Source organism: Lepidothrix coronata, unplaced genomic scaffold (assembly GCF_001604755.1).
Source record: "Lepidothrix coronata isolate B3197 unplaced genomic scaffold, Lepidothrix_coronata-1.0 Scaffold5, whole genome shotgun sequence".
Lineage (NCBI taxonomy): Eukaryota > Metazoa > Chordata > Aves > Passeriformes > Pipridae > Lepidothrix > Lepidothrix coronata.
The window spans coordinates 1-116,702 of NW_016690185.1; the positions used below are offsets into that span (position 1 = coordinate 1).

The 116,702-nt window shown below is 41.9% G+C and overlaps 1 protein-coding gene and 1 long non-coding RNA gene across 7 annotated transcripts; one reads left to right on the top strand and one right to left on the bottom strand.

The window, feature by feature from the left end:
* The first annotated feature begins 53,450 nt into the window (after window positions 1-53,450).
* Window positions 53,451-109,779, top strand: PRDM1 (PR/SET domain 1). Of its 6 annotated transcripts, none has more exons than XM_017830486.1 (7): window positions 53,451-53,877; window positions 86,711-86,959; window positions 93,463-93,582; window positions 96,720-96,972; window positions 104,699-105,807; window positions 106,112-106,240; window positions 106,656-107,231. In XM_017830486.1, exons 2-7 carry the CDS (start codon window positions 86,777-86,779, stop codon window positions 107,229-107,231), a joined length of 2,370 nt encoding a protein of 789 aa, XP_017685975.1. In that variant the 5' UTR covers window positions 53,451-53,877; window positions 86,711-86,776. The 6 variants fall into 6 exon arrangements, with proteins under 6 accessions (XP_017685975.1, XP_017685998.1, XP_017685969.1 ...); XM_017830509.1 differs by lacking the exon at window positions 53,451-53,877 and adding an exon at window positions 85,075-85,207; XM_017830480.1 differs by lacking the exon at window positions 53,451-53,877 and adding an exon at window positions 86,259-86,457.
* LOC108504962 lies at window positions 79,979-85,752 on the bottom strand. Its single transcript, XR_001877328.1, has 3 exons — window positions 85,648-85,752; window positions 81,057-81,332; window positions 79,979-80,500 (listed from the first exon to the last, which is right to left on the bottom strand). It is a non-coding gene; the product is annotated as an uncharacterized LOC108504962 (long non-coding RNA).
* Window positions 109,780-116,702: the final 6,923 nt, after the last annotated feature.

A 116,702-nucleotide genomic window follows, 5' to 3' on the forward strand; every position in this document is an offset into this window, starting at 1 on the left:
CCGAGGAGTTAACTCGCTCCTCGGCGTCGCGGTGCCGTAGACGGGAGGGGCGGGAGGTGACCGAGCCAAGCCGAGCCCTGCCGCTTCTCACCGGCTCCGTGGCGCTGGGAGCCACTCGCCGGGGCTGCTTCAAGTGTGTCCCTTCATACACGATTTGTAAAAACCAATTCCCATCAGCAAGCAGCTCCGAAGCTAAACGACTTTTTATGGGCTGAGTTTACCACCACTGGGGTAAAGCAAAGGTAACTTTCTAACAATAAACTTACCCCCGGGGGTGGAAATGAGCTTCCGAGAGGCTTCTGAAATCTTCCTTGGATTGTCCAAAATGTAACGTTTTGCATAGTCTCTAGTGGCTTCCTGGTCATTAAAACCCCACGTAATTATTTGTGGGGGTTCAAAGACAAGGGCTCCCATGCTTGCAGGAGGAGAGATATACATGCTGGATTTGGGGAGTGGGAAATGGAGACCTTCCTTCAAGCAAGTACTTATATTCCTCCTAAATGACTTTTCAAACCCAGTTCACCTAATCTAGGTACCTCTTCCTCACTAATACAAAAAAATTTTGTTGTTAGGGCTCTGGGAGGGTTGGCAAGCTATTGATTTCCTAGTTATTGGGAAGACAGACTGAATGTAATTCAGCAGATGCAGACAGATCCTGGCTGAGAGATTGTTTTCCTCCAGAAAGCAACCTTGCAAGATGCCGAGGTTTATTGACTTTGGAGTGGGGAAGGAGGTGTCTGATAATCAGCTCACTTTCTATCTCCCTTAGATTTATAGACCAGGGCCTCCCTGTCACTCCTGAAAATATAATCATGCTGGCAATAAACCCTGAGGGAAGAATGAAACAGCAAGTGTTTTTCTCAGAGGTAACGCAGTGACTTTTGAGTTACATATTTAAACGAGCCATAATCTTATAGCAAGCTCAGTGCTGGTCTGCTTGATTGCCCTGTCTTGGTTAAGGTGCCATAGCTGCAGCAGATGCAGGGCTGGCAGCGCATCCCACAGCCACAGTGCAGAGGGGCCCAGGGCACGTTGCCCTGCTCTGGCTCTGAAACTGCTGCCACAAGGCACAGGGTTCATTTTGAGATACTTGTTCACGAGGGGGGAGATATCTGTCTCCCTGTCTCACTTTGTTTCTCCAGATGGGAAAACTGCACCAGAGGGACTGCTTTTTTTTTTCTTTGCTTTTTTTTTACAGAAACATTTCCTGTCTTCTTTGCAAAAATGTATTTTATGACCACTTTGCTGTGCAGATTTCTCCCTCTCTGGACATTGCACAGAGTAATGCAACACCTTCAATCTGTGGAGCAGATATCTCTTGATTTCTTTATCTCAGAACATGCATTTGTCTCTCTTCAACCTGTTCTTGCTCTTCAGCAAAAACTCACCTTTTTATAAGCTGTCAAACGTAACACTAACAGCTGAGCATTCCTCTGGAAAAAAAAACCCACACATATTTACTTAAAAATCACTTAGTATTTATGGTTCCTTGATTTTTTTATTAGCCCTTTAACCATGTCTCTCACTTTAACACTAATCCAGAGGGAAGAGGCTCTCTCCTGTGCCTGTAGCAGATATATCCAAACAGAGAAGGGGAAAACAGTTGTTTAATCACCTCTAGTACTTCTGATATTTAAGGCCATCTTTGAACAGGTAAAAGACCCTGCTTCTGTGTGCCCTCTGCTAAAAAAGTATTGTTTCCAAATGCCATGGTCTATCTGGTGATAAGCAGGATTCAAACAAACAGCACAAAAGGCTACAGATGCAACTGCTTCTACAATCCCATTCTGCAGGCCAGGCACCGTTTCCCAAGGGACCTTGTTTAATGAGGAAGAACATAACCAGGAGATGAAAGTTTGGCCCTTTGACACAAAGATGGCTCAAGCATCGCAACACTCCTTCACTTTCTTTCCTAAACTCAGTTGAGTAACTCCAGCCTGCCCACAGTCTGGCAGGCGAAAGGAGGATAAGTGCAACTAAGTGGTATCCATCTTAAATGGCACAAGTGGTTACTTTGGCCAAAAGCTTGACAGACTGAGAGGAATTTCAAAGAGGCCCAAGGCAGCCACGAGAATGGGTAACAGCTTGGGAAATGTTAAACAACAGACACAAGATTTGAAAAACACATTCACTGATTTGCCTCTCAATTTGCTCTGGTGACTCAGGATGGAAATCTGGACATCACTGTGGATAACACAGTGAAAACCTCTGGTCAAAGGGCAGCAACAGTAAAGGAAGCTAATTAAATATTGGATAGCAAAGGAAAGGGGAGGCAAGCGTGGGAGAAAGATTTACATAAGCTTTGTCATCATGTAGATCAGCGGGAAGCCCCTGCCAGGAATAGGATCTTAAAAAGAAAAGAGTAGAAATAAAATGGCTCAAGGAAAAGCAACAGGAATTGTCAGTGATCTAGACAGTAATGATGTTTGAAAAGACCACGGTTGCTTTGGGGAGTATGGGATAATCAGGGGGTAAGATGAATAACACAGAGGTGCAATAGAAGATAGATTAGGAACTTCTTGGCCCTCGTGACTTGTATGAGTAATACATAAACAAGACAAGAGGAAATGGAAAAGAGATCTTAGGAATTTTCTGTACAAGGGAGTGTTAACTTGTGGAACACTGTCATCAGATGCCATTAAAAGCAAGGTCTGATTGGAATTAAAAGAAAAATATAGATGGATAGTGAGAGTAATATTCCAAATGAAAACAATAATATTTTTATATTATCACATTTGGAAGCAAAACAAATCTTCATCTCTAAGCCTAAGTAACCAAATGTTTAGGAAGAAACTGGATTAAGCTAGAAATGTTATTTTTGGGATTCTTTGTGTCTTCCCCAGAAGTAGCCACTAGTCGTCATAATTTGAGGTTGAATACTGAATATACCTTAGACTGAGCTAGTATGACCACTCCCATGTTTTTAAATCTCTCTGAAGCAGCTTTGTTTACTGGAGAGCTTTTAGTCCTGATTGCCAGTAGCAAGCCTTGAACAGAATTCAAAGAATAGAGGTACTGCATATGACACTGAAATATTAAGTAGAACAATCAAATAATGTTCTATCCTTTTCTCCATGTTATTATGGCATCTATGTAAATTAGGATATCTCATTTAGTGTCAGAAAAATATTAAGTCTCCAGATTTTTGAAGATGGGACTGGGAAACTTTTGAAAATATTACCCACTGCCTGAATAAATAATATGTAATGTCTAAGCTGATACCTCTTCGACCTATTCAAAATAAGAATCATGAACATTTATCTGGGTCTTCACATGTGGCAGAGTCAGTTTAACTTTGACTTCCAATTCAAGTAATCTCTATCTTCATATTTGTGTTCTAATTTTGGGACTTAGATTTGTTTTTAGTGGAAGTAGAAAAGAGTGCAAGCATGAAACAAAATTTTTTTAAAACTACAAAGAGAAAACTTCTACTCTTATTTTTGTTCTTTGACTTTTAGTAAGAATAATTTTAATTTACCACATCTGGGCAGCTTGCACACTATCAGATAGTACTTGCATATCCGGTGTTCTAAGTACTCTGGACAAATACAATGGCTTAACAAATAAAAAAAAAAAACAACAAAAACCACAACAACAACAACAAAACCAAACCAACAACACAAAAAAAACCAACAAAAGCTCAAATTAAATAAACACAAGAGTAACCACTGACACACTCAAGTGCCCTTACGGACCTGTAACACTATTTCTTTGCCCTTCCTAACAGCCACCTATTCTAGGCAACAGAGAGGAAGAGTAGGGGGTTTGTACCCTGAAAGAAAATATCATCAGTAAATTCCAGCTATTTGAAGCTTAGAAGAAAAATAAGCAGCAAATTTCCAGGACTCTAATCCAGTAATTTCTCCCTCAGTACAGACTGAGCTTCGATCTTTTCTGTGTTAACTGAAATTTCTTAACTAAACTCTATCACTTTGAAACAAATACTTTCAATGTGGGATTTCTGAAACAGGTTATAAACCTGAAAGAAATCATATTTGCAATCACTGGGACACAGAGAAATATTATTTACCTTGTGCAGAAAAAGCAAGGCACAATATCCTGCCTGAGCTTCTAGGAAGTCTGTCTGGTTCAGGAAGAGAAAGCTCTTTTCTAATTCCCATTGGGAAGACCACCTTTCCACACTGTATTTAATCCAGCCTGCCCACCTCACATAGCACCACACTTTTGTCACATTTTGTCCCTATCAGTTGTCATTACAGCCGAAGGTCAAAAAAGGGTGTAGACTGCGCCAAAGCACTTTTCCTTCAGCTCTTTTTTTTCAGAACAGGATGCCATTTAGACTCATGCATAACATTAACATAAATAACCTCAGAACTATTTAAATCCCAAAGAGAGTTTTCAAGCGTTTGGAAACAAAAATGTGTGCCAGGTATACATTTTAATTTATCCTTTCCTCCTGTTTTTAACTTAAAACGTTGGTAAATTAGATTATTGTGAAAATTACATAAAAGGGATAGCTTTGAGTTTGCTCATCCCTCCTTTCACTGCTCAGCACCCTGACAGTTCTCTTCCTACCTTGACATACAAACACAAGTTGGTTGCCTCAGATTATTCTACTAGTGATTATTAGAATAACTTTTGTGTTAGGCAGCATTCCTCCCTGTAATTTTGAAGATGGAAGGCCATTTAGCCAGTTGATTTTAAAACTGTGTTTCACTTGTTTGAGACCACTTCTTTGATGTTAGAAAAAGCCAACAAAGTCACCCAATTTATTTAAAACATCATGGACACTTGATGGACACTTAACCTGATATTCCTTTAATTCTAGCCTTTTGTCAGTACAACTGATGTTCATTTAAGTGCACATATGTAAATTAAAAAGTCCTGTGATGAAAATGTGCCAACAAATGAATAAATTCGTGCCTCTTTTTAAACTAAAAAAGAAAAAGTAAGGTTCTTTCCTCTCATTTTCTGTATTTTCTGCCCCTTTAATTTTGTTTTCCAAGCATCCAAAGGTAAAAGAGCTTGATAAAAACCTAGCGGTGGGGGCAGGGAGCAGGGGAAGAGAGGTAAGATAACATTATTCCAGGCCCTTGCTCTGTTTTGTTAGGACAGATTTAACCTTTGGGCTGCATCAAAAGATAGGCCCGAATGACTGCCTGATCATCTCTTCACTCTCTCTGCTTTCATCTGGATTACTCTTGACTGTTTTCAGGGATGATATCTCTCTGTTCTTATTTGGTAAATTAGGCTACTGTTTTCTTGTATTTCACTTATTGTAAAACGTTTTCTTTCTTAACTTCAGGCCATTGTTCCTGGGTAGTGAGCATGCTGTCACTGGAGAGGGGGTTCAAAGAGGGAACTATGTAACTGGGGACAGATTCTGCCATATTTTGCCTGTTAACACTAGCTTGTTGTTGAGTGCTCTTGATTTCATGGCGGTTTCTAGCAGAAAAAAACATTTAAAAAGGAGATCAAAATTGGCCTTGTAATTGAAGGGGAAAATGAGGAAAGATAATTAAAATTATGGAATATGAAATAGTCTCAAATGGCAATTTAATTTTCAAGTTAGCAAATACTCAGAATAACAGGCCACGAGCTGGGTGGTTTTTTGAGAGAGCATTTATTCATAGTCTGATTTATTAGTTCTTCTTGTTGCCTTATGATAAACACTAAAAAAAAAGAAGAAACACAAACAGAAATATCATTTTTGTTCCATTTAACAGTGAGTTTTAAAGTCAACAGTTGTAGTTCAGAAACAGAAACCTCAGAACAGAATACAAATATGTGTGGTGCTGGACTTCATTTGTTGTCACTGAAATGTATATTGTGTGGTAAATTTTTATCTAGTAGTGCTTTGAAAATAAAATACCAAAGCAAACCCCATTGTAATTATATTTTGTCTATTCACACTGAGTAAAACAGGCCAGACATTTGAGGAGAGCAGGCTGAGGTGCAGAGGAACCAAGCACAAGCATGTGCCAGTGCTTCGCAGTGTGTGCAGCCGGATTACTGTCACTGGCATCAGCAAAGCTTCAAGAAAACCCAAGGGATTGCTAGAGTGCTTGTGACAAGGGCTTGCATGAAGGTGGTTATGGGCCAGCTCATTAAACATGATGAACATGTCTTGTACCATGTTTGATGACTGTTGAGAGAAGGCCAGAATGAAAGAGCTTACTTAAAAGCAAGGACATAATGCCAGTTGACTCACTCAGCACAGGGTTGTCTCCACATGGAGCATGTGTAGCAATTATTAGTGAAATAAGTGCTGCTGTGTCTTTCAGGAACTGTTAGGACCTACAAGTTCCATTAGGTGGTTAATGACCACCTGCCCACAAGCATCACACAGGTGATGGGTATTTTACAGGATACACATGGAGAGCTTCTTTAGAGTAGGTTACTGCTCTTTTCTGGTTCTCTTCCCTCCAGATTGAATGGCATCAACATTTAGACCAGAAGTAGTAATGAAAAATCTCATACTTCATACGGGAGGGTCATGTCCATGAGGGTAGGGTGCCCACAACAGAATTTCCAAGTGCCGCAGCAAGACAAGAAACTCCCTTTTCCTTTTTAATTGCTCTTTCAAAATGAAGCAGGGAAGCAAGGGCATTTGAGATACTTGTATCAAGCATGCCTCCAGCCCTGAAGTGTTTATTCCGAGCTCAAAAATAATGCTGCTGGGTCAGATCCATTCCTGGTGTCTGCTGGGTCAGATCCATCCCTGGTGTCGTTGTGGGACACTAGATTTGCTGTTTGTCAGGTATTAAGCAGTCTCTTATGTGTGGTTGCAGTGTTTTGGTGGGAAGTGTAGAAAGGCCCCGCAGAGGCACCACCGTGTCCCCGCGCCAGACTCCGGCCACAGGAGACCTTCCCTGTGCAAGGCATGGTGCTGACTCTTCAGTGGGATTTTCACCAACGCCTTTAGATACACTGATAGAAGGGATCGAGTAGGTCGAGGGGGGACGGGACGCACACGGGGTCAATCCCGCAGGAAACCAGAGAAAGCATCCCTCTCTGCGGCTCTCAAAAGCCCTACTCCTACCAGTCCCCCCGACACACCCATCTGCTGTGGCGCTGCATGCCCTTCCCCAGACCGGAGCTCCCACGGAGCCGGCTATATTCATATTATTCTCCCTTTTTTCCTACTTAAAACACAAAGGAAGGCTGATGCGAGCGGAGCCGCTCGTAACGACCCTGCTCCGCAGGGAGGTCAGGGGCGGCCCTGCTCCCTGACAAGGGATGCGGAGGGGGCTGAGTTCTGCCCCTCAGCCCTCTCCGAAGCCGGGGCAGGCGCGGGGCAGCGAGTGAAGTACTCGCTGCGAGGCCTCCTGTCAGGCGCCGTCCCCCCCCCCCCGAGAGCCCCTTGGCGGGGCCAAAGTGAAAGTGAAGCGACTCCCGAAACCCTTTGGGGGTGGCGGCAGGAGCCATGTGACAGCCGGGAAGCAGCCCGGCCGCACGGAGGGCTAATAACGGGAGTCAGAGGTGTCCGTGTATAATTTCTAAGGGCTGCGGTGCCCCCTCCCCGCCCGCCACGGCAGGGGCGCCCAGGAGCCCCGCGCCGCCTCCCCACCCCGCTCCGCTCCGCTCCCTCCCCTCCCGCAGTCCCGCACCGCCGGCATCTCCCTCCGCGGCCGCACTCGCGCCCGTCCCTGGAGGCTGGGCCGGGCAGGACAGGGCGGGCAGCTTCCCCTCCCTTCCTCCCCTCCCCTCTGCCGCGTCCCCCTCAGGCAGGGCAGGAGCGCGCCCCGCAGCGCTGCGCCCGGGAGGAGGGACTCCCCTCCCGGGCATGGTCACGGTGGCTTATTAGGGTGGCCGTCTCTCCCCTTCTTTTTTTTCCTTTTAATTATTATTTTCAATTTTGCCCCTCCTCGCCGCTTCTGTGGCTGTCACTGCTCTCACCGTTACTTTTACCACCGCTCTTCCCGAGGCTCCCGGCGCGGCCCTGCCCCGCCGCCTCTTTGTGCCCGGCGCGATGCTGCGGGGGGCCGGCGGCCGGCGGGCGCGGCCGGCCCTTGGCGCCCGGGGGCAGCGGCAGGTAAGCGGGGAGGCGGCGAAGGCCGGGCGGGGGGCGAGCGAGGTGGCCGCTGCCCGAACCGGGGCCGAGCGGGCGGGAGAGCGAGCGAGGTGCCGGCGCGGAGCCGCCCGCCCCCACAGCAGCCCCGCTCCTCACCCACGCCGCCGCGGCCGGCCGGGTTTGTGCCTTCCTTTGTTTTATTTAGGCTTTCTGTAAAAACTTGTTGTCACCATCACCCGAAGGGAGACCCGCTTTCTTCCCCCTATCCCCAGGCGAGACCTCTGGGGTCTCAGACCCTTCCTGCATTGCCCCTTGCTTTGAGTCTTGCCGTTCCTGCCCGATATTAAACCTGTCTCCCGCTGCGTATCATCCCTCTCTCCAGCCTGCTTACCCCGCTGCCCTCCGGAGTCCCCCATTCCAGCCTTTCTGCCTATTTTGATTTTATTTTCTCCCCCCGCCTCTCCATGGTTTCTAAGGGACTCCCCTCCAACCTGTCTGTAGGTATGTTTGTGTAACCAGACACTGAGAGTAGCTGTCTGCCGAGGAATTAACTCGGCAACCCCCAAAGCTTAGTTTGCATTCAATAGAGGTGTTTGTTTTTCAGGTTTAAACCTCCAGACGGGTTGAAGAAATCGCCCGACAGGAACCACTCGGCAAATTTTGTTTCCTCCCTTGAAATCCCACTGGATGTGGAGCAGGTGGGGGATTGGGAGGGGAGAATTTTGGGGGGTGGGAGGGGGTGGTGGGATGGAGAGTGACCAGGGGCTGAGTGGCGTGGGAGGGAGGTGAAAAGGGCTTTAAAGTTGGGAGAGTGGAGCCGTGCTTTCACCCTTCCCCTCCTCTGAGGAGGATAGCTCAAGGCTCTCGCTCTCTTTCGTTAAAAATAAATACTACAGAAGTTGGCAAATTTTGTAGTTTTAGAGAAGTGAATTCTCTCCAGGATTAACGTAAAAAATGTTGATGTTTGAGGAACTGCTCTTGCTCAACCCGTAAATAAAGAGATGTTGACAGTTTGTCTAGCCTCTGGTAAACGAGAACAAAAAAAATATTTCATTTCTTGAAGGGCATCAATACTTGTGAGAGTGGGAGGGAGAGTAAGGAGTTTAACCATTAACCTTTATCTGGGATCGTAAATGAGTTGAAACTCATGTTTCTGAAGCTTCTTTTATGCATTTGCTTTTCTGTTTTCCCCCCTCTTCTTTCCTTTACTGGAGATGGTGAAAGGTAAATGAAAATGATGCTCTCATTAATTGGACAAGCAGGCGATTTTATGGCTCACCAGTAAAAAATAAATGCCACGGGAAAGTTGCTGTTTGTAGTGCAAGTGGTGGGAAAGTGGTCTGGAGGGTAGGGGGGACGGCAAAGCAGCGTGACTGGCTGCGGGTTGCGCTCTTAGTTTAGGGGCGTTTGAATTTGTGTTTCCAGATCATTCACTTGAAGACGCCGAAGGACAGTTTGTGGAAGGTAAGAGAGCCTCTTCCCCAACACTTATATCTTGCCACGTGTGCTGTGCGTACCTGTATATTTGCGTGTCCCTCAGGCCCTCAGTGCCAGCACATTCGTGCTGGGAAGTGATAAATAGGAAATCTCGAGCTATTGCTGGCCACGGTGTGGATATTGTAAAGCACAGCATTTTTTAGCAAATAGATAAGATGGTTATACACACTGAGATACTTGGTAAACTGATGAATTCCTCCCTTCCAAAAAAGGATGTCCTTTCTTTACTTAATCAGGACATAGCTTAGGAAAACGAGGCAAAGGGTATAATGAGCAAGTTTCTGTTCCGACTGTTTTCTACACGTGGAAGTAATATGCCTAATTTAACATGTAGGTTGTTTCCAACAAAGATGTTAGTATTAATTTTGATATAAATTGGGGAGAAAAATTATCCTTGCACCTTCTTAATTGCATCTTTCCCAAAAGTGGTGTTATGTTATTTTGTGACACAGTTCTTGCCAGAAGTGAAATAAAATTACTCTTTCTACTTTTGAAAATAAAGTGTCTCCAGCCACCAGAACTTTTATCCTTCCCACAGATTTAAAGAAGTGAAAGCAGGAGATCCTGGGGAGAAGGCAAGGGTGGAAGAGATATGGGATCATAAAATTTGGCAGAGCAAGTGATTGAGGAGGTTGTCTTTGTTAATTTGTCAGCATCACAGTTACAAGTAAAATATGCTTGTAAAATACAAATTCAAGTAATTTCAAATGAAAATTTAAAAATTGCTTTCCCATTTTTTTTTCCTTAGGAGTCTTTTACTTGTTTGTCATTATTTTGTCACTCTCTTGTCTAGGAATCAAAAATACAAAGACTGAGTAATACTGCTTATTCTCATAAATTACTATAAAAATCTGTACAGCACACTCAGTTTAGAGGGAGTTCCTCTTCTTCCCCTTTAAATGAGTCTCTGCCAGCAGCAAGTGTGTTGATATACTGATCTGAAGGACTCAGGCATGATGCCAACTAAAGCAATTTAAATGACATGGTTAATAGTGTCTCTACTGTCCTTATCACACAGTAGCTGTCTTTAATAAACTCAGTGACTTCCAAATGATAATCATGGATGACAAACTAACTGTAGTCCTAGCTCTCATGTTCAGATGAACTCCCTTTTGCTCTGATTGATAAATATGAAATGCAAATTACAGACGGACTGTAGAAATTTGCAAAATATACTTCCCTCCTCTTAAGTTTGTGATCTCTTTCAGACGAATAAGACCCTAATAGATTATCTGAAAAAAATTCTAAAGTTAGTGTTCCCATGGATTGCATTGCTATCAGTGTAATTTTAAAAAGTTTTTCTATGGTAATAATTGTATGCGGGACACTGCATCCTTCAAATGAATCCTTATCAAACACTTCAGAAGAGGAAATAATTTTACATAAATTAGGTAAGCCAGTATAATATGTCTAAGAAATCAAAACACTCTGTAACTCTTGTAAAGCGTTTTGGATGGAAGTGAAGATTGATCCATCAATTTCAATTTGACATAAGTAACTTTTAAAAAACAGCAAATACAATTTCAGAAGTATGCACACTGGTAAACAGCTGTTTCACAGTGGGAGTTTTAAATTTCTTTGAGTACCTCTGGTACTCATACTGACTTTTTCCTTTGTCAAATTTAAGGATTACAACATAATATATAACCACAGAAGAATAGAGTAGTACAATTGACAGGTTAACTGCAAACTGCATGTATGATTACTTAGTTGTTTTTCTTTTTTTTAAAGGTTTGATCCTAAAATATCATTGCTAGATCGTATCTTCCTGATTTTCAAACCTGCTAAATTTTGCCAAAAGCTGTAGAAATGCTCATGTTCTCAGCAGCTGTGAAGAGCTTACTAAAGCACCTAAGAATAATGTGTTTCATGTCTTGTGACTGTGATTGAAATACAGTGCTGTGTGCTTAACTGATAAGTTTGGAAATGCTCTTCTTAACGGTCAAGACTGTGTTTTCGAAAATGAATACATGAATGCAGATTGTCGTCACGGTTTTTATTTCTTGCGGCTTTGTTTGCAAAATTCATTCCTTTGAGACTAGTGAAAAATAACAAGATTCTACCTGTATCTTAAAAGTAACAGTAGATAAGTAATAGTACTTTCCTAAAAGCCTTGTACAAATGAAGAAGTCTAACAGATTTTTTTTTTTTACTTTGTGTCACCAATCATATTATAGTCATAATGAAAGTTAAACAATGTAAGTGTTAGATTTTGTCAAAGTGAAAGACCCAACCTGAGATAGTACCAAAACGCTCCCATGAAATGCCTATGGCCCAAAAAATGGGGCCAAGAAGGGAATGTGGCCTTTATGTATATATTCGCTATATAATAGATATGTTAACTTCAATCACTCCTTGGCACTATGGATCTGCCCTATTAATTAAAACTAAGTATTTGCTCATTCCAACTAACATTTGGAAAGCTATTTGATGATGTGAAGGCACGGTATTTCTAGAAATGCTTTTTAATAGGTAGTGGGTTACTCTTTTTTGGATGCTCTGACATAATGATAGTAGCTTTGCGATACTCAGAATGTGAATTTAAAAGTGATTTCATTGTTAAGCATTATAATTTATGACCTTTTTTTCTGCAGCCTTCCTCAAACCCAATAGCTTTTTCAGTTCCACAGTTGGCCTCATGTTGCACTTTTCTCTTTGCTTTGAAGGCTGGGCGGAAGTCTTGCCAGGGTTTGCAGTTGTACTACTCCGTATAGGGCTGGGTGCCTGTGCTTAAAACCATATGGGTGTTATTCTTCCAGAATTGTTGCCACCATGGTTCCACTTTCTTATTAAACCCAATGCTAAGAATCACTTCATTAACAATGTATCACATTAAAAACCACATGCTAAGTATCATATACTTGAAAAATTATATTGTGAAAGATAAGGCCTCAAAGACTTGGGGTTTTCTGGGTGGTTTTGTTTTTTTTTTTTTTTTGGGGGGGGGAGGGAGTTGGTTTTGTTTGTTTTGGGGTTTGGTTGGGATTTTTTGATTCTTCTATTTTGGTTGTTTTTTTGTTTGTTTGTTTGGGGTTTTTTGGTGAAAACTTGGCACATTAAATGCACAGAAAAAGTGTTCTGGTTCAGAAAGGTTTACAAATGTAGTATGTGGGAACCATTCCTCTCTAAAGTATCTTTCTCATTTATTCTCCTTTGTTTGCCACATTCATCACTTAAGACCTGAAGTTGCTAACATGCATAATAAGCACCATCTTATGACTGATGAATGCCACTGAAGTAATTGGAATAATTTTTAGTAAAGCAGTGCCCTGTGTTTGCAGAATGGACTAGCCCTTGTCTTTTAAACTCTGCAGGGCAGGGAATTGTCTTTGAAGTATTTTCTGTAAAATGCCTGGCATGTCTGTGTGTGCCAAAAAATGATAAGTAATAATAAACAGTAGTTGACAATTTATGCAGACTTCTCTTTTTGTTTTTTTAATTATTATTATAATTTCGGAATTTACCTATAGGGCGCTTTCTAGCAAAAAGAAAAATGCCAGAGTGTCTTCCAGCTGGGGCAGGAAGTGCTCTGATGGCAAGAGAAACTTTTAATCAGAATAGAATGCACATTTAATCGATAATATCTTCTGTAAAGCCATCGGGCTAAAACATCAACTGTCATAAATCAGTGTATCTCCACTGAAGTCTGTAGAGTGACTTATGCCAGATGATATGAGTGTCCTTTTTGGCTTAAACAGTTTTCCTTTAATCTTTTCGCCGCTTAAACTTTTACTATGATCTGCCTACATTCCAGAAGCATAGAAGGACAATGGGATAACGTTTCCTTACTTTCCTGCTTCTTTTAAGCCTTTGGAGGCTTTTCTTTTGTGTGATGGCGCATGCTTTATTAGTTATATATGCTCTAGTCTCCTCTTCAAGCCTGTGAAGGTAGCTGCCCTCCTCAAAATCACACCTGTCATTATGTTCAGAAAAACTCCAGTCTCATCCAGCTTGCCAGATGCAGGTGTATTGTAAATAGCTTCCTGATCATTCTGTATATGTAGTTAAAAGTTTCTAAACACCGGTATTAGTAACACTCTTATTAACAGTATCTGACATGAAGCAGTTTAGTAACACTGCTCCCCACATTTATTTCCCTGAATAATTTTATTGTGTCTGCCAAGGGTCCTAATATTTTAGTTACTAACAGCATAATTCATATGAAGTAATTGAAAATGCCGAGTGTGTACGTCTTGTGTGGTGGGACGACTCCAATGATATTCTGTCAGTAGAGAATGGAGAAATAGAAATTATTTTCTTTTTCTTCCAAGCCTCTGACAAACATTTTTGAAGGCAGTGTTAGTAAACTAATTCTTGTTAGATGTGGGAAAACTGTGTTTGAGTAGAGAGTCACTCCTTTTCAAATGTTCAAGCTAAATTTTGTTGTTTCCCACTGAACTATAATGCAATTTTTAGAATTTCAGCATAAATATTTTTTACAAAACTTGCTTTGTTAAGTAATGTAGAAAAGTAATCAAGTTTCTTAGATGACTGCCCAAAATTGATGGTTTTGAAGAAAGATGGGATACTTATGAGTGTGTGTGAGATTTGAAAGCAACAGAGAAATCATAAATCCTCAAACACATAAGCACACAGGCACACTCTGAGGAGAATGGTATTAACTGCCTAATCATACATTTTTGCTCAAACTTCTTCTCACTCTATGTCCAGTTTTTCCTGATCTTCCTAAACTAATAATATCTTCACTGAAAAAGAGAGTAATAAGATGAAAATGTTGTGCCCAGATGGTGTCCTGCAGAAGGTCACATTTGTAGCCTGTAGAGCCTGATAGAGTGGATTCTGCAAGTGGAAATGAATATACTCCATTTCCTTTGAATTGACTGGAAAGTTACTTTCCTCTTTCCAGCTTGCCAGTTCTTCCATAGCTAAAAAGGATTATAGTAACCAAACCTTTCACCAACATTTTATTAAAGCAGGAAATATATGTAATTGCAACATTTCAAGTAACTCAATAAAGACAGAAAACCAATAATGTATGCAATAATTTTAGTTTTTACAGGCGCTTGGATGTCTATTTCCTTTTCATTTGTAGTTAGGAAAAATTTTGGATGGAAAAGGGCAAGAGTAGATGCCAAAAAAGTAAAACACGTTTCAGAGCCTGGCTTGATTTTATTTTATATTGGTGATACTGTCTCTGCAGAAGGTGAAAATACTCTAACAAAACTCTAAACTGGACTGTAAGGCTGTAAGAGTGAGCCATTTTCAAAAATGTGTGTCTCTTCAGTATACTTCCATCCTGTACAAGAAGGCGTGTTTTCACTCTTGTTTTTGTACCTATTTTATTGTCAGAAACACTTTGCAGGTCTTAAATTAGTCCTAGTGGGACATCAGCTCCAGTTGAGCTTTGACAGTTAATAACAGCTGAGTATCTGATATAATACTGATTTGAGAGCCTGGTCCTGCTAATATAAGATTGTTAGATTTCATAGATAGCATGTTATCCTAAGGAGAATTGAACTTCTAGATATTCATCAAAGAATTTCTTAGAAGTATAAATTTATGAGATGCTTTCATATGAGGGGGAAGTCCTGTTATTTCACTGGTTTTAGTGGTTTTCTTAAACTTCTGTATGTATTTACAAACTGTAGCTAATGATGAAGAATTGAATGCCATAAACTTGCATCATAGATTGGTATGTCTAACGGTGGTTTTAGGGTTGTAAATACTTCATTGGAATTTAATTTATAGGTAAAATAAAATAATTTCCCTGTTCAGATTTCTGTTACGTATTTTCAAGTTGGGGTTTTTCCCTACCTTTTCAATCAAATTGCAGGAGTATACAAAAGACAAGAGGTGAATGCTGGGAAGTGATTTAGAGAAAGTAAAAAATCCTGAAAATTATTTTCTAAGTGAAGATCAATAATACTAGAAGTTATTGGTTTTGTGTAAGCTTTGTCTCTAAAGAGCAAAACACCCCCAAATGTGTTTTTTTTTTCTTTTAAAGTTTTACAAATATTGTAAAACGGTGGAAGACATTATATATTGTATATTGCTTTTATCTTGTAGTGAGGATTTTTTAAGGCTAGATATAAGAAAATTTTATATACCAACCTAAACGGTTCTATAATTCTCTATTAACTACAGATCCCTCCTGGCCAGTCACAAAAACTCTGCATGATGCCGAATCATGTAAGGTTTTTGTTTATAAGCAATTTGAGTAATATACTGGACACACTACACTGAATAGCAGAACACCGAAAAGTTTGGCGGATCGGGAGTTTTATCCTTCCACGCTTGTTCCGAAGTGGTTTTGGGCAAGTTAAGTGTCCAGTTATATGAATCTGCAGCGGGAGGGGAACACATGGGACGGTTCAGACAGAAAGTTGTTCGCGTGGGAGTGTTTGCAAGATCAGAGCCTTGTACTGCAAGTTGGCTCTCATGATTTCAAAATGAAAGCATATTAACCTATAAGCTTAAAAATAGTTACTCTTAATTTAAATGTGATTGACTGACTCCTAAAGTCTTCTAAGTGCTTTTCTGCTGTGACTTCCTATGCTGTTATCTGTTCGAGAATGAAATAAATCTACCCCAGCAAAATAAAAAAAAAAATCCGATCAAAGCAATTGTTAGAAATTACACTATTTGATAAGATCAGCTGCTGAAAATAAAGGGGGAAATGAGATCTGACAGAGGTAAAACCAGGTAAATAGCTTTCAGCTCTGCTTTTGTTATTCAAGAAGAAAGAGAAACAATAGGTGCTGTTTAGAGTCAGGAGCTGCCCTTATAACCTCTGCTGCTCTTAAAATGCCTGAAGGTTATTGCATGGTTCATGGTGGCTTTTATGCTTGCAGTTCAACTTTTAATTTTCTAACAAAAGGAGATGCAGTACCAGCCTGCTGATAAACACTTTGCAGAGCAATGAGAGAGAAAAATGGAAAAATTCCTCACACTTTTTTCCTCCTTTCCAGTTACTGAAGCATAAGGTCATATTTTTAACAGAAGAGCACTTCCTCCTATGTTAAGCTGCCAAAGCTGGAGACATTTTTAAAAAGTAGGAACATTATTTCTGTGTGGATGGGATGTGCTTTTGCATTCAATAGCCTCAGCCCAAACAGATGATTTGTTGCATGCTGCTATGGGGCGTGATCCAAACATCCACAGGGGCTGTATCTATTTCAACAAGATTTTTAATTCTTGCTGCACTGGCAAAACTGAGTTGACTTAGCCTTAAAACCAGCCTTCTCAGCATCAAAACTCCAGCTGCCTGGCCCAGAAGTGTTCCCACTGAGTGTGAGAAGCATCCTTTCTCTGCTAGCTGTAAAGCAATGTATAGTGTAAGTAATACAGGCGAACCTCATCCAACACTTTGGCTCTGTCCTTACACGTGCTGCTTGAATTTGTTGGAGTGATCATTGCCGGTGTTTGGAATACCGTGCTTGCTGTGATGCTTTGTACTTGGATACCAGTGCGATCAGAGAGAGAAGGGGTCAACTTCTGAAGGTATTGTTTTCAAGCACAGCTGAAAGTAATGGAATGTAACAGTTTTAGGAATGTACACCTGTGAGTATATAATACGAGGGTATCTGTTTGTGTATTTTCACTGCTGACATTCAGATCAAAGGTCCCCTAGGCGGTGGTGGTGTAAGAAAAAGGGAAAGGGGCCACATGTCTCACCAACTCTGACTTGTTGTGCTGCTTGTTGTTTGCAAGTTTTCACTAGAAAATCAGTCATGAACCCGTTTCAATGAGGTAACTTACTTCTGGGGTTTCACTTACTATATATGAATATGCAGTTCAAAAAGTGGCAGTGAATAAAAGAAAGAATACTGCCACTTAAATATCAAAACTGATGCCCGGTCTTGCATTGGATGGTGCTGGGATATTGTCACAAGCACTTTAAAAAAAACTTTGTGTTTTGAGCAGAGAGTGTCACCTCTGCATGACAGATGCCAAAAAAGCTGACAGGTAAACTGAGAAACACCTTCAAGCCTTTACAAACACATACCAGCTTAAGCATCTTCAACCCTTTACAACTTTACAGCTAAAACAAAAAGCCGAGAAGGCATCTGTCTCTTGCCCTCCAGCTTGCTTAAAGGTAAAGGAAATGTATTCCGAATGGAGGAGGACCCCCCAGGCCCTGGAAGTTGTTTTATTAATGATCAGTTTCAGCCTTCTCATGAAATGGCTTCTATTTTCTCACACGGGCAAATTAAAAAGATGATTTCACGTGGGCAGAACAATGACACCTGTTAAATCTTCCTCTGTTGTTAAGCGTGGTTAAAAAAAATATTTAGATTTAATTTTAGATATGCAGAATAAGTAGAGCTATACTTGCTTTCTTTTTATGCGGGTTATGTGGGATGTGTGCTGGCACATATTTTTGTCATAATAATGTATGCTATTGCTCCTGGCAGTAATTCTCATCTCCTTTAACCGAATTTGCTTAGATCAGAAATACTAGCTTTTTTTTTTTTTTAACTATTAAGGCAGAGAGACTTTTACCATCAATTTTTTGCTTGCTTCCATGACACATCTGACTTGATTTCTATATCAAAGGTGTTTTAGAGGAGAGTCACAACTACAGATGCTATTTATCATGCTGCTTTAACATTAGGGCTTTTGTCAGCAACAGAGTATTTCAGGAAGAATTTTCCATTGACTCAAGGAAGCCAGCAGCAGCACTGTGAGAATTTTACATGGAAATCTGAGTGTAGACATGGCCTAAGGGAAACTACTTATGATTCTGGGGGCATGTTTGGTAAGAAGTAGTAAGCCATGGGTGTTGGGTAACTGTGGTCATCAAGAGCTTAGCTGGCTGTCCATGCTCAGTGTGCATAGACTTCTCACAATCTTTTTTCAACATGTTGTGGAAAGTTACTAGCACTTGGATGATACACATTTTTCTCTTTCCCTGTGGGCTGTACAGCTCCAGTTTGCTCTGGATGAATTCGTGGGGCACATTGTTTGCTTTCTGTACTCAGTCCTGGGAAATCAGTACCTTACTAGGCAATAAAGGCTGTTGTTTGGATAGTTTGACTTAAGATATTATTTCTGAGATAGAGAGTCAGATGGAGTCCTTATTTTGCTTTATCCAGATTTATTCCAGAGAAAATCACAAGCTGGGTATAATTTGGAAATGTTTGCTTTAGTTGCACAGTTTTCACAGTGTGTTCTCCCAGTCAAAGGGCGGGGAAAATATGCAACAAGGCCTGTGGCAGCATGTCACACAACCCTTGGCCACATGGTTTTGTTTTATTTTTTTTCTGTTGGCAGGCACTAAAGGGGGTGTTAATTCATGGCCTGCTAATTTTGCTTAGGAGGTCTATTCAGCCATCAGCGCAAAATGGGTTACCAGCCTTGCTGTTGCCTATGGCAGCTGTGGTGCAACACCAGCACGTGCTGCTATGATCACGAGGCTGGGGTATTGTAATTCCCTCACAATAAATCCTTCAGCCTAACTTCTCCTTTGCTTGCCCATTGCATCTTCGGAAAGCAGCAGCATGGTTGCTTGTCAGCTGGTGGTACTGCATGTTCGCTGTGCCACTCCTCTGGCTTTTTTTGGGTTAGCAAGCTATGAAGTAGTGGCTTGACTTTATGGAGGCAGTGCTGCTATATGCATTTCAAAGCTACATGGTAGGACCTAGTTACCTTAAAGATCGCTTCCTGAAGCTTTGGCCTGAAGGATGTTTGCCTTCAGATGATAACCTGTCTAATTTTCCAATTGTTACATGAGCAGTGGTGGTGAAGTGTTTGCCTACTGGACCGTGCCCCAGGCCTTCAGCTTTACCTTCAGTCCATCTTTGGTCATTGTTCCAGAAGGTGCAAGTCCAGAAGAGCTTAAGCACTCTCTTTTCTTCCAATTCCTGCCTTCCCACTCGCTCTAGAGCTGGCTCATAGCTGATCCTGTATGACCCACAAAACAGCCCTCAACCTGCAGACTAAACCACAGAAAATCAAGAAGCTTTCTGCAGGGTTATCTCCCTAAACTGTCTTTTCACAGGAGAGGACAGGTTCCACCACTAGCAGCAAAGATGTAGTTTGAACTATGGGGAATAATAGCACAGCCCTACCAGCAACACAATTTAGTTACCTTTAAAGTGTTGTAAAAATGCAGCTCTTTCCTAGAGCTGCAGTTATCACACATATTTCTAAGCAGGAAAGCATTGTCATTGTTTTATCACGTCTGTACACATGAGAGAGCAAGACAAAAGCTAGAGACATTGTTAGGCATCACTGTTAAAGAGACTAGGGACTGGGGAAAGTGTTTTAAATGTTATCAAAATCCTTGCGGTTGCCAGTGCTGAGAGCTGGTCTGTATTGTCATATTATTTTTCTTTATATTTCAAGATAATTTATCAGCATAAGGATTTCCCAACTGAGAAACTATACCATTTTAACTTAAATCCAAGGAACAAGGGTGCAGTCTGTCCAGCAAAAAAACATGGCAATACCGTAGCAGGCATTTTTGACTGAGGCAAGGGATCTATTTACTGTATTTATGTAAATATTTTTTCTGGAGAAAATGCCAGTCACTGTACTTTATACTTTAGGTGATTAGCCAGTGGGAGAAAATTAGTTTGTTGGTGCTTATCTTGCTAAAGATGATAGAGCACCTTCTGCTTATGGTTTTGCCTTTCAAATATCAGAATTTTTTCTTCCCCCCTAAAACAAGGCTAAAGAACTAAAATAGGAGCTGTTGGAGTCTGAAACTGGGAACGATAAATCTTATTAAATTTATTTTCATGTTTTGGTAAAAAGCCGAAGTGTTGAAAAATCAAAACACCAAAACCTGAATGTGCAACATGTGTAACTTAAAAAAAGAACAAGAAAAGTTTGATTAAAATACCTTGCTCTGCCAGTCGCTGAAGTTTTTATCTCTTGATGTACGTGACGTTAAAAGCAAGCAAAAACACCTAGTGAGATGGAGAGTTCAAAGAGAGGTATAAAAGAAAAAAAAAACAACTAAGCGAGAGAAAGGTCGATTGTGATACAAAAACAAAGGCAGCAACAAGTGTAATGCCTTCTGTCTTCAGGATAATGTTAAAATGAGTGTACGTTTCATCCTCGGAGGGGCTTTGTGGTGTTATAATGATTCATAGGATAAAGTGATTTTTATGTCTTTTTCGCTCATATTTCAGTGGAATTTCTCTCAGCTAAACAAAGTAACACACACGCAAAGACTCTTTCTGCCTCATTTAAACACCCCACCTTATCAAAACTCCACTTCCCTGAGTGATGGATCTTGGATCTGGATGGGAGAATGAAGTATTCAATTACCTTATTTTCATGTGCTAATGAAGCAGAATGTGGCTTTAGGGGTTTTCTTTTCAGCAAGGTAGCCTGTTTGGTTATGCACATGCCGTCTTCTTATGTTTCCTTCCCCATCCCTGCCTACACTCAAGTGGTGGTCTTAATGGGCAACAGGGGCTAATCTGTCTGCCTGACAGCAAGCCTTGGCCTTCTACAGCCCAGCGGGAGCAACCCTGGCCTGTAATTAGCGGAGCCATCAAACCAAACTGTTAGGCTCGAAATTATTTCTTTTGGCACCTCTTGCAACAACTTTATATGCTGAATATCCGTGAAGGATTTTTTGTTGGACTTTTTTTCCCTCACATCGCTGAGTGTTGATGTGAGCTCAGAAATTCTCAACCTGCACGGCAGCAGGTTTGTACTCTGCAAACTCCGGATGTCCTTAAATGGGAAATGTACAGCTTTTAAGTGTTTGACATCGTTTGTTCAGCTCAGTTTAAAAATGCAGGTACATTTTTGATTGAGAGTCAGATGGTAAAGAGAAGTATTTTTTACAGCAAAGTCATGGTGCTGATGATGCAGGAAAAGCATGTATTCAGCTCACACACTTTTTGGTGCTGTCACACCCTCCTCAAACATCCTCAGCTTTACTTCCATAGAGGTGTACTGGTTTAATGGGTGGAATCATTCATACACTTGATGATAAGCTTTTACTTAGTGCTTGGCTGAAATAGGACCTGAGTGTTCAATGCTTTACATAATAGCTCTTTAGCTACAGTTACATGTCCTTTTAGTACCCTATAATGAAAATTAACACATTTTGGGGGTTTTCCTAGCAACTGTATGCTAGGAATTACTGGGTCAACTTCACCACAATGGATGATGGAGGGAAATAACCATCCAGGAGTTACTCACTGCCAGTTATGAAGCTGAGGAATTGGAAAAAGACAACAAATTTCCCTTTTTTTTCCTTCCTCTAAAGAATTAAATAAAGAAGCTTTACAAAGTACATTGAAACATACCCAAGTCTGGATAATTTGTTTGTTTGTTTATTTATTGTGGAGACTTCTGAAGAAAAGAAAGAATTACTTAAGTGGCTGTGATAGGTGTAAGAATAGTCACCTTAAATTTTCCTAATAAGTAAAAGGAGGAAGTGTAATAGACACTGAGCAGTAGCATGGATTTTGTCAAGTGCACCATGCTGCTGCGCATTCTGGTTTTTCTTGAAGGAAATGTGGGGGAAAATAAATGTGTGAAAACAAAAATTGGATATTTTTTTCTTACAATCTTTCACAAAGGTACTAAAGTTAATGTAGTGGTGAAGTCCTGTCATGAATTACAACGGGTGAAAAAATTAGGAGATGAGCGATAATAGTCTTCAGCTCTTGACTCCTATTTAAGGGAAGCTTTAAAAAGTGGTATTCTGAGCAGTGTGAGGCAGAGAGGCATCAAGAAGCAGCCCTGATCAGTGAGGCTAGTGGTTTGAAGTTATATATGTTAAGGCTGCTGTGGGAAGATGCCTCCGGAAGTATGCAAGGAAATTAGGTAACTTAATAACACACATTGTGTCTGAAGTACATCGCAAGGCAGATTGGATCAATGCACTGACATTATCAGTTACCTTTCATGGAAATAAGCACGATAACATTTTCTGCTGTAGCTGTTGAATACGGCTTTTGTGCAAATATCTTAGCCTGTGTTGCTCCCAGGAAATTCACCTCGTGTAAAGGAAATTCCCGGCATGCTTCCCCCCCTCCAGCCTTCCTCCACTTGGAGGGGAATTTCCATGCTTCTCCCTTATCTCTTGCCTATCCTATCTCCAAAGTGTGCTGAGGTAAAACAAGGTGTATCTGGGGCTCTGCAGAGCACTGGCTGCCTTTGGCAACCAGAGAAGCTTACTGTGATCTGAACAAAGTCACAGCAGCTCTTACATCCCTTAAATTTGGGGAAACAGCCCTGTGCTCTTAGAGTTGTGTAAAGGAAGATTTCATGACTAATAACTTCATCAATATGTGCTGTTGTGGAAAGCAAAGCAATTAACTTGATTGGTTATGAATCTAACTTGTTGTTCTGATTAAGAGTTGAAGAGTTTCCAGCTAAAACTTTTTTAAGATTTTAATCTCTTTAATCATTCTCAAAGCACAGCATCTCAGAGCATCTCTTTCAAAATAAATCAAGTATTTTTTTATATTACTCAGACTTTCCTTGGGAACCCCTGAGATGTTTTTGTTTCACACTGCTTAACATTATTATTCATCCCAAAAAAAAGCTTTTTCACTGTGCAGAAAAAAACATCTTCTGCCTTCTTAACTGGTTTTAACACAATTCTCCTCCTCCTCCCCTCCACTTCCTTTTCGATGTCCCTTTCTTGGATCTGAGTAAGTACAGTGTCTGGTACCTCAGCCTGGCTTGAATTTACTGAAGCAAACTAGTCTAGAGTTTTGAAAATAAAATAAAGGGAAACAGTGTAGCAGAATGTTACTGGAAAAAGTAAACTTTTTAATAGTACTGTACTTGGCAAGAGCAGATACTTAACATGCATTCAGACTCGGTAGTAAATTAAAATTAATAATAAACTGCGTATCTATTTTACAAAACTGTATTTCTTACAATCAAAAAAAGTTTCTTACTTCTTTAGTTATTTCGGATTTGAGCTTATTTCCCATGTGTTTCTCAGTCGAGAACATCTCGCTAAAACGACTTTTTTTTGGCTCCTGTCTCACTTTCTGGTTTTCACACACCAGCACCCTGCTGCACCATTAACGTTGTAAACATTGCAGAGGTCTTTGTTTCCATGAGCATGCTTACTGAAGTTTGTAAACTGGCATGTTTCGGAAAACTCCCCACAAAAAAACCTAAATTTTTCAGTGCTGTTCATTTTAGAATTATGATGATAGAAAACAGAAAAAACATTTTATGGTGGTAGAGGTAATATCTCTTACATTATTTTATATTGGGAAAAATGTTCAATTCACTGTAAAGTTTAATTGTACTGGGAGTGTCTTGTACTGCAGCTTTGTGTGTTTAAATACGCATAATTCCTAGGCATGAATTTTGTGTGAGAAGCAGTTATCTTGTTGAGTCTCATCTCACTCTAGAGGGAACTGTGAAAGTTTTACAATCATACAGTATAATTTTTGTATATAATAGGTGTGTACAGCATACAGAGTATTGAACTGCATTATTCAGTGCCTAACAGTTTATAAGACTATGTGTATTATTACTTCAGAGATGTACAGACTAACAGTCCTCCTCCTATCTGGTTATATTGAGTATAAAATTTATCTCTACTAAGAAATATAAAGCCAGCAGTGTCAATAGCCAGGCAAAACCAGGAAGAATTGAGAGAAGAGTAGAAAAAGAGCAAAAGTCATCTCAAGAAGAGAAGCCTCCTCAGTGAATTGATTACAAATCAAAGATTAGCATTTAGATAATGTTGCCTCTTGCATATCAATAAACTTATGCAGATCTATAGTGCTGTTGAGTTACATTGTGGCAGTGTAAGCAGACACAGGTCTTGGGGAAACTGAAGGCATTTACAGTTAAACCCATATCACTGCATTATGTCCAACATGCTGTCGTGCATAAGCAATCATAAAGCCACACTTCAGGCTGTAGTGTGTTGGATTTCACTTCAGCTTCTGTGTAATCTTAAGGACCTGAACAAGTAAAACCATGACAGTAGCCTGTTCTTGAGGTGACCAGAATATGGTAAATGTCATAAATCCACATCTGAAATAAGACCTCACACACTCTTTACCAAGCACAGACACAGAAAAAAGGCTCTTTGATGTGGCTCTAGTGTAGTATCAGCTTTGTCTGTAACAAGACCTTTGTGCTTCAAACTTGCTTTGTGTATAAAAGGCTGTACTGTTGGGTGGAACGGCTGATACAGGCTTATCCTTCCTGTCCTCTCCAGCCCCACCCACCTTCTGCACCTCTTGGTGATCTCTGTTTTGGCTGGCTGGAGTCTCAGCCTGCTAGTTCTCATCCCAGCCCAATCACCTAAAAACCCTGGATAATCCCATCCCAGTGCATAAACCAGAGCAGCCATAACAGCGATAAACAATTGCATAGCAGCTGCCTATTGCAGACATACCCCTCCTGGGTAGGTCAATGGACCTCAAATGCTGCTGCCAAGAGAGCAGCACCTCAGGTGGCAAAAGATGGCTTGGTGTCTGCCTCTGCTTCCCAGCACACCTAGCAGTTTCTACACACGTAGCAACTAATACTTTGCTGAATACCCCTTCTTAATATTGGCATCGCTTTTCACCCCACTACCGCTCATACCCATTTCTGTGCCCGGGACAAGACCCACATAATACATAAGGGTACCTCTTTCATACTTTCCTCTTATGTGGTCCTCCTTTGCCCTGGCATTTTGTCACCGTAAAGGAGCTTGTTTTGATATACCTGATCTGATAGCATCTGACAGTGACCCTCTTTGAAGCATATTTATATACAAATTAGACTACTATCCATGGATATGTGAAGATGGTAAACCTTCCATTATGGCATCACAGAAAATAGATGTGGTAGGAAAATGGTAAAGGATGAAATAACTAAGAGCCTCTAGTGGGGCATCTTACCTGCCCTTCTGCTATACTATTTTTACACTACGACTGCCTTTTAAGTAGCCTTATGTTTTGTAAAAAATAGATTAGGTATTCTGCTAGGTAAGAAATGTCCTTCCAGTCACATTGCTGTAATTAAGCTGTTACATGGATCATTGGTCCTCATACTTCAGCCGTGAAATGGTATTGGCTCGTTGGAGAAGAAATCCTCAGGTCCTATATAGGTACTGCACATGTTAGGGGAGTCAGTCAGGGATGCTTATGATGAGAGGGTTTTTACTTCCTTCGGAATTCAGGCTGTCCATGAAGATGGCAGAAGATGGGATTTAGCAGTTAGTTAAGGACATGTTCAACTCGATTATTGAAAGTTAACGGGGTCCCACACATTATCACAGCAGAATAGTCACTATTGTAGCACGTGCATTGGCATGCTTTCTCAGTGCAGTGACTTGGGGTGCTGCGGGACAGAAGGGTTGCCCTGTGAGCCCTGCCTTACCTGATCCCTGCTGCACCCAGAATCAGAATAGACCACAGTGGGGTATCAGGTTTCCACTGGAAAAGCACTTCCAAGTCTGTGCTTTCAGTTAGGTTGTAATGGTGTTTCAGCTGCCAGGTTACTAATGCGTGGCACAGGTGGTAATAGCTGTTTCTGCTGTCCTGCTTCTTACCACTCCGTCCCAGAAAGTACTGATATTTCCAGCTCTGCCAGTACAGTGCTGGCTGCACTGGTGTATAAAAATCGTTAATGGCTGGCTATACAGTGTAACTGCTAGCATGGCTGTGGTTTGGGAAAATGGATATATTTGGACAGAAAAGAGCTTCAGCACTGAGCAGCCTGTTATGCTTTTGCCATGGGGAGTATGAGAATGAGAAGTGATGGGTAAGGTGTGCCTTGAGTCCCCTCCACCCATCCCATGAACTCATGGGGCAGAGCTAGCATACCAGGTAGGGCACTCTGCTGGAATGTTGACACCTTTTATTAACCTTCTCTTATTTTTCAAAACATAAGCAGAGTATTTACCAGGTCATAAACAATACACTGTGAAGAGTTATCATATGTAATTGCAGCTGCCAGAATGAAAAAAGTTGTCTTTATGAGGCTGATGATAGTGTATTTAGAAGGGAGTGAGTTGGTTTGGGTTTTGACGTTGTGTTTACATGCTACCTTACAAAACTCAGTGCAGTGCTTGAACTCCCAGTGTAAGTGAATGAAAATTCAACTTTCCTAGGAATGTCATCATACAGGGGTGTGTAAGTCAGAACTGACAGCTTGAGATACCTGTGTTGCCCAGATTCCCATCACTCTGCATGGCTGTGAGCAGAGTAACACAGGCCTCCCCTGTGTCATTTGCTCAGCAAATGGAGAGAGAAGACACCAGAGGAAAAGGTGACCCCCATGGTTCCAGCGTTGGCATGGGGCAGCAGGTGCGCTCCTAGTGACTGCCTGCCCACAGCTGAGGCTGTGAGCTGTTACAGATATCAAAACAGGACAGGTGGGGGGATTTCAGAAAGCAGTCTCCTGATTTGTGTCCCCCAGACTTCTCCTACCCCTGATGAGGTCTGCATTAAGGAAAACAGGATTGTTTATCAGGTCTCAGGTTGTACTTGTCAACCAACCATTTGGTTTTTCACAAATATTCCTCAGAGAGCAATATGTAATATATGGTGAAGCAGTGTTTATTGCTAGTTTGTTTTTAAATAACCCCATTAAGGCCATTATTAATTGTAAAGAGGGTATTAATCAAAGCAGATTCATATCTCCTGGCAAATTAATCCACCCTGTAATCTATTACTTTTAGTTAGATGGTTTAATATCTTTTTGTGGCAGAACATTAGCTGCATCACATGTTCATGTCACAAATCGGTTTGTTCAGTTCTAGATTTGTTGTATAGGCACTTCAGATCACAGCTCACATGTAGGACTCATCCTTTAGATATTGTCCCGGGAATTGCTCCTTCATGCGTCAGAAATGCGGCTTTTCTCTTACCGAGGTAAGGAACAAAAGAGGAGCTGATAAAATTCGCTCATCACACAGCCGTGACCTTGTTTGTTTTGAGCTAATTTTTGGATGAAGAAAGCATTGACATTTCTTTCCCCTTCTTTTAGATTGATGGGTGGAAGCAGTCCTTGGGATTTGGCTATTTTCAAAACAAAATATTTGACCTGAAAGGTAATATTTATAGCAGGCAGCTAATAGAAAACATACTTGCCCTCTCTCTGTGTCTCTTATGTGTATGTGTGTATGTGCACTTCGGGTTCCCTTCTGGGCCTGACCTCTGCTGCACGCAGTGCAGCTTCATTGACTTCACCTTCCATTCCCTTCTCCTGATAAATGAATCACTGGAAACGGCAGGGCTCGGTATGCGGGGAAGCAGGGTGCAGGAAGTTCACGGCAGTCCCTTGCCATTCTGATCCTCTGCAAATGTCCTTCCTGCTGGAGTGATGGATGGTGTGGGGCTTCTGCGTCAGTCACTTGTGAACTCTGAAGGTCACCGGGGACAGTATATTCTCCCTTTGGAAAGAGACCTGCAGGGATGTTGATTTAGTGACATCTAGCAAGGACTGATCCTGTCAGTCAGTGCAGTAATGTTGGGAGTGGGGAATGGTGTTAGCATTGGGTCACTGGATCTAAAGCAGGAGGAAATGATAGCTGGACTCCATAAAAGCCCTCCTCTGGGCTGCTGATTGGACCTGGCAGGTGGGAAGGGGCTATTTTGGAAGAGGTATCTGGCTGAAGGAGCAACTGCACTCCCAGCTCTCTTGCTGCAGCAAGTGCTTTGCATTTAAGTGAGGACGGGGAGAGTCCTTCTTCTCTGCTTACAAACAGGCGCTCTTCGGTTTTTTTCCTCGAGGTAAAAATTTCAGCAGGACAGTAGGTCTCTAGGGAGCTTAAAAATGCCCATGTAATTAGAAATGGTGCCTGCAGTTTTTTGGGCTCCAGATTCCCATGAAATTTGGATTTGAACAAATCTGATTTTCTCATGTTTGGACCCCTGCGCATGTCAATAAATCTTGTATTGTTCAGTGAGGATTTGCTGTGGTGGGGGATGGCTCAGTGGGATTCAAGGTAGGCATAGAAAAGGCAGGTGCCTATGCCATTAAAATGAATACATATGGGCAGAAGCAAACCAGTTGCAAAAGCAGCATTTGGAGTGAGGTGGGAAGAATGGGGCTGAAACAAATACAGTTCTATTTCCCTTGTCAGCCTCTACCTGAGATGCAGTGCTGGTGGGCCTATGTACCATTGAGGCATTTGTAATACTGTAGTCGGGCCATAGCTGCAGATTTAACTGTGTATTTGAAAACACATTCTATTTTTTCCAGCCAAAATTTCTGATACATCAAACAGCAGTGACTTCACAACAGTCCTAAAGCTAGAGACTCAACATGAAAATCCTGCATTCCACTATCATCATGAAGTTCCAGATTTTGGTTCAGCCTTTATGTGTTCGGAAATAGAGACCATACTCTAAGCAAGTTGGAATTTGAGTGAATTTAAGCTGAGTATTTATTAAAGCTCTATTTAGACTGGACTGTGATGAGGCTGGATTGCAGAGCTACAGGCTGTAATCAACACTCAGCAGGAGGTTATTCAGATTAAATACCGACTGTCTTGGAATGGTGGGAAAAGTTTCAGACAAAAGTTTTATTTACTGGTTCTTGGACAAAGTTGTGGGCTTGCAGTAATATTTCAGGAATTCTGCTGGACAGATAGCTTTCCTCCTTGAAGAAATGTTCTTTTTGAATTGCGGTGTTCTTGAATTCAGCTACTGCCTTACATATCCTCTGATGAATACGGTTCATATCCAATTTGCTCCCCTCCTTTATCTCCTTACTGTGAGACTGTAATCATCCTTTTGCTTTCTTTTAGTCTGCATTTTTTTTCCAAGAGAAAAACAAGACAAGGAAGAATTTTTTGGGGGGGAAGAGGGGGGTGGGTAGCTTCACAGATTTCTCTTTTTTTCCTCCCTTTTCCCTCTTTACTTTTCCATTTTTCATGTTGGCTTTCCTTCTCACCTTTCCTTTTCCTGTGTCCTGTCTAAAGGCTGGGCTTGCTCCTCCCTTCTCATCTACTCTTTTATTTTTGAAAAGAAGAATCATGACTGGTTGTTTTTTCACCTCATCATTTATCTACTTGTCCACACCTGTTTCTTTCACTTTGATTTCCTTCAAGTTTCAGCATGCATTTTCTCTTGTTCTGCCTTTTGCTTTTCATTTCTCCTCTGTCATTATGCCAGATCCCCTGGTCCCCACTCTCCTCCTTTCCAAACTGCTGGCCCTGGGCTTGCTTTCTCCTGTCCAGCCCTGGCAGAGGACTTTGCAGCCTGGCTGAGTAGCTCCCGCTGCTGTTACAGTGCCATTGGTGGACTCGTACCTTTCCCTTTCTCCCAGCACAGTGGCATTCGGTTTCAGCGCTAATATGTTTTGCGTCGTTTTATTTTGGGGTCAGCCCTTTCAATAATTAATGCACATAGGAAGCATTGTAATGACTGTGTTGCAGTATTAAGCTTGAACTGCATAAAGCAGGGTCCACTGACTTACTTTCAGAATGAGTGCACAGTGTATAAAAATCACAGAGAGGAAAAATGATACTCATGTAGTTAATGTCCCTGTAAACAGAACGAGTGATTCTGTAAAAAATGCGGCAAGCACCTCCCTGAAATTAACAAAAGCGCATGTTTCCTGTAATACTGCTTCAGGTTTATATGGGGTCTCTTGTCTTTTTCTGGCTTCATCAAGTGAGCAATACAAAATACTGGAAATTATAGTTAGACTATTAAAGGTCTACAGCCTTTCTCACTTAGTCAAGTAAGTGAGATTTCCTGTTTCTCATTGTCACTTGACTGCCATGGTGAAGGTATTCAGTACAATTGCTAATTTTATCTAGAAGTTATTTCTTCTTTTTTTTTTCCCTGAGGCATTCTCAATTGCCACAAAACTTTCCTGAAATTAGTTTTATTAACTGTGTATTTCTTTTGCCTCATTTTTTTTTGTCTGTATTGAAGCTTGGAGGTTCCAGATGAGACTGTGCCTGCCAAAGGAGTCAGTGGAGCTACACACTCCTTGTCACACAGTAATGGGAAATACATCACTGCACAAAAGGTCTTGGCCATGATGGACTAGAAGCAGCTGCCCTCCAAAAACCCCAGTCACAGTTGTGCACTGTACATCAGAGGGGAACTGACTGGAAGGTGGAGGTCTTGGAAGCACTAGCTAATCAAAAAGAGTCAAATGCTAGAGCACAATAAACTGGCCTCATTGCCAGTGCTTAGCAGATTGATTGAAAGGAGATACAAAGACCAAAGTATTTTGTCTGTAGAGGTGCAGTCTGAAAGGCTGATGTGTGAAGCGTGGTCCTGCTCATCATTATCTGAGGAAGCCCAGGTGACCTCAGCTGCCAAGCAAACCAACCCTACATGGGAACCGTGCAGGACAGGCTTGGCAGGTGGCATCCACTCACTGAGTTAGGCAAAGAAAGTGACACAGACTTTGTACAATAGAGACACTTTACATTACTAATTTAAACAAAATTCAGCAATACAAAAATTATAAACCTTGTTAAAATAAAACTGAAAATACTGAGAGCCTTTGATCAGAATTTACTCAAGCTCAAACTGAAACTATCTTGATTTTCCAGTGTCGCAGTGAAACCAAATACTCATTAAATCACTGTAACAGTATTTAACATCCTCATGTCTTTTTAAGTAGTCTACAGAGGTTTTTGTTTTCAGCAAAATAATTTCACCAAAGTCACATTTGTCATCTGAACCTTGCTAAGTAGGTTAATCAAATTGTAATTTAGTATCTGAACCACAAACACTGTGTCAATTGTGCAAAGCTCTCTGGGTACGCTTTTGGGCCTTACATACTAGTTACTCCATTTCCATCCCACCCAGCACAGAAATGCTGTAATACTTCAAACATTAAAGCTCTTAACCAGAAACCATAGGTGAAAAATCTCAAGACACATAGAACAATTTTAATAGTGTCTCCTGCAGACCTTTGCAGTGCTTAAACTGGGACTATTTCTTCCTGCATCTTTCTCATGAAAGCTTTTGGGGAGGCTCCCATACGTATGCATTTTCATCTTCATATCCTGTCAACAAAGAAACTCGTATTTGCCATTTAGTTTAAAATATGTCAACGGACATTGGAAAATTAATATTATTAAAAGGGACAAAATATGAGTAAAAGAAAAGCTTCACAGGTCCTCATCTCACACAGCACTCCAGTATCACAAGTAATGAAAGTGCAAAATAGATGTCAGTGAGCTTCTCATGAGTTGTTTTCTGCAGGGTAGAAAGAGTCACTGATCCTTGGCTGGTGTTCATTGACTTACACAGCTTCCTCTTTCCAAGGTGCTTCTTGCAGAAGCTATGATCAAAATGGCAAACCATCTCAGACAGTGCTAGATTACAGTGATTTAGAAAGGATGCTTGGTGTTGACCAAGCAGTAGCCACCACAGGAATGTGTACCATGGCAGCTCTGGCTTCTAAGGAATTTGGTACACATTTTCAGGAGGTCCCTCCAGAAGTGCAGTTAGTGCACTTCTGTTTGAAAATGTTTAATAAAATTTTAAAGTAGTCTGGAATTTTGTGCTAGGGTCTGTGAGCATCCCTCCACACGCCCCATCAAAATTCCTGATGAGGAAGGTCACTTGAGGATGTATGCTCTTCTGCTGTTGTAAAATCTTGACTTTCCAGAGAGTTCAGCATAAAACTATAATTAGTATTGTTATTAAAGCAGACAAGCAGCATCTCAAAATTCAAGTACACAGCTCGGTTACTAAAATCATTGCACATCAGCAAAAAAAAAATTCTTATCAGTGCATGTATTTCTCTTTTGCTAACCTAAAGAGAAACATTCTTGTTCTTCATATAAACAAGGCAACTATAGTTACCTTCTTATTTTGGATTTCACCAGTACGTCACACAGTTTATTTTCCAAAATCTAATAAAATGGTTGGGAAAAATTCTTTGAAACTCATTAAATGAACCCTAATATATATAATTTAAAATGTGGTTTGTCTGATTCTACAAGCTGTTTGCATGCTATCCTATACTGATGGTCTAGATGAGGAAAGAGTGATGAATAACAAAACTGCAGCTTTCACCAGTGTAGGGGTGACTGCCTGAGCAGAGATTTCTGCAGCACAAAGAGAATTCCTGAAAAGGCATAAAGCATTATTGTGGTAGCCTGTAAGTTTAAATAATAACTCTGTAAGTTGAACATAGGGGTCCCAAATCACTGATTAATACCAATTCCCAGGAGGGTATTTTACATCTCAACTGAAAACAACACTCCAAAGTTTTCTGTGAGTTTCTGTAGATAACATATTGAGGTTGTGTCTGTTTCCTCTCTTACAAATTTGGTCCTAGGTTCTGACTCTGAAGAAATGGCAAAATTGGAATTAGGAAAAGTAGTTTTAACTTGGCCTTGTATAGAAACCAGGAATTTTATTTTCAATCCTGAAATTTCAAGTCAAGATCATGAATTAATGCAAATTTTTAAGCTGTCAACATGTCACAGCACGCACAAAACTCACGCAAATGTGATTTATGGCTTGTCACTTGCAGCATTGTCAGGAAAGTTTTATGTGGACCTGAATTTGTTTCATGCACTCACAGTAGCTCTGAACAACACAGTCTCCAGCTGTCATAAAATAAGAAAATACACATTTCTCTGTCACTGTTAATTTGATACTGAGCTGTGATAGATTTATGAAAGAAGCTATGTGTAAGAATCACTATTTCTATACAAGGTACTGCAGGAAATATCTGAGAAATGTTGTGGGGTTAACACACTTTGGATCAAAATATGGTTTCAATGTATTGCACATATAAAGCATTTTTTTTCTTTTCTTTTTTTTCCCCCCTTCTAGATTAGGGGGAATATAAGTAAGGCAAATATAACTACTGCAAACATGCAGTAGGATTGCCCATGGCAGCAAAGCAAAGTATGCTCATTTGTCAGACAGGCAATTTAGAGAGATAGCAGGATTCATAACTGTTTTGTTTGTTTGCTTGCTCATAAATGGTTTATTTTGGGCTGATTTTAGGTTGGCTGTGTAAAAAGGGCATCAAGCCATGTTCTGAGGCAATTCTGCTTTGTTACATTTGGAAAAAAATGGTTTGGATTATAGTTTTCCCACAAATTATTAGCAGGCACAAATGGTGTTTGATTTAACTTGCTTTTTATTTACATGATGATCAATGATAGGGCAATGCCTGAATTAGTTTGGAAATCATACAACTGTTTTTATTTGACCTGGTTTCTACATTTGGATGAAATTCCTTTTCCTGCATATAAATATCCATAAAAACATGTCGAAAATTTCAGGTCTCACCTAGTTATTCACTCTGTTGTGGCTACTGCTATCTTTATGAGTTTAATTCTCAAACACTTATGTACCAGTGTTCCACTTGATGGCTTGTTAACACACATTGTACAAATAAAACTCCCTTCATTTCACCTGATTTAATGTAATAGTCTTCTTGAAGAATCACAGAAATAAGAGATAGAAAGGTAAACTTGTGCAGATTTTTCACTTGTGTAAGATTGTTCTCTAGTTCCTGACTCTTGTCTAATGTTTATTACTTACCAGTTGTCTGTTAATAGATGGCCAGACATTACACATTATTTGGGTAGAAGGCTCTCTTTGCCCCTGAAGCTCAAGCAGTTAGTCATGTTATTATTATCCACAGAACACTATTTTTCCTATGGAAAGACTGGTAGCCACACTGTTTATAAGCTGGCTACTAAGAAGGCGTAAAACCCCATACAGTTCTGACTGTTCCTCTATACATGGAAAGTACAAAATAATTTAAGAACTGTGTTTCTCTTTTTTACTCAGGCAATGTTCCGAGTAAGATTTCAGCAGAATTTCTTTTGTGATGCAGCAAAAAAACCCAAACCTGTCCAAGGACTCCACTGTTTGTCCTCTTTCTCTTTCTCTTTTTCACATTTTGCAAACAGACATTACCTTTACCCAAATTAACCTCTTCCGAGTTTTGCTTTTTTCCCCTAGTATTTGGATCAAGCTTCTCTCTGGGTGGGGCAAAAAGTGAACTCTCCCAACATACAGTACAAATTAGATCTTTTTAAAAACAAAGACTTCTCTTAAGAATAGCTGTATTTTATTTCTGACAAAAGAAGGGAAAACACAAGTGTGCTCAGTAAATCAAGAAGTCAAATGTGTGTAATCTGATGCCAAGTGTAAACATGTATGGACTTTACAAGGCTTGCCGACACTAGATACTCTGATTTTCTTTCATTTGAAAAAGTGCTTTTGAGTATTCACAGTAGTGCTTGCAAGAGGCAGTCAAAATTGCAAAGTGAATAAGAGCAGGTCTATGCAACAGCTTGTGTTGAATCAAGACACTTTTAGGTTTTTTATGAACACAGTATTTTCTGCTTGGAGTAGCTAATATAAATGTGGTAGATGTAGCTAGCTCCATATGCACTGGGACTTTTTGGCCTGGCTTTTTGGCAGAAAGTTTGTTAAGTGAATACCATAAAAAGCTGCTAAAGAGTCAAAATACAGTCTCTCACATCTTAGCAAAACTGTTTGATTTCAATGGAGGTTAAACACATAACTCCCTCAGGATATTGGCCATAAAGACCACCTGAATACCCTTCCAGCACTGAAGAGTCTGAACATTTTTCTGTGTCCATTGAAGAAAAATGCAAATACAGAAATTAGTGATTTAATTAATAAAGATCTTGTCTTTTCTTCACTACTATTCTGTCAGGCTGCTGCTGTAACAAATCATGGTATTACTCCATATGTGCAGAAGTACTGCTGTAAAACTGTAAATTTTCAGGCTACTTAGCATTTGTACTGAATAGTTCAAGCTGTGTTAATTATATATCTGTAAGCACTCTAGTACTAGTGTCGGTTGGGTAGATCCCAGAGGTCTGTCAAGAATTTTTTCACATAATTTTAACGTTAACAGTATTTTTGTAGCTGGGTATTTATTTTAAACATATCACACGGGTTTATAAGCACTAAAAAAATCATGTTTGCAGTTAGTGAGTGGGACTTCTGTTCTTCCGCCTTATCTCTAATTACACCCTGTGACTGTGAGAACGGGTGTTTCATTTTTGCTTGTTCATGCTTTAGAACAGTTACCAGATTGCTTTATGGGGAGGCAAATGTAATGACTTTAGCCTTTTACATTTCTTCTGAAGATGGTGAGGCATCTTCACTTTATTTCTAGTAAAGAGAGAGAGATACTGATGAAAATGCAGTTATAGGAGGGTTTCGATGCTGAGAGACAGCATGCCACACAGTGGATGCTCTGAGCCTCTGATGTTCCAGCAGGAAGGGAACATGAAAGATCAGGGAGATGGTACATCACCGTTCTTCCTCCCTCCCTCACTTGGTGTTGTCTGAGAACTGGTTCAGCTACCACGCAAGCTACAGCAGCCACAGCACCAATCCAGCCTAAACACTTGACCCTTCTGAAAAATTGGGCACCAGAAACCAACTGGAAGAATGCATTACTTGCAGTTCTGGAGAAGTACAGTGCCCAGGGAACTGCTCACGATCACCATACTAAGCCAATGCCCCTAGTGCTGGACATTCTCTACATAGGCCTGTAGGCAGAAAGGACAGGAAGATGCTGAGTTCACACCACCCAGGAGACACCCCGTGGCAGGCAAATTCCCACCTGCCTCACTCCAGACACGTGAAGCAACTGCAGTACTAGACAAGTCTCCAGCTCTAAAAATCTCTTGGGACCGTAGTGGGACTAATTCCCTCTCCATAACCACCCCTGGGCACACCTGCTTCAGTAGGTTATTGTTGCTCTACAGGAAAGACTGACAGAAAGGGATGGGATAGTGTGCTGCTGCCTGCCCTGCTTCTGACATAAAATCTGAAGGACACCTTCTAAAGGGTCTAGAAAAGCCTAGATGGATTCATACAGTGCTTCTCTTCCCCTCCCATCTTCCCTCAAGCTGTTTCCATGTAAAATAACAGAGAACTGACTCCTCAAAGTCACTTGGATGAATATAAATGCTTGAAAGTGTCACGTAGCCCTTGGAATAATTCCAGATAAACTCCTGCTTATTTGGAAAAGTTGGTCCTTGAAAGAAATGCACAAATATTGGTCTGGATCCAAGGCTGTGAAATCAGCAGGGACACTCTCATTACAGAGGGCTTTGGAAACAGCCCATTGGTGGTTAGGACCAGAATGATGGTCTGTTATAATAAATAATTTTTAGATTCATGTATTATTGATGCCTGCAAAGTTTTGGTGAGAGGAGAAAGGAAAGAACAACCTTCCAGTGAAATCTCCTTTTCTTTTCCAAACTCTTTGAAACTATAATTTATGACTCTCATTATTCTACTTCGAATGCAGTACCTTTTCTCTGTTTTTACAAAGATTAGAGATATATGTAACCAGTTAGAGTGAAGAGTGAATTAGCTGTGCCAAGGACTTGCTTTTAATTTCCTTTTTTGTTTGTTTTCTTAACAGCTCAGGTTTTTTTATTATTCAAATCCATAGGTCATTCTAGGTGGTTTAAATACCCAGGACATAGAGAAAGAGTCAGAATGAACAGCAGAGACCGAAAGGAAAATTCAAAGTAGTCCTAATTATTGTGTTATATGTTGAGTTCTTCAATGTGCTTTTGCAGAACAGAAGCTTGAAACTGCGTGTTAGTATCATTTGCTTTGCATTCTTTTTTTTTATCATTTGGGTTAGGTGTTTTTTACTCAGAACAGCAGACACAGTGCTCTTGCTTTGTTAGAAAACCACAGGCTTCACTAGAAGTGAGTTGCTAAATGTAGTTAAGAGCAAAGTATTTGTCTAGTGGTGGGATAAAGGAGTTTATTATGACTTAGGCTATTAAGGCAAAATTTTTTATCTACAGAAAAACTGAAGAAAAAATTTAAACCAGTTAAAAGAATATGGGTTTTTAGATTATCACTTGTAATATTATCAAACCCTAGCTTTCAAGAACTGTAAGTCAGGTCATGAAGTTGGCTTAAAAATCACATGTTATGAAAATAGTATTTTGAGTTCTGGGTTTGGTGCTAATAGATTTCAGTTTCAAGCTTCTGTCACCAAGATTAGACACTTAATTTCTTTCTTTCCTGAAGGCTGAGATTCACACAAAATCCCATGGTTTTTTTTAATACAAGGCTTTAAGAAAAGCCTGTCTTGTAAGGTTCACGGTAGAATTCTTAAGAGCCCACAGCGCTGGTCTTGCATAAAATACAAACTGACAGTAGATAAGCAGGTTTTCCCAACTAACTTTAGGAAATATAATCTGTTCCTCACCTCATCTGATAGATGTCATCTTAACATCCTTAAATGTTTTGCTCATAAACACTTCAGGAGCACCTGCTATGCTTAACTGGAGAAAGCAGGGGGCAAGAGGATACAAAGTAGCCCTGTCTGTCTCTCAGCAACTTTAAATAGTTGCCTTTTCCCAGAAGCCATGGAGAGGGTGGAGGGGTGACAGTAGTAATAGGTTTTCCAAATGTCAAGTCCAGAAACTGAATAGATATCAAATTTTTCACAGGCAATAGTGCATCTGAGAAATTGATGCACTGGCAGAAGAGCAGCACAGGATGCTCTAGTGGATTTCGTTGACTGGCCTGCTGGGATTAAAAGCACGGCTGTATAGTGTTTAAGTATTTCAGGGTGATTAATCAAATTGCACTCTTCTGTTAGCTTACAGCAAAGACAGTAACGTTCTGGAAACAGGACCAGATTTGCAAATAAGCTCTATAGTCTTCTGTCTTAGTCCAAATTGTGGGACTGCAGGATCTCACACATGAGCTCTGGTTGCTCATTCTGGAGGAAGTAAAAAGGCAGAAGAGAAAACGTGATCCGTATTTCTGCCCTTAATTTTGAAAAGGGATAACTGTTTCAATTAGAAAATAGTTATAGCTGGGGTTGAAATACCTTGAATAAGATGAGGTTGTCTTGAGTCCCAAGTCAAGGAGGTTTGGCAGTCCTGAAGAAGACACACAGAAGTGATCTGAATGGCTGGGCTGTGCATTTCCTCGTCCATCAGTTTTTGTAGCTGATGCAGGAGAATAGCACAACACTGAGCAAAGAGGACATACTAATTCATGATGTATGGGAATTAAAAAGCCTCTTAGGTCCCCTTTTGACTGAGAAAATCCATACTTGGCCCCACTTGTGCAAGTTACTGCCTCTGGTTTGAAGAAAAAAGTTTGAAGCACTGTGCTTTGCTTTTGGGGGTTGGCTTTTTTTTTTTTTTTTTTTTGTGAGTGTGTGTTTACACTTTTGAGAAGGCCCTTTTAATGCTGAATGCCCAGCGTCTACATGCTGTCATATACAAAGGCTTATGTGGTTCCTTTAATACTCTCCATTTACTGAAACAGAATTACTTACTTTCCAACTTCATAATGCAACAGTAGTATGTGTATATATATATATGTGCGTAGATGTGTTCACTTACAGTAAATATTGAAATAGGGGAGACCTGGGAAGGATAAAGGAAGAGTCAAAATGAATCTCAGAGAAAGATAAGTGGTGAAAATGGGTAAACAGAAAATTCCACGTCTGTGGGAAAACATGGAAGAACTAAACCACAAATAGGAGAGAACAGAGCCAAATCTAAACAAGGAACTGCAGCAGCAAGCTGCACAAAATGTGATTTTAAAGAACAGTGTTCACAACAGATACATGTCACTGCTGAAGATGAAGTACGTGAGCCTCGCTTTCCTGCTTCCCCATCCCCAGTACCTCCATGGAAAACTCAGCCTCTCCTGTCCACCTTATTTGTTCAGTAGTGGACTTCATACGACTGATTCAGTTCTCATTAAACTGATTTACTGGGCTCACTGGCTCTGCTCAGCTTCAGTTTATTCCTACTTTGTTTAAAATTCGGGAAGTGTTGGGGGAGGGGACAGGACACTAATGGCTGTTCTCGTGTAAGTGGAGTGGTAGCTGATTTATTGCAAAGGTTATAAAGGAAAAGAATTAAGTGTGTTCCATTCTATTTGGCAAATCCATCCTGCACAATGTCCAACAAAACCCTGAGAGCACTGGTTTTTACTGAAAAAAAAAGAAAAAAAAAAGGAAAAAAGGGAGGAGGGCTCTGCATGTGTGTGGAGGGGGGATGCTCCAACAAGATGTGCTCTTCTTCTTTCGAGCATTAATTAAGACTGTAAATCACAAGCAACATGAAACAACTGTATTTGACGGAACGTGGACAGTTCTGGAGTTCTGCTGTGCTTGCGCCATCAGTTTGAATACCTACACTGAAACACTAATGGGAGAGCAAACTTCAAAGAGAAATTCTGGCATGAAGAAGCAGTCTGCAGGACCATTACATGGATAAAGTTGTAAAATAGACTCCTCCGTGCAAACTGGGAAGGAGGTGGAATGAAAGCTTGAAAGGTTTATAGGTACCCAGGCTTCTTTTCTTTTCATACACAAACTCAGTCCCACATTAATTTGGCCTCATCTTAAAATAGGCTTGTGTACTTGTGTTTTGAATAAAAGAGGGGATAGTAGGGTGAGGGCAAAAAAAATTGTACCTGAATAATAAAAAGCTCAGTTAATATTCTTTAAAATTAATTTTCCTTTTCTGATAAATAGTTGAGGGAGTTCTTTTGTTAACATCATAAGTAGTGATGGGTCACCCTCCCCATGTTTATAAAATTTAACGCCTAAGTCTGTTCCAATCACATAGTTTTATCTTCAGCAGTATATCAGTTATAGCAACTCACCTAGTAATTCCTGCACAGTTGTCACATCCTAAATGAATGTGCTAAGGAAGCCATCTAATCTTGTTTTAAAGCATTAAGTAATGTGGATAACCCCCATGTCAGGTTGCTCAGTTATTATTTATTTAAAATAAAACTTAATCTTTAAAATTCTGCTTTTCTTTCTCTTTGACTTCATCTAGTTACAGTTTCTTGATACTGTGTCTGTACTGGGCTGAAGTGGAGCTGCTCTAGTGTAGTTGAGAAGATGATTTTCACCTAGTGTGGAATACAGTGTATTTGTTTTTTGTTTTCCTTTGGTGTAAAATGACTGGATGCAAGGAACGTTTTGATGAAAAATGGTCTACTCTTAAGAGTTAATTCACAAGCAACTTATTTCCCAGCAAAACATTTTTACATAATTATAAGTAGACTGCTGTCCAACTACTTGTCCAGGATTCCTCAAAGTGTTTTTGGTTTGCCAAATGTGGGTTGAGATGTAATTAATAACATGGCGGATTCCAGAGTTGCTGAAGAGGTTAATTTTCCTTCTTGTAGAATATGATAGTGTAATAGACATGCGAGATGGAAAAAATAATCGTAAGGAATAACTTTGAAAAAAAATAGTCTGGAGTTATTTATATTTAGTATATAGGAGTTGGGAGCCCTGTTTGCAGCAATAGTTCACATCCTTATCATAAAGCTGCTTCTTCCACTGACCCTATTAATTTTATGCCATTGAAGGATAACCATCTGATGTCATGACACTGCTCTGAAGAATATTCATTAATATAAATACATTATTTCTATATTTAAATATAGTATGAATGTCCATGCAATAAGCAGGAAAAAGGAATTTGTTGTATTACAGGAATGTGCATGCTAGAGGGTTTATGGAATGAGAATTTGAGTGCCTTAAACCAAAGGTACGGTTCAGAGTAATTGGACTTGTCGTAACTTGCAGAAAGAGACAAATTATCTGTATGCTACTTATGCTGACAAGGAAAGTACTTGATGTAAAGCACAGTGTGTCCATGACTTTACCACTGTACTAGTACTTCAAAACAGTACCTCTCCTTTCCTTAATGACAGAAAAAAACCACATTAGTTGACCTTCTGTGACATTTAAGACAGCATCTTTTTTCTTAATTGGGAACCAGGATTGTGCTGCCTTAGCCTGCAGTGCCTTTTGGAGGTATTCAGATGATCTTGAACAAGAATAAATGCATGTTGTTAAAAAGGGTTGCACCATAGCATAGTCATGTGTGGCTTACACTTGCATGTAAGGCTTATGCTTGTATGTCCGGGTGTAAATAAAGGGTGCACAGTCTTGAACTATACCTGTGTTGGAAAAAAAGTCTCATCACAAAGTCTGAGATAACAGTGAACACCTCTGTTACTTCACCACTGTTCTGTCTCTACCCAAAAAAAAAAAAAAAAGACAGCATAAATGAGCACTGTGTTAATAATTCTTTTTTAAGAAAGATATTTCAATGTTATTACACAAGTTCATATAAAAGGCACATTCTCAACTTGCCACTGATTTCCATGGACCTAAACCAATGTTTCTTACACCCAACCAGAGTGGCTGCATTCTGCTGCTAAGGATATCATGTGCAGCCACCACGGAAAAGCATACTTTCCTTATTCAGTTGCCTTTCTGGCAGTGCTGTGGCTGGTTTAGATTGGCTATGACTAAATAGGTGATCCAAGGAAAACCATGCATAAAAACTTCTGACCCGAAATGACTGGCAGATGTGAAGGATCTATCCCAGGCTCTTTAAAACAAGCATACTATATCTTTGGTTCCCTACTTGCCCTGGTGTACGTATTCCTGTCAATTTTTGGATCATCTGGGAAGAATACCCTATCCATAGCAGAATACCCAGGGTTTCATTTTAATTCACAGCTAATTTCTATGTATGGAAAACAGTCAAACATTTCTAAATGAGAGGTGATAAAGGGAAACAAGAAACAAGGGAGCTTGTCCATTTCTTGTTGACTTCAGATCAAGATCCAGTGTGTTCCTGGGAAATACACTCCACGCAAATTAAGTCCAAGGAGGTACCAGCCAAGTGAAGCACATAGGTTAGTGTTACGTAAATGAACGGGCTTTCTGCCCATGTTGGCAGAATCTCTGATAGCAGAACAGCTGAGCAAATGCCCTTCAACACCATTTGTTATCAAAGTTGTTGCTGTTCCACAGTGATTGTCTGTACACCCAGGTGAATGTTCTTTGGGTCTCATCTTGTGGCAAGCACATCGACTTGGAAGAGACAACATCCAAATGGAATTTCCTGGCCTCCCGTTGGTTGTCTCCAGTATGATTCTGGGCAGAGAACTGGGGTGGCATATTTTTCATCCAGCTTCACATGCCTGCATTTGAGTCAGTTCTCTCAGAGCTTCCTTTACTGTACATAGAGAAAACCAGCCAACATTTACAACACATTTATCAATCTCTTTCAGACATCAGCAACAGGGAAGTTTACATTTAGTCAGATGAAACTGACACTTAGCACCAGACTTTAAAGTGTGTTAAGATGTCTGATGATGCAGACAGATACACACTGAATACGTGAAAACTAGGTGTAGATCAATCTAGGCTGTTCTCTTTTCCCTGAGGAGAAAAAATACCTTTAACAATTAGTCTCTGAGCCTCTGGGCTAGTGACGCTAGCCTACTGGGCATAGGAGCCTTAGGTGCTTGGTATCTACACTTCTAACTGGTGCGGATGGTTGCTAGCAGTTTTGGCCTGACTCAACCAGCATTCTTTTGACAATTCCTGGGCACAGTTGGTGTGTTAAAGATAGACCAGGGGTCGTTGCTGGTAGGTGACTTGGATGCAGCCCTGTGACAGAGGCTCAGAGATGCTGGTACGTGTGACACAGGCCCTTCTGTGTGAGAATTCTTCAGTGCTCTAGAATGGTTGCAGCCATGTCTGTAGCCTGTGTGTCCCTGCTCCTTGTTTATTAAATCACGGCCATAGTGTTCTCTGCCTCGAAATTGTTTGTAAGTGTAAGTTAAAGGTTGTGGAAGAGCTCCCAGCCAGGGTAGTTTACAGCCAGAGCAGTTCCTTGGTCTGTTTCGCACACAGCTATACAAATGCTTGTGTCTTTATCACTGGGGAAGACCGGGGTGGGGGAAGGTAAACGTGTCAGCCGGTAGAAAGAGGGGCGTGGCAGCAACTGCTTTAAACCAGCATTGCTGCCAGAAACTTGTTCTTCAAATGACCCCCTGTCGACTTCACCTGCCAATCCATGATCGTTTGCATAGTTCAGTATATTGGCTTCAGGGAGCCCCAGAACAAAGGCTTCCCTTAAAAAAACTCAGACCTTACTCAGATAAAACTCCCACTCATGCCCCAGGGAGTTTTGCATGACGAAGGATTACAGGATGGTGTCTCAGCTTTGCAGTGTATACTGCCTGTAGCTGCTTTTTAGTTTTGTGGATGAGTAAAGGCTGTGCCCATTTAGTAGGAAACTTGTTTTCCGTTTGCTCACACTCAGTTTGCTGAAAACTTTTTTTATCATCCTCTCTGTAGGTTAGAGGTGGGGCTTTTGAGGAACCTACAGGTGAGGAGAAAGGGCGCCCACCAGAAGTAGGTGCCTTGGGACAACGTGGGGAAGGAGACGGCTTTGAAGATCTCAGCAGGCAACTGGTGGCATTTGAGATTCATAAGTTGCCCACACTCCTCCCCACGTGGGCCCAAGGTTTCAGAAGTGAGGAGCTGCTCAGTCCTGCCAGGACTGCTGTTAAGCCCGAGCTCATCTTGTGAGTCTGTTCAGTGTTTGGGGATCCTGAGGTGCTTTTCCCCCCTCCTCCTGTGTGGCAGGTATGCTGCATCATGTCTTTAGTTTCTCTGATTCTGCGATTACTCATTGTTATTTTGTGTGAGCAAAGCCGGCAGATGTTACAATACCTTCCCCGTCAGCATGTTCTGCAGTTTCTGTTTCATTGGATGAAGCAGTAAAGCAGTCACTTCAGGGCCAGAGAACTGGGCCTCATTTCGTCAGCTGGAAGGTGACTAGTTAAAATCTAACCAGCAGTCTCACACCCAGTGCTTTACAGGAACAGTCTTTGAAGACTATTAATAAAAATTCCCTGCTCTGTCATATAATGGAAATGAGTATGCTTCAACAGCCATCCGCTCTAATCTGTTAGCCAGCCCTTAGCAGCTTACCAAGTCTGTATTTAACCTATTTCCCTAATGGCAATTAAGAAATGTTTTCATTTCCCAGGGAGAGGATTGCCAGTGAAATCCCCCTCTTCCCCCCCAATCCCCATCCTGTGGCTCCGTTCTCTCCCTCCTCTTCCCCACACCCCGGCTCCTTCTTCCTTAGCCCAAGGCATCCAAAGCATTCCCCGTGTGTTTGGGTAGCATGCAGTGAGGAAGAAATGATTAAGCAGCTGAATGTTTGAAATCCAGCTAAATGCACCGATTATTATCTGCTTAGGGCTTTCTTATCTTGAACTGTGTGGTGCTTAATGGTAGGCCCATTGTTTTCAGCTCAAAGGTATTAATGAAGGAATCAGGGCAGCAGGCTGATGTCATAGGTGGCTGAAAGGTGACTTGTGCACTGATTTCCCTTACTCCACCCCTTCACAAGTCCCTTCCAACTAGTTCAGAAGAAGGGTTAGTATTTTTAGAGTGGAGGGGAAAAAAAAAAAAGAAGGAAACAGCTAGGTTGCATTTATGTGTCTGGTAAAAGGATTGCAGAGGCTCCTAAATATCCTGCTTAAAAGATGTACTCTCTGAGCTTCTGCTCTACTTTCTCGCTTCATAAAGACTGTTGGCACGGGTCTCAACGTGAAAGCGGTCAGCCGGCCCTTGTTCACACCTGCCCTAGGCACTGGCCGGCAGACTACACTTGATATCCTGACCTATATCCAAGGTGAGGTTTCCACTTAGTGTTTTCGATTCGAAGAAAAGAAAGAGCTGTGTGTAAGACACTGCCACTAAGGGTGGCTTCATGAGGTGGGTGAGCCCCTAAGATACGATGCAAGATTGAAGGAAGTGCTTTTCTGGTCAAGTTATCAGCTGTACTTTTTGTCACTCTTCTTTTTTTTTTCTCAAAAAAAGTCATCTTTTTTTTTTCTCAAATGTACCTAATTATTAGATGCAAAGTGGTGTATGTTGTCTGAAGAGAGACTCCTGTCTCTGGGGTAGGATATCGGGAGTGTATTCAGTGTTCCATTACACAACACAAGCAGCGAAAAAGGTAGATTCAGAATAGATTAGATTTCATTGTCATTGCTTGTATTTTAATCATACGCTGTTATTTCTGCAATTCTTTTTGTGACAGATTTAATCTGATATGCCTTCCCTTTTTGTCACAGACATGAAAAACACACTTCTTTCTTTGACTTAAAGCATTACTCTACACAGTAGAACTTTGGCAATACACTGCCTGCAAAAATGGTAAACACAAATAACATTTTATCAAGGTGTTTTTTTTTTTATGGACCCAGCGAAGAATTTGAAGAAAGATGTGTTACCAGGAGCTGACTTGTGGAGCTTTTGTGATTTATGAAACAATAAAAGAATAACAGCTTTTAACCAGTGGTGTCATAAGGCAGTAGGTAAAGAGTTCCTGTGTGCATACATATCCAAGCAGGTCTCAGACAAGAGTGAAAAATAATGCCTTTTTTTATTATTTGAATGAGGCAATATTTTTGCATAATATGTAATTTAATCAGAGTCTTTGTGGCTACAGTTATAATGTCTTTGTTGATACGTGATTTGTAAGATAGGATTTCTGTCTTAACCTAAATAAATGAATGAAGAGTTTACTCCTCTTTCTTATTTTTAATTGTTTATTTTTCTCAATTTCAGTTTAGTTTTGGTCTGATGTACAGGTAGTAGCTTTCGCTGTTCAATGGAATATTTTGTGCCTGTTGAAGGAGCTGTCTAAATAGTCAATTAGCAAAGGCTAGACCTCAGAAGAGAAAGTAGAGGCAGAAGAAGAGTGGCACTGAATACCCATACATGAATCAAAGCCAGCTGCTGTCTTAAGATTTGCTTAACAGCAAATCATCAAACACAAAAATGCTCCCCTCAATTCTTTTTTTCCTGAGGGAAAAAGAACTGCATAGCAGTAGATTGATTTCTTATTTTGATTTTTTTTTCCTTTTTGATTTACTAGCTCATGGTTGGGTTTGGGTTTTTTTTGTTTTGGGTTTTCGTTAGTGGAAATTAAGTCAGCTACCGTTCTGAGTGGAAAAAAGGAAAACTTTTAAAAAATGTTAGCTGATGTGCACCAAAAGGGTTGAGCGAACTGACCAGCACTTCTAGTCCCGTCCTCTCCCATCCACCTTCCCGCTTCTGTAAGTTCAGCAGTAAAAACCTATTGAAATGTGAGATCACCAAACTGAAGCAATCAGTCTGAAATGATTAAAGAAGATGACTATTCTTTCCTTCAGATGACCAAAAGTCATCTTGTTCACAGTTCCTTATCTTCGAGATGTTATTTCACAACTGTTTCTTTCTAAGTGTGTATTTCCTGTTAAAATCCGAGGGCTTTACATTTTAGGTAAGCTTGTATGCAGAAACCATCACGAGTAGTTATAAGAATTGGGGTCTGTCTTCCTCTTAAAATTATGTTGAATGTTTTAAAGGAAAAAGTGTTTGTTTATTTCTTTAGAAATTTAGCAGATTATGTGTCAGGGTGAAATTTTGTTTGCTGAACTTATCTTAAACCTCAGGAGGGGAGGAAGGTTCCATTTAAAGGTCAAAGCATTTCAAGATTTCAGTTCAGTATATTTTTTACCTTTAAAGTTTTCCCTTACCCCACCCAGACTCAGACCTTAGAAACTTTCAGATGCCTTACGTGTTCATCTTGTATTGAAAGTTTTGAGACAGCTCTACATTAAATGCCAGAATAGTTAAATATTCACGTACATATTGTTATCATCCACTGTGCACAAACACTTCTCTGGCAAGAAATTCGATGTTTGAGGTTAGGGGAGAATGCTGGAGCTGACAAAATTCAGATGCTAATGATAATTAATTTATGTGGTGGCAAAGATAGGTGCACTGCCAGGTGCTTTACAGGCAGATAAGATCTGGTTTCTGCTTCAACGAGTTTACAATCGGAGGCCCCAGTTTTGCAAATAGTTATGCTCATGAGTTATGCCACCGAGTGCAGTGACACTACTCATGCATGTGAAGTTACTCACCTGTAGTGAGCATATCTGTGTACAGTTTCACCTGCATTAGCTTTTCAATTGATTGTGCGGTGAGTCAGTAATTGTTCAGAATAATAATTGAAGTTATTTAATAAGCTCTGCAAGTCAGAAGTTAAACAAAAAATACAGGAGTCACTTTTCCTTAAGGGAACGGAAAACCAAGATTTTTCTGTGAAGTTTTTCAAGATGCAAACAGTCCACGTTAGATCTGGCACTTTCGTGTCACACTGGCTTAAATTATGTTTATTTGATTACAAATCACAGAGGAGAAATCCTGCGATAATTGGAAGGGAAAAGTGTTATTCCCCTTCTTCATTTGTCGTGATGCTGATCTTGGGGCCACGTTAAGAGTGTTTCCAGTGAAATTACTTTCAAGTCTGGGAAAATGTAATCAGCAGAGGCCTTGGTAGCTGTAAATTTGTGGCAGCAGTCCCTAATTCATCTTGTAATTCTGTGACAGGCTCTGAATTGCCCGTATTTGGCCAGGGATCACCTCAGTGGACAGTTAATGAAAGAGCAGAGGGAACTTGAAGGTCAGTCACACTGAATTATTTTTTCTTCCTGGATGTGTCTTTTTTATTGCAACCTATGTTTCTTTGTATAATTTATTAAAGAAAACCCCTTTTTTGTTTCTGGCAGAGGCAAATCTGATGCTTCTTTCCTTGAAGAATTTATAAAACAGCCCAAAATGTCTCAAAATAGATGTTTCTGTTGAAACTGCTGCACACAATTACACTCTAGCCAATTTCTATTTCTTGTCTGAGTGTGGTTGTGAGAATAAAACAGCAACAGATGCTGCAACCAGGTATGTTTTTGAGAATGGAATTTGTAAATTGACATGTAAATCTAATCTCAGTACAATAAGAAGACTTTAGTTATTGGCTCAAGCTCACAATAAATGAATTTGAACTTCAGAAATAACACCAGCAAATGCATTTGGGTCTGCTGGATTCAGACTAACCAGCAGATAAGCTGCAATAGCATTTGTTTGTTGAAACACTGTAGTAAATGGGACTGACCTGGCAAAACACAAGACTTTCTTGTGACATGTATAGCATAAGAGACGTGTTGAAAGAAATAAAAAAAATAAAAACAAAGAGGGGTCATGGAATAAAAATTATACTTCTTTTTCTTCTTTCTTCATTAGTAAAGTTAGTGCCCATTAACACTATTTTCTCTTTTTCAGGATCTTTTCTTTCTTTGAAGAACATCAGCTTTACCTCTTGTTCTATCTCATTCAGCCTGTCTCTCAGAGTACCTTGTGTCTGAATCTTCTCTCTCTAGCTTATGCCTCCAAACTTTTTGCCTCCTTTTTCTGTCCTTTTCATATTGCCTTTTTTCCCCTCTCCTTTATTTTGACTTCCATTCCAAATACATTATCTTGCCATCTCAGAATTCCCTTTCCCTGTTCAGCCAGCGTCAGAAAACAAAATGTATAGGGCTCACCATCATTTGACATTTCAAAATCAAGTATTTTGAATGACCACTCTGTCTCCAGGCAAAAAGGAGGTGTTGGTGATGAAGTAGTGTTTCTTCAGCACCTGAGCTCCTTTCAGTCACAACAAGATCACTGCTAATTCCTCTCAGGTTGAATTCAAAATCCTTTGTGACTCTTAGGAAAATTCATTTGCTATTAAACTCAACCTACAAAGTAGGGAAACAGGAGATAGGAAAAGTGAGTAGAGAAGTTCACTTTCTGACTGGTATACAAGGGAAAATTAAAAAAATATTTAGAGGTGAGTTTATTTTTCAAAGTGCATTCAGTTTAAACTAGCTGTAAGAATTAACTCCACTTTAATGGTTACCATCTACTCAAGTAAGTCGTTACTATAAGTAGAGTACAATGAGCTTTTCTATTTGTGAACTTGGGATTCCATGTCACTTTTTAATAGGCTTCTAAAGCACATATCCTTTTGACTAGCTCTGATGCAGCAGTGGTCATCACTAGCTGCAGGACCTGCTGCTTCGCATGCACTATCTGTGCCTGTTTCGGTGCTGGGACATCTCTTGTGGACATTGTGACTGTGACCACTTGTCATTTACCAGCACCAAGGGATTTCCAGCTCCAGCTGGTGCTAGGGAAAGCAAGGTGATGCCTTCTAACTCCGTTGTGCTGTGTCTGTACAGATAAAAGGGGGGTTTGCCCATATAAAACCCTTTGAAAAGGATGCCAATACAGTCTTAGTCAAGTCTCATGGAACAGCAATGGTTATCGGTTCTTGCACAAACCAATGTGGGGAACAATGTGGCCTCTCTTACTGTGTGCTGAGTTTCCAATATTTGTAAAGAAGCCACTCTGAGAAGGTTGATTGGAAGTGATCAGGATTGTTTCGCATCTCAATTTCATGTATTTCTGTTGAAATCAGGATAAATGGTCATATATTTAGATGCTGAATTTGGCAGTAACAAAATTCCTTGAAGGAGGACATGAAAATCTTCTGTTTGTTTGTAGAAGAGTATTGTTAATTTAATGTAATTGGGTGTCAAAAGCCATCATACGCTATGTGTTTATGAAGTACTTTTATCAATGGTGTAAAAAATCCAATAACAACCCAAGAAACTTCTCATTATGAGAGGAGAAAAATATTAGTACTTTTCCTGACACTGTTTCTTTCCATGAGGGATTCCTCTGTGGAACACTAATCAAGACCATTCAGAAAGGTCTTAAGCAATTTAATTAAAATCTGTCAGATCAAACTTATTAGCCTGACATCCAGCCTGGCGGGAGGAAGGAGGCTGGTACATGCATTGTAACTGTGTTGAGGTGGCCTTGACTGCAATCAGAGATGTGTGTAGCTGCTGCGGTGATCAAAGCCATCTTTCTTTGTCCTCAGGATAAACGTTAGGGCTCCTCCAGACAAGTGAACTGGTTTCTTTTTGTTAAAAAAAATATTTTATACCTCCACAGCCCTGGCAGCTCAGGAGGGGACAGCAGGTACCTGGCTCTGCGTGTGATTGAAGGGGAGTGCCAGGTGATGTTTTCTACCCTTCTGACAATGGGCATACAGATTAAACATTTCTCATCCCTTCACCATCCTCTGTTTTAGCTGTTGGCCCTGACTACTGCTGCATGGGTAGGAGTGAGACAGAGGCCCTGTTGACAGGGTGACTGTGCATGTTGATGCTGTGGGTGTTGCTGCAGCAGAGCCTTCCACGGAGTGGTGTGTCCACATGGGGCGTCTTTCTTTTGAGGACTGAACTGAAGTGGGAGATGAAAAACTACACCCTCTGCTATCTGGCTGTGCTTATCCAAAACATGAGGAACTACCTCAACCATGTAGTCTTCTTAATCCTGCAGCTGTGAATAATGATGTGTGGTTTCTATGGCAATCATCAGGGCAGCCAATGCAATCTGTGTCTCTCACCCTTATCACTTCCCCAACCCCACACATGTACTTACAGAGTACCTCTCATCTTCAAAGATTTTAATAAACATTTTTATCCATCGTTATAGTGGGATGGATCCATCAAAAGGGTAATAGCTAGTAAATACTCAATTTTTTGGGCCCCAATCCTGCAGGCGCTTAGGCATATGTTTTAGCTTTATCTGCCATAATTCAGGCTTCAGTGGAACCATTCACAGTGCATGAAGCTAAGCATATGTGTAAGATAGAAATTACAAAGATTAAATAGTATTCCCGTTAGCTAGAAGTCAAAAGCTAGATGAAAACAGTGACTCCAACTACAGAGGAAATGCAGTTCCTGAAGGAAGAGCAGCAGCAGCAGCTGACATGAAAGACTTGCCAACAGAAACCTGTCAGTGACACGTGTTTGGTCTTTATTTGTGAGAAGGACTCTTCTCCTGGCAAAATGTCAACAGGCCAGTTTCTCTGAGGGTGGAATTCATACACGTGTTTGGTCTTTATTTGTGAGAAGGACTCTTCTCCTGGTAAAATGTCAACAGGCCAGTTTCTCTGAGGGTGGAATTCATCTGGGGCATCCAGTTCCACTTGTGTGGGCGCACACCTAGTGAAAGCATCTTTCTACATCATCTGGAGATGCTTTTCCTGACTCTTACCTTCCCAATACTTTCTGGCCATGTCAGTTGAATTGATACCAATACCCTTGAAATGGGCAAGATAGTTTTAGTTTGAACAGTGAGCCTGTAGTAAAAACATTATGTTTCATCAGTTTAGGATCTTAAAGTTGGAGAAAGATGCTTCAGGGAATGATTTAGGGTGATGAGGGTAGGGCAGACAAATAGATAAGAAAATAAGCCATTAGCCAATATATTTGTCTTTTTTTTTTCTGAAATAAAGTAATGTTTTTCCTTTTCTGCTATCTAAGCCCAAGCTTAGATGTGTAGACACATTTCCCCCTACTTGCCAAAGACTTCTTTGATCCTGATCTTGTATTATCTTCACACTGACCAAAGGAACCACCCATGATGAGACCTTTTGGCAAGAGAATGTATTACACAGCCTACGCGTGACCTCACGTGTTGATGATGACCAAACTCAAGCAGTTCTTCCTAGTGGAGTACCAGAGCCTATCTTGTTTTTCCTCCATACATTTATTACGGAGTGCCTCCCCTGACATCTTCCCAATTTCTCCATTAATTTTCTCTCAGGTAATGCAAAACTGAATTCTCTTCAACTGTGCTCATTCTGCTCTAATTTTTTTTTTTGTAATCATTAGGTACATAGCTTGAAGAACTTAAAGGTTCCAGTCATGGAACTGAGACCAAGCAGTAGGTTCAACTCATTGCTAAAATGCATGTTGTAGATATAAACAGGCAATAAGAATGAATTTTTGAAAATATATTTTTAGTAAGATACTGTAAAATTTGTCTCCTCCAACGAAACAGTACTAGGTGTACATATTACTTGAATCAAAGTGATCTTTATTTTTTACTTCACCTTTTGCATTCAGCTAACCTAATATTTTCAAGGACTGGACATTATTGATCTATTTTTTTTCTTTTCTTCCTGGCTCCTAGGTCACAGTTTAGGCCCTAGTTCAGCAAAGTACTTAAGAAGAGGCTTATCTTTAAGCACATGTTCAAGTCTCAGCAGAGTAAATGAGAATTAAGCAAATACTTAAGTACTTTACTGAATAGGGATAGAATTAAGCATGTAGTTGAATGTTTTGCTGAATCAGGGCCTTAAAATTAAAAATTAATCTTATTTGTGCTACGAAGATTGAAAAGCTACGCACTAGATTTGGATCCTGAATTAATATAACCCAGGAAAAGGATAGCACCAACTGTCACAAGAAGAGAGGTGTATAGGTGCAAAAATGGGGTAAAGCTGAGGTTGTTTAAATAGTGGGTAGGACTCGAGAGATTTGCACTCGGTTCCTATGTCTGTTTCAGGCTAAATTACTGGAGATCGACATTCCTTTGTGTTTTAGTGCTGACACTGGTGAGCCCTGGCATGCATAAAACGTTCTGTAACGTTAATAGCTGCCACACTAAGTCTGAAGTTGCAGGAGAAGAGTCTTAATCTTTCTAAGCCTCCACACATACACTATTTGTCCTGCAAAGTGAAGGTAATGCCAATTCCCATCTTTCACTTTGTGTCTTCCTTCTCTATCTGATCCCAAATTCTTTGAACTGGTGAGGTTTCTTTCTAGCATTTACATGATGTCTGGCACAGTGCTCTTACTTGTGGCTTCTAGATGGTTTTGTAATTAAAGTCCATAATAACAAAACTTGTGCTTTGGGTTTGACAAAATAATCTGTGTGATGTGACAAAGTATCATTGCAACTGCAGTTTTTTTCAAGATTTAGGTTAATAGAAAATAATGGCAGCACTAAGTAGTTTTCTGACCTGCATAAGTAACTCGTGAAACTCTCTAAAAAAAAGATTTGAAAAGTATGGTAACTTTCCACTATTTTTTAGGAAGACAGCTGCTGTTTTCAGCCTCCAGAGTTGAGCAGCTTATGGATGGATGTATGGGAATGTTTGCATGGACTGGGTTTAGGGATGTCTGTTAAATCTACGAACATCTAGTATGAATTTTTAGTGCCTGTGAATTCCTTCTGAGCAGTTTTTGGTATCAGTAATAAGCATCTGAGTTGTTTAAGTGAGGTATTTGACAACTATCATTTCTAGAGTGCGTCAGTGTGCATCGAGATGTTCTGTGTTGGGGCAGTTGGTGTTACCCTGTAGCAATGCTTAGAGGAGACTGACTGACCCAAGTGCTTCTCTTAAACTAAATTTCATACGAGGATACCTTAACAAGTGTGCATAGTGAGTGTAATACGATCTGTATGGGTGCTAGCTAATGGTTAACCGGCTCTGTTGAACCTGTGTTTCTTAAATGCTATCAGTGTGGGATGAGTTGTCTTATTTCTGCAGACAGGCTAGTTCAGGTTGGAGACTAAACCTTTCTTCTTAGAAGACAGCAGGAGGGCTTTCACTGCCTGCTCAAGCAGGGAAGGGAAGGAAGGCATCACATTACTAGAACTGCTGTTTTCAAATAAAGACAGGAGGGATGAGGGTAGTAGGGTCTCTGAGTATGTTCTGAAATTTGTAGAGTGGCTGACCTCAACTCAGCTGTTATTTTGATTTTTTAACTGACTGCGGTCTGAACCAGGTGCTTGACGCAGTGTAGAGCTTCTCAGGATAGTTGGCGTAGCTTTGTTTTAACGCTTTGAGAAAGGGGAGAGAAATAGGCAAGATCATGCTTTATGCAGGAGGTTACAGTGTGGAGATACTTTGTACGGAGTATGAAGGGGCAAGATAGTGCTGAAACTTTGAGCTTTCTGTACAAGGCAAAAACCTAATAGATCAGGTGAGTCAAAACTGTGGAACTTGCATGCATGCTGGGGGCTTTGAAAACTTTGTGGAAATTGCTTGTTATAAGGCATATGGGATAAGTCTTCTTTTCTGAACTTGTACGAAGGAAAAAATTTACATTTTCTTTATGTGAGAGACCTCTCACCCAAGCACAGTTCTTGCCATGATAGCATTGTATGGTCATCTTCATTAGTCATCTTGACTTATAAAATGGGTTGTGTTAGTATCTTAAATCTGAGCAGTTATTGAACTGTTTAAAAAACGCTGGTTCTGGATGAGTTGTAATTGGGGTATTTTTTGATTGGTTCGTTGGTTTGGGTTGGGTTTTTTTAATGCCAAACACAAATGCCCTCTATGTATTTAAAATAAGAAACATAAGCTTCAATTGAGCATAAGCAAATTATTTATTCCTACAGGTAGAAACCCAGAACTCAGCATTGATATCGTTAAAAGTGTTTCTAGAGCAAATCCAGTGTTTTGCTTTTTCACAGTTATGGGCGGAGTAAGTTGGTATTAAATTTTTTTGATCCTGACTAGTAGGAGATATATTCATTACATCAGAAATTGTCTCTTTGTGGTTATTTTTTCAGACTAACTTTTCCTCCCTTGATGAATGAAGTGATCCACCTCTACAAACAAATAAGATTGCTAGCTTTGAATAAAGTAATAGATTTTTAACTGTATAGCATCTCCTGCTCACAATAGAAGCCTCTGTTCAGAACAGAAGTTTAGAACTTGATGCATTTAAGGTATTTTTATTGACCAGATAAAAATTCTTAGTTAAAGTATTGTTGGGCATTCAGTTCCTTCTTCATTTAGGTTATCCTTGCACTGGTGTGCAAGTATTTTTAATTCAATTGAGTTCTCTGTGACTTAAACTATTAAACACACGACAAGAAACAAAATGATGAAAGAATTCAAAGATAACTCTTTCTCTTCTAGTACATGTTGTTAATAGTAAATGACACTTCCTAGTTAACATGACATGAAAGTCTCTGGAATACGTAATCATTATTTTAAGAACCTTTCATTCACAGAAAAAATACATACTTCTAATTTTTTTATTTAGTTTTTTACAATTACTATCAAAGAACAAAACCTTTATTTGTAGCTTAAGTTATTTTGTTTAAATAATTTTCTCTTGACAGAGTATGATTTCATATGATAACTGAGTTGATTTACAATAGAGAATGAAAGAAAGGTTAACATATTTTAAACAGATCAATGAAATAATGGCAGGCCTGGAACAGAGACGATATTGTTTTGTAAATTCTCCAGTCATTTTTTTCTTAGGCAGAAAAATCACACTTGTGCCATTTCTATGAATTATTCTATAAACTCAAAAAAGTTTAAGATTATAAATCAAAAGTTTTGAAGCAAATCAGAAATTAGGAATCTGGAATGAGAGGCTAGTTTTTGTTTGTTAAATGCTTTAGCAATTTTTCTGGAAAACACCTCTTTTAAGAACAGCAAAGTTATAAATTTTTATCTCCTTAATACCTTTCTGGATTAAAGTTATAAAGTCTGAAATTACGTTATGAATGCAAGTTTTGGGGGGAGGGGTGTTGTTTTTTTTGTTTTTTCGTTTTTTCACGAACATCCATTTCATGGAGACTTCATGAGTTCCAGTGCATCTTCTAAATATTGACAGTGTCGGGGCTGGATGGAAAGTTCAGGCCAAATCTTGAACCTCCTCTTGTTGGTTCTACAGACTGTCTGGAGTCCAAAGGTTACGAACTGCTTGTAAACTATCTCCAGAATAAAAGCCTGTGCCAGGACATCAGTGCTGGTATTGTGTCCTCTATTCTTTTCCTAATTTGCAGTTTCTCCCCACACTGCCCCCGTGGATTGTCAATGGCCTGAATTGCTTCAGTCTGTTTAATTCAGTGAGGCTGTGCTAATCGGTGTCGCCTGAAAGCCTATCCTGAGACCCCGAGACTTCAGAGATGTTAATTCGCTTAGTACTACAAAACTAAAAGAAAAAAAAAAAGAAAAAGAAAACAAAAAGAGAGTAGTTCGACATTGTCTGCTCCAGCGGATTCAGTAGCAGCCAACACAACAGCCAGTACACAGATTTTAATGGTACCGATTTAATAGCTCTGTTTTCTTTAACGTTGAGCACCACGCACAAACGCGAGGTAATTGATGTCATTTATTAGGCTAAAGGGTCTCTCTACAGTATTTTTTTCTATGTGGGATCTGGCAACATAAAGATTAAAATTTGCATTCGAATTTATTGTTTAAGATTGACCCAGTTATTAGAGTCAACAGAAATCTTCCCAGGAACCCGATTTTAAAGAGTTTGCTTTGCTTAGCTGTGCAAGACGTGCATGTTAAATCAAATAAGACTATTCATGTCCTTAAACCTGAAGCAGTTACACGACGCTGAACATACAGGTTTCCCATAGCGGATGTAGACCCGTCTGGTACGTACCTGGAGGAGAATCTTCAAGCTTGAGTTAGGTGTGAGGCACTTCAGGGAGCTCAGTGGGAGAACACAGTACTCGGGAGAGGAATCCCAGGAGCCAGCAAGCTCAGCCAGGGGCATCCTGAATTTAGTTCAGTGATTTGTGCATTTTTGCAAAGTGGAGGATAGGGCATAGTCCAACACAATCCTTCCCCGATAAATGGAATTGCCTGTCTGTTCTTTGGATATCCTTTGAGGATCCAGGCTTGACCTCTCAGGCAGAAGTACAGAATGGTAGATTTCTTCAACGTTATTTAAAAATTGGTTCTAAATGATCATTTCTGCCTAAAGCCCTTTTCCAAAGGAATACTTTTGCTAGAGAGACAGGGAGCGATCACTTACAGCTTTCCACAGGCAAATTGTATGTATTTTATTCCCAACTGTGATAAATTTAGCTTAGTTTTAGTTCACAAAGAAAACTTCAGCAGGGAAATGTAATTTCTCATTGTCTAAAGATAACAAATAGTACTTATCTCCTTTGTTTTTGCAGACATGAAATTCCTGGTAAATGGAATTTACCTAATGAATATAAACATTTTTAAAACTCACACATTTTTCCCCTGCATCATTGTGTGTTTTTTAGTTAGTATCAGAATATGTAGTATCAGTGGTTCATCAAAGGTCCAATGAAGGCAACTTATGTGAGTCTTAAACTGTTAATTGATCCTCACTGATCAAGTTAAACTTGCTGCTTTATTCAGGAGAAATAAGAGGTTGTGGGGTTTTGTTTGTTTGTTTTTTTGTAAAATAGCTTTTACCAAAACTTTTTTTGTATCAGAATTTTTTAATGCTTTAGTGGCATATACCTGATGAGTATACTCTAAATACCCTTTGTAGCCAGCAGTAATCTTAATGATGGGTAATTTTACAATGTTTCAAATGTTCTTAACTACTGGTGAGATAATTCCAAATTTTGTGTGTTAAATATTTTCAAGAAATAGGCTTGCTGACTTTTAATCTGCAGGTCTGTTTCGTACAGCATGCAGTTTCCAGGTACTCGGTATCTCTTGTGCTACGTAACCCGTCTCATGTGAACGGCTATCTAATCTTGTGGTAGGTGAGAAGCTGTAATTTGTGGGGCTTCTTATCGAAATACAGAAAACTGATGTGGAAAGAATGGCGATTAAGATGTATTTTGCCCGCACAATATTAATCCTGTTTTTAAAAATAGGTGGCACTGAACGAATAATCTCCAGAGCTGTTAAAACATTGCAGGATGCATGGTTCAAAGGCAAGCTCTGCAGAGGGGAGCTCCACGGGGCAGCAGCGCCCCTCACTCCCTGGAAGCCGAGTGTCCCTGCCGTGCTCACCAAGATCTGATCGTCCAATGATGCAAGAGTTTGCTAATTAAACAGTTCACAGAGGTGTTTGGGGCAGAACCTGTGGACATTTAACCAATTGAACAATTTATTGCTGTAATTGAAGGGGTTAGCTGGTGTTTATTAACTAGCCTTCCTGTCACGTTCCAATGGCTGGGCTAACCCTTGGTCCCTGACTTGTTTTCAAATGTCCCACCGTAGTGTTGGCTCTGCAGTGTTACTCTTCGGGCTGCTACTTCAAGGCCAGAGCTTCATTTATCTGTCTTTTGCAAATTCAGCAACATGAGTGGGCATTTTTTTTCCTTGCTGTAGCAAGTGTTTTATTACAAACAAAATACTGTCCCTTTAGAGCAAAAAGGAGATTTTTTCTTTGACAAAAAATAATTTTGGATTATTAGGAAATTTCAGCAAGCTGCTTCTGGTTTGAACAGAGTTTCTGGTTTTGTAATCTCAGCATAGGAATTGTTTTCCTTTTAGGATCATGGTCACCTCTGCTGTCTCTATCATCATTGGAGCGGGTTTGGGGCTGGGATAAAGGCATCATTGCAGTAGCGTGCAGCAGGTCTTCCAGTCAAACCGCTGAGGCACGCGCAGTTTGGGACACAAATCTATTCAAGGAAACAATGAGTCCTGATGGTGATAACAGGCTGCTTCTCCCCCTTACCCATGAAAGCTTCTATAACTAGAACTAATTGGCCGTTCTTAAAGTGCAATTAGCAGGGATATTAATCTAGGCCTGACAGGTGTGAAAATGTGTTTCTTTGAGTCTATTCAAAAGACACTCTCTCTGATCACCCGTAGGAGAAGCCTGAAGCAATTGTGCCTATAAACTTGCAAGGCTTTAGTTTGTTGGAACCGAACAGCCCACATTTAATAATCTCATTTGAGTCAGATGACATTAACTCCACAGAAATGGATGGAAGGAAGTTCACTTAATACTGACATAATAGTTGGTATCACTTCCATCATCGGGGAAGGGAAATGCCTGCTTCCGCCTTCATTTGGGTACACGAAGAAAAGGGAAGACTTTAAAAAAAAAAAGATGTTTTAATGAGAAAGCTAGGACTGAATTATTTTGCATTAAGGATCATTAGGTGTTCCCCCTCAGTTTACCTCCAGTGCAGTTTAATAATCTCCATTTGTAATCCTTGTTGCTTTTCTCATTTAGTTGTTTTTCATCCCATTAGGCACAGCATAGAGCAGAGACTTAAAAAGTGTTGCCAACAAGGGTGGCTCATCTCATCAGCTATGCAGGTTTTAAAGAGTAGTAATGTAACAAATTGGTGATGGAGTTTCAGGACTCAGGACGGATACATCACTACTAGTTCAGCTTTTTTACAGCTCATGTAAACAGGCACAGCTCAGCAGAGCTGCACTGGTTTATCCATGTCCGAAGAAACTTAATTTAACCAGTAGACTTATTGTGGGATGCTGAAAGGGTTCTAGCTGAACCTGCCGATGGCTGCTTGTGCTAGTGGGCTTCAGGCTTGGAACTAAATGAAGAAATTTGTATTTCCCATTTTAATTAAAAGGGGTATTCATAATCTTAAGACTGAAAGACAAACCCTAACCTGAGACATGCATCTGTTTTACATAAGATAAATGCATTATAAGAGTGAGAAATTGCTTGAAGATGGGTCTTGATACTGAAAATAGCATGATTTCATGGGCATGCACATACATGTATGCACACACATGCATGCTCAGTCAGCTAGAATTTTTTCCAAAGGTGGAAAATTTATGATATAGGTTCTGCTCTGAAAAAATGTCTGCATAATGTTTTACTAGCTCAGTGTTCTGGAAGTATCTGAATGCCTAGACCACAGTGATATTTCTTAGAAATGCCTTAGAAGACTTTGAAAAGATGAGTCTAGAAGAGGTCTCCTCAGTTGCTCAGCCCAGTCTTCTGACGGGAAAAGCAACTTTGTTAAAAAAAAAGTTGTTCTACTAATGAATGAGGCCCGTTTTACCAAGACTGGGATTTGTTTGCCTCACTGCTCTGAGGGAAAAGCCCCTCTCAGATTAAAGTAGTTTTGACCTGAACTTGCTTGGGGCAGTTCTGTTGTTCTAAGAAAATCTTTAGCTGAAAAAACTCAAGAAATAGCTCCTTGCTGTTTACCCCACAACACATTTATAGAGCATAACCATATCATTTCCCAACCTTGGCAAAGTAGGAAAGCAAGAAAGATCATGCTTGCATAATGGAACAAGGTTCAGCGGCCTTCAAGAGTAGGAGCAGTGGCTGAGGTAGCCTTAGAAACAGTGTATGTCCCTGGACTTCAATTTGTGTGCCTTTCTGAGCTGTACAGCTTATTACCTTAGCGGCTAATGTATCTGCATTGCTCTCTTGATACTGCGATGCCCCTCAGGACACTACGCTTTTCCATAGCCAGCAGGCTTGGAGCTGGCTCTGCAGGCTTTGAGCATGCTGCATGGTGTAGACATGCTCTTTTGCATCTTTTCTAAGAACAGCTCTGCATTTTCTAACCTGATGCCATCAAAATTGATCTTGATTAAACACAGATGATCAACATAGCAAAGTTTATAATTTCTTTGGAACCCATTGCCTTTCTATCAAGACATCTCAATTTTCCAGGTGATTTATAGGTTTAGTATTCAATTCCTGGTTTAGAAGGGCAAGGCAGTCTTTTTCTTGATTACCCTACATAATGCAAAACACCCAAGAGGAAGGAGGGTCTTGTGATTGAGACAAAACACTATGATTCAGGACTTGTGGGTTCAGCTTCTATCCCTGCTCTCTGCTTGCAGTTAAACCTTGGGGAAGTCATTAGATCTCTTCCTCTTACATGAAATCTCTGATTCTTTCTGTCTTTTCTATTGAGCTGAGAGGTTCTTGTCACCAGCTGCCACATTTGTTTGCCTTCCTCACCACTGTTATCCACTAATGCAAACTAGACAGCCAACCTTCTGACATTTGGGGAGGAAGGTTGAGGTATTAGAGTTTTGGGGTCTGTTCTTAGAATGGAGAACATGATCCCATGCCCAAATCTGCTACCAGGACTCCTGCTCACTTTTTCATCTCCCCCCCCTAATTCTCTCCCTGCAACAGCTTCATTTCTCCCCATCTCTCCTGTACCCTCAGAAGCAGAGATGAAGATAAAGGCTAGCTTTCCCCCTCCCTACTGTGAAAACAAAATATATCAGTCCTCTCTTAACCAGACGTGGGAACAAGATTACTCAAATTGATGTCAACTGAATATGAGTTACGCAGTTTTGCAAGTTGATGACTAAAACTGTTGGAATTACTCAGAGCTAAATGATTTGTTTTAGCTGGAAATTGGAGAACCTCTTGTTGTTTACACCACTGTTCATAGTGGAAGGGATAAGTCCTGCTGCTTCACATCTTCACTCTTTTTATAGACAAAAAGAGTACACAATGAGGAGGTTTGTTCATACTTGCTTAACCTCAAATGGTTTGGATAATTACATTCTTTATACCTCAGTTGTATTTTCATTCCTATTCAGAGTTTTCATTACCAAGTTATTTTGTGGCTACCCAGAGTGACATTTAGTAATTGCATTGAGATGTTTCTCTTTTAGATTTCTAAACTATAATGATGCAGTAAACCCTGCTTTTACTCAAGAGTTACCTGAGCAAAAAATGCAGCAATTAAAATAATGGCTAAATAAGCACTGATGTGGTATTTATTGATGGAAAATTGCAGCTCTTTGCTGCACAGCTGGTAAGAAACAAGAGAATGAATAATAGCTACCACTGTCCCAAGTCTGAAAAGTCAGAGGAAATGGCAGCAAGAAAAAGCAAATGAAGATGGATGAAATCCCAGGAAGGTGAAGGGAGACATCCTCCATGCTGGACAGGGCTGGGCGGCTGACTCCTGGGTCACCTCAGCTGTTGCTTTTCGAAGTGGTGTTTTGAAAGGGCGCTGTTTGGGAGAAGAGCTTCCTGGCCACCACTGCCACACACCACTTGCGGACGCTGCCTGTGGGTCAGTGGGAGGTCACCACCAGTTAACTCAACACCTCCAGCAAGGAGAAAGCTCTTGGGGACGAACTTTTTTACTATCAGTGTCTAACCTGCGCTGAGAGAACTTGCAGATGCTTAACTTGCCCCTTTGCTTTGTCCTGAAGTAGGTTTTCGTGGCATCACTGGCACTGCCAACTACCATCTCTAGCCTTGTCTAGTGCAGCATTGGTTTCTATAGCCTGGTGGTTGGGTTTTCTCCTGGCAAGTCCCTCTCTCTGTGCTGTGGCCAGGGCCGAGCTGCCCTTCATTACCTCACTAGCACCTTGGCAAAGCTGCCACAGACCAAGAGAGACCTCAAAGTCTGCGGAGGCAGCGGCATCACATGCAGGCTTGCGTCCCTCCAGAGTATGTGTGGGTGCCTCCTGGGTTTGCTACGTGCTCGGGGCACACCTCATGGGCCAGCAAAACCTAAACCAAAGTCAGGCCCATTGCCTGACATGGTTAAATGCCAAAGAGAGCCCAAAGGCAGCTCTTACACCTCTGCCTGTAGCCTGAATGTTGTCAGTGATGGCATCAAGGGTGAACATCAAAAGAGGATAAACTGAATGTGAAAGTGGATGGTATTTGCTTATGAAATGTAAAATCTGAATTTGTTCACCAAACTGCCTCAAGTCTGTAGCTCCAGAAGCAGAGCAGTTGCATTTAAATCACTCTGTTTTGAAAAAGATCAAACATGTAAATAAATGACACAAATAGTGCAGGAGCCCATTTTTTATTATATACATAGAGGTACATGAGAAATCAATGTATTTTACATTGCTCCCATGTTTTTACTTCTGGCAGCAGTTACAAAGCCCTGCTCACAGGTGCAGGCGTTCCCTGGCTGTTAGTTCCCTGGTGGGGCTTTCCCAAGTATCCATGCAGATTTCAGGCAAAAGTCTGGAAAAGGTAAAATGCTGAGAGAAGAGGATCGAACTCTGCAAACTCTCTGCAGGTTTCAGGCTGTTCTGTTCTTGTCCATAAAAGAATTTCTTAGGCGTATATTTTATGTGTGTAGGTACATCAGTAAATGCATAAAAATACATACATCTGTTTTCAATAAAAGTGTTTCATGTTCTAAACATCTTCCAGATCTTAAAAATCTTAGGCTTCACATTTTCTCGAACAGGCTTGTTCAGGGAAACGAAAGAGAGTGCTTGACAAGATTATGGTGTTGCTTCTATACGTTTCCTTTATTCTTGTGGCTAAAAGGAAATTACAATGTGTTGTTAAGTCAAAACGTGGTCTGTGGAGCTGAACCAAAAAACTTTTAAATGGAATAAAATTCCCTTTTTGATAAAAGGGAAAACTACACAGCAGAGAGACAGGATATCTTTAATTTAAATAGTGGGTTTAGTTATATTAATTTGAGTTCAAAGCATCTTTCAAAGGGTATGATGCCCACATTTTTAATTTTACCTAATACTGAGCATCTGGTGTGGACTGGTTTGTGGTACTGAGAGCAAAAGGAAATACATTACTCATAGATGAAAGGAGTGAGGGGGAATCACTGTCCTAACTAAAAATAGCCTTTTTTCCACCAGTTAATATCAGCTGGAGGTTTGATTAAATAGTAATTGTCTAGAAAAGGACAATAATTGAGTGTGACTGTTTCCTTTCAGGGGCCAGGCCCAGGTGGTGAAAGTTAAGTATTGTCCTTCAGATAAGGTCCTGAAAGCAGTTTTCCTGAATGTCCACCAAGCCCTTCTGCAAAATGTCCTTTCTGGGTGCTGAGCTGCAGACAGACAAAATCCAGGCCTTTTCTCAGGGCAGCAGCAGTTTTCAGGGATGTAGTACTGGAGGATTTTATGGCTGCACTGCAGATACAAGCTGGCTCACCTCTTTGGCTGGAACTCTAACCCAGAGGTGCAGAGATCACAAGAGACAAATGTCTTGAATTAAGAAATGGGGTTGACATCTATAAACGTCAGAGCACATCTAGTAGGCAACATGTGTAATAAGACTATAACATTATAACTAATAGGGAGATTGGAAAGCTGTCTGAAAAAAAATTTGGCTTCTGTTCATATCTGCACATTCAAAAACGAAATACACCAGGTTAATGGTTTTTTTGTTCCTCCCCTCCCCCTTTATTTATTGATCTGAATCCCAATGGTCTTTTCCTAAAAATCAGCCTGTTTTTTTCAGTAAGAGGTTAGTAACAACTTTGCCTAGCTTTATTCGAGTCCATAGTGAAGAAATTAGTGTTTCTGTGAGGTTAACCATATTTCCCCCTAGATTTCTAGGTTATTCTCTCTGAATTACCCTTTTATGCGTCATAATGTTAACACTTACCATTTGTCTAGGACTTTATGTATCGCAAATATCTAAGCATTATTTAATTAACCTTTGCAAGTGTCCAGTGAGACAGAGAGCCATGAGATACAGCCAGACAGGAAATACTTTTTCTGCCCTGCAGAAGTTTTCAAATTGCTACTTATTCCAAGCTGAATGGACTCAAAACTTTGGCGAGCTTTTCATGGAGGAAAAGTGGAGGAGGAGAGAGCGTGAGAGACACAGTGGCTTGCTGCAAAATAGCCAAAAGTTACAGAGTGCTCCCTGGGGAAGGGGAAAGCTATCATTTCAACCTTTTATCCTGCTTGGTGAAGTTTTGGGACTTCAGCCTTCTGCCTCCATATGCTGAATTCGGACTATAATGGCTGAGCCAGCCATGAGTCAGGCCAGCTCTGCTGGGTAGTCTGGGGACAAACACTTGGAGACAAGGCCACCATGGCCTTCTACTGATAGCAGCTCCAAAAGCTTTGCTGGCTGTAGCTCAGACTGTCTTTTCTTTTGCGCTTCGCGTAAGTGGTCTCACTGCAAGGTGAGGCTGAACTCTCATCCAGACAAAAAAAACACTTGAAAAATAGCACAGGTGTTCTACCAGGAAGCCTGGATTTTGGCCATGCATCATTTTCCAGGAGAAGCTGACCCCTTGGGTTGGTAAGGGTAGTTGCTTCCAAGACACAGCAGAAATTGATACTGTATTCAGTCTGAGAATTCTTTATTCTATGGTTTGAACCACTAGACCACGCTTTTTCTGAAATAGGTAAGGATATTCGCATTTTTATATAGGGAAACAGAGGCACAGAAAGGGTACAAGGTGTGCCAGAAGCCACATAAGAGGCCTGCAGAAGAGCTAAGAACAGAACCCAGGTTTCCTGATACCAGTACCTGTGATTCAGCCACAGCACACTGTGAGGGCAGGACAGGAAGGGGCAAAGAGATAAAAAATTAATTTCTTCTGAAAGTGAAAACTCTTCTTGCTTCAGTTCGTGTTTTCTATTATGTGCAGATCATTGCTACATCCCTATAATCTAATTTTTCTTTACCAGTTGGGTTTAACAATGAATGTTGCATTGGCACCTACCCCTGGAAACTCTTGGCCTTCTGCTAACCACAGATTGGTAGGCTAAAATGAGAGATTGCCCATTGAGAATATAATCCTGGTCTGCAGGGGGCACAGAGATTTCTTCCCCTCTGGGAAGCATCCAGTGGTTTACAGTAGCAGGAACCTGAAACTCCACATTTAGTACTGCACAGCATGCTGAAAGTTAAATGAAATTTGAAGAGGGGAAGAGTGGTCTTTAACTGATGAGAAGAGTGACAAGTTTGCTTGTGGAAACTTTAAACATGTAGAAAATACGTCTGAAATTTTAAAGGGTATGTTAACTATGAGTTCAGGAAAGCAAATATTTTCCTGTCTTCCTTCCTTGCAAATATAGTGGAAAACCAATATAATTCTGTTCACATTTATTAATGTGTTTTAATAGAAAAAAAAAGGGTCAATAAGTCCTCTGAAAACAGACTAAAATGAAGGAAGATGAGAGTTCATGGCTTCCATATTTTGAGCCTGTGACTTCCAAAATCAAAAGCCTAGTAATCCTAATGGATTGACTTCCAAATTTCCTTGGATTTGTATTGCTGGACTTGTCTCTCTCTAGGGCTTAGCTGGATCCCTGCAGATAGATTTTTAGGTTTATATGCTGTAATTCCACTTAGTCCAGCTGTAAACTTGTGGTGGCTGAATTAATATATTATAGGGGGAAAAAAAGAAAAAAAAAAAGAGTATACCTACAAACCCTCTAGTTTGTATATCAAATCCTGAGGGGGAAAAACTAGGCATTTCAATTAGTTGGTTGTGTGGCCTGATTGAAGAACAGCCCCGTGGCTAACAAAGCTTTGTCTGTAGTATCAGCTTGCTCCTCATCCACCAGGACAAATAGAGTGGTTGGTCATTAACGGGCTAGCCATCGGGTAGGGGTTTTGTTCTTAAATGGGGGCTTTGTCTTATCCCTGCTGTTTAAGCCCTCTCCAAGCACTCCTCACCTGTCATATCTGTCATACATTTAATTCATCACGCTCTCTGGTCAAAAGCTACACTGATAGTATCAAAAGAAGAGGAGGGGGCTTCTTATAACTTTAGCGATCAAAGGAGATTACCAAGCAAATAAGATTTTAATGAAGACGGCAGGTTGGGAAAGGAGAATTTACTGCATTGCAAATCACTAACACATAAACGTTCGTTTTATCTGTATAGTATTTGAAAGTGGAATCCCAAACTATTACAGAAGGAAGGATGGATACATGTGTTGGTGCCTGGTTTTAATTAAAAACACAGAGGGAGGAGATGTAGGGGGGGAAAAAGAGCTCTTTTATTTCACTTTAAAGGTCATATTTTTATTCTGTAAATATGATAAGCGGACTGTGTTTTAACACAAGTTTGTTTTAATGATGACAAATACATCAAGCAATTTGCCACTGAACTGATATTGTCAGGCCAATGCTCTCTGTTATTTGACCTAAGTTTCAAAAAACATCAATCACAATACTGAAATACACTTGGCCTCACTGTATCTATTCAAGAGGCAAAGTAGGCAGGCCATTCCAGTCAGATTCACTGAAATCCACATGTTCCTGAGATAGTACATGATAGAGGCCAGAGCTAACAGAAATGCATCTTCTGTGTCACTGAGTGTTTTATAGGAAGGCAGCCCTGTGCCAGGTTCGTGGAGAAAACTAAACACCTTCCCTTACACGTTCACATGGAGAAGAATGTGGTGCTTTGTCATGGAATGCAAGCCTGCAGCATCTGCATCTTAATTCACTGTTACCTTCTATTAAACCCACAGTCTTTTCACAGAGGAATTTTTCCTTTGGGACTCTCAGTCCAGAGCACTTACTCTGTTTTCTGATAATGTGGTAACAACTGATAGGGAATTATCTGTTGCAGTTCCTAATGCTACTCAAATGCTGTGTACTGCTGGCGTGCAGTACTCAAATGCTGCACAGCCAGTCATTTGGAAATGAATTTAGCAGCAAAAATGCTCTACTGGAAACATAAAGGTTATGGAGCAGATCATCTTGAGTACCATCAAGTGACATGTACAAGAGAACTAAGAGATCAGGCCCACCCAGCACAGATTTATTGCTTGACTAATCTAGTCTGCTTATGGCAAGGTGACCTGCTTGGTGGATGAAGGAAAGGCTCTGGATGTTGTCTACCTGGACTTCGGTAAAGCCTTTGATACTGTCTTCCACAGCAATCTTCTGGAGAAACTGGCTGCTTATGGCTTGGACAGGTGCACTTTTTTCTGGGTAAAAACCTGTCTGGATGGCCAGGCCCAGAGAGTGGTGGTGAAGGGAGTTACATGCATCTGGCAGCCAGTCAGTGGAGTTCCCCAGTTCAGTACTGGGGGCGGTTCTGTTTAAATTCTTTACTGACAGCCTGGACACGAGGTTCAAATTCACCCATTGTCAGTTCACAGACAACACTGAGTTGGGCAGGAGTTGATCTGCTGGAGAGTAGGAAGGCTCTGCAAAGGGATAGGGACAGGACAGGCTGGGTCAGTGCACCAGGGCCAATTGTATGAGGTTCAAGGTGAAGTGCTTGGTCCTGCACATGGGTTACAACAACACCCTGCAGCACTACAGGCTGGGGGAAGAATGACTGGAAAGATGCCTGGTAGAGAAGGACCTCAGAGTGCTGGTCAACGGTGGCTGAACGTGAGCCAGCAGTGTGTCCAGGTGGCCAAGAAGGCCAGTGGCATCCTGGCTTGTATCAGCAACAGTGTTGCCAGCAGTGATCATCCCCCTGTACTCGGTACCTGGGAGTCCACACCTCAAATTCTGTGTTCAGTTCTGGACACCTCACTGCAAGAAAGACATTGAGGTGTGGAGCAAGTCCAGAGAAGAGCATCAAGCTGGTGAAGGGTCTGGTGCACAAGTCTTATGAGGGAGATAAGGTGGTTTAGCCTGGAGAAAAGGAGGCTCAGGAAGGACTTTCGACTAGAGGAAAAAGCCTCAAGTTGCACGAAGGGAGGTTCTGACTGGATATATTAGGAAAAATTTCTTCTCTGAAAGGGTTGTCAAGCAGTGGAACAGGTGCCTATTTCTGGAGGAGGTATTTAAAAACCATGTAGATGGTGGCACTTAGGAACATGGTTTAGTGGTGGACTTGGCAGTGCTGGGCCTAATGATCTTTAAGGCCTATGATCTTAAAGGTCTTTTGCAACTGAAACAATTCTATGAACTTATAAATCAATGCTTCAGGCACTGGTGGGCATCTGCGCAGCGTCTAGAGCCAAATCTGCCCTGTTGGCAGCAGAACTAGGCAGCTTTATTTTTGCAGTTTTTCCTTGTGGTGGAAAGAAAGCCTTTGCAGTTGCTGAAGCCTTTGATAAAAGAAGGGGTAGTTTGCATTATTAGCACGGATGTTAACATCTTTACTTCAAAGACACGGGGGAAGTGGCTGCCTAGCTTTCTTTAAACTGAATTTAAAATGTGGAGTCCAGGAAGGAGCTCACAAAACCATGTCTGAACTTGTCAGCCTCTACGGGTTTGGGTGGAAAACTCCAGTTCTCACTTTCCGCTGAGTAATACTGAGAGCTCATTATTTGTGTGGTTTTCAACCTGGCTATGAATTATGAATGATTTATTTAAGAAGTGATAAACTATCAGTCTGCCCTTAAGCTAAGAGGAGGTCCCTGCAGCTTTGGTGTTTTACATTCAGCAAGGAGATGGTCTTCAGCACTCTTCTGACAGTAGAGTCAATATCTTGTATTTTCATTTGAGGGCAGGTATCCACCCCTTAAGTTGCTTTTCTGTAGCCTGCAGGATCTCCTGATAAGCAAGGCCCAATGAACTAGTTTTACTTTAAGAGAGATGGAAATGCCCATGGAGTCTGTCATCTGGTGGCATGAATTTAGCTGAACCACAGTCAGACCCAGATTTATTTGCAAGCAAAGATGGGATAAAGATACAGCCAGGACTACTTCAGAAACTCTGCTTGAATCTTGCTTTGAGTAAACATGTCAACAAGTAGCTTCTAAACTGATTTGCTTTAATCAATAGTGATAAAAACTGTGTGTGAATAGGGTCTGTATTTATTTGATACTGTGATGAGATGGTAGCAGCAGGGCTCTCCCAGTGCTCCCACCAGCTCAGTGGATGGGTGTTAGTGGTAGTGCGAGTTGTTCTGAAAAGCTCTGCCCTATAAATAGGGTTCGCATTTGTGCCAGACACAAACATTTGCTTTTACTGTTGGTTTAAGGACCTCCACGCTTTTATTCATCTGGAAACTGTGGGGGTTTTCTCTTTTTTTCCTCTCCTTAAGTTAAGGTGGCGGAGGCTAACTTAAAATATAGTCTTTCCTTTCACAAATTAGAAATTCTGAGAAGTTGCTTGAGTTACTTGAGGTATAGACCTACCACCTCTACTAACATGTTCTGGTCATAGATTTTAACAGGTATTTGCAAGACTAAAGTACTTAGGTAAAGAAGTGTTTTTTAAAATAAGTCCACATGACAGCATATAAAAGTCAAATGACAGAGAGAGAAATTCATGGGTTATTGTTACAAAACTAACCTTTCAAATGAGCTCCTAAAATACTCTGTGATTGAAGTTTCACTTAAGGAATTTACTTTTAAGCTGCTTACTCCAAGTTGTCTACAGAAAACTTCAAAAACTTTTTTTTGTTGTTGTCAGGAAAAGAAAGAAAAATAGCATGGGGATTTTTTTCTGTGTTAAAGCAAACGCTTTTAAAACATATCACCCTATACCTGACTGGAATTTAAAAAAAAATTACCTTCAGAAGCTGGGCATCAGTTTTCTTCGACAGCGCAGAAGCCACCATGCTAACACTTAGAACTGCAACACATCAACTGCTCTTATAGCTCATACTTATTCTCTGCATCAAAGCTCTGGTGAGGGGGAGTAAAAACAGAGAGTGAGAGAGCGAAGGAGTCAAGCTCTTCAGAGCCTCTAATGACGCGTGCCAAACACGTGGAAGGTAAATCCCCTAATTCAGTCTATTCTTTCAGCATTCCCTGGCGGGCAGCCAAGCTAAATATTTCTGCTGGATAAAAAATGCACCCTCCTATGCGGCACTTTCTTAACAGGATGGCTCTCCAGCTTTAGCGGAGGGGGCTTCTCTGGGGGAAAGCCAACATGTGTGTTCTCTTATCTATTTATTTATTTTATTAAAAAGGGGCTTTATGGGCTGTGATTGGATTAACTTAGTGAACCCTGGAGGAAGAGGAAAAACAAATTGGGAAGCTGGTTTAGCACCCCCACCTTTTTGTCATCTTCTTTTGGGATTTCCTGGCTGGCTGCCACCTTGAGCCTGTTGAATGTTCTTTAGATCAATCAATTAAAAAGGCTTTAATATTTGGGTGATTGGAACGCAACATATGGGCTGCTGGTGCGGATGTCATGTGGTGCGTGGAGTTAATTGAAATGATTAATAGAGGTGTTAGTTTCTTCAAGACTAATTGAAGAAAGAATATAATTGGAAGCATGGACTAACCATTATTGTTGACTTTTTTTAACATATTGCATCCCTTAAACATTTGTACATGTTTATAAGCATGCAGATGGACTTTGTTTAGATTTCTTCAATGTGGTGATTTGCAAGATCACATCAACTGTACAAAAGTCAAATCTATTTTTATGTAAATTGATCAGAAAAAATATTTCCCTGTGTCTTGCCTGTTTTCAGTAACCAGTACATACATTGAATTTCTGGCCCCTGTTTGTCTTTACATCCTTGCTAGATTTAAACCAATTGATCTGTTCTCACTGTTATCTGTGGGGTTACAGCACCCATGCACAGAAACTGATCATGAGCCTTTGAAGGTCTGTTAGTGCCCTCTTCTCTCTGTGCAGTGAGTTGTAATAGCACTGTGCATTTGTGCCAGGTATTTCAGAGAAATAGCATCTCGATCACACTGCCCCACACTTTGTCAGCTTGACCATATTTCAAAGGAATCCAGTTATCTATATAAAGGACTGGCAGAAGTTTCAATTTGAGAGTCAGAAAGAAATGTGAAATGAAAGAAATTCTTAGGATTTAATTCAGACCGGTTCTTTTGGCCTCTCCACCATCTTTAAGAATAATACATACTTCTTTCAGGACTAGTAGCCTGGGAGTTTTTATCAAAATTGTTAACCTATTGTGAAATACAAAAATGTAAGCCATGAATTAGCTGCAGAGGACATCTGGCAGCAAGGAGAGGGTATGAAGGATGTGTCCCTGAAAGTTATCCTGCTGCACAATGGGGCTCTCAGGTTAGAAATGGGGAAACAGAGAAAACACGACCATCTCTCATCTGCAGTCAGTCAGTATGGGCTGGCTGCCTGAGCGCTGCGCGAGGAGAAGCAGTGTTGCATCCTGCTTGCTGCTGGGCTGTGGTTATGAGTGCCGTAGCAAACTTTTAGCTGGGGATTTCTTAAAACTGAAGATCGTGGCTTAAATAACTTGTGAATCTGCTAGAGGGCAAGTGGTGAGCTGCAGAAGAAAATCAGGCAAGATGACAATGAAGTGTTGATCCAAAAGGTAAGTCAGTTTAGATAGATAAGCTACTTTTTGAAGTGCCTTTTTTTGACACCAGCCTGCTTTTTGCCTGCTTTTTGGTAATACGGGAAAACCTTATGCATAATTTTAACATTCTGGAAAAGAACTGTCTTCCTAGAAGGAACATACACATTGTCTCTATTTGTTTTCCTTCACACATGTGGTGTGCATATAGCTTATGCATTTGTGCATCCTTTTCAGTAGTCAGAAAGGTTATTCTGCAGCCCAGAATAAACTGAACAGAGAAGTGGTAGATAAGTTTAGAGATGGTTTGTTGTTGGCTTAGAAGAAAAGAGTATAGGATGGTTTTAATATTTTAGAGTCTTCCCACACAGATTTCCAGTGATGCTTTGAAGGCAACTGTGTGTCTGCAAAGACTTTGAGTCTCCCCGGAAGATGTGGCCTGACTTGTGTACAGATCTGAGCAAAGCGTTTGTAGAGAGGAAGTGGCTGTCCTGTACTGGGGGCAGAGAGGAAGGGAAGACATTAAGTCTGATTGCAAGCTTCCCTTGCTCCTTGTTGTCTGATTTGTGTGCACATAGTTCTAATAGTTTTAGATGAGAGGGGTATGCTGGGACAGACTGGTACAAATTAATCTTTCAAAAAAAATTCTTTTATTATAATTATTTGGTGATGAGATTAGTCATTTTATGATCTGGTTTTATTACAGTAAGCTACTGCAATTACACAGTCACTTGTTTATTTTTTTAATCTTAACAGTGATGAAAAATAGAAGTTTCAGCATTCCTCTGTCTCCATTACCCATTAGGATTTAATATATTAAAAGGAGCAAATTATGTAAACTTGTTGGAACAGGAGCATCCTCTCTGTCTTTATCAAACCTTGCCATGTTGTATAATGAATATGATTCTGGTGCATTGGTCTGGGTCACTGAAAGAGGAACAGCCGTCCAAGGAAAAAAGGTTTAAAGCCATGGACGTGCTTTGTATGGGACTTGTGCGTGATGGTAATATTCTCATTGTCATACAAAGGAGAATGTTCAGTAAAGGAGAACGTTCATCTGCCTAATATTAATCTCAGGAAACTGATATCTAGTATAAGCAATGCTGGTAGCATCACCTGTTGCTAAGACAGACAGACCATTTGCATTAGGAGATCCCACTTTTAGGTGCTCATAATTCTACCAAATTCTAAATGTGTGGCTCAAGTCTGTCTTGCATTTTCCTTTCTCCTGGCTAAATCTATTCTGTCATTTCGAAGAACTTGGCTATGACAAGAATTGTATTGCTAACATTAAGAATGTGACAACTTTTCTTTTGAAAAGTAATTTCAACCATGATAGCCCCCATTTTTTGGACCAGAAGTTAGAATGACAGGTTCAGTGGCTCAGTGAAGGACAGCATATGTGGTAGGGGAGGGTGGTGACTGTCATTGTCTGGGATGCTCAAATACCATCCCCTCTGCCAGGAGCACTTCCCAGTTCATGGATCTCCACATGCGCTTCATTTGTATTGGGTCTTTGATAGAGGCTCAACACACTCTCGTCCTGTCCCCACCTCCATCTCTGATTCTCACACCCAGGAGAATTACTTTTGAGCTAGAAGCCAGGATAGAGGATTGGCAGAGTAGCCTTCCTAGGAGCTGTAGGAGGGCATCAAGACTTGCTTCAAAGAGAGAACGATGTAGGGTTTGGAATGGAGCACCCGAACTGAGAGCAGAGGAGTGCATGTTTGGTGCATGCCTACTGCAAACCATCCTGAGGCCAGAGTGTTATCAAAAGGAACTGTCTTTAAAAGCCTATGGACCAGAGCTGAACCTGGAGGGGATTATGAAGGAGGAGAGACTATGCCCGGAGATCAGGGAAACTGAGAGTAAGGTTGGTACAGGACCGAGGGATTTATCCTTATGGGTTATTGTAGACAAAGACGAGCAAGCTCAGTGTTAAAAGCGGGTGGGATGTAAGCCAGCTCTGATCCAAAAGCTGCCTGACTGCATTAGCACGGTGCTAAGCCCAAGCTAATATATCCGGCTTCTCACCAGGGCTTATTAGCTCGGGCTCAGTGCCATACTAACATAGTCACAGGAGTTCCAGTAGGCTTGACACCATGTCTGCTCTACCTGTGAACTGGGCTCACTGCTACGCGCCTGCAGAGGAGCACCAGGAGATGCCTGGAGACTTGACTGCACCACACTGCTGTGCAGGCTGTGGAGGCCAGGCCTGCTGGTCAGCAGGAAAGGGCGCATGGGGATGGAGAGCATGCCATGTTTGCTTAGATGAGGACAGGAAAAAAGTGCAGTGCAGATGAGGAACCAGGAGGGACTGAAACTGGCTTGATGAGAAGACTTGGCACACAGGAGCCTGGGTGTGGGAGTGGAAGATGGGAGTGACTGGAAAGGGAAGTTACAAGAGGGGTCAGGAGTAAAAAGCTGAGGACTTGCTGGCCAAGGAAACCAATAAGAAGTCTGAGATGAGGTCTGGGAGAAGGAAGAACAAACTCCACATCAAACCTGGCATGAAATCAAGATGCCTGAAAGCAGTCATTCCTCTGCTTCCAGCAGGTCTCCTGGGGAAACTCACCAACAGAAGTGTCCTATCCCTTACAATGCTTGTGCTGACCTTGCCAAAAACAACCATATGGTTGCTCTGAGCCAGGTCTGCCAGCTTCTCTGCAGAAGTCTGCCTGTGGCAGATCATAATAGCCTAGCTCTGTTGCTGATCTGTTTGGGCACCGGTGTAGTGCCAGGTCATGCCGTGTCTACTTTTTCTATTTACAGTTTCAAAAATCAGCATAAAAACTGTAGAAAAACATTACTAAAATTGCAAACTCAAGTTCTCCAGACTTAAGGTTGTTTGCCTAACCCCAATTTGATCCTCTTATGCATTATGATACAGTCTTTAATTACTCCTTTAATTACTGTTAACTGGTTACTTGCCTCATTCAGGCATAAGACAAGCTTGCTAGGGGAGATGAATTGGGGTGGCGTAATGTTATCTTTAAGACACCTCTTCCCCCCATCTCATTTGCTGCAGCTTAAGGAAGTAAGATGACCATAGTAGAAAAAAATGCTGCTCTTCTCAGAGCAGGTGAGCTCTGCTCTGAAGCACTAGGTATTACTTCTTCCGTAATTCTGTATAATATTCACGCCAATTCACCTCAGCAAAGTCTTTCACAGGTGGGCAATAATTTTGACATCTTCCTGGGTGCCTGATGTGAAGTCCTGCAAAATACAGAGCCATCACAGATGCCAGGAAGAGAAATGCTTTGAACATAGAAAGTAATGTGCTGTGCTGAGTAAATTGGCTGTTCCACATCCCAAAATTAATGTATGCTTTTGATGTTAATGTCATTGTGTCTCCATACCCCTTCTGCAGAGAGAGAATAGCAATAATACCTTCATCAACATATGGGGGAGGTATTGTGAAAATCAGATTAGTCATTATTTGATGTTTGTGAGGCGTTCTAGTGCTGCTGTTCTGATGAGCAAAGCGGAAAAATACAAGACAAAATTGGTTGTCTTCATTTGAATGGTGGTTAAAGTAAGGCACTGGGCCTTTCAAGGAGAAAGGAGAGAAAAAAAATCTGGAAAAACTACTCTTTTAATCATCACTCTTCTTTCTGAACACCAAATGAAGTGGAAAAAAAGATAGTACATCATATGCCAGGAGTGCAGAAATGAGTTTCTTAATGCAATTCTAGATCTCCTGGCATCTCCTACCAATTGAAAGAGTGCCTGAGTTTGCACCATAATAGGTCTCCATTTACTGACATTTTGGAGGGTTTGTCTCACTGCAAAGCTTGGGGGTTTTTATGCGAGACTGTTGTCTTGCAAATCTGATGATTTGCTGTAGGTTTTTACAGAACTTTGACTCAGTTTCAGGGAAGGAGGAATGAAGAAGCAGAAGAGTGAACTTCTGGAAGCTGAAACCCTCCTTTCCCTGGGTTTGAGCAATCTGTGCTCTTATGAAACCTTTTGAAATCTCATTTGCTGATGTCTTTCTGACCCCCAAAATTATTCTTGTGCAAATGTTGACACCCAGCAGAGATGAAATCATTGACTTGGGAAAACATAGCAAGCTTATCAGAAACTGCAGGATTTCAACAATACACTAGCAACATCAGCCTTTCCTTTTTTTTTCCTTGTATTTTTTAAAAATTGTCTGTGGTTGGCAGATGGTACTGTGAATCAGGTTGTACATAACTGAGGGAGCAGAATATTTTTTTCAGTTCATACAAACCAAAATCCGTGTCACCTATCAAACTGGTTTTATTTTCTGGTCTTCTGCGTGCTTGATATGTTTACTAATTTTGACAGTTTTCATTACACACTCACAGAGCGTATAAGCAGAATAAGAACTAGGTATGTTTCTCAGTTGAATTCAGGCTGTCTGTAAATTTTCTCTGTGTATTTTACACATAGTTCACTGAAATCAAAGGACATCAAAGTTTTCTCCACTGACCACTTGAACTCGGTTAGTTTTCAATTGTTTTTCTGATGATTCTGACACTAAATTTCTGTGATTTGATTGCTGAAAGGAAAAGGATTTAAAAGTGGATGGACAAACTATCAGAAAAATGTTGAGGCTTTGGTCTCCTGTATCATGCCATTAGACACCAGGCAGAACAAAAGGAACAATTACAATCTGTTTATTTGGACATCTGTAGAGCCAAAAGATGCATTAAAACTTGCTTTCACATCTTGGATGTTTAGGGTCACAAAGTAATTCCACAAAGAAAACTGCTTCTAAGGAGTTTGCATAGGAGAAGGGAGCTGCCCTATAATAAACTTGCAAAAAAATCAAAATAGTCTTGTTGGTTCAAAAGTGTGAATTTTGAGCTCTGCTCCTCAAAAGTGAATTTTGGTTTTTTATGTTTTAAATTAAAGGCGTGTCTGAATGTTCATTAGCCCTATGATAAAAGGAGTAGAAATAGGTACAAAATGGCTCTTGTGCAATCTTGTAATTTACCTTTATTTTAAACTGGCTTACACATCTTAATATATTATGACAATCAGAATTATCAGGCCACCAGGAGGAGAGGAGTTTGTTTTGTTAATTGCTCTTGTTAAGCCTAATTACAGAACGGGGTGGAGTGGATGTGAGGGGAGGGAGGAATCTGCTAGCAAGAGGAAATTCTAAAATCCTCGGAGCAGTTCCAGACAGTGTGTGTTGAGGAGCGAGAGCGCGGGTGTGGTGTGGTGTGCATGAGCATGCATGTGTGCGTGTAAAGGTGTGAGAGTGAATGACAGACTTTCCATATGGACTAAAATCCTGAGATGCATAAGCTGGAGGTGGGGAACCTGTGCTGTGTGGACACATGAAGGTACAGCTGAACAAAGAACTGTGCTGTTATTTTCTTTATGAACTAACTCCTTTCTTTTTTTTTTTTTTTTGAAAGGGGGGGGGGCTGGGACATGATGCAAATTACTTACTTTGCTGTTAATTTTTGAGGTTTATATTAGATCGAGTGTTAAAATGGTTTGCTGATATGTTGCGCCATTCTTTGATATTACAGGTTGCCACACGGCTGTGGGTTGGTATCCTAAAGCCCTTTGAAACTTTTTCCTTCTTCCCGGTGATCTTAGCAGAGATGTACTGCTGACAGACTGTGTTATTCGTTTATACTTCCCAATGGAAAGCAAAGAGCCCTTCTGCCCTGCATTATTCCAGCTTGTTTATGTGCCCCACATTACGCTCGTGGCGACTTACTGTGCCTGACCTGCATTGTCAGCCCCCTCCGTTGCCTCGGGAGCCCCCGGCACAGAAGTTTCTGATAAGGCAGTTTCGAACAAGCCAGACGAAAAGTGAATGATTCTATAACAAATCTGTGCTCTTCTCCGGGGTATGTTACCTGACTTGTTTGCTGCCAAGGTGGTTTTATTGTTTTGGCTACTGGGTGGAGGGAGGAGACTAGAACAGCAGGCGACTCACGCTTTTGTTTTGCTTAATTATAACGTACACTTTAAATAAAACCTTTTAGTGCCATGAATTAAATGGCATTGCAATCCTGCACAAGAAGAAAAATGCTACTGCTGTTGTAGCTGACAGCTGAGTGGTTAGATGGCCAGCGTGGGTCTGAGGCTTAGAAGCCCTTTCTTTGCTGGCTGGAGATACTGCTGGGTAAATGTGTTTACTTTTTCCTTAGTATTTATACTAGTTAATGTGTCGCACTAGATAAATCTACTTCCTGAGTCCATCTTTCAGCTTGCTCTCTTCCCTTCCAATTGACAAATGGTTTGAGTTTGACACCGTTTTATCAGTTGAGCCCCTGCTGGGTGCTGCATGCCTGCTTGTTTCTGCTTTACCACGAAAAGTGAATTATCTGCAATATTTTGCTACCATCTAAATAGCAGTTGGCAGGCTTTTCTATGTGAACTGATTTAGCTTTCAGCAAGGGGAGGCTGTTGTCTTTCGCTGTAAAGCCCTGTTGTTGCTCTCCAGGAAAACAAAAGATCCCGGCGCTTTCTGCACCACAATCTGCTGCTGTCCCACTTTCAAGGAGGTGTTTTGTTTGTTGCGGCAGCTTCCTATCTTAAAATGATAAATTGAGCGGACATGTGTGCTGTTTTAAACCACTCTCTCCAGGGCTTTGTGTTCACTTAGGATAAAATGCATGATTTTGTGGTAGGCTCTGGTTTAAACTTGATTTAAATTTGGTTTAAAGATTACAGAGCAAAAGGGAAAGCATCAACATTTCAGCAGTGGTAGTCTGAAGAGGAATAGCTGTCAGAAGAAGAACTCTACTGACTTAACCTCAAGTGGGTTACAAATGCATTAGGGATTCATTAATATTAATAGTGGAATAGACATTTCCTGCTTTTGTTTGACATCTTCCACGCTCTTTTTTTTTTTTTTTACGAGCAACTTGAAATGCAGTTTTAACACTTATTCAAGTTACTACAAGGATGATAAGCTAAAGTTAAACAGAAGGAGACCTCTGGGTGTGTGGGGTTGGTCTCTAGGAGTCCTGGAATTTGGTGCTGTGCCTTAGAGAAAAATTGTGGTAAACTCTTGGGTTAGGCTTTCAGGGCAGTTTGCAAAATGGACCTGCTAGGTACTACTGTAACCAGAATAAACTGTTGTCAAAACAAATTGTTCTATGAGGGTGACAGGAAGGTCACTATCAAAATGGCATAGAAAGGTTATTAGCTGTGTAGATTTCTAAGGTGGAGACGGCAGTGGCTTGTTCACAAGTTCAGGGCTGAAAAAAGAAAATCCAAACCCTTCTTGAGTGTCCAAATATTTTTGATGTTGGCTGAACAGTTCAGTTTGAAAAATAAATAGATTCAAGGTAATTTTTACTTGTTTTCCATCTTCTAAATCCTGTGCTTCACATTTTCATGCTTCTGTTCTGTCATCAGCAGGCTTCCAACATTTCCAAGAAAATAAAAAGGAAATTTGAGAAAAACAGCAAATATCTTTGAGACATAAAGTAAAACCAAGAACGCTGTCAGCACCAAGAGGAAATATGTAATTGCAATGATCGTTTTTCAGCATCACAATTTCACCCGCTGAGCCCTTTAACTAAGAGAATTTGTGACAGTGAAATGAGGCAGGGGCTTGTTTTTTATAGAAAACACAGTTAGGAGTCTTAGTCCATAAAATGTCAAAAGAAAACAGGTAAGCCCCCCCAAAGACCTAGTCTGGCAGGTCTAGTGATGCAGCAGCTACAAATGCAGAAGTGCACGTGAGTTTGGCAGCTCTTACTGATAGGGCAATTTGAATTGTCAGTGTGCGTCTGCTCTACTTGTTGAGCCTAATGAAAAGTACTGTTTAATCACTGGTGTGCCAAATTGACCATGATTAGCTGTTATTGCAGATTAGCGCATTGTCTGGGGCTCCAGAATTATTGATCCGGGTGCTGTGCTCTGGTGTTTTCTGTGCCCTCTATTGTAACCTCTTCTTAATGCTTAGGGGAGAGAAGCAGGAAAGGAGAGTAGGAGGGAAGAAGTCCAGATGGGAAGAAAACAGGTCCTGAAAAGACCACATAGGAACTAGGTCAGGTACTCTGGAGATTAAAGAAGCATGCTTCATCCCTGGACGCAGGAGGCAGGGACAAGTAGCATACAATTACGAGGAATTAGAACGGCAACAAGTAGTGCAGATTTATCAGCTTTAATTGTCTATTGTCAGGACAGAGCCCTTCTTGTAGATCAGGCACTGCCAATGCTTTAATACCTCTAATGGACTCTCTATTGTGGGATTATCTCTCCTAAAGACAATGTACTTCTTAAAACTAGTTGTTTTGGGAGAGAGAGGAAAAAAAAAAAAGTAGCTGCAGCCCTCTTTTTTTTTTCTTTTTCTTCTCTGGTTTGTCACATTCTGCAGGAAGTACTTGAGAGCCCAGTGTTGCTCTTCTGTCAGCAGCGCTATTCCTTCAGGGGAACTGATAGATACCTATTGAACATTAACCCCCTTTGCTCCACCTTCCCCAACGGGCTCCTCCAGAAACAATAGCTGGTTGATAAAGAGCAGATAAGCAAGGACACCGGGCTTAAGAATCTCTCTGCTATCTTTATTTTAAAAGCTTTCCTGGGTTTTGCAAAGTAAACATTACAACATTTAAAGAAGGATAAGGTGTCAACTATTTAATGAGAAGTTGTGTTTAATAGCAGAGGAATTCTTCCCTCCCCCACCCAACACATAGGTATGAAAAGACTGTTATTTCACCACCCTGAGGTAGGAGAGGTGAAGAAATGACAACTGTACTCTTAGAAGATTAAAAAGTGGTCCTTCGGACCAACCCTACCAGATTCCCTAATTAGCTCTAAACATACAGTCACTATTTTGAATCCTTTGGTCCTAGATGCACGGTAGTCACATTGCTAGATCTGTGATAATCTGTGGGTAAATATTTTTATTTCCACCACATGCACTTTGTCATGGTGTGTAGCTGTTGTTTTTGTTAATCTGTTTTGAAACACACTCTGTGGCCAGCTCTTTGTCTGAGAAAAGTGGCGTGGTTCCACCCATGGATCTCACCCTCCTTCTGCTGTGTTCGTCAGCTCCAGGAGATCGGTAAACCCAGAGAGTATCTGAAATGAAAACGGAATTGTGTAGGGGCAGAATCTGAAGTTTCACTATTGTTCATATGACTGTGTCTTACCAGGCAGGTTTAACAGAGAATACCCCAAAAAGTGTCATGACTGCCAAGCAGGGAAGAGACATGAAAGTGTAAATTATGCAGTTAATTCTGAGGTGGCTTCATTATTTCAGTTTGTGAGCTTGTTGTGGGCCTGATACCTGAAATATTCACAGGAGTGAGCCTTCTAATGTATGTATACCACCCTATCCCTCTTCTGTGACAATTTAGAAATCAGCCTTTTTTAAATGAAAGTTTTCCAGAACACACCCTTTTTTTGTCCCCTTGTCACCAGTAAAGTTGGAAAGTGGTTGAAATGGTTTGGCCTGTTGTCATAAATTTTGCCTCAGACTCAGTTGCAATGGATAGAATATTCAAAAGTCCACGTTTGGGATTTGAAAGGTTGATTTTTGTGCTCAGGTTTTCTTGTCCAATACGAACTTAGGTTCATAGAAACATGCAAAGACAATAAAAGTGTTGTTCTATGGGCTTCTGGTTGTCATTCTTACCTTTCCCAAGACCACCATTGCTCAGAAGTGTGATGGGAAGGCTGATGGTAGACAAGAAGGGAACATCTGTGGTCCACCTTCTCACAGAGCCTTCTTGCCCTCCTGATAGCAGGCCCATACAGCCTTGTCTCCTTCTCAAAGTCAAGCCTCAATGAGAGGAAATGGCTGAAGCTTAGTTCTTGCTTCTGTGTGCTGGGAGAATGTTTTTATTCAATTGGAGGAGGATTGTTCTGGCTTATTCGTATGTCATCTGAGCAGTATTTTAATAAGGCCTAGCTGGAAACAAAAAGGGATATGGTATTTTAGTTTGACTCGTTTTTTCTCTTTTTAAGGAAAATTTCTTGAGAGGATAAAACAACAGAAACCAAAAGTGATGTTAAGGCTTGCACTAGACGGTAGCTGAGAGTGCAGCCAAAAGATCAGCTCTTGGTAGTGCTCAGCTGAGACAAAAATAAACATTTGGCGTTTGGAAGTGCTAGGAGGCAATGACCAGGGTGCTCTGTAATTAAAAGCAGTCCCTGAAAGCTGTATGTGTTAATTCAAAAGCCTCCTTGTTACACCACACACCACCCCAAATGCCCTTGCAAAAACCTTCTTGTAGATTCAAGAGCAATTTTAATTTCTCTCCTTATAGGCAATAGCATGCTAAAGTTGTCTAGGGCATACAAAGCCTCTGAGATCATATCTGAAACCTATAGGCTCTGTTTTGCAAAGGACAGGCCAGTCTGTGAGAAGACGCCTGTAACTTTTCCTGTTGCACAGTCACTAGAGTGTGCTGGTCTCTCTCTCTTTGCCTTGAATCTGACAGCAACCACGTTTTCAAAAATGTGGCCCCAAAACGTGAGTGTATATCAGAACTTGAAAGCAAGTTCTTCTTAGTTTGATTTCTCAGTTGGCTTTTAAAAGATGTGCAGTCGTGCAACTACATGGTGTACCTTCTCCAAGTAATGACCACAACTGGTCCCCAAATGTTTACCAGCACAAGGATGCCTACATGCAGGAAGTGGGAAATGGGGGTGGGTCTGGTAGTTACCCTTGATGTGGTCAATCTGCCACTGACCTTGTTTGGGGAAGGGGAAGGGGAGGATGTGAAAATGAGACTCTTCTTTAATCTCTTGTGTGCATTTTATCTCCCCTCCAACTTTCTAAAGAAATTTCATCTATTACAGCCAGCTCCCTTCCCTCCTTCTTCCCCTTACAGCAGGCAGGGAGAACAGCAGCAGTGGCAGCTGAGGCTGAGTTGCGCAGGCTTGTTGTTGAGCTGAAGTGGTGATAGCATCAAAGGAAATGGATGGGGATTTCTGAGATCAGAGCTGTTAGGGCCATTCATGATTTGTTGCCAGGCTGAAAGCTGCTGGAGAGAGAGCTGCCTGAGAAATGCTGATTAATACAGTAATTGAGGTTTTCTCTGAGCGAGAAGGAAAAAAATAAAATATGACTAAAAATGATCTTTTTGAAATGAACAACATTTTGAGATTGCACATTCCAGACAATAGCAGCTGCTGGTACAAACGATTTCTATAAAAGAGCAGCAAACTTCTGGTTGAACAGGGTGTCTTTTTATGTTTCTCTCTTAAGGAGGAAGGTCAGAAGGTCAGTCTATATATTTCTTTAATGGCAGAGTTTCCTTTGTGTTTCTTACTTTAGTATGCATTCTTAACAATTTGTTTCTGTCTCTTTTTCTTGATAAACTTAGTTTTATTCCAGATCAGGCACTATAGGCTAGACCTGCACAGCACTGAAACCCCTTCTCTTGCACTATGGTAGTTCTGGGCTCAGCTTCACTGAGGCACCTGGAGTTAATTTCAGGATAGCCTCGGAGTGTGCCTCAGTGTTATCTGAAGTCCATAGGCTTCACAGGCTGTGCTTGCCTCCTCAGGCTCCAGGGAAAGAGCCACACTGACCTGGGATAGTGGCATCCTCCTGTCCTGAGGAACATTTTACTTCATCTGATCTGATCTAATCTCTGTTTCCTCTTGTTTTCCAGCCCAAAAGCATTCTCAGTTCCTTGAAAAGCAGATTTGCTTTTTTCTCTGCTCTACTTCACATTAAGATCAGTCCCTGAAGGAAACACATCAACCCTTTCTTCTTGCCCCCCCTCCCCTTTTTTGTTTTTCTTTCAAGCTAACAGGGAAGTGAAAAGCTCTGAAACAGCTGCCTCTCGGAGCGAGACTTTTTTTTGGTAAAATAATCACCTTCAGTATGACTACATTGTTTTTCTGTTCTATGCAGTGTGACTCAGCATCAGTTAATTAACCCAATCAAGTAGGCCGGATTTCTCTCCTTTAATGAATGGTTCTTCCTACTTCAGAGCCTTCCTAGACCTCATTTTGGATGTGCCTTCGTTTTACTGGGTATATCCAATTACACTTATATCCCTCAGCCCAGTGCTCAGGCCACCTCTCTTGTGGAATTACGCTGTGGTGGCAGTTAAGCCAGGACACTGACTTGCCAGCAGTTGCCCTACTTATGTCTGCTGCCACGAGCCCTCCCGTGCTAGTGCATACGGAAGGTCTTTACACAGATATGCTATTCTCAGCATCACAGGCCGAAAACGGCAAGTAATCCTTTCCACACGTCTTTTTATCAGTGGGAGGAGGATCAGGTTAAGGGAAAGGGGTTTGTGTATGCCTGTCAGAGAGACAGACAGGCACCCGATTGCATAAAACCTGCTTCACCCCCCCCTCCGCCACTGCTTCTCCCTTTTTCCTGTGAAGAAATACATAACACCCAGATCACCCTACGATATAAGTGATGTATGTTTAAAAGAAGATGTGAAATTGGTTGACAAGTAAAGTGCCTGGAAAGTGATGAGAAATAAGCTTGCAGACATGTGAGAAGAAGGAAAAGTAGTAGAGTTGCCTCACAGTGCAACAGCTAGTGTTTCGCGCTGGGCTGTGGATGGCTATAAATGGAATTGTGCATCACTGTTCCTCTGAGCCTGAGGATGCCTCACTAAAGAGACAGGACCACTGAAGGAAGTAAGGCATCTGGTTGTTCTGTAATGAGAAGCAGGAATGCTCTTAATAATAAACAAACAGGACATTGTATGCCATCATCACAGGATGTCCTTCCTTCAGCCAGCATGCTGACTTGGATCGGAGGGAAAAAAATTGGGTGCAGGGATCTGCTGATTGCTCTGCCAATCCTCCTTCCATCACCAGCATGTTCCTGGATGGTCACTTAGACATTGCGCTGTGCAAGATCTGTGCTCATTTTCTTACCACACTGTGAAGGAGGCAACGGGTTTGGAAATGCTGCCTGCCGTGCCTTGCTGTTGTGAGCTTCCCTGCTGTTGTGAGCTTCCCTGCTGTTATCTAGGGAGACGGGAAGGTTTTCTTTAAGGGAAGAAACAGAAATGTTTTTCCCAGTTCCTTTTACAGGCATTGATTAGAAGGAGGCTCAGGAAAGGGATGAAATCAAAACTCTGAAACTCCCAAATGCGACATCTCAAGTGAAATACTATGATTGTTAGAGTTTGGGAGCAGGCACTTTGAATCGAGTTTTAAATCAATATTCCTTGGGAACTTGAGAGTAATTTTGTTATTTTTTATAATGTTCTATCAAGTCAAACTGCAGAAGAATGAAAGCGGGCATGTGTTGAACTCCGAAGCTTAAAAATAGCACGAGAAACAGTTTTCTAGTAAAAGCTGCCTCAGGTGCGCTCTCCGCGAAGCGCCCGCCCGGCAGACCGCGGCGGCGGGGCAGCGCCGCGGCTCTCCCTGCTGACGTCTGGGTCGAAAGGGAGGAAAAAAAAATAGTGATGTAAAAACCCAACGCGGGTGGGCTGGGCGGGGGCAGGGGCCGCAGGTAGGGTCCCACCTCCCGCTCTGTGGGGAGAGGGGCCGAGGGAAGGAGGGAGGGAGGGGCCGGTGCGAGAGCGCGGGCGGGCGAGCGGCGGGCGGGCCGGGGCGAGCGGAGTGCGCGGCTGTGGCAGGCGGCCCCCCAGCGTTCCCCAGCGGCAAGAGCAGCAGCACCTGTCTGACAGCGGGGGAGGGAGGAGCAGGAGAGGAGCGGCGGCTGGAGGTGTGAGTCAGTCTCCCGGGGACCCGGCCACTGGAAGGAAGGAGAAATGTTTACTCTGTAGAGATGAGCCAGGTTTGCCGCCGCCGGTGGGCTTCGGTGTGGAAACGCGCGCGGACTCTGCCCCGGTAAGGAGCGCGATGCCGTCCCCCCTTCGCACCCGTCTCCACCTCCCCGGCTCCTGCTTCTCGCCCGCCCCGGCGCCCGCGGGACGGAGCAGAAGTTTCCTCGTCGCCTCTCCCGGAGCGAGAGCGCTTCTCTGATCGGCATTAACCCTTTCGCTCCGCCGCGCAGCTGTCGCCACCCTCCCCCCCCCTTCCCCCGCGGCCTGAGTTTCGCTGTTAGTCCCCTCTCCCCATACCACGCCGAGGGTCCGTCGCTGTCGCACCGCTCGCCTCGACCGCACTCGGGACGGGGCGCGGGGCTGGTCCCGCGGCGGCCGCGGGGGGGGCCGCGTGCCGCGACCCCTGCCCCAGCCTCTTCGGGCGTTCCGGCCGTGCCTCCCGGCAGGGGCGGTCCCAGGGGAGCTCTGGGGGTCTCCCCCGAGCGCAAGTCAGTCAGACCTTACCCTCTTTCTGGGAAGATCGTGCAGTTTCAGTCTTCGCGTTTCGTTTTTCCCGGAGGAGGGGTGTGAATTTCGTAGTAGCTGCGTATTCGAAAAGGAAAAATGAAGAGATTTTACACTGGGTTGAACGTCATTCCCGGCTACAGGCGTAGGCACAGATTTTGGTGAGCCTTATGGAAAGAGCCTGACCCCAATACCTGTTCGAGGATAGCTTTGATAACAGTGCTTCTGTCCTGAACAGACTGAGGGGCTGAAGGACTTGCTGGAATTGTCCTGCTAGGCTCATATGTAGTGCTTTGAGGTAGTAATTCTAGTAGGTACCATCAAAATCAAAAGGCATAGAACAGCTTTTTAAAAAATATTTATTTTATTTGTTTCCCCTGCTCCTTTTCTGTTTTAACCCCCAAAAATGTGTTGTAGTGCTTTGTGCAGGGCTCTTGCTGCTACAGTGATGCTGGCAGGATGTCGGCTTTCTCAGCCTTCCATGCCAAAGGATAAGGGGACGTCAGGAGGAGGCGGGGGGGGGCCAGGTTGTTTTGAAAGTTGTTTGTGTGTTGAAAGCCGGTGGGAAAGTTCAGGCTTCCCCATTTGGAAGAGGCAAGGCTGGGTTCCGCTCTTCCAACATGCGCTTTCCATTTTTAGCTTCATTCAGACGCAGACAGCGGCTCCTTTCCTCTTCCTCTCCTTGTTTGTGACACTTTTCTGAGGCAGCTTTTCCACAGGCGACTAAGTGGTCTCACAGCCATGACCCCACGTTTTCTTCAGCACAGAATATTTTTTTCTCTGAAGCATTAAAGAAAGGGTCTGAAAGAGGTAAAGCGGTTGTCAGCCTAGGGATTTTTTCCTCTGTTTTTTTTCCCTCATTATTACCAAGGCTGGCATTTTAAGGCGCTGCTTCAGTCAGAGCAGCTTCGTTTACACTGCTTTTTGGCTATTACTCAACTGTACCAAGTATCCTGCATACGCTTTTAAAGTGTCACAGACAACTGTATTAGTCACGCTGTATCGACGGAAACCACAACACTGAAGGACAATGAGGATTAAAGGCTGTTTTCTTTTTTTCCAGGCTGCTACACAGTGTAGCTCGAACACTGTGAGTTTCAAGGATCTGGTGAAAGGGAGAGAGTGGACAATGAAAATGGACATGGAGGATGCTGACATGACTCTGTGGACAGAAGCTGATTTTGAAGAGAAGTGCACATACATTGTAAATGATCACCCGTTGGATCCCAGTGCTGATGGAGGCACCCTAACTCAGGCAGAGGCTTCCTTGCCAAGGAACTTGACTTTCAAATATGCATCTAACTGCAAAGAGGTAAGCGGCAATGCTCTGGGGAAGGTTGGAGTCAGACAAGGCAAATCACAGTGCTTTGGAAAGTGTGTGCCTGTCTTTGATTCTTTAACACAGACAAACACGCGCCACCCCCCAACAAAAACTGCCCACTAGCTTTTAATATGGGACCCTAATAACTCTTTTAAGAAACTGTGAGCTGGTCATCTGTTGTGTAATATTTTCACTGAAAATTGCAGCCAACCTCCCCCTGAAACTGGTTCTGTACCAATTCGCAAACAGTTAAATTTTCACACAATTTGAACAGCATCTGAATAAGCATATTTAAACTGTGGGGTAGTTCTCTGTGCCAGTTTCTAGACTGCTGTTTGCCAGGACCATTCATTGCCTCTGGCTCAGAGATTAAAGTGCCTCGGTTGTCCAATAAATAGCTTTAAAAAACATAGAGGGGGGAAAAAAAACTAAATTCCTGGAAATGTGTTTAATTATTTCTTTTTGTTTTCTCTTTGGTTATGAAATTGCTTTATTCTTTTCGTGAGCTTGTTGTATTCCTGACTTCCTAAATTCTTAAAAACTCCAGCGGTCTGGTTAAGGAAGTAATGGTAGGACTGTAGCAAGCTTGACAGAAGGGTGGCCATAGCTTAAATTAACTTTTGTTTATCTGGGACAGTATCTTCACTGGTAGCTAGCTGCGTAAGTCTGTCCTATCCTTGTCCCTGGAGTGGGTACATTCTTTGTTGTTGTTTCAGAAGGGCTGGAAAGAAATGAGCCCGGATGAGCAATTTGGTTTTGTGTTTACTCCTTCATATAGAGTAGCTATTATAGCTAGGTGTGATGTTCGGTAGGGTAATAACCCAAAGGACAACCCTTCATTTCTCCTTGTGCTGAGACTTGTGGTATAGCAACTATTACCTGTGCTTCTGCTTTGGCTAAACATACTGACCACAGAGCTGAAAAGAAGAGGTACACTCATCCGTGCCTATCAAATATTTCCTTCCAGAGCAGGTACTTGTTTAATCCTGCGTACAGAAATAGGGCCAGACTCCCAGCTGAAGGGTGTTGACACCGTGGAATTTAGCTTGGCAGTGCCTAATACAGTGCCTAGTAGGTTTGGTAAGAGGTAAAAGCTAAATTCTCTGTAAAATCACTCTTCTCTTCCCATCCGCCCTGCCCTGCAGAACTTTGGCAGAGAAAGGTCATGCTCCAGAAAAAAAGTGTGAAACCTTGCTTTGTGTTGTGGCATTGTTAGATACGTCTTACTTTGGCAAGAGGAGGGAAATAAAGCTGTGACTGTTGTATGATATGAGAGGATTTCTTGGTTGAAGGATGAGCTTGCAGCGCGACAGCTCAGGACGATCCTTGGCAGCCAACTGGTGACTGGTTGCTGAGGCTGCTTGCTCTCTCTGCCCCTGTTGAGTCGTCCTGTTGCAGCTGCAGACATCTGAAGAGCTTTCAAAATTCCCAGCACTGTGTTTGGAAACACCGAGGTGTAATTTCCTTACTCTCTAGCTTAGATCAGTGAATCAGGGTAGGAGGATTGCTGCCATCTCCGCATAAGAGATGGGGGGAGAGAGAAGTTGTTGAAAGATTGTTGGTTCTTCCTTGTAAAATGTGACCTGTGCAGCTCCCTGCTAGTGGGAGTCTGAATATAGGACATCCTCCTTTTGTTCTCCTAAGTTCCCCCCCGGTCTTTTATTTGTGCTGAATTGCACCTACCGTAAGGAGTAATAGGAACTTTCAAACCCTGACTACCTCTAAGGTAGCTCTGGAAGAAAAGGCTGATATGATGCTTTTTTTGCCCACCTTCCGTGAAAACTACTGTTCCCACTGAATGTACGGACAGGTCACTCATTTGCTATTCATCTGAAGGGTGAAGTAGTTGTAGTTGGCATAATCTGCTTGCATTCTAGCAACTTCTGACATGAAACATTGTTTTTCTTTCTGTCTGCCTTCCAAGTTTGATTTTGTTCAGGGGGGTCAGGACTGGATGTGTGTATTGCTCTTTCACATCAGTGTTTATGGGGTCAGTGAGGGAGCCTGATTCTGGTTTTGCCCTCATGGAAAACCACTGGAGTCCTGACAGCTCGGTAGGGTGGGTTTTTTCACTTGCGAAAGGATGAGGTAAGACTTTGGGGGATGCGTGCATGCGTGTTTGCCAGGGGGTTTCAAATGTGAGCTGTCTTCATTGTTAACTTGGGGGAGAGCTGTGGCTTCATCTGGCCTAGAGTTTTAAATGCTGAGTCAGTTTATTGTCAAAAAACATATATAATACATCGCTTGTGAAATGCTAATACTGTCATGATTAGATCATGAAAATCCTAGTGTTGTCATGATTAGTATTGTGTCTCCGGTTGGATCAGGAAAAGTACTGCGTGCCTTCTTAGGAGGGAGGAAGTACAACCGCTGTTATTTGGGGAGGGTTGCTTTTTCTGTTTCTTCTCTTTGCATGCTTTGTGGAGCGAATAGCTCTTCTTTAAAGGTTTATGCAACTTGCAAGGGAGCCCATGACACGTCATCATACTCTTGTTTATTCTTGGATCTTGATCAGGGACTTTTCTGAAGGACACATTTTTTGTTGTGAGTTCACAGAATGTGTCAGCATTTTAAAAAAATGAATTACTACTGCTCAAAACATTTTGGGCTGTTAGATTTGCATGAAGTCATTTATTTATTTCTGTGCATGAATTATTTATCCTTTCCTCTAGTTTTGGCAATTGTCAAAAAATGAAGAAATGCGGTGTTAGGCTCATGTTCTGGAAGGCCATATGTGAATGATCTTTTCATGGAGACATTTAAAAACATTGTTTTTCAATAATTTTTCCTTTGGTCTCAGTGCTTAAAGCCCCAACAGATTCTGATATAAAGCGCCAGTTACTCTGCTGTCTTGAGTATTACTAGTGCCTCATCCTGGTCTGTGAGCTTAGGCAGAGCAAAACATGTCTCAGCAAACCACCCATTGCAGTTGCATTTCTATAATAAGACCATTTCTTAGAGATAGACCCTGAATCAGTGATTTTGGTGAAAGCAGTGATTTTGAGCTGTTACGAAGTGTGACCTTAAACACTTGCTCCCCTCTATTGCTTTTATTCATTTTATGTGTTGTCACTGAGGAAGCCACCTGAAAGGATTTTATTTTGTGGCATCACTTTTAGAAAACTGGTCACTGAACAAAGGAGTAAAAATTATGTAACTGTAGGACTAGTAGTTAAAAAAAAAATAAAATCGGTGTTATTCCAGGACTCATGATGGCCTGTCCTGTTTGCATGTGGAGAATACTGCTGTTCTAATGAAGCCAGTAAGAGTTTGTTCGGTGTTTTGGATTTTTTTAAGCAGCTCAGTGGTCCCATTGCAAAATACCCTTGCAGAGTTAACAGGAGTCGTTGTTTACTTCAGTACCCTCTCCCCAGACAAGGATGTAGGAGCGTTGATCTTCCGAAGCGCCATCTCAGATCAGATTTGGAACCGGAGCCGGTCCAGCTCATGGCCGAGAGCCGCGGGCAGGCCAGGATGTGCTAACTGGGCCTGGCGGGCCCCGGGCGTGTCCGGCCCCCGGCGCCTCATTAGGACCCTGGTCAGTTCCAGGGCCGCCGGCCCGGGCTCCCGCCGGCCCCGGGCTCCCCGTGCCGGGCCGCCCCGCCGGCGGCCGCGCTGGCCCCGCCGGCCCCGCTCGCAGCTGGCCCCGCTCGCAGGCGGCTCCGCGGGCGCGCCCCGGCCCGCTCGGGCAGCGACGAGCGCAGCCTGGCCGCAGCAGAGCCGTGCGGGCTCGGGCTGCCGCCGGGCTGCGCCTTCCTGCTGGAAACGCTGCTGTACTGAGAGGAGGGATGCGGCGCAGTGCTGGAAGCTCTGAAGGGAGAGGAGCTGAACGACTCTGCAGAGGAACTTGTGGGCTAAGTCGCGCGTGTCTGCCGTGCGGCGCGGTCCGAGCCCCGCAAACAGCGCCGGGGCTCTGTTTTTTGGGAGCGCCCGCGGCTCCCGTCAAGGGCTCCCCGCCGAGGGGACACCTGGCGGACAGAGCTCCGAAGTGCCGCTCTGGCACAGCCCTCCGGCAGCCCGGGAACGGCTCACCCCGGGCTCCGGACCTGGAGTTCCGCCGCTGTCCTGCCTCCTGGCCCTGAGAAGCTCCCTGCTTCCTGACCTCTTATTAAGCCGTCCGGCTAAGCTGCGGAGAGGCAGGAGTCCCTTTTGGCTGCGGCAGGGGGGTTGCCGGCAGTCTGGAGCCAGCCTGCCTTGGCACTGCTGGCACCCTTCTCCTGGAGAGTGCCCCTCATCGGCCTCTGCAGCTGAGCTTGCGGGGGCACGGTGAAGGCCAAGAATTCCTGACCAGAAAGCCACCCTCAGCTAAAAGTCATCTGGGCAGCTTTAGTCTGGGTTAGCAAAATTTCAGTGTTGGCACACATGCCTGTGCAAGAACATCCTCTGCCAAAACAACTTTCTGATGGGTACAGGCTGAGAAATCATCTTTGTGTTCAGCTAAACCGGGGAAGAGGCAAACACTGTCTGTAAGGTGGATATCAAACAGTATCTGCTGTGTCAGAGACTGTTTCAAGTTGACTAGTTCAAGGAGTGATTTCTAGAAATTCTGAGAATTTCATTAAAGTCGTTTTAATTAAGGCCAAGATATTTTTAAAACCATGAAAAAACTCAACCTATCATGTAGTAAAACTGGTAGGGTGTGCTGTAGCTTGGTTGTGAACTTTTCTTGAGAGAGCAGATGGATGTAAATGAAGATATATAGGGAAAATGAGAAGAACATCTGCCTTTTTCAGCTCTTTATGAGACAAGTACAAGCAAGACAAAAATAAAACTGAGCCACTGAGCTTGTTTCAGCATATGGTAGGTGTAGGAAAATTTCTGGAAGTCCTTCTCTCCCTTCCGTCCAGATGCACAGGTCAATGGAGTATTTAACTACCTCTACTGTTGATGTTTAAATTTTTTTGGTAGTGTGCTGAAACACACGTTGAAATGCAAACGAGTACAAACAGCCACAGCATACACCCAGCAATCTGTTTCCAGGTGATTACTTGATTCCATGGTTGTCATTTGTCCCCTTTATTTTTGCTAGGTGTTAGTTGTTTATTGGAATTTTTAATCTTGACCAGTACACAGGCAAGGATTTCTCTGTCTGTCTCTTTCTTATACATTAAGAGTTATACAACAGAAGAAAATGTAGCATGAGAAAATCAGAAGGCTTTGCTAATTTATGAAGGGCTGTCTTCATACAGCCCGGGATTTCTACCACGCTTTGCTGAGAAGGACTGTTAAAAGAAAAATAAAAGCTCACTGAAGTGAGCTGTCTGTGGGGTCTGATGACTGCCGCTGATGTGTCTGATTTGGTAAGGACATCGATTCATTTTGGCGTACAGACAGCAGTAATCACAACTCTCAGTCTTCATCAACAACTTCTGGTGTTCTTGTCTTGTCCTGAAATCCTAGTGAGTAAAAAGACAAGTGGCAAGTTGTGTGAAAGGGATATGTGTAATTCATTTTACCATGAAAGTTTGTATATTGCAGAATTAATGAGCTTTTTACCTTCCTTTTTTTCCACTATCTGAGCAGCAGGATCAATCTGGCAAGGGCTTGGGGGTCTTGGTTTACAAAATTATTGGGTTTTTAACATCATTTGGATACATTAAATTTAAGAAGATTAGTGAGAAACAGAGAGACAAAACCAGTAACTCAGCAGTGTTTTGCAAAGGGTTACTCCAAGGCACGTTCTTCTGAATAATGATGAATTGCTTCCTGATTTGTGGTCAGTGACTTTTTTTGGTATAATTACTGTCAAGAAGGAAGCTGAACAACCAGAGTACATTTCCTAGACCTACCATAGTGGAGCATTTTCTTCAAAACCCTTATGGCTTTTTGACCAAACCCACTTAATATATGTTACTGGAACTGCTGATTCCTTTTTATAGAAGAAGGTGACCTGTGAGTACATGTCCCAAACCTATTTCATATTCTGTTTTGTATGCCACTGTATGCTGGTAAGAGAACTGTAGGTTGTCTTTTTTTTTGTTTTGTTCTCTATTTAGCTATCAGGGTGGGTGTAGAGTGAAGAATGGAGGAGGGTGGAGGGTGGTTTCGTTTTGATCTGGAGGAGCAGTCATTCCAGTTCCTAACTTATTAGAAAAGTGAGTTCTGTAGCAGTGAAGTGATTGCTAGATACTGAATATTTTTGTTTGCTGGAACTAGACTTTTGGGGGTTGCCTTTGATGGAAGAAATAACTTCTGAAGATATTTGGTAGTCTCTGCACGTTTCACTTACTGTTTCTTCTTGTGAATATATTTCCACAAAATCAATTTTTAAGGTGGTATTAATCATTGGTTTCCATATATCTTGGTAAAATGCTAGTATCTTACAAAGCTCTTTGTATTGTATCCAACATGACTGTTCATTTATTTCTGTTTTGCTGACCTGTCACTGAAAATTTCTTGTGTTGTCTGCTTTACTTTGTTAAGGGGGACAGGGCAAAAGAGGAAGACTTCTCAGTTTCTGCTGGCAATGAACTGATCCTCTGTTGCTCTTGTAGGTCACTGGAGTTATAAGCAAAGAGTACATCCCAAAAGGAACACGCTTTGGACCCCTGGTAGGAGAGATCTATACCAGCGATACGGTTCCCAAGAATGCGAACAGAAAATACTTTTGGCGGGTAAGCAGGAAAAAATAGCACCATGTTGTTGCAGTAAGCAGATCACTAAATGAGTAGGGCTGAGAAGCTGGGTCACTTCCTGCTGCAGACCCATCTGATGCAGAGGACAACCTCTGTACACTGCCAGGCATGAACAGAGCCAGTGGGTGAATTAAGCTGAGTAAAAGCCTGGCTGTCTTGGATGTAGGGACTGTGTGGGTGGAGAGAGCAGTGGAGATGCACAGCCCTTCTCTCTGTCACTTTGGCTCTCTCTTTCAATACGGGTCGGTGCTCGGTTCTGTAAAGAAATAGTTCTGCTGCTTGCTGTAATGGTAGGCTATTTTGCATTTCTTCACAGTGGAAGGTCAGTCTAGTTTATGCACGTATCAGTCCTTGATTTTTCCCACTGTGAAGAAGCTGTGAAAGTAGTGCATAAACTTTTACTCTGCAATTTTGATACATTTGGTGACATTTTTTCATGGGTTTTGAATAGAACTGCTATAACACAGTGGTGGTGGTGGTCTTCAGTGTATACCATTCAAGTCATAAATTTTTCTAGTCCACCTCAGGACTGTTAGAAGAGCAGCCCAAGGATCTTAGTGAGGGAAAAAGAGACAAACACTAGAGGTGGTGCCTAAGCTGTACTCCACAGCATAAGATGGAAGGGAGCACTAGCCAATTTGTTTTTGCTTGAGCAGTCTGTGCAAGGGAATGTGCTTCCAGTTTATCAATTGACATAATTCTCAGTTTCCTTACAGACCCACTATTACTTGTTAGAGAATATTCCTTAGCCCCATGTCCTTCCATAGATTTGTTTTGCTGCCTTCTAGTCACTTTGTTTGTGCCTAAATCCATGGATTTGGGACTGTGTCCAAGCCTCTGTGCTCAGGTGCCTGCCTGCCTTAGTAATATACCAACCTCATATCCAGGTGAAACCCAGGCCAAGCACCAGTGTTCCCCATACCCCTTTCTTCCTACCTAATTGAATCATTTTGGTTTTCTCAGATCGTCTTTGTGCAATGTAATAAAGGACTGCACAGGCAGTTATTTGCATGACCATTTTTACAAAGCAGGCAACTCTTTTCACATTCATAAGGCCACAGAAAGTTTCTTTTTGATGAATTTTTTGGGAGCTTTTGTGCAGTATAGGAAGAATCTGGTACGCTGGCCCTAGTCCTGCCAGTTGTTAATAAGATAAGCAGACACAGAGAAGAGGGACTGCTAAACATCTTGCAGGACTTCATTCGTATATTGCAGCAAGAAAGATGACATCATTCTCATGATGTGATTTTAAGCCTTCATGCGGAGGGATCCTCAGAAAAACTATCCTAGGAGCCATCTAAGCATCATTAAATTCCCTGTTATAATCTCTTGATTCGTTCAAGACAGACTGCTGCACTGAAAATTAATTCCTTCCTAGGGGTCTGACACAGGCTTGCATATGCAAAGGAAATTGTGGGAGATAACTTTCCACATGTTATTAAAGGCATCCTGGGCTTGCTGGCAGAAGCAGGAACATCTGCTCTGTGCACGGGGGATGCTTGCCTGTGCCTTGCCCGCGTGAGGGGAGCAGGGCCGCCCAGGGCCCACGTCATTTCTGGGAAGCGCGCCGTGACTCAGCACATCTGGTCTCGCCTTCCCCAGAATAAGTGGGAGCCTGGTGGGTGCCTTTGCCAGGGGAGCCAGATCTGTGGCCCTGACGTGGGAGTGGTGGAGGGCTGGTTTGGGAAGTGGCAGCAGGTATCAAGCACCGGAGCCCCGCGTTCCTGGAAGTTTGTGAGCTGGGGTGAGCAGAGAAACCCGAAGGCTCTTCTTGATGCAGCATAACTCACCCAACTCCCTTCCATTTTCTCATAACAAACACACCGCAAAATCTCTCGCAAGCTGCTTTGATGAGGCCACATGTATTTCCCCCTTCTCAGTTTACAGGAAGTTACTCTTAAAGAAAGTGATTCTGGTGTTTGCGGCCAGCGTTAAAGGGCCAGGCTGCCTTGCCCCTCTGTGACTGTGGCTCTTGGGGAGCAGAGGAGGGGTCCTGGCTGGCCGGTGGGCGCTCGAGGGGCGTGCTGCCTGGCCAGGTAGGTGCGAAAGACAGTAATGTGTACACAAAGGCAGAAACACCCTCTGGAGTGTTTTCCCCATAAGATAAGCTCTGTCTCCCCTTTGGAAAGGCATTTCCTGCTCAGTGAGGTGCATCTCTGGTGCAGGCTGCTCTCGCTTCAAGGTCTGGCTTTTGCCTGGTCATCTGTTTTGTGAAACCCAGGAACTCCATTTCATCCAGCACGGAGCTAGTTCCCTCCAAAAGTAAGCAATGTGTCTTTAACAAACATGTCTGCTGGATTTTCCTTGATTTTTTTTTTTAAAGTAGTTCTCTTATTCTTACAATTTCAAGAAACAGTAGCTTCTGTCAGTGATTGGGACTTCTTTCCCCTAAAGCCGCTAAGCAGTTTTTAGATTCATGTTTTCTTTCCCCTATGTGGACAAGTCAGAGCATGTCCCTTGATAAGAAAAGTGACTTCTCATGGGCTAGCCCCTCTCTAGATCTTCGCTAAGTTATGGCCTGTGAATTTCATCTTTGCCTCGCCCAGCCGTTCTACAAAAGGGTTACAGTTCAACTATGAGCAAGTGTTGCTTTAGGACTCTGGTGGGGGGTGGAGAATGTTTGCATAGTTTAAACCTTTGGGTGGAGGTGGTAGGAAACTGCAAGTACAGAGGCCATAGAAAAAGGCGAGAAAGACTGACGTAGCACAGCCAGTCAGTCTTATACACAGGTGACTCAAAGCATTAATGCAACATGTACTCAGACCCGCAGTCATCAGCATCACCCACTTGTTGATCATAGCACCAGGAAAAGGACTATAAGGTAGATTGTTCACACAGGGAGAGTACTCTGCATTTCAGATTTTGTGTCTTGTTTTCCCATACTACCAGAGACACAGGCTAAGCTGAAATGGAAAAGGTGACTGTGTACTTATATTTGAATACCTTTGTAACTCTCAGGATGTCATAGTTGGAAAGGCAGGAACTCAGCTTGGACTCATATTGCAGTGATATCTGCTCATTAAAAAAAAGCTTATTGTTTTCCCCCTGGACTCTGTACGTACATGTTGCGTATAGTGCAGATATATATATTCATAAACACTTCCTCTCTATTCCAGATCTATTCAAGTGGTGAGCTTCACCACTTCATTGATGGATTTAATGAGGACAAGAGCAACTGGATGCGTTATGTAAACCCTGGCTACTCTGTTCAGGAACAGAACTTGGCTGCTTGTCAGAATGGAATGAACATCTACTTCTATACCATCAAGCCCATCCCTGCCAACCAAGAGCTGCTTGTGTGGTATTGCCGAGACTTTGCAGAAAGGCTGCACTATCCCTCCTCCAGAGAGCTGACAATGATGAACCTCAGTAAGTGGATTACAGTATGAGCAAGGAATGCTAGTAATGTCTCTTCTGCCTATACGATCTAATAATAAGTTGTATAATTACACAGCTGCATCACCTGTTGTGTCACAGTAGGTAGCTTGGAGTAGGAAAGGGGAATTAAAAAACCCAACACAACAGAAGGAGTTCCCTGTGCCTGTTCAGATGTAAATAGATTATAAAAAATCTGAGTAGTTGCTGGTTTACAATCTGAGTCTGATCTGATGAAATTCTGGATGGACAACCTGAATATACCCTTTGCCTTCAGAATCACAGCTGTTGGTTCACTCTGACTTTTCAAGTCCAGATCTCACAGTAGGTTGAGCAAAAATCTGTTTTGATAGCATATACTAAAGGTTGTCCAGTCATACTCCCAAAGGGCTGCCCTCACTGTACCAGGAAGTGGCAATGTGCCATGACTGTCTAGGTGTCTGACAAAATACGTGTTTACTGCATAATGCACTTTGAGCCTTGCATCTACACTTATTTATCTTATGGGAGCAAACCTCCTGTGGTCTTCGCATCGGGTTACTTGTTTTTTAAGCTTAGTGCACTTTGTCCCCATTTCTTGGCTTTATATCGCAGCTTTCATTTTCTGTTCAAAAATAATAGCACTGCTAGCAGAGGGAAGAGGTGTTTCCAGGAGTTTATCTCTGTGTTTCTCTGTGGTTTCTGACCATTTCCAGTCTTGGTGCTTTACTCATAGCTTAATCACTGCCTAGCACCTCACCCAGAGCCCCTTGAAGAGAGGGAAAGATTCTTGCTGACTTCTCAGTGGACTCTTAGGCCACCTGCCCCACTGCCAGCTACTCTGAGATAGAGCATTCTTTTGTCCTTCTGCCAGTGCCTACACTGAAATTTGAAGGAAAAACCAAGCAGTTTTTTTTATAAAAAGAACTTTTTTGCGGTTATTTGGCAACAAGTAAGGGGTTATAAAATATCAGTGTTGCTTTGGAGATCATTAGAGCTAAAATGTCATCCTGTGTCATAAAAATGATGTCACACAGATTAATCAAAAGTACATTTTTCCTCTGTGGATGTCATCCTTTCATCAGTTTTTTGTCTTTCCTTACAAATTAATAGAAGAAAACTTATTGTCTTTTAATGGCAGGCGGAAGAGAGGGAGGGAATGTCCTATGCAGCTATATTCTCTATTCAAAAACTGACTCAGTGATTCTCTAATCTTTGCACATATGTCATTTCACCACTCTCTGGGCAGTTTTATTTCCTGATACGATGAACTGTTGGCTTTTCAGTGGGACCTGCAGGTGGGATGAGACAACAGCATTTAGAGTTCCTGTGAATGAGGAATTTGCAAAGATCTAGCTAGGAGGATGCACAAATGTGGGATCGGTTTCCTGCGTCTGCTGGCACCTTAGGTTTCATTGCAGAACTAGCAAGGAATATATTCATAAAGTGTTAAAGTGTTTCTTACTGTGTCCAGTTACTCTTACTCAAATGTGGTCAAAATGTGGTGTGTCTGGACACAGCAGAGTAACCCATTTTAGTAAAAGTAGGCTCAATATGTGGATTTAAAGAAATGGGATCATGAGCCACAATTGTGTAGTTCAGCCTTAACGTTTGCAGTATTTCCAGGTGCTGAAATTGAAATAACCATTCTTCTCTTTTAAGATAACTACATTTAAACCATTTCAAAATTTTATGTTAGCCTCCTTTGCCTAAAGAAAATAGCAGTTCAGCAAAATAAGAAAAAGCTTTCACTTTTTTTTATTTTCCCCCTCATTTTTATGATAGACATATTCAGGCCTAAAGCCTGCATTTGGGCCAAAACCCCTCCAGGTACCATAAAGATTGAGGTTTTCTAAAGTTTTGGTGCCCTTTTTTGAAAAGTACAGAAAAAGTCTAGAAGTTTCACAAAGATGCTTATTTGCAGAAGGCCCTGTAGCAACAGTGCAAGCAAGGGTGGTTTTTCCAGCATTAATATTGGAACTAGATGAGTTTAAAGTGAATGCCAGCACTTAGTTTTCTTCTGCCTCTTCCTTCCCAGGCCAGTTAAATTTAAATTAGTGAGCATTGTGCTGCCTCTACAGCCTCTCTCTCTATCACAAAGCGTGACCAAGGTACTATGAGTAAAGTGCAGAGGGCTTGTCCCCAGATCATTAGCACGTTGCACCTGCTGCAGATGTGGGGCTTTGGCCCACCAGAACAATCTTAACACAGTCTTGCTTGAGGAGACCCCCACACCAGCACCTGCTAGGAAGTCAAGAAAGTCCTCTCCAGATAAAAGGATTGCTAGTAATTTGGTGTTTAAAGTGGCATGGCTTCTCTCAAAGGAGCAGGCGAGCATCTCTGCCCCTCCCAGCTCCTGGCTGCTGGTTTTGGCACCCTCTGAGGAAGAGGGAGGGGAAGTTGGGATCCAGGTCCCACAGCAGGCTGAAGTCAGGGCCTCCTCCCACAGGACATGCACTGATGCAAACATGAGGCAGCCAGTGGCTGTGTTGTGTTGCACTCAGATCTATCCCTCTGCCCTGTCTAGGGTGTGCAGAGCACACTGGTGCCTGCAGGAGGCTTTGGAAGAGCCGTCCGTACCTTGGTTGGCTGCCCTGCCCAGGACAGGCGAGGCCACCTTGGACACACACCTACAGAGACCTTCCAGTCTTACCAACGTAAAATACAGGCAGCTGCTTTAAGTGCCTCAGGGGTTTGAGGATCATGATCTTGGAGTTCAGCATCTCAGTTCCTCTTTAAGCACCAGAGCAGGATGGGCCTCTGGGGAAAAATGTATCAGGGAATTTCTCTGGCTTTATTTCCTGTAATTAGTGGCCTCAAAAATGAGAGAACTACCACTTTAGAGCATAAATATATTTACACATCCACATATTACATCTACTTGCCTCTGTAACAGCAAACTTTCAAATTAAAGGTAACTTCCCCAGCGTTAGTTCATTTGTGCCCTGTAGAAGGAAAGCATCCAGATTCAAGACAGCAATTAGGCATGTACTTAGTTGTGGGTTTAACCCTGTCCTCTGTGTTTTCTTGAATTGGGGCCTTTGACCCAGTCCTTCAGACGCTGGAGCACACACCTACCTTCACAGCCATGATTAGCTCCAAGTGGAGCTACGTAACTTCGAGTGGATGTTGAAGTGCCTGCAAGCAGTTGCACAACAGTGGTAGAGGAAAGACTCCACATTATCCCAGCGGTAGAAATTCAGTCTCATTTTAATCAATCCCCTTCCCTTTCTTGCCTGTTTTGAGGCCCCCAATGTTTTCTGTCAGGATTTAAGATGTCACCTTCAGATGGTGCCGTTGTCCAGGAAATAGTTTTAAGTATGGGGGCACAAGATTTCCATATTCTGCTGGCAAAAAAAAAAATTTTTGGTAATTTGTTAAATGGGCCTAAACTTCATTCAACTGCTCCTTCAGATTGTCTTTTAGTCTGTGATATTTTATATTTGGACTATTTAGCAAACAGACTGAGGAAATTTACCTCCAGGTTCCCACATAGTTTAGCATTTCATTCTTACCTCATCATGGGAGGACTGTTTTGGGGTGGACGGTGGAGAGGGTAACAGTTAAAAAAAACACAACAAAAACCCCCCAACAAAAATGCAACAAAATCCAAACAATTGCACTGACTTGGGACGTGACTATTTGATAATAATGTTCATATATTGCAATCATATGATGCAACTTCCTGCTGCTCTGTCATGTTTGTCTCCTCAGTCAAGTGCAGGCAGGTGACATCTTTTGGTCAAGCTTCAGAAAAAAAAGTTCAAGTCAGGGAAAGAAAATTTGCATATTTACAAAATATTTGGCAATCTTTTTGTTTCATTAACAAGTTTAATGAGGCATTATTTTAAATGTTTCAGCTTCTATAAGGATTAATTTTTTAATACTTTTTTCTTAAATGCAATTTATTCTTTTCTTCTTCCTGCTGGCCCTGACATGCTGGCCGTTAGCTCAGCCCTGCCACTCGCTTTCCCTTTTGTTTATGGGCAGTTTCACTTTCTGGTTTTGAAGCTTTTCTGTTTGGGTTGAGAGGAAACATCTGCACTTGCTTAAAAAAATGCCTCCTGGAATGTTCAAAAGGACTCAGGAAAAATTATTTTTAAGTGATATGAAAGGTTTTCTTCACAAAGCCAGAATTTGGGGACTAAAGTTGGACTTAATATGGAGGATTATTTGAAGGCTCCCTTAAAGACCTTCTCTGAGCAAAAAGTTTTCAAAGGCATGCCACCCTGCCTTGGACACATTCAGAAAACAGATGATCAAATTATGTACTTCTGAATGTTGGTCTCCATTCTCATTTTGAGTGCAAACACTCTTTGTTTTGCCCGCTTCACAACTTCGAGGTTCTCTTACTACTAGCAAAAGAAGTGCTTAATTTAGATCGAAAATGTGAATCGGCATAATTAAGCTTCACCACTCGAAGTGTTCAGTACCATCTCACTCCTGAAATTACTATTGAAATTACTGTCTGCCTACAACCGTTTTTCAAGTTTTTAGAAAAAACCAGATCATTGTTTTTATGAAATCTTTCTCAGGCTACAGCTCAGAGCACAAGAACTGAGAGCAAAACCTACAGCTCTGCAGCAGTCTGTAGCTGGAACACCCACATTGGAGTGACTTCAGGCAGCCCCTCCACTCAAGTTTTGTTAATGCTTAAAAGTAACAGCAGTTTTGTCCTTTTTCTCCTTGCACGCACTCACTAATCTCAGATCTAACTAAATAATCTGTTGACCTCAGAAGTGGATCAGGCTCCTCAAGAGGCACGTCTGGAGGTTTTTTTCTTTCTTTTTTCCCCCTCTTCCCTCAGATCAGTAACTTAAAAATGCAGCTGCACTGTTCTTGTTTTGTCATGAATCTCTTTTCCGTGTCTCTCTGACCGCAGAAACTAGACAGATCTTGGAAGAGTATGTGCCTATATTTAGTGTGTAGTGTGTGTGTGTATATATGTATGTGTGTATATGGGGGCAGGGGGGAGAAATGCATTTCAAGAGCGAGAGGGAGACATTCTGATTGGTAAAAACTTAAATCTAAGATCACAAGTTTTAAAAAAAATCCATTTATAAAAAATATGTCTCTGAAGTGTGGCTCCTATAAGAGCAACAAGAAAGACTGTAAACCTCTCAATCAGTTTCAGCCCTGGTTTAAATCCACCTTCAGCATAAAACCTAGGAACCTCTCCTTGGCCCACAACATTACCTTCTCTTATTTTACACAGTGCTGACACACTTGTTTATGTGTGTTTTTATGTTTATGTGTTTATGTTGATCTCTCTGGTATTCCCAAGTGTCCCTTGTGCTCAGGTAGTAAGGGAAAAAGCCAAGAGGGGATTTATGGACCGAAAATAGCTTTCAAACTAAAGAGACTCGTCACAATTAGACTTAAAAAATAATCTTTAAATATCGCAACTTCTGTCTACACATGGAAATTAGTAGGAAGGAAGGCTTTATTGGGAAAATTCAGAAAGGAAGGAAAGAGCAATTATCTTTAGTGAGTCAAGTGGGAGCATGGGCTTGTTGCACAAAGAAAGTTTCACTCTCTGCTTGAGCTTCCTTTCTGTCACTCATGGGCTTGCTCCTGTGTGCAAGGCGCGTATGTCCCCACCCTTGTGTTTAACCTTGTGACAGTAGGAGCTGTTCCTCCAGCTGAAGTGGCCCCAGTTTCTCTATCGCTTTTCCAGCAGCACCAGCACTTCTCCTTCCTCTTCCCCTCCCCCTGGATTTTTTTCTTTAGAAGAAAAAAGTGTCAGTTTGAACTTCCTGCTTGACAGACCCCACTGAGAAACTGATATGGGCCTGATAAGGTGGTATTTATTTATTTTTCCTGCTGCGAGGCTTCACAAGTCCCACTTCCCACCCCCCCCATGCAGCTTTCAATACTGCTCGGTCTTGATACTTCCCAATGCTGATAGTGTCACTGGAAATGTTTGCTCTTGGACACTGGTGTGGTGAAAGGCAGCTGATAAGAAGACACAGATAATATTCCCAGTGCCATTGTGGAGCTTCTCGAACCTAGTAGACCTCAGTGTTATGCCCCAAAATCTGGTGGACTTTGAGAAAATCAGTTACCAGTCCACAAGTGCAGACAAAATGACCAAAGAAAGTAGATGATTTTTAAAGCTAGACAACATAAATAATATGCTATTATTTAATTTTTTATACAGCTCTGCATTAAACTTTCAACATTGAGAGAAGTAATCTGTGCATTTATGTGTGCATATGCTTGCTGTACAACACCTCTGAGTTTTATCTTAAATATTTTAATTGAATATTCGATTTGTGAAAATACACAAACTGCTCATATATCTCAAACTAAATTTGCTTGCAAATGCCATTTGAAAAAGGATGCTACTGTAAAGTGGATTGCTGTGAGTAGAAGCATGCTTTGAAAGCAGCTGTTCTGTTGGACACGTTTAATAAATGGCTGTTTCTTTGCCTTATAGGGTAATGTTGCCAAATGATAGATTCCTTCAGGGTAGTGAATAGTGAAGCAAAGAATCCATGTTGAAAGCAGTATGGTCATTGCCTGTTCACATGTTACTTGCTGGGTTCAGATGATCCTGCAGAAATAACTGTTTCTCACCTCAGATAGTGAAGTAAGAGCAGTCAGTCATGGAAGGAGAAAAGTGTCTAAAGGACTGTAATATTTTTGAGTCACATACATACCAATGTTGATTTGTAACTCCTGATGGAAAGCCGTGCACATAACTAAGCATGATTATGTAGTTTTGTAGTTTTTCCCCATAATAAAATACCTTACAAGTAATCAAGATTTTTTAATTACCAACTTAGATAAAAGCAGACTTCTTTTTCTACTGAAGACGCCTTTCAGTGTACTGTCTACATTGTAATATGTCCAGATAGCAAGGTCTTTGAATTCAAATAAATGGAGTATGTGCTGAACTGAGATGAATGGATGCTAGCTTCTATTTACTTCTAAATATATATTTCTTTTTCCTTTTTTTTTCTTATTTTTTTTGCTAAAGTACATTTCAACTTAAGCTGGAGCCAACCAGTCTTGCTTTCTTTTGCTTTGCTTCAGCATTTTTTTTATAAAGTACAGCTGTAAGCAGAGGAGCTTTGCATAGACTGAATGCCACAGAAATCTGCAGTAAATAGTCTGCTTTGTTGTAGATGTTCCTAAGCAGTATATTTAATGAGTAATGATCTGTTTACTGATGGAGAATACCTTCGCTTTGAAGAAGGCTTTCATCCTAGCCAACCATGGTTTTTTTGGTACTGTAAGTAATTGAACTGGCTGGTGAAGTGACTGCTGCGGTTTGGCAAAAGCTGATTTGTCATGCCTTGTTATTTTACTGAGGAACATTTCTGGGAGTGTTCTGCAAAGTCCTTCTGTTAAACCTGTATTATGAACAAATGCTCGTTACCACATTTATTAGAAATACTGCTTAAAGACACATTCAACAGCAAAGCTAGTCAAATTTAAGGGGAAAGAAAGGTGAAATCAGTTTGCAGAGTGGAGACTAACACTCTGCAAATGCATCGTCATCCAGATCTGTATGTACTGTCTGGTATCCCTTAAATTAACAATGCTTTTTATTAACACTTAATACCAGCAGGCATTTCTTCACACAAAAAATTAGTCTTTTGGCAAGTTAAATGATTGCTCATCTTTGAGAGTAGCCATTCCTTCCCACTAAACTTGTAGGAGTTAGATTGTGTTTTGAAAAGAGATAATACCAGTGACATATCTAAGTAATCATTACCTTGTCTTTGTATTTCAGCACAAACCCACATTAATCCAAAGCAGCACAGTGCTGATAAGGATGAGCTTTATCAGAAGAGCATCCCAAAGAAGGAGCACAGTGTGAAAGAAATCCTGAAAATGGAATCCAATCCTCCAAAAGGAAAAGACTTCTTCCAGACCAACATTTCACCAGTTACTCCAGAAAAAGACTTGGATGATTTGCGTAAAAACTATAGCCCAGAGAGGTGTTTCTTCCCTCGAGTTGTCTACCCAATCCGACCTCACATTCCAGAAGACTATCTGAAAGCTTCCTTAGCATACGGGATGGACAGACCCAGCTACATTACTCACTCACCCATCCAGGCATCTACTACACCAAGTCCTTCTGGGAGGAGCAGCCCAGACCAAAGTTTAAAAAGTTCAAGCCCTCACAGCAGTCCAGGGGTCACTGTTTCACCTCTGGCACCTACTTCCCAAGAGCACAGAGAGCCATACTCTTACTTGAATGGATCATATGGCTCAGAAGGATTAGGGTCTTACCCTGGATATGCACCCCCTGGCCACCTCCCACCTACCTTTCTACCATCCTATAACCCCCACTACCCCAAATTCCTGTTACCTCCATTCAATATGAGCTGTAATAACTTGAGTGCTTTGAACAATATCAATGGCATCAACAATTTCAATCTCTTCCCAAGGATGTATCCTCTTTATGGCAACCTGCTCAGTGGAGGTAGCCTTTCCCACCACATGCTGAACCCCACCACACTCCCCAGTTCATTGCCGAGTGAAGGAGGCCGTCGATTGCTGCAGCCCGATCATCCAAGAGACTTCCTCATACCAGCACCTAACAGTGCCTTCTCTATCACAGGCGCTGCTGCCAGCATGAAGGACAAGCCATGCAGCCCTACCAGTGGGTCACCCACTGCTGGTACAGCAGCCAGTTCGGAACATATAATGCAACCTAAACCTACCTCAGTGGTGTTGGCTGCCACCGGCGGTGAAGAAGCCATGAATCTCATTAAAAGTAAGAGGAATGTGACCGGTTACAAAACTCTCCCATACCCACTTAAGAAGCAAAATGGGAAGATCAAGTATGAATGCAATGTTTGCTCCAAGACCTTTGGCCAGCTCTCCAATCTGAAGGTAGGCAGTGGAGAATAAGACAGGAGTCTCCTGGGAAGGGCTCAGGTTTCTCCTTGTAGTTTTCAAGGAAAAGTGGAGACAGGCCTCCCTTACTTCCTTGGCTGTTTATCTCTCTGGGCTTAATGCAGCATCCCCCACTCCCCACAAGAAATCATCGTTGTGTGTTTTAGTGCTGACACCACCCAATTAACTAGATGACATTGTATTTTGGCAATGGGACTCTTCTGCTGACTCTAGGAAACATCTGAAAGTACTTTTGTTATAGTACTGGAAACTGCAAATTAATTGCTTTGTTTCTCCATAGGTGCACCTCAGAGTACACAGTGGAGAGAGACCATTTAAATGCCAGACTTGCAATAAAGGCTTCACACAGTTGGCTCACCTCCAGAAGCACTATCTGGTACACACGGGAGAAAAACCTCATGAGTGTCAGGTATGTAACACACACAGAGACGACTTCCCTTGGAGGCCGAAGGGACGGCAGAGCTTGTGCACATCCCGTACGGTGTTCAGGGAGAGCTGAGTGACAAACCCTTGGCTACTCAGGGCTGGAGTCCACACCACAGCCATGCACAGCCCTGGTGCAGCAGCATCTAGGAGAGAGCATGATTGCTTGTAGCCTGCTAGAGCAACATCTGCCTGATACAGTTTTGCCATCAGCCACACTCAAAATGCCATTCACCATTATTTAATTAAAAAAGGTGGGGATTTTTTTTTCCCTTTATGAGAAAGTGTGAAGATATAAAAAGCTGCTGCTTCATCCTGCTGTCTCCTCCTAGGTGTCTGTGATTTAAACCATAAAATCCCCTCCCACTCATTCACTGTTTCTCTGCCACCCCCCACATTAGGTTTGTCACAAGCGGTTCAGCAGCACCAGCAATCTCAAAACCCACCTGCGGCTCCACTCTGGAGAGAAGCCTTACCAGTGCAAGCTCTGCCCAGCCAAATTCACCCAGTTTGTGCACCTGAAGCTGCACAAGCGTCTCCACACCCGGGAACGCCCCCATAAATGCATCCACTGCCACAAGAGCTACATTCACCTCTGCAGCCTCCAGGTCCACCTGAAGGGCAACTGCCCCGTCGCTCCTGCCTCTGGCCTCTCCATGGAGGACCTGAATCGAATCAATGAGGAGATCGAGAAGTTCGACATCAGTGACAATGCTGACAAGTTGGAAGAAGTGGAGGACAATATCGACTTAACATCGATCGTGGAAAAGGATATACTGACCCTGCTCAGGAGGGAAATGGAAGGAGCTAATCTGAAAGTATCTCTACAGAGGAACCTAGGAAATGGGCTTATCTCATCAGGATGCAACCTTTACGAGTCATCAGATCTGTCAATTATGAAGTTGCCTCACGGTCATCCACTACCTCTGTTACCTGTAAAGGTCAAGCAAGAAACAGTTGAACCAATGGACCCTTAAGACTTTTTGGCAAAGTGATTTTTTTTATTTATGACTTGGCAAGTCAGGGTGCCTGTAGCAGTTGCTTGTACGTAGTTTCAATGCTGCAAAGCAATCTTGGCTTACAGTAGTTTCCCTACGCTCTCCAGCTGAAAGAAGGAACTCCAAAGTTACTGTTTTCTCAGGGCATAAAAAGGGGCAAAGGACTGTGCATTGCCTCGCCAGTTACTAAAAGACAATCATTTATCCATAACTATTTTTTCAATGATAGTACTTCATAATTTATTATGCAATTAATCATTCTAAAAGCAATAATTAGGAAAATGTTTACAATGACTGGAAAATTCATTGTAATTTTTACTTTAAATGTTTTTATTTTTGTTTTATGGCCATTCTTTGTAGGTATGTTTTTCTGCACATCTGTTTTAAGAACCTAAGATTGGGGTTTCAGTAAATGTGTTTTATGTACCAATGTCTTTTAAACAAATGCGGTTTTTCATATTGCCAAAGTTGGACATGTGACATACAGAATCCTAGATCATGTTTGAAAAAAATGCTATGTACTTTTATGTGCAAATCACCCCACTGGGAATAGAAAAGGAAAAAAATAACCAAATCAACAACCCAGAGTAGTAGCAAGCAGGGAAGAAACTGTTTCTCCTGCCTCTCTGAGGAGAGGAGAAAGATTCTTCTACCTGCAGCTCTACCTCGAACAGATGTGGCACTGACCTGCCATGGACAGTACCACAGGTTTTAGAAAACAGCTCTAGCCCCACACATTGTCATGTAACTTTAAGACCAAAGGAATGCATGAGCTTAACGTGGTTTTTCAAAAATAAAATCTCACATTCTTTTATTTCCAAAAGCAGTTTAAAAGCAAAGAAACAATTATTCTTAATATTCTGCCTGAAATGAGGTTTTTGGCAGATTTCTTTCTTCTGTTTTTTTGTTTTGTTTTGTTTTTTTGGCCAGAGCCTTCCAGGGATAAAAAAAAAAGATGGTCAGATTCCCTGAGAAAGAAGGGGTTCGGTTTTACTTGTATTTTCCTCTCCCACTTTGCCTGGGTAAAAGTGGGAAACAAAGTCCTTTCCTGGCACATAAATTTTTTTCGTCCTTCCTGTACGACTCAGATTTTTCTCAGTATTTGTGTTTGTACATTTTGTGGTTAATTTAATTAAAGAAGAAAAGGGCATTGCAAAGTTGTTGAACAACAATTACCTCAGTGCTTGTGTCCAGTGGTGCAGACAATGCTGTTTTAACTAAATGCTTTGCTACTTTAGAGAAGAAACCAAAATGTGCACAGGGAAAGATAGAATGCACGTCCTTTTATCTTTTTGTTTTGCTAAGCCCAAAGATGATATGGTGATGTTTGAGGTGTAGCAAAGAATACATGTATATTTATAGATATATTTATACCACTATACTATATATGTATATGTATATATATTTATACCACTTAAGTTGTGAGCCAAACCATGTAATAAAACTTATTTTTCATCTAAGTGTGAAAATCAAATGTTACCCAGTTTTGCATATAACCAGTGACCTCAAAACCAGAAGATTGTACCAAGGCATTCATCACTTGCAAGTACACATGTGCAGTTGTCCAGGTGGAGCTGGAACTTGCAAACACCTTACATGAATGACATCATCCACACTGGCATCCCAGTGAATTCTATGGGAATGACCCTGTTTGCAGGACAGGGCTTGTCAGCTCCCTACTCTCCCGGCAGTCTGCACTGGGGGGGAAGGAGGCTGGTGGTCAGTCAACAGACAGCCAGAAAACATAATTGAAAGAACTTGGAAAGAAGCCAAACATGACCAATGTTTGATGTGGTCACAAATCACAGTAAGGGCAGGAGGGAAGTTAGTTGACATAAGCCCCTCGTCTCATTGTACCCTGCCATTAATGATTTGAAGAGTTTAACTCACATAAATATAAGCAGCATTATTACACAACTCCCCTCCATGTATCTTTTTTTGTCTGGTTATATTCTTACAAAATTTAAAATAGTCCACCTCTGCAATCCAAGGTTCAGTGATCTTTTTCTTTTTTTTTCAGCAAACTTCATTTTAATGGCTTCTGTTAGAAAAACAAACAATCCTGAAATACAAGTCTCTCAACACAGCTTTTGAAGGACTACAGTTCATTACATTTCCACTTCTGCAAATTGTGAGGCTGACATCTTTTAAATGTAGCAATAGTTCATAAATATAGTACTTAATTGTAGGAAAAACCAAAGTATCACTACTCTGTCACTGGACACACACTTTTCCTATTATTGCCTGTAGTGCTTTCTTGTATTTGACACAAATTTTACAAGAATTTATATGCATCAGCTTTAAGAATTGTTACTTCTCTTTACTGTTTCCCCCTTCCCTTAGACGTTTTACATGTGAATGTAGCAACAATCAACAGTGTTTTTGGGGGTTTTTTTTTGTCTCTCTTGAGAAAGACTCTGACCAAAGTTAACAGGCTTTTTACTTTGCTAGAACAACAAACTATCATATGTTTACGTATTGGTTTACATCATTATTTATGTGCAAATTGTCAAATGTAAATTAAATATAAGTGTTCATTGCTTTACTGATGCTTCCCTTGTCTTCAATTTCTCTGCACTGAGTGGATGCATAGCCTAGATGTGGGGCACTATCCTCTCCTGGCCCCAAATGTGTGCTATGGCGAGGGCAATGGTATCTCCAGCAATGCTGACTTTTTCCTTTGTGGGTTCTGATTTTCCCTGATTGAAAGTTGTAGACAGCAATGCCAGAGCCAAGTACCCATGCCTTCGTTTTTTACAACTCTTTCCTCAGTTTCAGGCAGTACCTGTAAAAAAAAACCCAACAAAACAAACAAACAAACAAAAAACAACCACAACAACAAAAACAACCAAAAAAACCCCCAAAATTTTCAGTGTTTCAGTGGAAATATTTGAATGCTATCTGCCTTGCAGATATGTGACCAGGGTTCTCATTTACATTTTTCCAAATGATTGTCATTTCTGGCCTGAAACCCTAACCACTGGGACCACAATGACACACTCAAAATGTCAGTGTGAGACCACTTAGTCCTGTCTCAGCATGGTGGGAACTGCATTCAAAACAAACGTGGATCTGTTGTTAAGTGCTCATGAAGGAGATGTGAATACATACTAAATTCGGGAGAAGGTCAAGTGTCTGTCCCCTTCCCCACCTCAGCCCAAACGTAACAGCAGGCCAGGATGCCCCAGAAAGCTAATTCAACATTTGCTACTTCCATCACTTACTAAGAGATCTAAACCAGAAAGGCCATGTGCTGCCCTGCCCTACCTGAATGTTAAAGAAATAATGTTCCTGCGCATATTGAGACACTCAGCACCGTATGATGTTTTAAAAGTATTTCACTGTCCTCTTAAAAAAATTCATTTAAACATCTGTCTCAAGAATTTGAAATACTGCCAACACTGAACTGTGGAGTTAAGAAAACCAGAGCACTATTGTCATAAACGTGCCAAATGCAGCATGTTATATTCCCATATTCAACAGAGCTATTGCTGTAATAATTTTTAAAAAAAAAACATAGGATAACCATTACCGCCATAAATCATACTTCATTACTTGGCAAAGCATTACGTTGCACTGGAGAGTTATGTCCTGGGGACACTTGTAAGCTTTAGAAGATGTTTAATAAAACACATTACATAAAAAGACAATGCACGTTATAGATCACAGCCTCGCAAGGCCGAGCCCGGCAGCTGCTGTCTTGGTTTCTGGCAGCCCCCAAGCTGCTTGGAAGCTGCTGAAGGCGTGTGCTCCGACCAGCAATACAGCGGGTTTCAGCCACGGCAACACCACCACCACCAGGTCGGCGAACCGCAACAGCGTTAGCAAGGTGCGGGGGGGAAAAGCTCATTGACTTGGGTGCTGCTACAAAATGCAGTCCTGGGAGACCATGTGCCCCCAGAACAGAGGCATGGCAGCCTGTGGGCAGGCAGGATTGAAGCCCATCTTGCTGCCGTCAGTGTGAAAATGTTGGGGGATCAAGCATGTTGGGCAATGTGGCCTTGCCAGCTGAGCTGCTTTGCCACAGGATAGGATGAATTACAGCTGAGACAGACTAAAACACAGATGTAAGGAGGATCTTGTCCTTCTGGCTGGTTTATAAAGCCTGGTGTCTCTCAGTTGGGTATTGGGAGAGACACCGCAAATTCCCAGTGAGGGCAATTATGGCCTTGAGGTCGAAAATGAAAAACGTGACTCACTGAGGGGGTATGACCCTTTGGGTTCAAGTCAGTGGCTGCCAGTGCACGGCTGCGTCTCAACACGTGCGTGTGGGATGCGGCCCAAAAGCTTTGCTGTCATTCAGAGGTGTTATGTTTGACTGAGGGAAATAGTTGTGGCTGTAATTAAAGGCAGCCAGGAAACACTTGGCTAATTACTGCATGAGCTGGAGCTGAGTGGATGCTGTACAGCTAAGGAATGTGCCTGTCATGGGGCAGGTATCTGCAAAACACTGGCTGACACGGTGGCTTAAGGAAAACTCACTGACAACACCAAAGTAGCCACCCTGGCACTGAGCTAGAGGTCTCCATCCTCTGCATGGTGTGGGAGTAGACCAGCAGAGAAAGGGCATCTGCTTAGTCTGGGAAGTGGAGGGCACAGATTGACATTTTGGCAACTTCAGTGCAGACCAGGCCTGCTGGAATAGCAGAAAAACAAGACTTCTTGTCAAAGATGTGACACTTCCCAAAACCAAAAGGATTTAATTTTTCATTAGATGCTAAAACATGCCCATCCTGCAACCAGTACGGCTGCTGCCCTTCCCGTTCTCATGAGCAGCACGTGGAAGAGCTGGTAAAGAGCACATTGGCACACCGATCGAGACCACCTTTGCACTGTCATCAATGACAGAAGGCTCGAGAGTTTTCAACACCCTGCATGAACTTTCGATCATTTTTAAGAGGCTGGGGAACTTTTCCCAGCCATACACAGTGGTGGCCAAAGGGGAGAGGAGCTACTAAGCCTTGGCCTTGCCAAGCCCCTGCTGCCTTGGTACCTACTTCTGATGCAAAGTGGTATTCTTGTCCCATGATAGAGGGGTCAAATGTCTGCTTGGAGATGCATACAAGCAGACACTGCCTTCTGCTTCAAAGCCAAAGTCTCCTTACCTCCACCGTGACAGCTTGCAACTTGGCATGAGTCAAATGGTGCTCTATGCAGGAAAACCTAGCCAAGGAAAGATGAGATGCTTTTCCACCTCCAGGCAGCATAAGCTCTACTGGCTCAGGCCATTCAGTTTTGCAAACTTCAGCCCGCACAAGTTCACCTAGGAAAGGCCCCTGAGACACAGCCTGGGCTCCTGAAATGTCTTATCCTATGCTAATGTTGCCCCACCACTCAATATAAAATTACCTTCAGTACCCTCTTCTAGAGCAGGGCAATGCAGCCCCCTGTGCCAGACAAAGTCTGGAGCCTGAACGTCTGGAGCACTTTAGAAGCACCTGCCAGCCATCAGATTTAGCCAAAAACTGCTTTCTGGAGCTGGGGGCCAAGCAGACTGGCTGTCACAATAGGTAAACCAGGGAGCAGAAGCCCTGGCAAGGAGCTGCAGTCACTGGGCGGGTGACACACACCCCTGGGACCTGACCCTCCCTGGCAGGGACCTCTGCAACTGGCACAGAGTTCTGCTCCTTTTTCACACCAGGGATTTGGGGCAGACACCTGTGCCTGAAGCATGGGATCAGGCACCACTGGTGTGGGCATTGGGTAGACATCTCTGAAAAGAGATTCCCAGCCCTCCAGAAAAGGGAGATGGTCACTCAGAGCTCTCTCTGCCCCATGAGCTAGCAGCCAGGCACCTTGGTGACATTCAGGCACAGTGGCCCTTCCTTCCTCCTCCCCAGCTGCACGCAGAGGGATGGTTGGAATGCCAAACCACTCAGGTAGGTGTGACCAAATAGCCTTATTGAAGGGAGCAAAACCAGTATGACTTCCTTATTGTGCAATGATTAATAAAGGCTTTCAGCTCTTTTTCTCCATTAATTGTGAATAAGCAAGTCCTTGATCATTTCCTTATCCAAGGACTAAGTGAGATTCCTTACAGCATTCCTGTCCCAGTGTGGCCACACTGTACTGGGAAGAGAAGTGATTCCTGCAATATTGAAACCACGCACAGCAAAATCAGAAGCTGAAAACCTCTTCCCCAGTTCACCTGTGCTGAGGACTTGGGCATCACAATGTGATAACTGGTCTTCAGGTTAGGGAGATCCCAGTGTTCCTGGCTTTACCAGCTGAGATTTACACAGTAAATCCTAGCTTCAATGAGCAAAGTGGAGAGCAGCTTTTGTGCAGGAAGGGGAGTGTGGCAGACATAATTACATACATGATTTCTTGGATATTATAGTACAGAGCTTCCCTACAGCTTTCCTATGGCAAAACTTTCTGTGTGAGGACTGTCCCTCTGTGAACCACAGGAGACAATTTTTTCCCTGCCACTTTCCTTAGTCTACCCTGTGTAGTCAGATGGCCTTTTGTTTTTAAAGGATAGGTTCCGTGCATCTTTACAGACAAGATCTGCTCTTCTTGTCAGCCTCACAGCCGCATGCAGAAATTCTTTACTAAGAGGGGAAAGTTTGGTTTCTTCTGGTCAAGCTGGAGCCATGTCCCTACATGGGGACAAAGTTAACTAGGCTGGGTGGTGTTCTGGAGAGGTCTCACTTGACTCGCAACCAGTCGTGAAAAAAACAGAAGTTAAAAATGTTGTAGAAACTGCAACCAGGTGCAAAAGGGAGCAAGGATACATAAAAAGTGAAAATTTGCCTTTTTAATAAGCCGTTACAAGTTAGTTAGGTGTTTAGGAGGGAACATGCGCTGGTGCTTATAGTCATTCAGTGAAGATTCTGTGTGTGTGTGTTTTTAATGAGACCAGAGGGTGCAGAATGGGGCTCTTTTTCTAACCTATATTGCAGCAATTTGTGCATGTCTGTAGCTGTGGGTGTTATGTGCTTTCTACTCTGAGTGGTAAGTTTCAGTTTGATTCTGCTCTCGAGAGCTGTGGGGACAGTTTGCACTTGCCTTATCAACACAGAATCCAAATTGCGTTACGGTGCAACCAGCCCCCTGACACTGCAAACTGAGAAAATATGCTTTAAGCACAGAGAAGCAAGAGAGGTGACAACCATAAGGCTTTTTCTCAGCAGAGCATCCCAATCTGCCAAAACCCTCACAACACGATCAGAAGGGCAATAAACTACCTTGAAAGCCACAACCTTGGTGCCACCCTGAGAGGTCCTGGTTGGGACCCCAGGGCTGGGATTCTTTTCCTACATCCCCACCTCCCTAAAACCCTGCACCACATCCATCCTCTTGCACTGATGCCACACCACTGGGGGCCCAGCCTGGTCACTGCAAACTGGGCAGCTTCAGGAAGTGCTTGCCCATCTCCATCCCTCCCTTGGCTGGCCCTGAGCAAGTCTGGCTGCAAGCCACTGACCAAAATTGTGCCCATTTTGGTCATTTGCAGCAAGGGAAGGGCAGGGCAGGTATGCCTATGGCCCTTGGGAAGCATGGCTCTAGTTTGGCTACAGAGGCTTGTGGTCTCAAAAGTAATCCCTGTGCCCAGTCATGCAGTTGATTTCCAAATGAGCATTTTTATCTTTACATCTGTTTGCTAAAAATGCCTATCTTTTAGACTACACACCAAGGTCCGTACTGACTGTCCCACTGTCCTCACGTGGGCTGTGACTGAGAGGTGCCCCACATCCTCCATCCTTGCTTCTTCAGCCTGGGGGTCCTGTGTTACCACCAGCCCCATGGCCCTGTATTACATCACCCTTGAGAAAAGCCTGTTCCCTGCAGAGAGGGACCCCACAGCAGCCTCAGCAGTTGCTGCTGAAATATGAAGGAAAATGGCCCCATAAATCTGGAGCCATTCAGGAGTTCAGTGCAGCTCCCCTGGGATACCTTGGTTCCTCTCATCCTTTTTGGGTGCCACATGCCACAAATCACTTGGACCCTCGTTCATAAAATACTCAGATGAAGTTATGACCTACATAGCAGCTAAGAAGGATGTGCAGATTTCCTTCCTCCCTCATATCTGCTTGAGTTTGTAATACTCTCCAGATACAACATTTAGGAATGACTGTGTTGTTTGCTGCACTGTCACTTGTCCTGCTTGACCTCAAAAAGGAGCCCAGGAGATGGCTGTAGGTGCAAGTGGTTCAAGCTCCTCTGGAGCAGAGGCAATGTAGCACAGGCCTTTCTGCTGTCTAGGGCACGATTATCCTCATCGTGCTAGTGAGCACCTGACAGAGAGGTGGGCTGAGAAGTGAAGGGTGCAGACCTTAATAGAGGCACAGTGCTCTCCAACTTCCTTCAAAATCTCAGCTACTCATCCAAATTGAGGAGGCCAGAAAACAAGGGCCCTCCCTGACCATCAAACTCATTTACTGAAGCAGCAGATATCCCTGCAAAACATTTCAAGTGTCTTGTTAGACATGAAAATGCTAAATCTCAGTTCTTTGCTACTGGTCTCCTGCCAGTCATCTCCCTCTGCACCCATTAGCCACAAAGGAACACCTCAACCCCGTGTGAATCTGACTCCAAAAACACATACAGGGATGGACCCAGGCACAGAGTTCAGCTACAGGTTCTCATTTCTCCCAGATTTGAGATACTTAAGTCTGGGAATATCAGTTGATGCCATTCATACTATTTTTTTAAAATTAATTTTCAGTGTAATTATTTAGATCAAAAATAAAGGCTAAAGCAGTGATGAGTATCTACACAGGGGAATGTATCCATTATTAAACTTATCTAACAATAGAGATTTAAATACAAACTTTTTATTTTTAACCTAGAAACTTCAATACCTCAAGGCCAGAGCTAAGTTTTGCAGTAAAGACAAGGACCCTGGAGCCAAGATGGCTGGGTTCTGGTTTTGGTACCTGCACTAACTAGTAGTGAGGTCTGGAACAAGTCAGTTGACCTTCCCATACAGGGCCCGACTCATTTGTAGAATAGGTACAAGACTTGTGCAAGTTGTGGTGTAGGACTAATATTTGTACCTTGTTTTGAGCTCCTCTGATCTGTAACAGCATGTATTTTGTTGTTCGTGGAGAGAACAAGTTGCTTACAGTACTATCTACAATATTGTAATATTTAGAAACCCTCACAGGTTATGACTACCCTGAACTCAACACAAACTCTCTCTGCCCCAAGGACCTTACAAACGAAGCACTATTAAAAAACCCAAGAAACCACAGTGACTAGGTGCACAGCTTAAATTTCCATTTTCTCTCAGCATTTTCCCACGAGGGGATTGCATGGGAGAGCACACAACAGAGAGTCAGATCACGCCCGGTTCGGTTGCTCTGGCATGCCATTTGGCAATACAGGAATGACATAAATTAAAGTGAAACCTCTTCACCTCAGCCTAAGTGAAAACGTGAAGAGCAAGGGGGGTGAGGAGGAAGGGGGGATATTGATCCATATCTGCTCAACAGTCAGACCAGT

Excerpts from the sequence above, each read along its gene's own strand:
- PRDM1 (XM_017830472.1), top strand. The coding sequence starts at position 86,678 with ATGAGGATTAAAGGCTGTTTTCTTTTTTTCCAGGCTGCTACACAGTGT. Across the intron at positions 86,960-93,462 it reads ATGCATCTAACTGCAAAGAG|GTCACTGGAGTTATAAGCAA; the intron begins GTAAGCGGCAAT and ends TTGCTCTTGTAG. Across the intron at positions 105,808-106,111 it reads GCCAGCTCTCCAATCTGAAG|GTGCACCTCAGAGTACACAG; the intron begins GTAGGCAGTGGA and ends GTTTCTCCATAG.